The sequence below is a fragment of the Vanellus vanellus genome, assembly GCF_965231255.1.
Source record: "Vanellus vanellus genome assembly, chromosome: 4".
Taxonomy (NCBI): domain Eukaryota; kingdom Metazoa; phylum Chordata; class Aves; order Charadriiformes; family Charadriidae; genus Vanellus; species Vanellus vanellus.
The window spans coordinates 51689480-51833658 of record NC_138909.1 but is presented as its reverse complement, the minus strand read 5'-3'; the positions used below and the strand labels follow the sequence as shown (position 1 = coordinate 51833658).

Here is a 144179-nt window from a genome sequence, read left to right as displayed (position 1 = left end):
GGGGGAGAGAGGGTCAGGCTCGGAGCGGAAGGTGCGCCGCAGCCCGGGCAGCGGTGTGTGGGCGCGGGGGAGGTGCGGCGGCCCGGGCGGGCCCTGCCGTGAGGCCGGCGCTGGAGTAGGCGGGCAGCGCAAAGCGCTGGAGAGGACGCAATGCCGCAATATTTCCAAAAGGCGTAATTTTCGGTTAGCGTTTTTCCCTGGATTTTCAAATAGCGTTGTACCTAAAGCATGTTAGGTGGTGTGCTTTTGTTTCGTTTGTTTTTCTTTCAGGTCTTTAAACTGAATCGTTGTTGAGGGTGCTTAAGGAAAAGGTTTTTATCTTTTCACCGCCTTTACAAAAACTGAATGTGTTGAAAGTGTCCTTTTGCCTAGATCTGTGATTCATAGTAAGCTATTTCTGGTGTGCGTTAGTAACTTGGAGCCCTCTGGGAGCAGGGAACTCCCGAAGCCAGTCAGGGTGGAGGAGGAAGGGAAAGAAACCATAGGTTGTTAATCCAGGATTAAAATAACAAAAACCTTCCTTCCCTTTCACTTGTTGACTTAAAAAGTGCAGAGACCTCACACATACAGAACAGTGTGTTTACTGTTTGCTGACGCATACAAGAGCAACAGTATATTTACTGTGTGGAGTCTGCTGATCCGCAGGTGCAGTCCTTACCCAGAAGCCAGGTCTGATGTTAGCAGATGCTGTGACAATGTTTTGTTTAATAACCTATCATCTAAAATGTCAAACCTGACAGAACTGAGGAGGAAAATGTCAGTAACTCTTAATCCTTAAGCAATCTCTGGCTGTTATTCCAGCACGTTGCAAGTGCCCCACTCTAGCTCCTTGTCCCATGCTTACTTGTGGGGACTCCACAGCAGTGTCCAGTAAAGAACTTCTGTGTAAAAGCGTTTCCACATAAATCTTTGACCTCCTTCTCCTTGGACATGCTGTTTTCCTGTGTTAGAGTGATGTTTCTGTATTTGCCTCTTCTGCAAGTTTAGTGCTAGGTAGAATTCTATATAAATGTCAAATACGGTGTTGCTGACAGAGGATCAATGAATGTTGGCATGTCAGCAGTTCCATAAACACTGGTGACAGTCTTCAGTTGTTTGGGTTTTTTTTTTTTTCCTTTTTGTTTGCAAATAGAGAAAGGATATACTTTTGATTATCTAAATATTAAGAGTTTATTTAAAATTCAGATGTCTTAATTGCATTAGTCAAAGATTTTTTCCTCAGCACTTGCATTGCCTAACACCTTTGTTAAATTAGTGTTGCCTGACTAAGTTAATGCAAATCACCTATCTATGACAAACCAGCATTTTGTAACTATAAATGATGATACTCAGGTTGTCCGTATTTGTTTTGTATAGGCAATGCTCAGTGACTATCAGTGACTTGATTTCTGATGAAAATTCTTATTTTCTAGTTCTGTGCAACATCCACACTACTGGCATCAAGAACAGGAATGTAGAAGCTGGAATGATTCAGATTCTCTGGTACTTGATGAATATCAGTGTAGACATTTAGACCAGTGGCTGGAGAGGTATGGAATAAATGTGACGTTTCTTTAAATCCTCACTTTGCTGCACTCTTTTCTTTAGGAATACAACAAAACCTTGGCTGTGATTAATTTTTTTTTTTTTTGATAATACAGTAGCACAGAGTTAGCAAATGATACCTGCATTATGCAAGAACAGACCATTCAGTTTGGCTAATTGAAATAGATGCCATGATAATAGCAAGTATTCCATATGGAAGAGAGAAATGGTATGTACTGATGCAGTAGTTTAAGCCCTTTATTGATGGAATTTTCAATATTAGTATAAAACTCCCATTGAAGCAATATGCTGTTACTTTTTATGCTTTCCCTACACATCTTTATGTGTAAGTGTGGGCAAACCATGTTTATGTCTTCACTTGGCAGTGCACTCAGTATATTCAGCTGTACTACAGTTTTTTGTAAATATATCTTCTTTGTTTGCTTGGTAGTACGGTACCACGTACAATTTGAGACAAGATCAAATTAACAGGTAAGTAGTTCCGGGACTGTTTTGCTTTGCTTTTGGATATTGTCGACTAAAGACCTCAGGTGGAGGAAGTGGTTGAGATTGGTGTCTTCAGGTCTGACAGGAATTATGAAAAGTGGTGAGTGATTGGATATCTGCAGAAAACTGAGTAGGAAGTTAGAAGAGGTGGAATATTTTACTGAGGGCACATGAAAATTTTAATATAATGTGTACGTTTCTGAGTATTACATTATATGAAGACAATTGTAATTTCTGATGGCATGTTTAATGCCATCAGAATATATGCACTTCAGTTAATAAATACTTAAATTTTATTTATATAAATTTTTATTTATAAATATTTCATTTAATATTTAATGCTATCAGAATATAATGTACTTCAGTTAATAAATTAATCTTTTGAAGAGCTTAGGAATGATCTTGTATTCAGTAGTCTTTTCTGTGTTTTTGATGATATCATAAAAATAATAACAGTATGTTATGATTGTGAGTCAAACTGGGTGTGCTAGGAGCATTTTGTGTTTCTCTTTTGCTAAGTAGATATGTTTTTCTTAGTGTGAAATCTTTATGTCATGTTAAAATTACATTGGCAGCATGATTGTAGTTTCATCTGTGGATGTGAAACCATTTAGGGAAAGTGAGACCCTAAGCTAAATCTGCTTCTCTATTATTTAAGCTAAATGTTGCAGCATTAACATTGAAAGAAGTGAACAGACTGAAAGGAGAAATTTTCAGAGCTTCAGAATATTACAGAATTCTACAGTTTCCATTTATTATGGTTTTTTTTAAGTTAATGAGGAACCTGGTCAATGTTTCTTCACTTAGAGAACATCAGTGATCAAACTGTTACTTAAGTAAGAGCTTCCTGGCTCCCTTTTTGGCTTTACACATCAGAGTTTACATTCTTGAAGTAATATGTTGGGATATGATCGTATCTGACAAAATGTTAGTTGTGCTGATGTGATGGGCATTTTTCTGTTTCTTAAGCATCTCCTCTGTCCTTTACGAAGTCCTTAGTTGATGACAGAAAGCAGTGAATAGACTGATGATTTTGACCTCAAGTAATTTATTGTGCTCTTTGATGGAATGGCAGTATTGAGAATGTCCTCAAGTAGTAGAGAGAAGCATTTGCATTGGCTGAGCTGGGAGTATTTTAAGAGGTGGTCAGGTCTGTGTTCTGACGTGAATTTGACTTCATAACCATTTTATTTCCCTGCAAAGTAAAACTGATAATCCTACATTGCTGTTGAAGGTGACTTGAGCTGAAATATTTTAATTTGTTTGACTTTGAACTGAAATAGAGTAGGGGCACAGCCATGGTGTTACAGTTGTGGAGCTGTTTTTGTCCACTATTGAAGTTTCTCTTCATTAAATATGTTATGAGCATCAAATGCTCATATTGAGTTCTCATTATTTTCCAGCTCTGCAACACCAGAATATTCTAGGCCTCCTTCTAGTTGCCCTGACTGGGAAGGTAGAATTGAAGAAGGCAAAACAATGAGGACATCAAATAAAAAAATAACAAGGTAGGTATTGAATAATTCTTCACTATAGTTGTGTTGGTTTTAACAATAGCCATCTGATGGTGTTCAATTACTCTACATGCATTAATGAAGATTTGAAACGCAACCAGGCTGTTCTATATAAAACCTGGAGGAAGCCTTTAGGCGAGAGTAGCACTGAGAAGTCTTATCTCAAAAGCTGCTTGTATGATCATTTGATATTTTCTTCTTTTTCAGCTTACATTGTGTATTCATTACAACTTTCCGTAAGAGAAAATACTGGTTAGTGAAAGGAAAATTGAAAACCGTTTTTGGTTGGTGCTTGACCAATCTGATAGCCTTCTATGATGTTATTACTGGTTGGCTGGATGAGGGGACAGCCGTAGATGTCCTCTACCTTGACTTCAGCAAGGCTTTTGACACCGTCTCCCATAACATCCTTATTAGGAAGCTGAGGAAGTATGGGCTACATGAGGTGACAGTGAGGTGGATTGAAAGCTGGCTGTGTGACAGAACTTAGCGGGTTGTGATCAGCGGCACAGAGTCTAGTTGGAGGCCTGTAACCAGTGGTGTCCCCCAGGTCCAATCTTGTTCAATATATTCATTAATGACCTGGATGAGGAGACAGAGTGTATCCTCAGCAAGTTCGCTGATGATACCAAACTGGAAGGGGTGGCTGACACCCCAGAAGGCTGCGCTGCCATCCAGTGTGACTTGGACAGAGAACCTAATGAGGTTCAACAAGAGCACGTGCAGGGTCCAGCACCTGGGGAGGAAGAATGCTAGGCACCAGTATAGGTTAGGGGTGGACCTGCTGGGAAGTAGTTCTGAGGAGAAGGATCTGGGGATCCTAGCAGATAGTAAATTATCCATGACCCGGCAATGTGCCCTTGTCGCCAAAAAGGCCAATGGAAGCCTGGGCTGCGTAGGGAAGAGTGTGGCCAGTAGGTCGAGGGAGGTCATTCTCCCCCTCTACTCTGCACTGGTGAGGCCACAACTGGAATACTGTGTCCAGTTCTGGGCTCCCCAGTTCAAGAGAGACAGGGAACTGCTGGAGAGAGTCCAGCGTAGGGCAACTAAGATGATTAAGGGATTGGAGCATCTCCCTTATGAGGAAAGGCTGAGAGAGCTGGGACTCTTTAGCCTGGAGAAGAGAAGGCTGAGGGGAGACCTTATTATTGCGTACAAGTATCTAAAGGGCAGGTTGAAGGAGGATGGAGCCAGGCTCTTTTCAGTGGTTCCAGTGACAGGACAAGGGGCACAAGTTAGAACATAGGAAGTTCCGTTCAAATACATGGAAAAACTTCTTTATGGTGAGTGACAGAGCACTGGAACAGGCTGCCCAGGGAGGTTGTGGAGTCCCCTTTTCTGGAGAATTTCAAGACCCTCCTGGATGCAGTCCTGAGTAATGTGCTCTGGGCAGCCCTGCTTTAGCAGGGGAGTTGGACTAGATGATCTCTAGAATTCCCTTCCAACTCTGAAGATTCCATGAAAACCAACCATTGAGGCTTATAGAAACAAATGGTTATTGGATCATTCAAGCTAGCCTCCTTTATATTATCCATTTTTGTTTTATGGAGTTTAAGCTTTTTCATATTTATATTAGGAGATTATTACACATGTGCAATAATCATGTATCATTTGATTTGCTTGTTGTATGACTAACTATAAGCTTCTAGTAAGGCAGCTCCAGCACCCTCGGGTGTATGGTTGCTTGTTATAAACTTGAGCGATTGCATTAACTTGCAAAACCTACTCTTTTTGTTTTAGTGATTCATTTGATTAGCACAACTTTTACTTCTGTAAGCTAGTGAAGTGAGTTGTGCCGTCTATCAGAGTAAGAATACATGCAGTTCTACAGTATGTGTTTATATAACTTGTAAAGCTATTAAGGTTCTTTTCAACTTAATTCTTATTTTTATTTTTAAGTTCTGTTTCAAGTGCTTCTGTTAATCCAGCTGAAAGGGAAACAGATGAAGTGGTTCTGAGGAGAAGGCAAAAACAGATCAATTTTGGAAAGAATACCCTTGCATATGACAGATACATTAAAGAAGTTCCAAAGTAAGTTGCACTGTGTTGCACATTTCCAAATAAACTCTTATTTGTTCCTGATGTGCCTGTAGATTAGCACTCACCTTTAGTTCTCTTAACTGTATGTACAGTAAGTGAAGAAAACCTAAATCGATTGATTACTATCAAAGAGAAGCCAGGTGTTTTCTGCATGTGAAAAAATTTAATTAGGGAAAATTTAAAGCTAAATGTTCCCTTTGTGTATTGCTTTTGCTAGTAGCAAATATACTTTAAACAAATGCTGTATTAATCAGCTCTCTGTGACACTTCTGGTGACTGTGCTGCTAGGCCAGTGTGAAGTTAATTGATACCAGGAAATGACAGCTTTGAGGACTGACTAAAGCCTTACATTTAAGGTAAGATGATTAAGGGATTGGAGCATCTCCCTTATGAGGAAAGGCTGAGAGAGCTGGGACTCTTTAGTCTGGAGAAGAGAAGGCTGAGGGGGAGACCTTATTATTGCGTACAAGTATCTAAAGGGCAGGTTGAAGGAGGATGGAGCCAGACTCTTTTCAGTGGTTCCAGTGACAGGACAAGGGGCACAAGTTAGAACATAGGGAAACCAGTCTTCAGTGATTCATCCATAGAGAGGAATCTTGAGATTCTTGAGGGAGTCTTGAATTGCTTTGTGAATTGTAATTTTGCTTGTCACTTTGTCTTGAGTGGTAGGACTGCAGCCAGTCTTACGGTGATGCCTAGGACATGCATATCTGTGTTGTGATCGATTAAATCATAGGTGGAAAATAGGAAAGGGTGCGAACAATGTTCAGAAAAAAACATGGGATAAATTTAAAAAAAAAAAGTGTTCTGGTTGGCATTTTAATGGGGTAGTTTATAATACTGTTACTCAGCAGGGGTCTGTTTATCTTACAAAAAATGTTATGGCTAAGTACATTGATCTGTGAAGCTGGTAGGGGGAACCACTTGATACCAAGGTACTTTGTGGGATTTAAAACATTATTGTAATACACTTCCACCTCCACCACCTCCCCAGGCTTAAAGTCGACTCCAGTATGGTAGGATTATAAACTGCCTTATTTTGTACTGAAGATAACAGTTTGAGTGAGCTCTCCAGTAATCTCTGGTGGGCAGGATCTGAATGTGGGATACCATCTGAGAAATAGCACTTCCAGCCATTGGGTGGTCCCAGACAGCATTGTTATAGTGTCTGCCCAGTGTAGATTCAGTGGAAAGGCATATAATTTACATTTTACCCAGAGAGTGGGGGTACTTTGTTTTCTGTACTCCCAAAAAAACAAATGCTGTTTAGAATTATGGCAATCCCCATTGTAGTAATGTACGGACAATGGTGGAATAAAAATTCACTGAAGATACTTACAGGTTGACGCCTGCCAGCAGCCAAGTACCCACACAGCTACTTGCTCCCTCCCTCTCCCTGGTGGGATGGGGAAAGAATAGGAAGAGAAAAAGCAAGCAAACTGATGGATTGAGTTAAGGGCAGTTTAGTAGGTGAAGGAAAGAAAGGGGGGGAAAAAAGCAAGTGATGCAAATGCACTCACTCACTACCTCCCACAAGCAGACTGGTGCCCTGACAGTCTCTGAGCAGTGGACACGTTTGAAGACTGTGCCCCTTCTTCCTCTGCCCTGTTTTTTATTGCTGAGCATGACATTATATGGTATGGAATATCTGTTTGGGTAATTCGAGTCAGCTAACCCAGCGGTTTCCCCTCACAGCTTCTTTTTCACCCTCAACTTAGTGGCCTTGAAGCTGTGCAAGCACTGTTCAGCAACAGCCGAAGATAGTGTTTTATCAGCACTGTTTTAGCCATAAAACAAGCACTACAGGGACTGCTGTGAAGGAAGTTAGCTCTGTCCCAGCCAGACTCAGTACAATACTAAATACAAAGAAACTGCACCTGGCTCAGAAGAACTGAGATAGAAGTAGCTGGAGGCTAGGATACTATTGAAGGGATATGAGTTATGCTTCTTCTGTTTCATATTTGTCCGTGGGCGGTACGGATCTGCTTTTGATAGCTGTCAGAGTGCTGGACTGGTTGAACGTCTGCTCTGACTTAGCATGTTATTGTTAGTTGTTGCTTGCCTGGTCTGGTTTTGACAACGTTTTAGAATATACACATTTCAGTTACATGTTTAAAAATATGAAAATGTTATTTATTAGGCTACTGATGCCTGTGTGATCTGGTGGACTGAAGATTTTTTTTTTTTTTAAGAATGAAAATCAAGTTCTGAAATAATAGATGTTACTGTGGATTTACAGGAATCAGCGAATACCAGGAGTTCATCCTAGAACTCCCAACAAATTCAAGAAGTACAGCCGTAGATCCTGGGACCAGCAGATAAGGCTGTGGAAGATAGCACTGCATGCCTGGGATCCTCCTGCTGAAGAAACCTGGGATCTACAGCCAGTGTGTGTATGGGTGAATTCAGTCAGTACGTCTTTTGCTTCACAGGAGGACTCTGTTTCCTTTGGAGCATTCCAAAGTGGGAGCAAGAGATGAAATCAGGGTCAGAAATGGGTGTCTCCTGGAATGCCTTGTTTTCCTTTTGTATTGTTAGTTTTCAAGATATTCCCGTTACTTAGTTAAAATTCATTTCCAGTAAGGTGCTTTGGGGAGGAAGGCTTATGGTTTGTCTACAGTGTTTACACCTGAGAGCACAAGGTAAAATTTTATCTCTAGAGAGGGATAGGCATAAGCAGAAATTCAGTGATTACTGTTCCTTGACCTTGATAACCTTTCCATCTTTCCTTTTTCTGGTGTCAGTGGAACTACCTTTCTCCGGCAATAACGATATGTTAGAGGATTTGAGAAGTGTAAGAAGATTAGAGAGATTTCTGTGCTCTCTGCAAGAGAGTGGCAACTGTGTCCAGGATGGATTTTTTTTTTTTATATCTTTCCAGAACTTTGAATTTCTGTAGCAAGGCTAGCTCTGCTAACTGACACCACCTAATAATTCACAAGGTCTGGACTAGTAAATTGAGACAAAAACAGTGGAAATCTGTTAGCTCTGTAACTGCATTGGGTAAATGGTTTTAGCCATGTTGTAATTAACCTACAGTACAAGTTGCAGTTGTTTGTGTCATTTGGATGTCATGTGAGATGAACTGTTAATTATTACTGCATCTTAACTGTCTTCTGCTTGGAGTGGTAAGCTAGGTGGGTAGTATTTTAAATCCTTTTTTTTTTTTTCTTTTCTGTTTTTAGTAGTACAGAACCCTCAAGCAGTTCCCAAGAATGGTTCTGCAAAGATCAGGACGATTCTGTCTCCTTTGTATTTGATGAAAAGCAGAAGAGAAATGAGTGTGAAGATGAATGCAGACAGACTGACTACACACCAGAGAGGTACGAGAGAAAACTTTTGTGGTTAACTTACTGAAATAATTCAGTACACGTTGATGCTGTCAGGTTTTTTAGGAAATGTTTAATGAGGGAGTGCAGTTAATGCTCAGACTTGGAGTTTGGCACTTTAGCTGTTGAATGTAATCACTGGTACAGAGCATTGAATGTGTAAAAATTACCAGCATTACAGATTTGCAGATAAAGGCAGTGTTTTTTCAGCTTTTCTGCTTATACAGTGGAATACTGAGTTTTCTTTAACCACTGTTGGTAAGTGCTGAAAATAACATACCTTTTTCAGAAGCCTCCTTAATTAACAGTATTATGCCTGTCTACAGAACAGCAGGGAGACTAACAGGGAAGCACCTCCTGCATTTCCCTGTTTACTGATATATCTTGATCTGGGAGCATGCATGTGGAGCTGAAAATGGTTCTGCTTCCACATTTCTTGTGTGGTTGTGACTGGATTCACTTTTCAAAATACAATGGAGTTGTTACCAAAACTTGAGCCGTTTTCTCTGTTTCCTTCTGTTGTGACTGAAGAATCATGCTGCAAAAAGTCTTCCTGTGTATCATGTGCCATTATTTTGCAGAACTCTGATAAGCATTTAAATACAGATAAAAAATGTTGTGTGTGTAAAATCTGTGTCTTATTTTTGTAGTCCCTGTTCTCCCGATTCTTCTCCAGTATGGAAACGCAGGAAAAGAAACAATTCTGACTCCTCTGTGGTTTCAAAGAGCAAACCCCATTATGTGCATATGTACCAAACACTGGAAAGGTATGAATTGATTCTTCATATGGAGACTCATTGATACTATGAACTGACTTTCGGAATATGACTGGTATTTATACCTCCATTTGTTAACAGCCTTAATTTTATCTATGTGTGTGCAATTTAAAGAGGAAAGGAAATCATGCCAGAATAATTGTGTTGTATGATAGCAAATATTTACAGTGGTTCGTTGCAAAGGTGGAGAAACTTCAGTGTCAGAAGACACAATATAAGTTTTTTCTTTGGTGTAGAATTATGCAATGCTAATGTGTTGTTCTTGGTTTCTCATGGAACCTGGTTTCTGCGTCAGAGTCTGTAATTCTGAAATTGTTAGGCATCTGCCATGGTTATTTCCCTTACCTCTTACATGCACAGCATTCTGCTTTTTGGCGTGCAGAGTGTGTGCAAATTGAATGTTGTGGTAAAGGAATGGAGCCCAGTGTGCACTCATAAGTCTGTCAGTGAATACTGAAACTCGCTGACTGTTTAATTATTGCCATGTTACATTCGCTACAGGTATTACAGAGAATATGTATTCATGAAGGGATGTGAAAGAAGCTTTGTGTATTTTGATTAAGCTTTTCTCTGCCTTATGAAGGATGGTATGGAACAAAATGCATGTTGGAACAAAATGCTTGTTGTAACAACAAGGAATTGGTCACCCAGCCTGGGACTGGGACAGAGTGAGGTTAATGTTAAAAAATGGATTACAGAACGCTAACACCTCCTTTATTCTAAGTTGTTCAGGAATTAAACTACTCCACTAGCAATTGGTTTTAATCATACTTCTTTTTTTTCCCCCTTTCCTAGCTGCTGCATAAGAAGTCTTCCTATAAATGGGAAATAATAGGCTATGTAGAGGAGGGCATGGTTTAACTCTATACCAAGTTTTGTCAACCACAAACAAATTGGAACAGTGATTTCAGTTTTGGGGGGTTTAGTAGACTTTTCACACTAATCTTAGTAAAAATGTTTATACAGGTGTGGTTTTTTCTCTCTACTTGGCCCCCTTATCTTCAGAAGAATTAAGAGGAACTGCGATACCAAGGTCCCTGGTTTCAAAACTTTTCACTTTCTTTCTAGTCTTACCGAATCAGGACATCAAGAGGCTTTTTCAAAGTGCTCAGAGTGGGAAGCCTTTGGTGAAAATGACGAAGTAATGACATTACAACATGGTATAGAAATAACAAGGTAAATACCATAATAATTATGATATTCTTTCTGTTTATTGCTTGCACTGTGAAGGTGTCCTTGGCTTTTTTTATCTTCTTTTTCCTTCGCTGTTTAATACTACTTTTTGTAGTACTACTTACACTTCCTCCAACATGTGGTATGTTTGGTTGTTTTTCTTTGAGTTAACTTGGCTTTTTCCAGTCTGACTCTCCATCTATTGCTTTCTGCTGCTTCTGCTATTAAGTGATGCTGGAAGATGCTGGGCCCTTTACACCCTCTTTGTCTTATGGAAAGCAATGGCATTTACAGAATTGGTCCCCATGGTTGTTACGAGTCTCTCACTTCCTCAGCCTAGGAGCTGAAAGCTCCGTCTCCCGTCTTCTGAGATACTAAGTTGTTTTGTAGCTGACAACAATTATAGTTATTTGGTTTTATGCAGTGACCCAATTCCAGCCAGTTGTTCTTCAGGATGGAACAATCAGAAACAGAAAAAACCCAGCTTCTTTCTGCCTGACAGCAAAACTTGGAGAGATACAGACTGCAGACTGGAGAGGTATAAAATGCAGCTCATCAGTTAGGGGCTTTTTTGCATATTAAGTTAGAAGCATAGTTGCCTTATTGCTGTATTTCAATCCAAGCTTTCATTATAAATATGGATTTCTTTACTATTCCTCTTAGGGTTGGGTTGGCCAATATTTATGGTGTGTGGCAAAATTCTGTCCTTATGTTCTCAAGTTATAGTCTGTATTAGAGTAAATAGCAGGTTGTAGCTGTATTTAAGTATTAAAAAAGTTACCATAATAAAGCTACTTAGCCTTTGTTTTGTTTTGTTTTTTATTTGTAGGCTTAAACTTTGTAGCAGCGTATTGGAAGGACATCAGTCAGAATACCCTGAAAGGGAATGGGGAAGTGCAAGCGCTGAAGATAGAATAATGAGGAAGAAAATATAAATACCAAGGTGAGTTCATGCTGACTACTTATTTTACCTATTCTGTTTCAGTAGCCCATATGCAGTATTGTTCTATAGAATCGAGCTGTTTGAGCAGATCAGTTTCTCTTTTTGTTCCTTTATTGTATTAGTATTTTATCCCATCTTTGTGTATTTAATATAGCACCTTAATTAAAAGTTCTGATACTTCAGACTTAGTAAATTGAACTGTTTACATGTTCAGCCAGAAAACAACGTATTTTATCTTATCACCCAAATGAAAGTGCCAATTTTTTAAAATTCTTTCAGTAGCAGGTTTTCAGCCTCTTAATATCTTTGTGATGAAGCCACAACTTTGCATTTGCAGCAATAGATTTCAGTGAAAATTTTCTTTTGGACTGTAGATGTGGTTCATTAATGGGACGGGTAGTGTCTAGAGTCAGCTTTCTTTTTAGTCAGTAGTCTTTTCTGTAATTTGATTCTCTTTGAGCTACACTTAATGCAGGCTCTGAAATATTATGGACTAGGATATAAATGTCTGTTAACGGTGATCTTGGGATATTTTGTGTAATACTCATTAAGAATATGGTATTAAGACTATGGCACACAATTAGTTTTACACTACTTAAGTTTTGAATTCTAGCAATATGAAGACAAGGCAAACAGCTTTTAAAAATGTGGTAATGGCATTTTTTCTAGTGACTTTATTGATTTTTAATTTAAATTCTTTGAGTATGAATAAGACTTAATATGGATTCACTATTCTAAAGTCCTAATTCAATATTTGAAAATATCTAGTCTCTCTTTGTATATAGAAGTATTGAAGAAGGAAGACTTTCTCCTGTGGCAGAAAATGATTTGAAGAATAGGGATATAGTCTGAGATCAGCAGATCAAGTCTCGGAAAACTGGTGCAGTCGCATAAAATCTGCACTGAAAGGAAGAGATTTACAGTCAGCATATGTGCAATCAACATAAGGTGAAACGTGCAGGTAAAAGAAGCATGCCTCTGTATATCACAGTTAAGAGAGCCTTTCTGGTCTTCTACATAGTTGATATTTAGCTGCTTTACAGTTGTCTTTGTTGTAAATAAGGCTCTAATAAGGAGTGTATATACTCAGTGGGTTCATAATCACTCATTCTAATTGAAGAACTACCTTTGTGACACGAAAAATATAAAGTGCGTTAAATAGCTTCTCTGTGAAGCAACATGGTGGTTTCCTGGGCTGAAAAGGTCAATATTTGAGAGAGACACTGCCTCGAACCACGTTTTTTAAGTGTGATGAACTCTAACACTCAAATGGCAGGAACTTCATCCGTGGAAGGTGAATGGTGCCTGAAAACCAGATAGTGGGTTACATGGTAGAATTCCACACCTCCTGCTTTTTTGCTAAAAGAAAATTTGTCTTAAACAGGAAAAATAAATGTCACCATTTTGAAGCCCAGTTAAATGTCCATACGTATCTGAATGTATCTGGTTGCTTTTTAAAGGAAAAAAAATTTAGTCAGTAGGACGCTTAAGATATGGCAGGAATGTGTTAATTAGAATTGAGAGGAAAATGTATTGTATGATTTAATAATGACATTTAGGTGAAAAACGATGCAAGGGGTTGGGAAAGATAGGCTCAACTGCTCCATTTTCTCTTTGACAAATACTTTAGGAATATAGGGTATGTAGTACTCTGTTTTTCCAGTAACTTACGTTCTCAAAGTGTTCATACTGTCTGTAACTCTTTGGTATGGACAATATCGCTTTGTCTTTTCTACTGTGCTTTAAGCTCACCATATGCAGTGTTCTGTTCCGTTTACTTCTACTGTAACACTACAGCTTAAAAGAGTAAATGTTTTGCTGTTAAAGACTAGACATATTTATAAAATGCCCTTATCTACTTTTCTGTTTAGGTTTCTCCAGATCTTTAAGGATAGATTGTTTTCTGCAAGCTCTGCCTCAAGTATAAAACCAGATTTCATTAAACCTGTGCTGCAGTGATGATGGATGTTCCTTAAAGCTTTTGTGAGAATGTTTCTGCTTTACCTACTTTGACAGATGACGTGCATCGTATTGTAAAGGCTACTTCAGTTGATGGATCCTGCTGTCGCCATTTGGAGATCAAGATACTTAGAGTGCGCTAATGTTTTGCTGGTGAATTGGTCCAATGTCGAGTCAAACTGAAGAATGCCACCCCTTAAATCAAGGAGTTAAACCTTGTTTCCTCTACTGGACCGACCAGAATTGTACATCCAGTCTGAAGAACTGCTTCAAAAGAATGTAGATATCTTCAACCTTTCTCCAGTTATTAAAGACAAACTGTTCTTAGCTTTTGGATTGGGTGATTGTCCATTTGGCATATTTACCATTTTCTGAGATAAGGTATATTAAGCTAGCATTTTCCTAAGCCTAGTGAGAGAAGAGAAAGGAAAGGTAGATGGTTTATCAAAATCAGATCACTCTCTTTAAGGGGATGAGTGACTGTTTGAACAGCAACACAGCCTAAATACTTGGATTTTGTTTTTATGAGTGTTGCAGCCTGACCCAAAGAGCCAATCTACTGTTAAGAGTAAAAGAAGATGAGTTCAGTGCCTGCTGTTCCTACAGGAATTGGAGGTGAGAAGCAGTATTTACGGGTTTGGAGCTGCTCTTGGGCATGGGATGTCCAGGCTAAGGGTTGTGACAGTGTTGAGAGGCTCTCCTTTGTTTACTCTTCTAGCACTGTGATCAGAAGGTCAAAGTGAGGGCTGTGGCTACAGGGGAGTACAGACCAGATTGACGTGCCAGTTACAAGAATTTTTTACAGTCCTTGCAGCATTTTATGTAGCGTGTACTGGGATACAAATGTCTGTTAGAGCTAGGAACTGTCTCTTTGCAGGAGTTTGGTTTCACTTTTCGCAAGGCCACTGCAGAACTGTGGCAGTGTTGGGGATGACACACAGCAGCCTTGCTGTGGGGCTGGCAGTTTATCCAGTGGCCAAAAGCCCATTGTGCTACTGATGTGGAAGTAAGCTGCTTCTCCAGAAACTATTCCCAGTCCCTTCCAAAACATTATTTCCAGGCGTGCTCCGGTAGTAGTTTCCCAGCACAAGGGTGACTCAGTCACACACCAGAGAGCATGGAGCGTGTGTATACAAGGAATGCATCTGTACAGCACTTTTTAAAGAAGTAATATTTAGAACCTTGTTGACCCAGTGTGCATGCTTTCATGTGATTTATGATGATTGTAAATTGTTACATTTTTGGCATTTTGTCTTTATGCAGAAGTAGTAAAGTCTTTAACTTTAAAAACCCGTTAGTCTGCTTTACCGTTACATTTTCAGAGTTTCATTATAAAAGGAATATCTGGGTTTGGTAGTCCTTTTTTTTTTTTGTTTTAGCGTGTTTTGTTTATTGGGAGGGGGGCTTTAGCTCTTGCTAAAAGGGGGAAGGAGGAGTCTTCAATCAGACTCTTGAAGGGAGTTTACAACTTGGGTTGTGTCCAACCCTTCAGTTTATATTTTGACATCTTGTCATGAACTTCTATTTAGTGCATTGTAACCTAGTGGAAGGGAGCAGCTGAAGCCTCAGCACCTATTCTGCCAGGAGAAAGGTGTCCTCCTGGAGAGAGAGGATAGAGCTGTTAGGTGAGAGTAAGAGGCTGTCACAAAATACTTAAATTTGGATGTCAGAGCTCTTAAGCTTTTGCCTGTGATGCACAGGGCCTGCAGCAGATTTATGGACACAAATCCATAGGATTTGTAACTCAGCAGTCCTTAAAAGATCTTGTATTATTGGTTGAAGATACTTAGACTTGAAAGAGAATAACCAATCTGCCTGCAGCAGTTAAATTTTGGGTAGATTTATTCCCTAATCCAGGTTCTGTATGCTTGGACAAGCTATGTTAGCACAAGGAAAAGAATGATACTGAGCAGATGAGGTTTGAGGTCTGCTAAAGTCATTTCATGCAGTGCTGCCACTGGATGTAGAACTATTGTAATGTCTCCTAATTAGTAACAGTACCCTCATCAGTCTAAACAGAGCAGTTAAAACTGGAATGCAGTCCATCCATTCACTTGTTTATCCAAGGCTATTTGACATAAGAGTTTACAACTGAGGTAAGCAAAGCTGAAGTCTGCCACTCCACCCCCAATTTGTATTTGATAGCCTTCCATTAATTTTACCTATTCCAATTAAATCCAGTTTGCATAAATCTGTCCTCAGTTCGTAATTAAGCCAAAATAAACCCTGAACTTCACCAGCCAGGTTTAATTTTCTTCCAAGAAGTGACATGAATCCTCTGTTGGCATGCTTTCACTGGGAGAATCTCCTCACAGATGATACATTATCTGTGCTTATAGAAACAGTCCTTCGTTAGCAGTTGTGAAATACCATTGGTTACGTGTACTTTGTTTTGGTTTTAAAACTGCTCCTTAGAGGTCGCAGTAATGAGGATATCTCCTCCCTTAAAATTCCCACTGTGGTGTGAAAGTGCTTCTTCTGAAGGATTTTCTTTGCTGACAAGGACAGAAAAATGCAAGGCAGCTGTAATCCCTAAGCTGTGTTACAGCAGATAGTTCTGCTTGATAAACTGAATTTAACTTGTATGTAGCGTTATGCTAAAAGTACTGCATGGCTTCCAGGCTGGAGCTGTCCTCCATCTGGCTAGCTTGGATGTGTTCAGGTAAATATGCCATTCAAGTCATCTTATCTCAGAGCAAGGCTGGAGGAAATTGAGTTTGTTTGTACATGTTTTGAACCTATGCTGTATTTCCAGCGTGTCCTTGATTTGGGAACGCAGTTCTGTTTCCCAGAGCAGTGTGTGGGAAAGGAGAGGTGCTAGCACAGCAGACTTTCCGCAGGAACACAGATGTTTATGCTGATGCCACACAGAAGATGTGTGAGTTTGTATAATTACAGTAAGCCAAGGCAAAGGAACTCCCAAGCTAACTCCTTTACACTGCACTATTTTCCGATCTTAGTGTTTCACTGAGCATAGAGCCAGCCCAACTGTTACTGCCCAAAGGCAGGCGTTTTGGAGACATCCTACAACAGATTTCTGAGGAGGAAAGTATGGGACCTGTGTACAACCCTTGAAAAAACAATGAATTGATGGAAAGTGAACAGTTCTCCCTTACCTCTTCTCACAATACTACTGATTTCAGCTAGCAGCACTAGGTATGTAGACATTCCACCCAAAAAGCATTATTAAACAGCTAAAATGCCATTTCTAAATACACACTTAGCAGGAGTCTTTGGGATATATACATACAATGAGAATGCAGATGTAATTTGTAGAAGTCATAGATTTTAATTCAGTGCATTCACAAATGGGAAAAGAAATGTAAAACCATTGAAAAGTTGAGCAAAATAATGCAAAAAAAAAATCAATAGAAAGTAAGCTAGCTGCTGCAATTTGAAACTGTTTAATTTCTAAAAGCCATTGCAAATTACTGTCTGAAGACTCTTGGTCTGGCCTGGTGCAGTTCCCAAGGCAGGCTGGCAGGGAGCAGTCATCTTTCCACTTCTGAAGCTGTTAGGTTTGCTGGGAAGGTAGTGTGAGTGTCTCTGTGTATTTATCCATCCGTTGTCTGGCACAGCTTTGCAAAAAAAAAAAAAAAAAAAATCAGAAATTCAGCTAAGGGGTTGAATAGCACTTGTGCCTCTTTGGAAAAAAATAGCATGAATTTCTCCCACTTAACAAGACAATGTACAATGAGCATTGTGAATTCACTGTGAAGAGGATCTTCAACACATCTGAGTAATCTGAGCAGGTGCTTCTTCTTGGCCTTTGAGACCATGTATACACTGGTACTGCAGTGATCTCTGGCAGAAGAAAAATCAGCAGTTGTTACTGTGCTGATGTGGAACCCTTGTCTGACCTCTACCTTCTTAACTCTGGGCACATGAGCAAGGGTAAAAGCAGCTGTAGATACTGTGCAGTATGGTTTTGCACTGCCTTGAAGAAAGGCCCCTTTTATATCTGTGAACTGCAAAAGGGGTAAGAAGGGCTGCCTGATTATTTACCAGACTTCAACCAGGTTGTTCCTGTAGGCCATTCTGTTCAATTCTCTAAAAAAACATAATCAGGAAATGGGAAAAAAACAAATGTGTTCCTGGAACTACTCAAGATTTGAGTCTGGAAACCTGGAATGAATGGGAGCATGTGGTGAAGAAGCGGCAGAAAGACTAAGATAGGTATTGCATAGTGCAGGTGCTGTTCTTCTGATGACTGTCTTAATTACTTTAAATAACATGGATCTAGAGCAACATGCTTGTTTCAGCTGCAATTATGCTGTTTGGACAATTCCTTCTTCCTAGCGCATGGAGGTGTGTACTGGCCCCCACTGTGCCTGCTGACCATGTCCTTTCTACTCAACATGGGGACAACAAGAGTTCCAATTCTATGTAAATGATGACCTGAAACACAAGACACAGTAGCGGGCATCTTTCACTTTCATTTCTGTAAATAATTACATGATAAAGTTGTCGTTTGTGAGACCATGCTTCATTTCTACAGTAGAGATGCAAATTTTCTCGCTCAACATATGCTTCAAACTTGCTACACATGAAGTATCTTCATAAAAAAAATCAAAACAAAACACCACCTGTCAATATGTGCTCAGAAAGTCTCTTCAAAAACACTGCTGGGCTTTGGTAGTTGTTTTTGTGTTAAGCTGCTCAAAATAAAATAAAAAAAAAAAACCAAACCCACAACTTTTGTTTGCTACTTCTGCCATCCATCAAACACATTTCATTGCTGATCTTGCAAGCATTACTCAAATACAGTAATGCATATTAGTTTCACTTCACCCAGGTTAATTGGAAGACATGTCGATGCTTTTTAGTTGGTCAAATACCTACTCCAGGGCTGCTGTGCACCTGATCAGCCAACAGCTGACTTTTCCCTTACTGCTCTTTAAGTGTCTGGTCTTCAAATGAGCCGAGGAGCAGGGATTCTTGAGAACAGCAGTGTCTGTTGCAACCTTACTAAACAAATATGCAAGTTAAAGGAAAAAAAACTTAATCTAATTGCAGCTTTTCAAATAGTCTCATATCCCTAAATATCATCAGAAGTAATTTGGACTAAGGCCACATCTGCAGTAGACAGCTTTACTGGTGAAACCTGCAGAATTTTTGGGTTTTGTTTTGTTGTTTGTTTGGTTTTTTTTTTTTTTTAACACTGATTCCATGTGTTTACCTTGTATGAGCTAGATCGGGTATGAATGTGTAACTGCATTTCTGTCAAGTAACCAGAGCCAAGGTTTGCCGGCTTTCTGCTACCTGGGAGAGAAAGAGGAGGTTGATCCAGTAAAATTTAGACTGGCAGGCAAACCTTGTATGATCCAGAAGAAAGTGTGCTAAAACTAGGTTTAAAATCCTATTTTATGTAGCCTGATACCATGACTGTAATTCTGCTCTGGCTTTTTGAACTTCTGCTATCATAGCTGTTGTACAGTGGTAATTTTTTTTTTTTTTTTTTTTTAAAAAGAGGCAAGGCAGATACGGATAGTGAAAAGAAGTCAATTGTGTGCCACAGGCTGTAACCACGTGCCAGCACTGGAGAGGCCAGCTGGGCCAGCGCAGTAGGTGATTCACTTCATGACACGCAGGTGAGACATGGTTAGAAGAAACTGAATTATTAGAATTAATGCAAAATTATGCCAGCTTCTACGGCAAGCCAGAGCTACTGTGGCCGTGGGTGACAACAGCTCTTACAAAGTCTGTAATTCTTGAGAACTTAGCTTTTGACAGCAGAAAAATTATGACCGCAAAGTACAGGATGAGTGAATATTAACTAAGTGTGCTGGGAAGAAATGGATTTAATTAAATCGGCTGGGGCTCGTTAGAGAAAAAAAAGGATGGATATCCCAACTGTGGGCTTTCTTCTCTCGTGTGTTGCTCCTGTGAACTGAAGCAGGAGGAGGCACTTTTTTTGTAATTTTTAAGATTTCGGTTGAGGCATCGTGATAGGAGTTGTTGTAGTACACTGAAAACAGACCATTTCCTGTAGAGCTGAATCAGAATCTGCAGACTGCAGCTGAACAAGCAGAAATACAATACATAATTAAACACTCTCGGGGGTAACTGCATACCTTTAGAAACTGAATTCTAAGACAAAAAGAAATTCTCCTTTGAGAGCAGCGTTATTTCATGAGCTTTATATCTTACTAATACCAGTAACTTTTAAATTAATAATACCGTATCTTTTTGCTGATTGCTTTAACCTTGATCTGACAACAGTTGATGTGTTTGCTAGTCTGAGAAGCAAGAAAAACGCCTCTTGAAAAAAAGGAAGAAAACTCTAACCTGGTCCTAAAACGGGAGAAATAGCCCATTCTCATTGCCACTGTACCACATTTTGAATACCAAACCTGCTGAAATCTGAAGGTTGCATTACATTCAAAAAATAATCTAATGCCTTTTTAAACATGAATGCTAGCTTGTTGGAGATAAAAATCACTTTACCTAGAGGTGACTTTACCACCTGTGCCGTTGCCACTGTGGTACCTATGGCCCGTGTCCAAGGGGAAGCACCACGGAGGCCAGGAGAAGCCAACGCTGCCCACTTTGTACACCTCTCCCTGTGAAGCGTCATAGGATCGTTATGGCTGGAAAAGACCTTTAAGATCATCAAGTCCAAGTGTTATCTAACTCTACCGGGCCGCTTCTAAACCATGTCCCGGAGTACCCTATCTAGACAGCTTTTAAATACATCCAAGGATGGTGATTCAACCACTCCCCTGGGCAGCCTGGCCCACTGTTTGGTAGCCCTTTCAGCACAGAATTCTTTCCTAATGTCTAACCTAAACCTCCCCTGGCGCAGTGTGATGCCATTTCCTCTTTTCCTATGGGTTGTAACTTGTGAGAAGCAACCAACGCCCACCTCTCTACAACCCCACCAGCCCTCGGCCCATGAGGGCTGCAAAGGTATTTTTATTTAAAGCTGTGCTCGTGTTCTGCTGCAGGGCACCCTCCAGCCTGTTTGTAAATGGCTGTTGAAAAGGGCGGGAGGCACCAGACCTCCCGCCATCCATTTGCAGTCAAAACCACCTGAAAACACCGCTTACTGAAGCACAGCAGCCTCACGGCATCTCCAAACTTCTTCAATAGCGACACGGAACGTTATTTAGTGCCACATCATTTCATAAAACACAAGTTTAATGCCATAACGGTCTGCTGTAGGGTTTGCGCTGCCCCTTGAAATACTCTGCGCTCTCCACGGGCTGCAGAGCCGCGCCGATGGCTGTGTCCCTTCGCCTTCGCGTCTCGGCAGCCTGTAACTATCCTTTTGTTTCGGCTAATTTTTTGTTGTTTAACGCGGGCCGCAGGTTTCAGCCGTGTTGCGGGGCTGGGCCCCGGCCCCGCCCCGCAGCCAGCGCGCGCCAAAACCGCGCGCCGCCGCGCTCGAGTCTCCCGCCAACACGCCCAGGGGCGGAGTGGGGCGGGGCCGGCGGGAGCGGGATAAACCATTACATGGGCCGGAAGGGGGGGGGGGAAGTAAGCGTCCTGGGGGCCGCGGGCGCTGCGGCGAGAAGCGTGTTTGTTTCGCGCCCGCCGCCGGGTTCTGCTCAGCGGTGCGGGCGGGGAGAGGACATGGGTTGGCGGCTGCGCTTTCCCCCTTCTCCCTCTCCTTCCCCTCTCACCCCCCCGCGTACCTGTCCCCATGGAGGGGCCGGCGCAGGCGCCCCGCAGGCAGGCGGGGGGTGGTGTCAGTCAGCGCCGGCGGGAGATGCGAAGGGGCTGAGCGGGAAGTCAGGAGGTTCTCCCTCGCGCTCCGCTCCCCGCGCCGCCCCAGCTCTCCCTCCAGCCCCCCCGAGGGCACCCCGCGCCATGGCCTTCCGCCAGAGGAGCCCGCACGGCGGCACGGAGAGCAGGTAAGGCTGCCCCGGGCTGAGGTGAGTGAGGGGGTAGCGGCGACTCATCCCTCCCCTTCCCTCCGGTCGCGGAGCGGCGGGCAGCGGCCAGCCGCCCTCGCTCCCCGTCCCTCAGGCGGGCCCCGCACCTGCGCGTGGCCTCCCCCGCCCCAACGGCCGCCGCCCCGGGGTCCGCCATGTTCCCCTGCGGGGCAGCCGCTCGCCCCTCGCTGAGGTGCGGGTCCCCGCGGCGAGAGCGAAGCTGGGGGCTCGGGCCGCCTGGAGGGAAGCGGGGCTGAAGCTCCCGGGGGAGGTGGGGGGGAAAGGGGTGTAAGTGCCCGGGGCCTCCGCTGTCCGCGGGGAGGGGCGGGTTGCGGGGCCGTTGGTCGCGGGGTGTCCTTCCCTCTGAGGGGCTCTCAAGGCCCACGGCTACTGGTGTCGCCCAGCTTGGTTTGCCGAAGTAAAATTCGTCACTAAACGGTGATGTGTGCAGCGGGATGGTGTTTCGGAGAGGTTAACAAAAATAAAATCACCTAACGTGTCTTGGCCCGTCTGCTGCCAGCCCACAGCCTCCGCCTCGCTGGTCCCAGGGAAGGAAACGCGGTGCAGACGGAAAGCGGAGAAAGCAGAATGAATCCGATTCATCCGTTTTTGATGAAAACAAGTACAGGCCTTCTGACAGCAGGCTGGACAGGTAGGCAGCGCTTGCAGCAGAGACAACTCGCTGCTCTTTTGTTCGTCAGGAGCTGTTGGGTTGGCTGTGGTACTCGTTTTTTCAAGCCCTGCCCAATTATAAATCATTTGCCAGCCATAAATAGCTGGCCTTAAAGGAGGGAAAAGAATTTAGTGCAGTGTTCTTATCTTGGAGTTACTTTTAGGAATAACCATTTTTCAGTCTTATTTCTTTAATTATATTCGTCATTATTTTCTGTCTTATTTCATGCTTACTGCCATTTATCATGAAGCAATAACTGCGAAGCCAGATGCTTATTTGTGGATGTAGACTGTATATACTGTTGTGGTAAAATTAAATGAGATGACAAAATAAAAATTCAAGTCTGAAGTCATCTGCCTTCATATTTATGAAGGCAATACAGACCACCTTGAAAAGTTCTATATAAATATGTCAGCACATGTGTGGTGGGGCCTGCTTCTGAGATCACTCACTCTGTTCATACTTCTCCCTGACTTCCTTACCATTTTCCAGCGCAGGTAAATTTCATGGTTGTAAAAGTACTGGTTTTTGTATCCTTGGTTACATCTGAGCTAATAATTAATCAGTGGCTCAAATTAAAATATTCAGAGTAAATGAAATTAATTTCAGAAAGCATGTCTGAATAGGAGTACAAAGATGAAACTTTACAGGTTGCTTCACCAGTTTCAACCTAAATAAGCAATGCTTTTGTGTGTCTTCCAGTATTGAACTGAACAGGCATTCTTTCTGGTTTAGTTTGGACTAGGCTCTGATTGAAGTTGTTTTCTTCGTGCACTAAAACTACTCTTTGTTTATACCAATTCATCACTGTCAAAATAAAACTTTTAAATAGGGAGATGGAGGCTGGATCATGCAACAGATTCAATCGGGGGAGGAAGGGAAGGCAGTTATAGCTTTGCTTTTCTGCACCTGTGGCAGAGTTTAAGCACCATTTGCGGTCATAGCACAGCACCAGAGCTTCTCGCCAACTGTGAAATGGCATGTGGGGATGAGTGTCTGAAGGAAGATGGCTAAGCTTAGTATGTCTGGCACCAGTACTGTCACAGAGCAAATTAATCAAGACAAAAAGCTATAGACTGTCCCATGTTGTCCCTAATTCTGTGTATACACAGCACAGGTACAGAATTGAGCAAGTACAAAAAGATGTGATACAGTGTTGAGGAAAAAGTTCAGATGGTGGGACTAACCAGGTAATTCTGGGATTGAGCTGTTCTCTATCATGGGAAAGGAATAACTGAACGTGGCCTGTGTTTTCAGCAAAGTTAAAAATCAATATAAGCAAATACTAACAATCCTTGGAGGCTGAACAGATACTTGCAGAGGGACCTGTACTGTTTGCTGTGGATTTTTAATTTTTCTGAGTTGGTAACTGGATTTCATCTAAAAAGAGCTTTTAGTTTTAATTTGACAAAAACTTTGAAGTAGCGCTAACCAATTTCTGAGCTGGGAGTTGGAACTGGTTTTAGCGCAGATGGATCTAATTCTGTGACTTCAAGGGACTTTTGTGCAGAATCCTGGTAAGTCTCCAGAGTGTTTCCAGATCTACTGAAAAAGCTCTGGTCTGTAGGATACAGTTTTGAGTTTGTACTTTAGGAAAATCAGTCATCAGGAGGACCAAAACTGGAAAACTTATTCAATAATCTGAATGTAGGCAACTGTTGTTGGCTGGGAAGCGATATTAGCTTATTCCCCTGCAACAGTCTGGATCTGTTAAATACCAGTTTGCAAAGTCATAGCAAATCTCAGTTTACTAGCTAAAATTGACTGCTTCTTTTATGCCTTTGCCTTCTCTACTAGGTATATTTTCATGTGGAGAAACTCTTGGTGCTATCGTGTAATTTTAATTAACTAGCTGTACAATTTAATTCTGTGTTCTAACTTTTGTTGCTTATACAGCTGATGAGTCTGCAATCATGAAAGAATAAATATTTAACTCATTTAGTGGAGTGAAAATAAGTTAGTAAATGAGTAAAGTTGGTATGTCACATACCATTTTCAGAAGGACACTAGCTTAAAGTTATTGAAAGTCTAGGCTAGGTTATGTGTTGCAGTGGTATGTTTCTATAGATATCTACATAAACTTTTCAAGGAAAAAAAAAAAAAAACAAACCACAAAACAAACAAATCTCAAACCACACAACCTCAAGGTGGAACTCTCAACTGATGCTTAATTTTATAGTGATGACATTTTTATTAGAACAATACAAGATTTTCACAGCCATTGTGGGTACTATAAATGAATACATAAAATAGCTATCAAGCTGTGAATGGGGGAGATGCTGGGAGTGGGGTTGGAAATACAATACAACACAACAAAATTTTAATGTAGAGGCTTTTTATTTTTTTGTCTTCCTAGTTTTACAACACCAGAAGGCCCTGGACCCGTTTCCCGGTGTTCAGATTGGGGAACTGCAGTGGAAGAAGATGAAATGAGGACCAACGTTAACAAAGAAATTGCAAGGTACCCATGGGTGTTTAAGATGAAGTGGGGAAAGGAGACAAAATGGTAGTTGTCTTGTAGGATCTGTATTGACTTTTATTTTTAACTTCACCCTTGTAGTAAAATCTGACCAACCTTAGCTTCTTGTCTGCTGCTTTTAGGTTAGCTTAAGTCATACAAGAATGACACAGCATACTCTCTGGAGAGTTGATGTGTATCACTAAATATCTTCCTTTTGGAAGAATCCTTTCCTGGATCTCTTAGATTGAATTACCTTGACTGATCTTTCACTAATTACTGGTTTTGCATTGCTATATAAAGATTTTTAGGGAAAAGACTTAGGAAAAGAAAGTCCTCAGATTTTTTTTTTTTTTTTTTTTTTTTTTTGGAGAAAACTGAAACATCCTTTCCATAGTGGAAAGGTGTTTACAGTGTTTGGGTTGACTTCTCAAGACTGCTTCTTAGCTGAGAAGTAAAATCAACTGTGAGCTGCAACAGTGCAGCCTTACATGTTTTCTTTGTGTACATATATTCTTAATACTGATTTGAACTCTTACAGATACAGAAGAAAACTCCTAATCAATGAATTTGCAAGAGAAAGGAAGTCATCCTCTGGAAGGTTGGTTAAATTTCCAGCTTAGCTGAGAAAAGTCCTAACAATAGGTCTGAATTTTCATATGTACCATGTTGTGTCTGGAAATGCTCAGTTTGAAATAGTTCATCGTAAGTCTGCTCCAACATCATAGTTCAGTAACATCCAAGCATTCATTTGAAAAAGTTTTAACAAGTTTCTTTATAACCTTCTACGCATGAGGTTGAGTATTGCTTGTTTTCTAGTGTCCCAAATCTACAATGTGTTGTTTTTTTTCAGTTCTGATTCAAAGGAGTCCACTGTGACAGTAGAACTTGAGACAGATGAAGTGGTTTTGATGAGAAGACAAAAACAGATAAACTATGGAAAAAACACAATTGCATACGATAGATACATTAAAGAAGTTCCTAGGTAAGCTGCTTTTGTTTCTGGAAAACTAAATGTTCAGTTGTAAGTCAGACCTGTCCTTTATAAGCATATTAACATACTAAACGTGGTACCTGATGTGTTCAAATAGAAGGCATCTCCAAATTAGTCCTTCTAAGACTTTTTTTTAACAGATAAGTGATACAACAATCAAATGAGAGGTGGATTATTTTTTTTTTTTTTACTAGTTGGTACATGAGGAATATCCCTTCAAACCTTCTCATGCTGCAAAAATGGAAGTGAAAGTTCTTTTGGTTACGGTTGTCAACTAGAAGAAACGAAACTCCTTTTTGCAGTCAATTTTCTCATTAGTAAACAACAAGACAAAATGGACTATAGTTGCTCTTAAGTTTGGAATATGTTTTATTCAGAAATTTCATGCTGAAGTTTTTGGACCTAAGATTGATAATCCATTTTTTCATTTGATTTGAAGACAGAAAAACTAAAATGTTCATATGGAGATGGCAGCTTTTCATTTGAGTGCTGGAATTGTGCAGTAGTCTTTTCTCATAAATAGTATAATCACTGGGGCTCATAACAACCCAGCAAATACTGTGTAGCAGGTAGTCAGTCTTAACATAAATCGGTCTTAACAAAGGTATATGATAAGTCTGTGTGAAAAGCATTAATTAATTTTTCATATCTAATACCTCAATAGATGCCATCGTATACCGGGAGTTCATCCCAGAACTCCAAATAAATTTAAGAAGTACAGCCGTAGGTCATGGGACCAGCAAATTAAACTATGGAAAGTTGCATTGCATTCCTGGGATCCACCTACTGAAGAAGGATGTGATCTGCAAGAAATGTATGTATACAAAGATACCTTTATAGAAATTAATATATCAAATTTCTTGTTAAAAAAAGAAAAACCAAACACCCAAAACAACATAGCCCTTTTTGAGACAAGTCGGTGATTGCTGTATGTTTTCATTAGCTACTTGTCCACACTTAGTGCTACTCAGTTCCTTCTTGGTCAAAATATGTAATAGCTTTCTGGACCTCGTTGGTATGATTAGACTTGCCCACTGTCCTTGCAAGGGCATACACAGATATCCCTCACTTCTTTAATGGATGCCCACTGGGTGAAATCGGAGCTCGTTCTGCAGTGCTTGATAAAAGAAAGTCACCTCATCGAGGCAAGGTAATTTTTTCAGAGCAGTCTGCAGATTAATCTGTGGTATAAGCAGTGCTGGAGAGTTCTCACTAATTGACAGATCTCATAAATATTGAGCTTGGACCAATACAATGTGGAAGAACCTGCCTCGTAGCCTTCTCACTTGCTACTTTGGGAACAGTGGTAAATATTGTTGTTTCTTGAGCAGGGAGGAGGAAAGAAGTACTTGTAAAATCATCTCAAGGTGCCATTAAATTAAAAGTGTGGCCACAAGCATTCACGGTCCAAGCTACTGTGGTATTCTGCTCTAGAAGATGTAGAATAATATAACTAGTTACTTTCCTCCATAGAAACCAATAAAACTAATCAGGGAACATCCAAACTAAAGCTGTGGGACTACAGAATGAAGGTACACAGATGTAATGAATTCCTCAGGGAAACCACTGTTTTTCCCTAGCAGTGATGCTGATTTTAAAACCAATATGAAGCAATGGGATCTAAAAGTAAAGGCTCGCTTTTAGCTTTGTTTTACCTGTAATTGTGAGGGGAGTTGGTATTTCAGCCTGAAGCCTACCATACACATTGGTGTTGAAATACTAGTCTATCTTCAAATGCTGTGGTCTAGTTCAATATATAGTGGATATTAAATCTTATGATGCAAAACAAATTGACAAAAACCTTGTCTGGAAAAAAAAAATACCCTTGCTCTTCCATAACACTTGTCCTCGCTTGTATTGAGGCATTGTTTGAATGTTGGGTATTTGTCTTTGACAAGTTGCAATATTCAATCTCAAGACTTTTAGTCCTTGGCTGTTCTGGCAATATTCAGTTGACCTGCTGTTCTGTCTGGTCTCTGCAGTTTGCCACCACTGTCCCTATAATCTCTAGGTCTCTTTGCTCTTGTTTGGCCATCACTTTCAGAACCGCACCTACAAAGTACAATTTACTACTAAAACCCCTGATTTTGTTTTTAGCTGTATACTTGTTTAATTAATTTACAGTAGTCCTGTTGACCTTGGTGAGATGGAGACAGAATCTGTTGGAAGCAATTCTACTGAATCTCAAACAAGCTGTCAAGATAATGATGTAAGCATTTCTCTCACTTGCATAAATATTTGTTAGTAATTGGTCCATTACTTGGAATTAGATCCAAAGCAGACTGAATACATGAGAAATTCTATAATCCTCTGTGTTTAGGGACTGTTTATAAAGTTGAGCAATCTTTAAATTCAGACATTTTTCCAGCTATAGCCAGTATCTGTTTGTACTCTGAGTTCAGAGAATTAGAACTTAAGTGACCATCTCAAATGACAGATACCTCATTTTTCATAGCCTGCAAAAGAAAGTTTATCTGTTCAAAGCATGTCAGTTATGAACTGCGGTGTACAGTGGAAATACTACTTCAGATTGCAATATCTAATGTTAAAATGGGATGTAATTTTCTTGGCTCACCCAGGCTTTTTGAAGTAGGCTCTTTTTTATATCCAGAAAGCATTTAGTACAGCTGAGCAGTAACCTTCAGTACAGATCTAGTAATGTTTTTCTTATTGGATTTCTTTCTCTGATGAATATTGAATCTATATAATGTTTTAATGTATGCATATATAGATCCTTAAAACATTTGCAAGAAACCTTAGAATGTGGTTGAATGGGCAGAAGTCTTCATTTAAATCTCTTCAATCTTAAGAGTAGCCTTGGGGTTTTGTATGGCCTTTAAAGTGTTTGTAAGCCTCTCTTATAGGGTGGTCTAAATGAATTATAGAAGTGAAATGAATTATTGCATAACTAAACCTGTATTTAACTGCTAATTATTAACTGACTTTGAATTCCAGGATACCTGCTCTGGCACTCCCACCAAAGTTAGACATGTTGACTATCAAGCAGAAGGTGAATTTGACTTGGAAGTGTGTTTGAGTGAACCACTTAAAGATTTTGATACTGTGAGTTAAATAGTCTTGTGCAAACTGTTTTAGAGGAAGTTTCTTTTAAATTTGAGAGGTTAGCTTGATTCATAAACTGTTAATAGTAAGAAAGCTTAAGCAAAGTTGAAGGCTGTTCTCTAAGTTGTGGTTGGTCTCCGTATTCTCTGGACCAAACGTGTGTAAAAAATACAATTCAGTTGTGTGACTTCTTTTTAACTTTTAATTTATGTATATCAGATTTTTTTATAAAACCTTTCAATAGAAAAAAATAGCCAAAGGCAATGCTATCCTTAAGTAATTATAAATTGTTCAGCAAGATCTTACTGATTCCGGCCTCCCTCACATAATTTGTTATCCACCTGCAGATCAAGAGCAAAGTAGGGAGATATTTTTGAACCTCTGTATGTTATCTTGCTTTTCCATCTGGCTTTCCTACAAGGACCTGACTTGAAGTAATACAGGTGGTAGCTGAACTATACTGCTGATTAGTATTAGTAAACTAATCTACTGCCGTTCTTTACTGTGAAATTAAACTGCCTTAACTTTATTTTAAAAAAGGCAGATTGTTTTTTATTTGCAAAAATATTTCTGAAACAATTGGAAATGAAATACTCTTAAGAAATTGGAGGTCAGTATGGTAAAGCCCAGGCAATAATGCTTTAAGAAGCAGTAGCCTGAATTTGAAATTTGTAAATAGTCACGAGTCATTTGTTAATAAAGCCAAGAAAACAGTGTGTAGGTAAAGTGCTTCATTCTTTTAATTTGCTGATTTTAAATGTTGTAAATGATAACATTGTACAGACTTTCTGCTGAAAGCAGTTAATGTTTCTATTGCTTTTGTATGGGATGTTGCTGGAAAATAAATGGAATTGCATTTGCTTGTGACTCTTCAATTTCATTGCCTACTAGTGATGTTCTGTGGATAACAAAATGCAGGAAAATACTGAAAGCCATGTATCTGAGACTGGTATTAATACTAGCCTAGGATTTGTGTGTGTTACCACCATCCTCCAACTTTGAGGAAGACCTTAAAAACTATTTATTTATGTGCAGGCCACTGGAGTGAATTTAAGACAATTATAATGGGTAAGTCTGTTGTTGACCCTTTGCAGACTCCTTAGAAGCAATTTAGATTGGGAGATGTCCACTGACTGTTTACCAAGTTCTGTTCTCTAGAACAGCTGCTAGAAGAGCTAGGTGGACACTTAAATCTTGTTCATTGTACAGGACCTTTTGTATAGTTGCCTTACCTGGTTTTATCTCTAAAATGGAGTCTCTGGGTGTTGGTGTTACAACTGTGAGGTTCAGTGGAGACACTTAAACTTTTCAACTCTCAAGTAAGTATCCTAGCTGTAAGCGATATTACTAGCTATCTAATTTGCTAGGCACTCTCAAAATCCAGTAGCTTGATCTGATGGGGAAACTTCCAAGAGGAAGCTGTGGCGCGGGGATAAGGATGGAGCTATGTTCCGATAGCCTCCCTAGACTGTCTTTTTTTCCAGAGGAGGCATCAAAGTGATAGTTCTTGCCTACTACCTGGAGTAAGACCTCTCTGTGCTCCCCAGACTATTTTCCTTATTGCATGCTTTCTGGCCACACTGTCCTTGGTTGTTCTTAAGCATTTTTGTTGACAAATACTTAATTGTAGCTTGAACCACAGTTTGCTTTGGAACTTTTTTCCTATGTCCCCTTCAATAAAAGTGGTCTTAAGGTCAGCCAAACTCTTCCATAACTAGAATCATTTCATGCCTTTACTTAAGGGTTCTACTTGATGCCCGAAGGGGGGTTAAACCAGACTTCCCAGGTGGCACAGCAACTGTTCTGAGTGTCAGTTTTTAACTTTGATGATAGGCCTGACAGACAATTGCATATGAAGCTATTTGGGAAGTTGGTTTCACGTCATGGCTACTTACTATTAGGTTTTTTAATGGTTAACGCATCTAACTTGTGTCAGCCACTTTAAAGCTTAGTGCAGTTCTGTCTCTGTGCTGCTTTACCGTTAGTAACTGATGGTACTAAAAGATTTTCATAAGAGTGTTTTTTTGAGAATATGTTACTTCTGTTTTAGAGGGTGGTAATGAGTAACATGAAGCCAAGAACAAAACCATTTGTGTCTAAAATAAGCTACAAATAGTTCACACAGCTGAACATCAGTGTAGAATAAAGTATTAATGTTAAATGATGTGGTGTGTTTACCCAAGGTGAAATGATTAAGCCAAGATTTATGTAGAAAACTATATATTGCAGACCTGGAAGTTAGTCTTCTGTTTCAACTTGATGCTGACTTCACAACCTTGAAGTGCAAGTTAGTAGTTAACACTTACCATGCAAACTGTGACGTGTCTATCGGGAGACACCAGGTGCTCGTGCTGCTGATACACTTGCTGTAGCAAATAGTAATACTCAGGCTGTCTGGTTTGGTGGTCTTATACTGGAATGGCTATACAGTGAATTAAGACCAGTGAATTTGCTTCTACTTGTGCTATTCTTAACCTCAGAGTATATCTAAATTTTGCACAAATAAAGTGGCAGAACTTTTCAAGTGTACACCCAGGCTGTTCAGGATATCTTAAATGAATTTAAGTCTTCAGGTACTGACTGATACATGTAATCTGATCTCCAGAGTAACATGGGCCATAAAACACCACCTTAACTAATCCTGGAGTAAATAAGTAACTTTAATACTTGGTGGAGAACCCAAATGAGGTAGTATTGGAGTCCCTATGCTAGAAAAGAAACAATTAGATGAGATTTTTAAGGGGCAGCAGGGGGTGGTGATGTGTTAATCTGTACCCAAGTATCAGAACAGGCAGTAGAATTTTTTTTTTTTTTAAAGTTTTTCTACACCACTGTAGCTAAGCTAAACAGGTTGGATCAGTGGACTAGTCAGAAGATTGTTTAGAGGCTTCCAAAGGGTAAGGTTGCTTAAACCTGGTTTCTGAGTAAGAATAGTGAACCCAATAATTATCCACTGAGATAGTTAGAGGAGATGCATATATTTCAGAGCTTATTGTACAAAAATTTATTACTAGTCTGAAAAATGTCCGTGTCTCTGAAAATCAATTTTTATTAAGCTTTATCCATAACTTCACAGAAAATATTAATTCCAGAAAGCATCTAGGTGTGGTATCTGAGATTGTTACTATGGTCCTTAGTGAGGAGATAATACATGAACAAATTCTATTGTAATAAAAAAAGCCAACCTTCCCCCCCCCCCCCCCCCCCCCCCCCCAAAATAGAAAACAGCCAACTTATCTTTTTGAGTAATTGGAGTTCTCTGTGAGAATCCTTACAATTTTGTGACTTGTGTTCTTTGGAATCTGTACTGGAGGAGGAAATGTAGGAGTCTGACTAAAAGATTCAGGTACAGGGAAATGTGGCAAAAAACATCATGAAGAACAATAATGCCTATGCAGAGTAGAAAGATACTAGGCCAACGCCTGAGACCATTACAGTGGAACATACAATAAATACTTCTACTTTGGCAAATATCTTGAGATGCTTTTAAATATCTGCACAGTCACTTCTCAGTGGTTAGTCCATAAACATATATATTTGAGACAAAGCCAACTAACCTGCTACTACTCAGCCAAGGTTTTCTGCATAGGCCTTGGGGTATGATCATCTTGCTCTGAGTTGCGTGCAACCTGCCCTCTGAGCATTGCTCTTGCATACACAACTGTCTGCCCCGGTGAGACAAGCGTTGCTTTTCACTCTGCTGCGCTCCATCAGTTCCATCCATGTTCCACCCTTTTACCTTTCAGAGCTATGCTGTGTCGTTTCTGCTTCAGAGCGTGAGGTCCTATGTTGCTGTTCCTTTTTTCTGTGCTAATTTATCCCTTGTTTTCTTTTCCTCTAATGTGCTTCGGCTAACTTACAGATTACTTAATTCTGCTGGCTTCATTAAAAGCAAACCTTAGGTGCTGTTTAGCATGCCTGCTCACCCAGGAACTAGGTATGTGTTGGTAAAACATTTCAGACTGGAAATGTAGCTGGTCCGTGCTCAGTAGCTGTTTGTGAAACAGGCTTAGATCTTTAATTTACCCCGAAACAGCTGCATATCCATGGTAGCGTCTTTATTCCTACAAATTATTTTCTTTTGCTTCAGTTACTTAGAGAACTTAGTTTTACGGACTGCATTTAAAGAGAGTGCTCACGTTGTCTGAGTTTGGATGTTTTTTCAAAGCTGCTGAACACTGAATTGGAAAATAACTTTTTTTTTTTTTTTTTTTTTACAATAGAATAAAGCCCTCCAGTGGTTAAATGTGGGATAACCTCATTCATTCATGTTAATGTCTGGTAATCTTATGGAAAAATAACATCCATATGTTCAGTTGTGTATAGCTGCCTACAGTGGAGTTTGCTTCAGATGGAGAATTGGCAAGTACTGCTGTCAAACTGTAGACTTATTAGGTTAAATTCCTTTAAAAATAAAAACGAACAGGTTGTTACGTAGGCAGCAGAACCTGTCAATCCTGCTTTTTATAGATTTGTGCCTTCTGTTTTATGTTTCTCTTACTCCCTTCACACCAAGTCTTGTCCTCTTTCAGCATCCTTCATACCATGCCTGGCTAATTGACAGTAGTCTTAGCTATGGCTAATTTAAAGCTCCATCTGTTTTGACTGGATAGTTGGTATATGTGCGCTGATAGGATGGCAAGCAGAACAGTTAAGAGCTAAGCTGTCCCAACTCTTTCTTCACTTGGGCATTAATTAGGTCTTCCTTCATTACTTAGCGGTTGTCACTTAAAGTTTAAAGGATCATAAGTACTTTTTTGCTAAATACCTGGAAATCTAGTTCGAAAATTAGAGGGGGCAGGACAGATCTTTTTCAAAAGACTTGACAGTATAGCGATTTAAGCCTCTTTAAGGAAGCCAAGCTAAAACTATCTTTGTTCTATGAATCCATTTTTAAGTCAAAAGTACCATTCAAAGAGCATTTTGTTTAAGCGTGTGTTTAGTAAAGTTATTTTCAGGATTATCTGCTTTGTTGTGTTGCTAATGCAGATAAAACCCCTGGTATTGAGGCAAGGCATACGTTGGACGACTATGTATGCTTGCGTCTGCTGGGGCTTCACGCGCTTCTTTATCAAAACTGGACTGGGAAAGGAGCCCTTTTGAAAGAATTTTGAACTTACTGGAAGTTCTTATTCTTCCCCTTCCGTGTTTTCTTCTTGTATATGGTTTCTCAAAACGTGATTAAGAGTAACTTTTTTAGTGCTTCCTGACAAATAGGGATAGTTTGGGCAAAATATTATATATAAATAGTTAAGAGATTGAAGTTACTTTGGGAAGTGTCAAAAATCCATTTTATTTTCAAAGAAAACAGTGTAGTTAGGACATAGTGTGTATATATTTAAAGTCGTTAGGAGAGAAAGCAGTATTGCTGAGCAGAATTTATTCTATACATGTAGCATTTAATTTTGTGGCATCTGGGTAGTACCTAAATACAAAACATGCACGGAATCACAATCTAGCGTCTGTCACTTCTGGCCCCCACTGTATTCTTGGAATACTGGTGCTATTTATTCTTTGAGCTCGCCATTTACCTCCCTTGGATTATGTTTAAGCACAAGAGCAAACCGATTTATCCAAAAAGTGCCGGTTCATACACTTGAGAAATAACTTAGTTTTAAAGTTGGAACAACTTTGGGGTTAAACGGGTTCAGCCATCTATGCTGGGAGCTTTCTATCTAGTCACATTTCTATTGAGAAAGTTCCTGGGAGGTACTGGAATGGCTCTAGTTATTAGCAAAAACAATGCTCCCTTTTGTGTTTCTTTAGAAAGGGGCTATTCCATTTCTTCTGAAAAACGCTTCGTTTTCAGAAATATGAGTGCAATATAGAGATGAAGATTTGCGCCTGGTCTTTCAATCAGCTTTCATGTGCTAGAATCAAAGTCACTTTGCAGTACTGCAGAGGGCAGTAAAAGTGCATGTTTAATTACATGCACACAAAAGAGATCTCAGAGTTGCTTTACATTTGTTGTAAATGCCAGGAATCTCATTATACTTACTGATTCTGACCTTAGGAGCAACCCATAGTTCCAATAAAACCCCTTCAAGTCTGTCATCTTTCACTGTTCTTTCCATTTCCAGTTTCACTTGATCTTAAGCCCATTATTACAGGAATGGAAGATAATAGTAACTTAACAGCAGACAGAGGAAAAATGGACTTCAGAGGGGAAAAAAGTCCTCCTGACAGATAGTAGTAGCCTGCTTGCATTTAAAAGCCTTCGTGCTATGCAGTGGAATTATTGGAAAATGCCTATTTAAATTGCTGATGAAGACACCTTTTTTTTTTTTTTTTTTAACTTTTGCAAAGAATAGCAAAACCAAATTTTTTTCCTAAGGGTTAGAGACGTCCCAGGGAAAATTAATTTCAGGATTTTATCCACAGTTCAGAATATTCCTGAGCATTGAATCCGTGTTCTTTGACATTTTTTAGAATGTGTTTGTCTTTTATGCCTACTAAATTGTCAGTGCTCTAAAAGCATTGCCATCCGAATTAAAATTCTACATGGTAGTTGGAGTGTTGGATGTGAAATTAAAGCAGGGGAATTAGCAGCAACTGAAAAGAATGTGTTGGTAAGGTTATCATATATGGTGCCCAGAGGAAAGCAAGAAAAAGTGATCAAAAGAGAGTCAGTCCGATCTAGAGACTGCTCGTAGCCCGAGTAGCTGAACGATGTATGCAAGGACATGGCAAAGCTAGAATTAATGGATATATAAGGAATAAAATGACATTCTGGTGGTCCCCAGCACTTATCTGGCATGAAAAGAAGAAATTTTAAGCAAGCCAGGCTTATCTGGAAGCAGACTCATGCCTCAATATGCTGCTAGAATTTCTGGAACAATGTACTCCAAAGATAAGACGAGTAAGAAAATACACAGTACTGACTAAGAAAGAATGGTCTGAAGATGCTTAAAAGTATTTGATATTAAGACTAGCAAACTGTTGATTTACCAAAATAATCAATTACATTTTTTCTGACATTTGACCATAAAACTCCTTCCCCTCCTTCTTATTGGACAAACTAAATTGACAGGAACAATCTTTATGCTAGACCAAGTATGGCATGAAGTGTAAAGCACAGAGGTGAGCCTTTACCTGACTCTTAATCTATTTTTGATGGCATTCTGACCGTTCTTTAGAATATGTATAAAGCAGCAGTCTGACTTGGTTAGTTTTTCCTCCCAATAGTAAATATAGCTACATTAATTATTGGGATGCAAATACTTTTTATATATGTAATATTTTAAAAATCTACTGAAACGTTGACACAAGTGCTTCCAGTATTGGTGGATGCCATTGTTTCTCTGAACAATAATCATGCCACAGATTAAGCGAGACCTAATGCAGTTTTATTATTGGGAACTCAGTAAAGGTTGGCTGGCTGGAATTACAGGGGTTTTGGTTGAAGTAGTTGTATTCAAGCAGGTGGTGAGCTCTTCAGAAAGTTTCTAGAACTGGGCAGGGACAAGCTTCTCAGGATGTGAAAAATTTCTATACACCAAACTTTTGTTTTTAATGAAAAAAGTGAAGATGTCGCTCTGGGGAACTCGTACTCAGATCCTTGCTATGCCTGCTGTGGAGACGGCAGTTAAACCAAGGACTGGCATCCCTGCAGGCTCTTAACTGCGCTTCAGTGAGGGAGCGGGCGATCCTTGTGGTCAGAAAATATACTCAAAGAAGCTCCCTGTAAAAGGTGTTTGTGAAGTCTATGTTTTTACATCAGTAAATAAATTTTGGATGATGCTAAGATGTTCCCTCCAAAAACTCCCAAACAAATCTAACATGAATTTTTAAGCTATAATTCTTAGAGGTGAAGTGGATTTGGGTTTCACTAGAACCACAAGTAGAATTTAGGCCCTTTGCTGAAATTCAGCATTTTTTTTTTTTTTACATTAGTGCAGCATTTTAGAAAGTTATCAAAACACAATGTATGTGTCTAAGAACACAGAGATCTGAAAATGTGACTTCTTTCATTGAAGAATGCAGTTTTTCTTGCTTTCATAGCCTCTCTTGGTTTGGTTTTGATGCATTCACAAGGAAAAACAAACAAACTTTGTAAAGATGTGTTTTACAAATTAAAATGGGTATTGATGGGGGAAAAACCTCATTCTTGCGGGTCGAATAAGTATGTCTGACTATGAAGAGCAAAGTAGATCCCCTGTGTGAACTTTGTTGTCAATCAGCTAATACTATTTTAAAGCAGAGTTTGCTTGCTTTCAGAGTCTTATTGCCACGAGTTCTACTTTTCACAAGGATGCAGATGAAAAAGGGATGATGCCTTTAAGAGCTCGATAGGTTAAGTCGGGAAATTCATATCTCACACACCAGGCAAAAATATGCTAGCAACTGCTGGGAAAATGACAACTGCAGTGTCTGATCGCTTGTCAAATCAATGAGGCTTTTCTCTCCTTTTGGTGAGAATTTATTTGCAGGGGTTGGTGAGCTGAGAAAATAAGATTCCTGACCTAATGGTCACCCCCATTGGTATCTCATTGTGGAAAATACTCTCTGCTGCAGTCCATTCAAGTGATTGGCAATGACAGCTTGGATGGATATTGTCAGTTGACAGGGCTTTGCTCTCTCTCCGTTTTAAAAATGATGCGAAAGATCCCTTCCCCAGTGTGCAGCGCCACAAGTTGAGTTTATGAATGAATGGATGAATGCATGCTTCTCTCCTGTCATCTGAAACAACACCACAAAAAAAATATTCCAATCCTATCCCTGAAATGATATGCTAAGTAAATTCACACACATGCATTTAACACTCAAATGGCGCCCGAAGGCAAGCTGAGCAAGTCCTTCCAAACACTGCAGCTGTATTTTTTTGGTAGTCATTAGGAATTTCATGGAAAATGTAAAACTGCCCACTTGATATGGAAAATCTCCATGAAAAATGTGAAATTCCAGTGTTTCCAGCAAGGTTTTGCTGACAGCTCATGCATGGAGAATAGCCTGAAAGACATGCATGCAATTAAGGGATCCATATAGCCGAGCGGGAGAGAACAACGCAGGCGGTGGGGGATGTGGCCTTTGCTGGGGCCAGCTGGTGTCTGCTCCTGGACTCTCTGAGGGCAGCAGACCATTGAGAGAAGTGGGGCGAAAGGGGAAAAAAGAAAACACAGAAGCTTCAGAGAAAATGAACCAAGTCTATCGGAGAAAATCCCGGAGCTCCTAGGTAACACTTGCACTCCCCACGCCTCCCCCTTCCTCGATGCTATTAGGCACGAGTTTAGAGTGTGACAGAAGTTTCTTGTTTTCGTGAACCTGAGAGTAACGATGCAAATACAAATGTGCCGAGCTACTGGGGAGCTTAGCCGGGGAGCCAGGTGCCAGGCTCAGAAGATGAGAATGAGTGGTTTGGGAGGCAGGGCGTTTAAATTTTACTCTGCAGTCACGTCAGGAGTGTCACACCACTGCTTGTTAGAGGCGGTTGAGGAGATACTTCTGCGCCGCCTCGGTGTTTCTTTGCTGTATTTCCGAATGGTTTAGCTCCATCAGGAAAGGCTCAACTATCCTATTTCTTCTAGAAGAGTGATTTCTGCACGTCAGCTTGAAACATCTTTGGGGGTAAAATCGAAAAGAGAATGGCCAAACCACCCCCGCCTCTCCCTACCCCCCATTTCCATTGCAATAGCCCACCCCTTGCCTCACCTGTGGTCATTTATCCCAGAAACTGCAGCCAGAAACTGCAGCCCACTGACACCAGCCTGGCCCCGTGGCACTCCTGTATTTGTCACCTGAGCTACCGATTTAACCAACGTTACAGGGAGAGAGGGCTGAGTAGTTTGTGAGCAGGTTCACAGCAGTGCACACCGGAGCAGAGAGGGCTGCCTTGCAGTGTGTTTTCTTCTGAAAACATCCCCTGCAAAGTCACTTACTGCCATTGTTCCCATCTGGCGGGGCAGGTGTTTCTATCCTGTTTGATAGTGGGGAGACACCTCCTCTGCGCAGAAGCGTGGCGTAGACATGTTGAAGTTAGCAGGGATGCGCGCTCTTGGGCGAGTCGTTCAGCGTAGCGCCATGTGCAGAACCGCGTGGATCTGCAGCGGTCCAGCGGCATTACCCGGCTATGCTGCCGCAATTCTTGGAGCTGCTGCATCACCCTCGGCTGGGACATCTGCTCCATGCTCCCTCCGCTGCAGAGACCAGGATTAAGCGGTGCCCCCGTCCGGTGCAACGTAAAGGAATGTACAGGCACGTAAAGGGATGAAGCAGGTAGCAGGCTGCCCAATTCCCAGGCGTAACGCCCCGACTCATCTTTCTCATTTAGGGGCTGTTGTGCAGTTTTCTCACAGAGCAGATAGGGCTCGTTTGTACATTTTTTGTTCTTTTTTTGTTCATACTTCTTGTATGCAGAGTTTGGGAGAAAAGGTGGGAAACAGGCAGGGTCACAGGGAAGGGGGAAAATGAAGCATGGGTTGGTGTGGTGTATGAACGTAGAACAGAGGTCCACTCTGCAGACAGGAGAGATGGCTTGAGGAGGGGCTGGCCGCAGAAACACGATTTCTATGCTGCTTCTGAAGCATACTTAATAAAGGACAGTAAAACCGTGCAGCCTCTGAAATATCATAGCAAAACAGTCTCAGATAGTTGCCCTCTCACAGCTGCACCATCAAAGGAATTACATTTAAATGTTTTGTTTGGACTCTTCCCCCTTCCCCCTCCCTTCCCAAATCCCTGAGCACTCACTCCCACGCACGCGGAATATATAAACCATGCAGCAAGAGCATAAGGGTCCTGTCGCGTGAGCTTTGCCATTGCAAAGAAAGAAGGTAAGAAGCTTTCACTGTCCTCCAAGTCACTTTCGTTGCAATCTGAACAAAACTGTTTACTCACTGACTTAACCAACTTTTTCCGGAAAGTCTCGGGCATCCTGTGAAGCAGCCGTGCTTTGTTTGTAGGGGTCTTTGCTTTACCAGGCTGCCTGCAGCACAGGGAAAATGGGAGCAAAGGGGACCCCTTGTTAGACCCCACTGGCTAAGACTGCAGTCCAGCATATATCCTTATTCTGTTTTTTTGCGGAGCCATTTATTTCCACCTCTTCTGTTTTTTAGCTCCGTTGCAGTTTGTGTTCTCTTAAAGAGGGTATCTTCTGCGGCCTGAGAACGACAATCGGCGATGTGAGAACGCAGAGTGCAGAAGGGGAGAGCACTCTGCAACATTAGGACAGAAATTATGAGACCTACCAGGTATTTCTAGGAAAAGAGAATTATGCGCAATACGTGACAGCTATTTAAGGAGATGATGCTGTTGCTGGAGAGGTCCTTGGGGTAAAAAGTAAATCCAGACTTCTCCTTCGCACAGCTGTATCCCAATTAACACGCTTCCCCTGTATTGCTGCTGGCTTGCATGTGGTATTATGTGGCACGTCTGCTAGGTTAGTATATTGCCTGGCAGGGCATCGCATGCCTTTGTTGATGTCAAATTCCTCACATTTTGAGAGGTGATCATTTTTTGATCACCATGGATATGTAGGACTGTGGTTAACTGTAGACTTAGCTCAAACTGTAGGTATTGTCACGGATTTGAATGCATTCACGTATAAAACCCGTGGAGTAAGGTGGTGGCTTATATGTGAGTCAGCTGGGCCATTATCGGGGTTGGGCTGTGGGTCAGTGCATCTCATCAGCTGAATGTTTTATATTGATAAACAGCTCAGTGCTATTTTGTATTTTTTTCTCATTTTGCTTGCAGAAGACAAACCAGCTTCAAAAGGCAAAATTCACTGTGCCTAAAGAAAACAACATCTCCGTAGTTCTGTAATACTGATATTGCTTAGATACCCGATCACCCCTCTTCCGTGGGGAAAAGGCAGAATTGTACCGACCGGGGCCAAATAATGAAAACAGGCATGCTTCCCCTCATCATTTACACGTACATGACTGGAATAGCTCCACACAAGGCCAGTCTGGAGTAAAGGTTCTTTCACTCTGTAGACAAAAATAATTGTTCTCAGAATAAGTCACTTATATTCTGGGACAGAGCCTAGATTCTTCTATAAAAAAGGCTTTTTTGCTGTTGCTGCAATAGCAACAGCCGCAAATAGATCTATCCAGAACCAGTTGCACCAGCCAAGCCTTCTTGCCTTGATTAGTGGGCAGAATGTGGGTGAAATGATAAGGAGCGCATGGCAAATTGAAAATAAAAGTGATGCATTGTTCTGTAATTCAGAGGCTTCACTTTCTGCATGTGTGCCCTTCGTGCTGTTGTCTTTTCAGGGGAAAAAATATTCTCATTCTCTTAAAATGCTGGTGGTCACTCAACCATGGTGAATGTACTTGAATCTTAAGATTTATGATCACAATCCTGTTATCTGCAATGTCAGGATGATTATCCCAGCAGTCCTGCGGGATCAACCTAAAAATTGTTGGACAAGAAAATTATTTGTCAGGAATTACAGCAAGAAGATGATTTGTTCTGAATTTGAAACAGACATAGTTATTTGCAGCTGCTCTGGCTGTTCCCCCCGTCTTTCCCATGCTGTCCAAACAAGATGAGATACAGGTTCTTGTTTCTTCTGTCAGCATGTGTAGGCTGACGGGAAGAAACTGTTTATATTCTCACTTATTTTCTTTATTTTACAGCTGTGAGTATGCAATAACTGCACCATATGGTAAATACAATCGAAAAATATTTTATCTTCTGTGTCCAAAGGTTTAATCTCTTGTATTGGGGTGGGTGTATTTAATGGAGCAGACATAAAATACCGAGAGGTCTCTTGTGTGTAGAAATCTGAAGAAAAGTGTCTCTTCACCATCAAAAGCTTACCACTGTCTGAGTTCTAATCTCTTTAACCAAACAAAAGACAAGCCCAGTGACAACTGTGCTACCCATTTCAGTATAATGTTTTAAAGCCTCTGTCAACTTTCTGCAACACTTTCTGGGCAAATAGAAACTGTCCTTCAGACCAATGGAGTATGAAAAATCATGAAGTTTCCCTGGCAGTAGGAGGATCTCTTTGATACTTCTTAAAATAATTTCATTAAGATTCCTTCTCTAAGCACCCTCTCCCCTCAACTATGTCTAGACCTCATACTATAAAATTATTTCAGCACCTCTACAAAGTGACCAGATAGCTCGTTCAATGGACTCTGGGGGCTGAAAGATACTCATATAGCAATGCTTTATAGATAATTTGTCTGATATAAGATCTGCAGTAAATGGAAACCTCCCACTGACTTCAAATGGCTCCCACATTAGGTGTTTGGGAAGGCCACAAACACTGCCAGGGATGGAGAAGTAGTTGTATTGTATCCGGTTTTCTGTCTCCCTCTGATTTCTTACTCTAGGCTACAGCAGTGTGTTAATTGTGGTGGGGCTCTTTTCTTGTGCACTTGCTGAATATGGTTTCTAAACGTAGGGCCTTCACCAGGCACCCAGCTGGCCCGTCTGGGTGGTCAGATTTGAATTCTCGCATCTACAGTTGTATCTGGACTGTCTTTAGCACCTTCCATGAACAGCTAGGGGCAAGATTAGGGTGTCTGTGAGGCATCTCACTGCAATTGTCAAAAGACTTCTGGAAAGCTCTGTGAGATCTTTGGGAACTTGCTCTTCCATCCTTTGCAGCTGTATTGTCAAAGAAATGTAGCAGAGTAGACTCATTTTCTGTTCATGTTGCACAATCACTTAGGACTGTGTTGTGCTGAAGGTCGCAGCCTTTTGAAAACTGTCCACATAAGCCACAACCCAACACAGTTTAAAATCAGTTCGTTGTTCTTGCATTCTTACACTCTACTGATCCTTCTAATCTGGCTATAATTCATAACCACATCTGTTTTGTGGAGTGGGGTGGAAGAGGTGAGTCAAATTCAACAGCTGAAACAAGGTCTAGGAAATGCCCAACATCATTTAAGATTGGAAGAGACCTCAAGACAATGCCCTTGCCCAAGGGAGGATCAGCTTCACCCATAACATTGCCAGAACTCTTCCTAACCCCAGATGCATCACTGAGGTTCTGAAACCTCTCCAGGGAATAATTTCCAGTGTTTCAGTATCTTTACTATGAAGAAAACTCATCCTAAAGATGCTCTTCTTTCTTGTGGTACTTTAATCCAATTACTTCTCCTTCAATCCACCATGGGCATGGAACATTGGAAAACGCTGTAAGTTCCTTACTGTGTGGGAGTTGTACTGAGACCACAAACTCATCTAACAGATGATTTTGCACATTAAGTCTACAAGCTATTTATTAATAACTTATTTCTGGTGCTTTGCCCCTTGGAATGACTGTGCAGTAAATATTATACAAGGAAATGTTTTTCTTCTATTCTTGCCAGAGCCATGGTTTAGGTTCTTGCAAGTGCACCAGTTCAAAAGTATTAAGGTTGGCGATGCTGCTATGATTTAATGTCCATTTGTGATGCACCAGCCCCTCCCTGGTGCATCTCATCACTTTTGTGGGACAGTTTCCCCCATCCTCACCAAATGAGAAAGTGTTAAATGGTACTCAAACCAGCCTTGTGCCTGAAGGAAGTACATGTGGCCTCCTTTCTCCAGCTTGTGTGACAAATTTTCAAGCCTGGAAGATTTGATACTGTTTTGTAGGAAGACTGGTGCTGCTTTGTTAATGGCAAGTGATTTGGGGGCTGTCGTGCTAAGATCCTGGCCCTTGTAAGGGGAAAATACTCCAAAGACCGACAGAGATGAAGTTATGTATGAGCAGTTTAACAACTCGCTGCTGCTGAAAGGGAGGACCTTGTTTTCTTCTACTCTTCCCTCTTTCATCTCCAGCCAACCACATGGTCCTGCTACTTATTTTGTACCATCTCTTGTAGTTGTCAGGCTCCTTTGTAAACCAAATAATTGGTAGATCAGTCAGTTGATTTAGTTCAGTGAAGGCCACAAAAAGAGCCACAGCCAGTACAAAAATCGAGAAGGACCAGGAGGCTCAGAGAGTACGCTGGAGATGCACTGAAGATCTTCAGGTCGGGCGGAGCTGTGCCCGAAGGCAGTTCTGTTACGGCAAAAGCAAATTTAACAGCTTGTCATGGTGAGGGAAAATTTTGCTCTTCTTCCTTCTGCTCCCAGCTGTGCCTTCCCTTCCTCTCCCTCGGGCCAGCTCTGGCACACGTTGAATTGAGTTGTTAAGCAGGCAGAAAACCACACGGGGAGTAAAAAAAGAGTTTGCATCTCGAAAGGATCAGAATCAACACAGCAAAGGGTCAGTGTGAGGGAGGGGCGGGGAGAAAGTGGGAGGTTGTACCCTCAGTCTGGGCGAGTTGAAGGTGCTGTAGTACGGACAAACTGCAAAGGTCAGTCCCGAGGGTTAGTGGATGAGTGAAATTGAGGGTAACCGTCATCACTTTCCTCTGACCAAAGACGTAAGGAGCCAGTTAAGAACATGACAATAGCACGTGGTCAGTATCCCGTCTCTGTTGCGTGCTACAAAAGAAGGTAAGGACAGAAGTGTATTTTGAGATTCCTCTGGTGCGCTCTCCTGGCTCCCAGCTATCCGTGGCTTAAAGGCTTCCTGAGTTAGAGATTGTGCTTTTGTGTTTCAAGGCCCTTGGCATATTTTCCTCCTGCAAATTTATTTAATCGTGTCTTTGAATCCATGAAAACTTTGGCATAATAATTTGAGGTACTTGGATGAAAAGAACCATAGTAATTTAAAAACAGATCTAGCAGAAAACACCAGGATTTCTCCAGTATGCTGAAAATTTTGTGTAAACACCAGTTTCAAGTTTTTTTCCTGAAATATGTATCTGTATATCAAAACCAAGAAAGGTAAACCCATTCAAATATTGGCAAAATCTGTATATCTTTTGCAAAACCATTCCTTCTTTTATCTCTTCTTCCCCTTAAATAATGAGAATGTTGTTATAGTTACACCGCCCCCACCTATGCGTGCTAAGGGGTTTTGCCTGTATCAACAGTGACTGTTTCTCTTCCTGCCCTGAATACTCACAATGATGGAAATTTAGGAGTCATGGCTGCTGCTAGAGGTCTATGCACCATGGTGTGGTGCTGCTCAGAGCATGTCTCACTGGCGTAGCTTTGAAGTGCCAGAACCAGCCAGCAGCCACCGACACCCAGACTCCCCAGTGCCTACCAACGCAAGGGAAAGCCAACTGATATTATCAGCAAACATTTTAGCAACTTCCCTAGCCTCGATGGGGCCCCCGGAGCCAAGACACCTCAGTGTGGCCCGCTCAGCCTGTAGGTAGCTGCTGAGGAGCTTTCACTATAGTCTTCCATTTTCCCACTTGCACGTTGTTGATGGAAAATCTTCTGTGTTACTCCATGGAATTGCACTGCAGTGACTGGCACCGTTTTGCAGACACTTGGCTCTCTTAATTTTCTTTTTGCCTTCTCTCTTCAGGAAGAGTAAACACCTGGGTAATGGCCAAGTGAATTTACTACCCATGTGATAGCCCCGGTCTTTGGAACATGGGGGAAGCTGGCTTCAGATACGCCATTTCTACCTTATTTTCCTGGAATAAACCAGAATAATTTAGGTCGGCACGGACTTAAGAAAACCATCAGGTCAAAATTCCTCCCCACTCAAAAGACGGATAGCTTCAACATTAGATCAGGTTGCTCAGGGACTCGTCTGGTTCGGTTTAGAGTATCTCCACAGGTGGAGATACCACCATCTCTCTGGCTCTGTGTTTAACCACTCTCATCGTGAAGTATTTTTTTCTTACTGTCCATTGGAATTTCATTGATGCAGCTTGGATCTATTGCCTCTCATCCTCTCACTAGGCACCTATGAGAGCAGTGTGGCTTCATGTTCTCTATAATCCTCATTAGAAATTCACAACAGGTGATTTAGTCCTTTCCAACCACTGAAAAGAGAGCAGAGCTGTATAGCAGAAATGCTCCAGTCCCATCCCTCCCCTCTTTCCTTTTTGGGATTGTTTTCACTGAATAGTGACTTCGCTTGGGACTTTGGGGTGGTGTTCCTTGCACTTCTTTCCTTTTTTTGGCTCCCGTTGACATCACATTTTTCAGGTGATCTATACTCTTCTCGGCTTCTTATTTAGCCCCTGTTACCATGGTATGGAAACACTGTTATGACTTTATTACTCCCTGCGGGGACACTGGCCATGAAGTCAAGACCTGAAACAGAGCCCCTGGGTTGGGTAAGAGGTATGAGACCTCCACAACGCACTCCATTGCAAAAGAGAGGCTTATGGCAGCCGGGTGTATGTTGAAGGCTCCCGGCCATTTTTTTGGTGGTTCCAGATCTCCGTCGAACAGCTGAGCTTGTGGCCAGGATCGAGGGCATGGACAGATCTGGTGAACTTTGCTGGGGTGGCATGAGAAGCTTCTGCTCCCTGCTCATCTGCTTGTTGTGCAGATCACGCCACTTCCATCAAAGACTGTGTGCCAACTTTCCAACCAACCTCCTGCACAACCTCCTGCCTCAGTTCCCACCTTGTCCTTAACAGTTGAAGACTCTGGGCTGTGACCAGAGCAGCTCAGGATGCGTTTCCCAGCTGTGCTGCCTACCAGGAGTGGCTGGAGCGGGCAGCAGGGAGAAGCAGCACTTTTCAGATCTGCTGGAACTCGTCTGCTGAAGCGGGTTTATCCCAATGCCTCAACGAATCCTCTCTAAAGCCTTCAGATGGAGACAGATAGCTCCTCTTCTGCAAGAAAGGAGAGCAAAGTCTTGCACCGGAGACAGCGGGTTGGAGCGGAAGGCATTTGTTTCAAGTCATGACTTGGTCCCTGCAGGTGAATGAACAGCAGAGCTGTGCTGAGTGAGAACTCCCTGCTGTGATTTGCATTGCTCTTTTCCATATGTTCGGTAAAACCAGAGCAAACCTGTCCATGGGCGCTCCTTACTTTGGTTTAGTTTCTCACCAGATTAAAGCAAACTGATAGGAGTCTGGTTTTAATACGACGCAGGAGCGTCCATCCCTCCGCTTGCTCCGGGGTTTGTATTAGTTTAATGAATTGGTTAAATTAACATCTAGTTGAATGGGTGCAACTCTTTCATGTAGATGAGGCCCGAGGCTACTAGATAAACAACAGATGAGGTGAGAGGACCTTTAAATTCTTCACAGCCCAACAGAAACCTATATGAATGAATTGCGATCTATTTTTGTCTTTATTCTGCTACCTTTTAAAAGAAACCATAAAATGGCTGGAATAACTTGTAGCAGAAAGACAGGGCCAGGGAGTGGGTGGAGAAAAACGCCAGGAGGTTACGGGCGCAACTTTTGGAGCTCGTACCTGGGAGTGGCTCATCCCAAAGCCGGGGGAGCTGCCAGCAAAGCTACACATGTGCAGCACATGGACGGGTGAAAAGAGGAAATACAGGGGAAGGCTGCAGGGCTAAATCCCAATCCCATTTAAAGGCGGTGGCAAAGCTCCACTGCCTAAGGTTGGCCCTTGGCCCTGAATTCATTTGTTCCGAGGGTTTGCTTGTGCAATTGTTAATCTGTGCTGATGAGCAATAATTGCTACAGGAAGGGAAAAGCGAAGAGGAGGCAGTGGCGGCAGCAGCAGAGCCGTGGAATCTGTCCTGACCCTGCCCGGACTTGGCATTTCACTGCATGGTTTCCACTCTGTGCGTTGCTGGAGGGGACCATCCTCCTTGTGCCAATGCCACATCAAAGTGCAGTGCGTGGTGCAAGATTTCAGCATCCCAGGGCAGCAGACAGGAACAGCCTGAGCTGCCAGTGAAATGAACTGGGATATGCGACTGCAGCTGGACAACAGTTCACATTCCTTTTGAAGATGTTTGGGGAAACATAAAATCTAATCAGTCATTCGGAGTGATTCAGGAAACTCGTACTGTACGGAGAAAATGCACGTGACAGTCATACATGGGTTTTACATACTGGTGCTTCCCCAAGGTGGTGGTTAACATCAGCCCTAATTGCAGGTGGGGAAGCTGAAGCCCAGAAGAGAAAGGACTCGCCCGATGTCACACAGGAGGTCAGAGGCATGGCAGGGACCGCTGCCCTTGGTGCACTTCGGCCTTTTACTTTATCTGCAAGACAAAAATGACCTTCTGCTTTAGGTAGTAAATATTTAGCTAATACAGATGCTTCTTTTTAATACCACAATATAACTGAAGAAGAATTTTAACTTGCACCACAGACGAAGGTTTTTTTCTCTGCCAGGTGTCAACAACGTGGTTCCAGTGTGACTGGAGCACTGGCTTTTTTTTCCTTGCTGTTCATGTTGCAACGGGGCATTTATAATGACCGTTCCTAATACATCTGTTTTCATGAATCCAATCATCTGGGAAACATTTAAGATAACATTTCTTTTAAAGATAGTTGAAGAATCTGAAGATGAAGCATCAGGTGCCCACAGCCCTGTTAAATAATATCAAGATATATGGGGTTTTTTTAGAGTTCTCTTGAGGTCTAGCCAGTACTGCAAATGAAACTCTTCCTAAGAAAAGGAAATCAAGCAAGGCTTGAACACTCTGGGGAGGTTAATACTGTCTCATTTTGCTGCTCTCAGTGGCTTGTATCCTTAATTTGAAGGAGATATAAATCTCATGTTTGTAAATGAACAAACATCAGTGGTTGGGTTACCCTGATCCTCCTTGGTTTCTCGCCTGTTGATCTGAAGCACCTAATGCTTGCAGCTATTAGGGGACAACCCACGAGACAAATTCAGCGTGGCTCTTCAGTCTGCAAGTCAACATCCATGCCAAGGCATGGGGATGTCTGAGGCAGCTGAACCGACTATCTGGTGGGTCAACAGACAAGAGATGCTATCTCACACGCTTAGCTTCTCCAGCCTTATGAGCCCCTCTCCATTCAGGCAAGACTCATATTAATTATTCCTATCAACAAATAATGCATCATTCAGTATTAAGACAGGGCTTGAAAGACAGATGCCTTGCTCTTCAGTGGGTATTTTCCCAATTTATTGGCAAATAGCAATTTTTTTGTCAGCGGAGTCAAAATATTCAAAGCCTCCCAATTTCTCCATTTTTTGACATAAGACTATCCTTCCTTTCTGGTTACATCTCCTGAGCTCTTAGTCAGGTAGCCTCGGAGGTAGCACAGGACAACAGCAGCTGTTTTCCACTTTCAAACCTCCATCCCATATGTGGAAGAGCTGGCGAGCTCCCATCTTTTATGAATGCCTAGGACTGCATAACTTCTGATCTTGGATATCTGGTGCGTTTTCTTCTGCATATCTTCCCTTCCTCCCTCCAACCAGCCAGACTTAACATCTGGAGTCGGGTTGGGAGGGTTACCAAAGTGCAAAGGCTTAAGATTGCTCTAAACCAGGCAAGTAAGCAGGCTGTCCCTTACTGGTGCTTCCCCTTTTGTCTGAAAAATATCCCATCTAGTGTTTGCTGCAAATAGGAGGTAGTTACTTTTGGTCTCTAATGTGATTCCTCATTTAGCTTTTATTTCCAAACTGGAATGAAAATAACAGCATTGCTTTAACTTGACCAATAATCTTAGAAAGCAGCAAAAAGACTGTTCAAAGTGTGTTTTCAGACTTCTGGTTCTTCAGAGTAAACACCCAGAACAAGTTTTTTTCTCATGTTCTCTCTCCCTCTCATTTCAAGCACTGAAAACATAATTATTATATAACTAATAAAATAAAGAATATAATTAAACACTAACTCCTTATTAAACTTATAACCTTCTGGTTTTCTCAGATCTGCCCACTAAAGCAAATGTACCTTCATAGTATGTATCACACAAATTGGCAATTAATACTAAACAGCTACACAGAAGTGTACCAGTTTAAAAATGTTTTTACCTATGAATTACTCAAAATCTTTACAGTCTGTTATTTACTTTTTTGCTTCTTGCAGGCTTATACACAGAATAAACACCTGCCAGAGCAAGAGATTAACAGGAACATTGGGTGAGGGTTTGACACTTCACCTATGAGTCTCCGGGTTTAAGTCCAGCCCAGATGATTGAAGTCCTAATGGCCACTTTAAAATATCAAATACTCTCCCCTCTCATTATCCACAGCAGGGATCACACGTCACCTCACAGAGCCGGGATCTGTCATTTTTGCCTGCTTCTGATAAAGCTTAGTGATTTCAGTCCGGTTTGTGAGGTGGCAAAAGTGCCAGTTGGAGCCTTAGGGCTGGCTGCCTCGGGAAAGGGCACGAGAAGATGGAAACCCAGTCAGATTCCTACTGCCGTAACATCGTAGGACTGCGTGGGATATCTGCTCTGCTCTGATGTTCTGACGTTGGTTAACTGTCCTACAACACTTCAGACTCCCGGGCTTGGTGCTTCGTAGCTTCCATCAGTGGGGATGCTGCAGTTGGTTTATTTGGCAGTATTATTAAGGATTTAGAGGAGTGGAGAAAAGATCTGTTTCTGGAAAAACAAAAGGGTGGGGCAGCAGGGATATCTGTGTGGGTAGAAAAATAAGACTGAATGGGCTTCCAACAGCCATGAATAGTGGGGCAAAGAGGAAGGTGACACTCATGTGGAAAACTGCCGGCTGGAGAAACAGCGTGGTGCTGGGTGCAGCTGCTGGGTGTCCTTGCGGAGGCTGCCAGCCTTTTAAAAAATGGGCAAATGGTGGCAGTTCCCCTTTTACTAAATGCTTCATCTTCTCTGGAACAAGAATTGTGATTTATAAACATCCAGGAAAAGACCAAGGAGCCCACTCTGTCACTGCTGTCCAGCCTAATGGCTCCAGCAGAGGACAGCCATGCCATCGCATCTGAGCAGCATGCAGTGCCTTCCAAATGTCCCTTCCCTCTGTCACTATCAAACCTGCTACAGCAAAACTCCCACTCCACATCCTCACTGCTCCCCTCACATCCTGGTTCCTGCAGGTCAGCTGTCAGCTTCTGAGGGCAACGTCCCTTTTTTTTCCCCCCTGCATGAATCTAGCAATATTAAGGATGGAGTCAGAGGTGGCTGCAGAGAAATGCTAATTAATGAATGCTTCCATGCAATACTGAAACACTCTTTCCTCATTGTTTCACTGCCTTTCCCTTCCACCTCCTCCTGCTTTTGTGCAGTAGGAACTGTTTTTCAGTGAGGGCACTGACGAAAAATAAGCACTTTTCTCAGACAATTTGTCTTAAAACTTGTCCCAGCACGACTTGGGTTCTTCTTGCTCTAGAGTAGATAACCTAGTAAGGCTGACTCGCTCAGTTATTGAGGTATTCCTTTTATCATATAGAACAGACCAATCCTACAGCAAGTTCAACAATTCTGCAGCAATGTCAACAATTCCTAGTTACAGGCAAAAATAAAAACCAAACAGAGGAAAGCAAAGCAAAGAGAAACCAACCCTAGAGCTCAGGATGCCAAGGTGTGCTTAGCTTCCGTTTGTTCTCCAGTGTGTTGTGTCCTTCTTTGTGCACCTCTTTCAAACCTCATCAAAGGGTTATCCGCCTCTCTCTGCAGTCAAATATTTCAGTGGACAGTGTTGCTTTCAGTCAGATGGTAGCTCATTTTCAAGGTCCACTGCAATAGTCGGAAAATGCAAAGCAAAACGTGAGGACCTGTGGTATGTTGCTTTGCATTGAAGTCGGGGTTTTTTTGCAACTTTTATTCCTTTGCATACTTTATCTTTCCTTACTTAATTACGCTGAGGGGCAAAATCCATGCAATGCCCAACTACGTGCAAAGGAAGCTGCTGGGACTAGGGACAGATAAAGATGATGATTCATCTCTAGATGGATCCATCTCGGGATGGATGAACATCCTCCCTCACATAGTAAGTATGAGATGCATTAGTGTACTAATGGCTGTCACTTAGTACCACTGTTATAAAATAATTTTTCTTTACTTTTCCATTTGTCCCAGACTATTTTTCTGGCATCAGTTATTCCCTGTGGTCTTCTAACCTCCCTGTCCTCACTGCCTAAACAAACAGAAGAGATCAAGTCTTCCATGGTGTTTCTCAGCGTTTCAGAGTCAGGGTTAAACTCATAACAGAGTCTTTGCCCCCTGGTACGTCCAAAGAGGTGGAAATGTTCCTTTCCTTGGTGACATGTACATTGCTAAATAAAACAGGTGCAGGTGTTGTTTTCTGGCCCAAAGAAAAGTGGCACTGTGTGGCTACATAAACACTATAATGTGCTGTTGGTCTTTCCTGGGCCCACGTGGTGACCTTGTAGGCCTAAGACATTATACTTTGAGGTTCAAAGCGTCCAAAGCAACACAACGGCCGTGCTGCATCCCATCAAGATGGTGTCTTCACAGGATGAACATGAGTGTGTGTATGTCTGGTGAGCCCCGGCATGAGCATGAGGGGCCAGACATCCTTGATTATGCAAAGCCTGCTGAGATAATGCTGGAGGACCATGGAGGGAGACAGAGCTGGCTCTGGACTGTCCATACTGCCTTTTAGGAATGGCTGCTGTCCCCCAAAGCCATGCCAGGCATCCCCTTGGAAGGTACTTATGGGCACAGGACACAGCTATATGAAGAAAGGTACTGACAATTTAGCAGGGTGCACAATTAATAGTGAAGAGCCTGAGTCTGATTTAGCTCTGGAATTAAACAGACATGATATATCTTCAGTATATATATGTTTACATCAGACAGGCAGACTTTGTATCCCTCCACATGTTCACGTGGGCTGATGCACTGGTTAGTTTCCATGTTGTGGCTCTGGGTTGTTTTTATTCACATGCAGTATTTTTGTTAATGGCACAGAATGACCCAGAGCACATAGAAAAACTGCTCGTCTCAGGTATTATGACATTTCAGCTTGTGTTGAAAGAAAAGTTTGATGGGGGGGATTTTTTCAGGGTTGCTACATATCCCCAGCTGCTCTAAAAATCGCTGGAATTGTGGAGAATAGCAGTTCTGAGGACTGGGTCTGAAGAAATTATTGTTAAGCATTCTGCTGCACAAGGGAAGAAAAAGGGAGGGGATGGGAAAAGTGAGATAAGGTTTGTCATTTAAACCTAAACACAGAATAGCCTCACCTTATATCTTTAAATCTGCATCAATTATAATGCCTTGTTCACTTGCAAATTTCACTTTAAGATAAAGAATCATGCCTGGTTTGTTTGCCATTCCTACAGCCAAAGACAAGCTTCGCTTACTCGTCTTTTATTTTCAATGACTAAGACTGAAAGAGCTAAATTACATTTCCTCCCCCCTATGGAAACCTGATGAACCAGTGTGAACCTGCACCTGAGAACCCCCAGGAACGCCGAGGATTTGGCCACACAGATCGGACAGTTGGATGCTTAATTGCGTTCCGGGCACAAAGCCTGCTTGAATGTGCGTCTTTTATTAAGTGCGTGGGAGGCCAGCACAAAAATTAGACCCCATTAAGGTGCCAGAAGGAGGAGAGCGATGCAAAGGCTTTGCAGTGCCTCTCTCCACTGCGCTGGAGAGTGTCAAGCTGCCCATGCCAGAAATGCACGCTCAGTGTCAGCCTGGAACTCTTAAGCAACGCAAAGATCTGCTGGGGGTGTTAGTAGAGACCCGAATGAATAGGTATTTAAAGAGCTGATGAATAAGGTCAGCGCACCGGGAGCAAAAGCAGAACCAGAGCTAAGGGAAAGAGAAGCTGAGAGGGCGTGAGGGGATGAGCAGAGCTTGGGCAGAGCAGCAGGAAGAGCCGAGGGGTGCTGGGAGCACGTAAGCCCTGCAAGGGAGATACTCTGATAAAAGGGTTCAGATAGAGATGGGGGGCGAAAACAGGATTTCAGTCAAGACAGGGAAGCGGTGTAATGGGATAAGTCCGGGAAGTGAGAATTTTGTGAGATAAAAGGGTCATGATTTTTCAGTTTGTTAAAAGATTAAATTAGAGGTGTGGCATTCACTGCAGATCTGTGATTGAACTTTCCCAGGCTTTGCAAAGTAGATGATCAGGAGCCTTTTTCTGGATGGGGCCCTCTCTACTATTCTATGCATCTTTGCATGAATTGCTATGGATGATGAAATCACCCTTGTAGAGGGAGTAAGATCTGGGCCTGCCTTGGAAGTAAAGTAGCCACTTATGTTTCCCCCCCTCCTATCATCTTGGTCACCTCGTGAAGATGCATTGTAGTGTTGGCACACAAATGCTCGCAGCTTGCATCAGTCATGAAAAAGCTCAGTGTGTTATAAACAGGAAATTTTAATATTTTGAGTGTCAAGACCTTTTCAGTCATCTCCTCGTTATATTTTGTAGTTGCAACCCAACGGAAGCACAATAAGCTGGTAGAGTTAGCGTCCAATATATCTTATGGTGTTCACTTAGGATTTGTAACTCGGGTCTGTCCTTGGACTCTAAATCAGAACATGAGTGAAATGCATTGAATGATCCCATTAATATAAATAGCACTAAAGTTAAAAGCGAGGCTCTGTGAAAGGACTTTTGATACACTGGCTACTGTCGCCCTCGAGTCAGCAGGTGGCATTATAGAACAATCAGAAATCACCAAACCTTCGCCGCCTCCCGCTCGCAGCCCTAGACCTGAGCCTACAGGGGAATGAGCATGAAACCCGCCTGTTCAAAACACATGAAAACGCACAATGAGCTGTTGCCAATTAGGGCCGGGGCTATTGTCTGCTAAAGGTCAAGTGTTGGCCTTGCTGAAATCTTTCAACACCGGCTCCAGCGAGATTGGAATTTAATATATTTCATCGAGCTGGAAAGTTGCTTGGCCCTACGCAGGGCAGAGCCAGCCTTTCCTCTCCCCTTCCCCCGTATTCCCCAGGCCAGCAATACGTGCTGGGAAACCTCGGGGAGGGAGGAACCTGGCTTTTTAATCTGCTACCACCTCCCTCCCTGTAGGTATTGTGGAAGAATTGAGTTGTTGGCAGGGCTGTAGACAAGGAGGTGGTTTGGCAACACGGGCAAGGGGAGGGTGTTTGGGACTGCGTTTGTTTTACCGTCTCCCAAGAGATTTTCTTTATAATTCTGGTGGTACATGTTTTTACAGCTTACTACTTTTAGTATCTGTCACTTGAAAAGAATAGATGGTCTAGATACAGAGGAAAAAACCATGTGCAAGCAGCAACACGTAACCAACAAAAAGAAAACTTTCCCATGAAATACCCTAGTGGTACAGATGTTGCAGGGTGCTTAATGAATTGCAGGTCAGAGAAAGACTCAAGACTTTCTGGCTAGCTTCTGGATCCAGAGGCTGCAGATGAGAGCCTTTGAGCTTCCTCGGGTCTGATGCCAGACGATCCATCAGTCTAATGACCGTGCCAAGACACTGTACCTTCCAGCAGCTGCAGCTGGCAAGGATGTCTTCCCAGACTCCGAACCAGAAATTAGAAGTCCGTGTTTGTCTATAGCTCCCATGCTGTAATCACTGCTGCGCAGCAGAGTACTGCCCGGTGGGGCGCTGGGTGATGCCAGGGGTTTGACTTGCACAAAGGCAGAGATGAATCCCCTCCCTCAGTTCCCAGTGTACGACGACCTTCTGATGTTGCTCCTTTTGCCCCTCCATTTGGAGGCCAGGGTTTATTAAATCGGTTGGTGACTTTGCTTCCCAGGCCACAGTGATTAGTGACTGCAGCATCCCTAAGGGCTCTGGGCTTCAGTGTCCCCTTGGGAGTGCAAGTTCAACTATTAAACCCTTGCACAAGGGCTGACCTTTGTTTTCAGCAGTGGCAGAATTAGGATGAGCTCATGGTGGTCCTGGAGAGGACGTCAACTTCCCTCTAATTGCTGGTGACAAGAGCCACAGGCTGGCATTGGGCATTGCCCACATACTTGTGTAGTCACCAATGCACAATCTGACCTTGTAAGGATGCTTTCCCATGGCCACTGGCATGGAGCTGGGCCACAGCCCAAGTTTCTGGTTAAACCCATGGTCTTAACATGCTAATCCCCAAGTCTGAACTACCTGTACTCTGCGCGTGTGTGTGTGTGTGTGTGTGTGTGTGTGTGGTCTTGAAAACTTACCAGTCTACTTGCAAAAAAAAAAAAAAAAATTATAATATTTGCCCATTTGTTGCCATGGTGATGAAGGAGTGTGGGACAAAAGAAAGATATCCCGGTTGCCCCGGGCCTGTGAACAAGCAGAATCAAGAGAGAGTTGGTGAGAATGTGCTGTTAATTGCAACCAGAAACGCAGTAGTCTGCCACCATCACTGCAAAGTGTTCTTCAAACCCCCTTTCATGTCCTGCCATTGCAAAATGACATCCTCTAAAGGATGACAAAGAACACCAACAGCTAGACTGCCATTGAACCAGGCTAGACTTGGCCCATAAATTAAGCAAACTGAAAATCTAGCCTTGCTCCATCAAGGTATTCATTTCCCTAACTTTATCGATAACCTGGCATGAGCAGATCTTGAACGAAATGTTATCTTGGCGCTGCCAGGACTTGCAGGGATGCTGGAGGGGGAAGGCAGTGCTGTTGCCTCCCAGAGATAACAGGTGGAATGCAACAGTCGCCGCTTTTGTCTGCGGTAACTTTTAGTTAAAGCTTTCGAATGCTGCCGGACCCGTTGTCGTCCTAGCCTGTAGACCTCCTTGTCAGCCTGGACAAATGCATGCAAAAGAAATCCAAGGCATTTCACAACTTCCAGGTTCTGACAGCATTGAAAAAAATGCATAAAACCCCTATAAAAACCCTTCCTCCATGCATTTGTGGTGATAAGGAGGCACTCTGCTGCTTCCTGGATACAGAGTGTGGGCTCAGAAATTAATTGTAATTGTTGGTTCTCATTCTGTATATGCACCACATTTGGCATGAAAAGCGTCTGCGTCTTCTGTAAATCCCTCTTCAATTATTTGGAAGTGACGGGTTTAATTTAAACCATGGCTGCTCCTAGCTAGCTTAAAAATAAAATAACATAAAAATAGAACCACCCAAATCAGTTATAGTATCTTGGCCCTGTTTATGTTACATACACATTTTTTAATTTGCTGCTATACAGATGGAAATGTGAAGCCCACTGTTAGAGCTACCTAGTCTGTAGGGTTTCAAGAGGCTGTTTGATCCATGTATACATGGCTCTTCTGAAAAATTATTTTCCCTGTCTTTTCTATTTGGAAGAACCCAGAAGATGGTGCAACCTTCAGATCAAGTTTATGATCATGAAAAAGCTAGTACGCTCGGTTCATGGCCGTAAGGATGCCTAAACACAGTATTTTTTGAGGCGGCATTATATAGCCCTTGCGAGGTTAAATGGATTTTTCAAGAAGTGAAAGGGCAGTGGGACGAAAATGCGCCCAAATTAAACACGATCTTATTGATGTAGTTTTAAATACAAAGCTGGTCAATACAAAGATCACACGATCTGGCTTATAGTCATCAGAGATGGAAAAATACTTATCAGATAAAGCTCTGCAAGGGCAGAATATAGTCCCCTCTCATCTTTCATTGCTCTTTCTTCCATTAATTTGATCTTTGATCTCAGTTCCTATTAGAAATAACTGTAAACAATGACGATGTTCTAGGCCATTAACCAGATGTACAATATAGTAAGAACCCTGCCACTAACGGACCATCTGAAAAAAAGACACATACAAGAGTAATGCTTAACAATAATAATAATATTTTTCAGGAAAGAAGACGGCATTTTCATTTCCTGCAGGATCTGTCTGTCATGTCTGAAGCAAATCAGGCTGCTGGAAACGTGGTACACAACAGCCCTTTCAGAATCATCCGGCCCAAGCATCCAAAGCCAAGCTAACGTTTAGTTTAACAAATACAGGTGTTCAGCTCACTGACATTAATAGTTTGGTACCCGTTCCACCAGCAAGTTCTTGACAGAAAAGATAACTGAATAACAGATATTACAGAAATTGACATTATGACAGGGTGTTGTCATGATATTAATTTAGTCTCCACCTACGCAGAGCTTGAATCCTTAAAGCTTCCAGCCCCATAGAGGTGGCACACTGGGTAGCTCCTGGAGCACGGCCGGTGCTGCGGAAGGACTGAATTCGCAGACAGAGCTGCCCTGAAAATTATTCCCAGAAAAGATCGGGCTGAGCCCAGGCTGATGGTGTTCAGATAAAACTGCAAAGTGCATCTTTTAATTCATAAAGCCTTCCGCTGATCTAACCGACAAATCAACCCACATAGGTAGTATTCTTCACTGAGGAAGGAACATCAGAAAAAAGCTAACAGTTTTACTTTAAGCTTTTATAGCCCAGTGATTTTGTACAGCTTGACAGGCAATATGGAAAGGAAAGATGCGTGGAACAATCAGGTTAGAGACTTAAATTGTATGTATTATGTATCCACTATTTATAGGCTTTTCTGAAAGCATTATTTAGTCCCATTCACAATCCTGAGTATTTAAAAGTTGAATGTAAAGCCTATCACTGGAAAAATTATGCAGAGATGGAGATCTGCTTCAAATGTACCCCTAAGTACTGCTAGAGAGCTTTTATGAATAACAGACTGTAGCACTTCCTATTGTTTTATATTTTGTCCTGTTTTAGAGACTTAAGAGTGATGTCATAACAGGGGGAAACTTGTCATGGACACACAGTAAAACCTGAACACAAGGAGAAGACCTTTGATAACAGATTTGGATGGATAGATGGGTAATTCAATAAGGGGAGAAAATGCTGAATTAAAGACATTTTTAGAGTTGCTTATATGCACGTCTCAGAAATTCTACCTCTGTTCAGAGGCACATGCTGAACTGCAATCAAATTACTACGTCCAGCTCTGCAATTTCAATCATTCATCCCATTTATAGGGGTCTTTTTGTCTTGAATTAGGCAAAATGTGAGCCCAACAGGAAATTAAGCAACCAAGCAAAATCAGGAAATTCACTCAAGTGGCTTAGCCAGTGGAATGCCACTGCTATCTTCAAACTAAAACTCCAAAGAGAAGAGGTTGAACTGCAGTCAGATTTCTTTTCAAAGTGGCTAATGTGCTTTTAATTTGTACAAGGTTGGTAACCAGGAAAAAAAAACAGGCAGAGCCTTACATTGCTGTTGTGAAGTTTGCTTTTAATTTTTTTCACATAAGGCCTTAGCATACAGATGTACATATATATAATGTTTAAAAATGCACCACTTGTAAAAAAATCAGAAAAGCTATCTTGATGACAAAATTAGAGCTGCTTGTTATAAATGAAGTACCCACTGGCTTTAGAACATTAAAAATGAACTGAAACAGGAAACATACACTCAAAGATTGCACTTCCTCAAAAAGCATATTTGATGATAGCTCTCGGGGCAGGGGGCAGGGAAATTCTTTTAGCTGTTTACAGTGGCCTCTCTGCATTTGGGATCTGCAGACCTGTATGCGGAATATTTTAACTGATTTTTTGGGGGAGGCAAGCTACAATTTTTGGTTCACAGAAAACACCCCCTGTACCCTGCAACGTTCAAAGCAATTTCTTGCTTACAGATTACCATTATTTGTCTACCCAAAGTACCTAGGAACCATGGTGATGGTCCAGGTCCCTGTCACGCTGAGCACCGCACCAACACAGAGTACGTATACAAGCCCTTGCCTGAAGAATTGCCAAAGGAAGGAGGAGGCAAGAGGAGAGAAGCAGGCAGCCACCAGAGTTGAGGGAAAAGAGTCTGTGCGTGGTGATGAGCCTGCTTAGCAGCATCTTCAGCACACCCCTGGTAGGCTTTGTCAAGCTTCTGCAGATCTCGGAGCAAAGTCAGCTTGCGAGGGGATATGAGAAGAGATAACGATATAACCTGGCAGATACTAAGAGTGAGTTTCTCCAAAACCTGAAGACTGGCCCAGGAGAAAGCCAAGATGTATCCATTGGTGGTTTTTAGAAGAAGACAGAGGTTCTGTGGCTGATCTTTATTATGGATTCTGGTGGCCCTCATTGTGTTAGATACACTGCAGTTTGAAACCACATGCATTTTTTAAATTGTGATTGTAAATACGCATCGCTGCGTACTTTGCAATACACTGCGCTTGCCATTGATTTAAACTAAACTATGAGAAGCTTCATCAGCTTTGAGAAGAAACCATGGAGCCTCTGTGGGTGCTAGGTTTGGGGCTGGAGCATCTCACTGGTTCTTCCTGAACCCAGTACCTGTATCAGTCTTCCTGCTCAGTTCCTTCTTTCTGGGAGCAAGGCTTTGTGCACAGCCTTTGACATACTTGTAACGATCCCTGTTCAGTATTAAAATAATGGCTATAATCAAATCACCTGTCTTTAGCCAATAGTACCAGAGATGAGGGAGAAATTATTGCTCCCCCACTTTCCTTTTCCCAACAGATAGCCACCAGTGCGTGTCATCTGTGCTTGTCCATGCATAGCTGTATACGATGTAATACATTTAAAACCAGTTGGACAACTTCAACTTAGTTTGGTAAAGGTTTAGAGGCCTTTTGGAGGTTGCACACAATTTATGCAAGTAACCAACTGAATAGAAGACACCCTACAAGTGTGTCTGAAGACAAAGCCGCTTAATCAGCTCCTGCAGCCTTAGACAACAGGGAACAGAGAAAAAAAGAAAACAAACTTGTGAGGCTTTCACCTACCCCGACTACAGAAAAATTAATTCAGGACTTGCATCTTAGTCAGTCAGCCTTGAAACACATCCAAAAGACACCAGATTTCATTAAAACAGATTTTTTAAATTTATTAGCTCCAAGATTATCTCTGCCCTTCTTCAGAGACGTCCTAGATGTCTCATAGCTCAAAACACAGAACAGTTTAAGTGGGTGCTGTGACATGGTGAGGCAACCTCTCTTCCTACAGGACTGATGGATGTCTCTTGCTCCCTCCCACAGGGTTGGTTGGGGGTCAGGAAGACATTTCCTTCCCAGTCAGGGGAGCAGGGACATGAAGGTTCATTTGACTTTTTTTATCCCCTTCCTCTACAGCCAACGGTCTGGTTCACCTCCTGAATCATTCGGACCATCGTAAAAGCCTCAGGCCACGGTGATCAGTCTTGTTTTCTGCTTGTGAAACACAGGTTAGTCTCCTGAGAACTAAAATGCTTTAGCTTAATTGAAACCTTTGGGTTTGATATATGAGATCTTTGCTAAATGTAAAGGCCTGAGGTAAGTAGAGGTCACACTAGGTGATCTTATGGTGCAGTTCATAGTGTCTGAGGGGCTCGTGGGGCAGAAGCTTTAGTGAAAGGTGGATAGAGGTGGAATAGGCTACGAAGGGCTTTGAATGGAAAGACAGGGAGAGTGTGGTTAATACAACAAAAATAAAGCCAGTGGAGAGTTAGAAGGAGAAAGCTAGCGTGGCTAAAGGACATGGCTAGATAACCGTTGCAGCAGCAGTTTGAATGGATATGAATGAGATGAGATTGTATTAGTCGAAGAGAAAAGTGAGAGAAAATTAAAAGTTCTATTTGAGTCACAATGGGCTCGATCCGTAAGTTACAGATCTGGGACAGGATTTCTGACAGACAGGCTGCAATTTTAGTTTGAGCAGAGGAGGCAGGTCTGGGAGCATGAGTAGAAACATGGCATTTGAATTGCTTTCTGCGGGGGAAATTATCTAGAAATAGAAGATGTAAAAGAAAACCCTTCAATACATGAATATACCTGATGATTAGTATGCACAAATCTATGTGAAGAAGTCATGTTGAAAATCTTGGGTAGATATCACTCTGCTCGGCTGAAATGCAAATGAAAATTCATCCTTAAATCCCTGTTTTGATTTGATGTTTAAAATAGTTCCTTCTTTATCTAACCACAGTCAATTTAGGAATGAGACCAAGTGAAATACAGATATTACTGGTTTGCAACCACTTTGTTTTCCAGTAAAGTTTCATGTTTGAAAGAACTTTGTTTCCTGGAACCTGGTAAAAAGGCATTAAGGTCTGACACAATGCCACTGCCCACTGTACATCTTCTACCACTTCTCAGATTTTGAGGTAAAATAAAAGAAAATAATATTTATGCAGGGATAAACAATTTTTACACCAAGAAAGTACTTATCCAGTGTGTTTCCATAGGAAAATTAATTTTTTTATTGCTCCCTCAGATTCCTGGATAAGTAATAACAGAAAAGTACAGAACAGTAACTACTATCTCCTTAAAACAAAAAACGAAACCCAAATGAAACAAAACCAACCAAAACCAAACAAACACAAAAACAAACCCCCAACTCATAAAAAATGAGAAGCAGATGAAATGGCTCATACAGAAATTCTGTATTAAGGATGGTGAAACGTAACAGGCATGATATGTTGTGCAGAGCATGCTTTAAGTGCTTATTAAGCAAATTTATTTGTTAGTGATCTGTCTTCCCTATGCCTTGTATTGGAAATCACTAGAGGAATTTGCAAGAGTTCTATAAGCCCTGTCCTGGCAGAAAAAATGGGAACTTGAGAACTCAAGCAGCCCTCCTGGCTGCACCAGGATGCAGGTAACTGATGTGCCTTCGCTGTCCCTGGGGTTTTTCAAGGAGAGACAAGTCGGGAAAAAGTTCTGGGCTGAAAAAAGGCTCACTCAGGAGGCGGATGAGCCATTTTGCAAAGCAGGCAAGTGTAGGGAAGGTCTAGGAAGGAAGTGCTGTATACTGCAAAAAGAACAAGGCACTTGGAAACGTATGTAGGAAGGACTAGAAACTTGAGTAGGCAGAAGATGCTTTGGCTGAACTCTTAGCAATTTAGAGTTCTCATGAGTGGGACTGTTCCTAGGGGACTGCAGTGAAAAGCAGAACAATGCTGTATTGGCTCAGCACTTGGAGCTTGATTTGCCCTTTTTGAAATCCTGTGGCTAATTCATACCCTGAAAAATCAAGTATACCCTGGCCAGATGGCTCAATTTAAGAAGCAGCAGGCAACTGTGTAGCTGGAATAGCAGGTAATGGAGGTGAAAGGCTAGGTGTAGGAAAATTCAGCTGTGTACAGGGGGCATGGGACAGCGTCACCCTCCCATGAAATCCAATAAAACCTGATCTGGTCATGATTAACTCAACATTTTCAAAACCCTTTTAAGAGTTCACAAAGAACATAATGTCTAGCCAACTTGTAGTGGTATATGAGAGACCCCTGACTCTAATATCCCAGGATGTCAGCCCTCTGCTTGTTTCAGATTTTGATGCTGAACACGGCTTTGCTTCTCAATTCCAGCTTATTTATTTAGCATTCTTACTGCTTTACTTTATTTATAACAATCCCTTGAATGTAAGTAAGGAAAAGTACCTTATACAGAAAACTCATCTGTATAAGGTACTCAGAGCAGTCTCAGCAATGTTTACATTAAAACCACCAACTGATACATATAATTAGTGGCATAACTTCCTCTTGTGCCCAGAACCTGTACGCTCAGCTGTGAAACTGCTAAACAGAGAGAATGGAGAAGTGTGAAAAGCATCTTTGATGAAGCTCAGCCATGCTCAAACATCCTCTCAAAACACGCAGGATATCACAGGACGCCTCAATACCTAAGCAGTGTCTCCTGTACCTGCTCTTTGTCGGTCCAGTTTTTCTTCACCTCTTTGCGTGGGGACTCCCTGGGCCTGGAGATGGAATCCACATTGCCCCTTTGCTCCTGAGGGCAAGTGCAAAGTGACCCTGAGGGAAACAGGATCAGTGAAGGATTTTATTGGATCTGGAATCTTTCTGACAGGCCTTCATAAATTTGTCTTTTAAAACAGAGGCCCCTTTCCCATTATATGTATTTTATGGGGAAACAGATGAATGACTAACAGGGATTGCTACAAGAAGAGAAATAGCATAATTTGGGGTAAATTTACCTGACACTTCTTATCAATATCCCAACTCGCTTACTTGTCTTGCTTCTATCACTCACCACAAGAGGACCACAGCATGTAGTAAATACACTAACTTTTGGCTTACTAATGCTGTGCTAAGTACAAAATGATCAGCAAAATACTTTTCAACCAATTTGAAATACTGTTAGAAATGTTCATCCGAACCTTATGAGCAGCCATGCAGATTACAGTGTCTGAACTATTTTTGCACTTCATTTCTTTAACTACACCAAATAGCTGCTGGGCTCCTTATCTACAAACAGTATGAAAATAATAACAAAAAAAGAACTGAGTTGCATAGTCTCCTCTGTTTCCCTTCTTCTTCTTAGGTGGTAATTTGCCTAAATTGGCAACAGCTTAGTAGTAACACATGTAGCGTTAAGGTCTATCTGTTTTTTTTGCGTGAAAGGCAAAGCCAGCATGTCACTCACGCCTATCTACTTTGTTCTGACTTAAGGAGGGGAAAACATTCCCTTTCTTGAATAACTGGATCTAGGAGCTAGGTGTTGGGATGGGATGTAAAAGGAACTGCTACTTCTTTGTGGAAAATAGGTGTCAAGATGGACCAAAGTGAACATACCATCCGTATATGTAGTAAAGACTTCTGTACGCTTACTCCAGTAGTTTAGGTGCATAAAATAATCCCCAGGAGAGTACTTTAGAGCAATCACACCATGCTTCAGTTCCTCTAGGTGAAAACTTTCTCCTGAGGTTCTTTCTGATTGCACCTATTTCAGCCTGTGCTTTATTGTAAAGACAGCTTTGTGTCTCTCTTTAGGGCTCTTTTTTTGGTCTTTTTTTAATTTAGAAACCTGTCTACATTCATGTCTCACTGTTTTGTTGGAAACAGATGGCCCTTCCTGGAGACATACAGTTGAGTGAGCAGACACCAACCACTTTAACATGTGGTAGCATGTTTGCAATTAGATATTTAAAGTGCTAGACAATTACTATCGAACCTTGTCATGAGGGAAATTTAGGTCTGTGTTTACCAAGATCTGAATTATAAACTGGATCCTTGCCAGAGCTTTACTCTTGAGTATAAAATAAAAGAAGTCTACAGTTGAATACCGAATGACATTGATTAAAGCAGCCATGTGCCCTGTTTCAGATATGATCGCTCACTCCTATCTCCCACCCCAGGCCCTTAGTTTTTGTTGACCGTTGTATGTGATTTGCCCATGTGATAAGTTTTGGGATGCAACCAGCTGATCACAGGAGGTACTATCTCCGTAACATCACTAGAGCTCAGTTTTCCACCTGTCTTTGGACTACAGACAGTTGAAGGCATCTCCACCCCAAAAGAAGAGAGTATCAGCTATTGTTGCAATGGAAAAAATGCTGATGGAGCTGGAGAAAAGAATGGATAAAGAAATCAGGGGAGAAATCACAAGGGAGCATTACAGAAGGCAAGAACGAAGATTTGAGTCATCTAATCCATAAGATAATTTAATTACTGTGAAGTTTTTACCCTAGTTAGAAATATCTGGCCTGTGGAAGTTGAGAGCAGAAGCACTGACTGCTGGGGGAGCGTGGCTGTAGCTCCTTTCACATGCCTCTCCCATCGCCATCACCATGGCTGGAAGTAAACAGCTGCCATTGAGAGGCAGTTCAGTTTCAGAAACACAAAGTTCCCTCTGGTTTTACCTTTACTTGCAGCAGAAATAGCACAGAAAGCTGAAGGAAAGTATTGTGCCTGAACTGAGAAGTTAAAGTTTCAAAACTATGAAAACAGTTGAACTTGTAGGTGACAGAAAACCAGTTTTACATCAAAATCTCATGCCTGAGCTGCTAAACTGCAGTGGAACGCTTAGATATAATGGTTGTGAAAAATCAAATTATATTATGACTTCATTTTTTTAAAAACTAAATTGTTAATTCTAAGTTTGCATAAGGATTTAGCAATGAAATGCTTCAGGGATAACTTGTTTTCAATGGGGAATTCTGTGTACAAAACTGATTACAGGATGGAGGCAAGTCCCTGCCAAAGATATGGGTAGGATCATGAAAGCAGATGAAGCACAATTTCCCATGCACTAGAATTCACAATAAGGCCAGGAGCAAAATGAGCACAACCAGAAAGTATTTCAAGAGCCAGGACTGAACTATGGGAGAAAGCTGTGTACTTTTCTGTGTACCTTTAATCGCTTGCAAGATCTTTCTAAAGAGAGGTGGGTGTTGATCTTACAGAGAACTAGTATGCTAATTTAAATATTCATTGTATAATTTGGGAAAGGTACCTTAGAAAACTATTTGAAAAGATTTCAGCCTAAGGTTTATCAAAATAAAATAAACATGCAAACTTTTTCAAGGAACTGGGTACTGCAGGGTGTAAAAGCTGAGAGGACAGTAATGAAGAACAAGCAGTAAAACCTAGTAATGCTGTTTGAAGTAAAATTGGGTTTTATCAGTCTCTTAAGGTTAAAATTTGAAAGCCTGGAAAATAAGCAAGCTGCAGTAAGGATGTCCCAGGAACACAGTTTTGATTTGGACTCTGCGTTCCAACGTTAACTCAGGTATCTATTGCAGCATTTTCTTATAATTCAGAAGAAAAATCTTACAGGATAATAAGGTAAAGTCAGCTGAAAAACTTCTGGGTCAAAGGAACAGTGAGGGAGTGAAATACAACTCCATGTGCAAACACTGAAGAACAGGTTGCAGAAGGTCGAAGTAACAGATACTTGTTAAAGGGACGAGAAGAGCTTGCTAACAGTTACCATTAATAAAAAATACCTGTACCTCAGTAATGTTAGGCCTGTAGGCAACAGTAAATCAGGGTTTGGTTTCTCATGATATTAAGGATTATGCACCCACATAAAGCAGTCTCTGCCCTGACAAGCGTACAATTTAATTGTTGTCCAAACACATCCCACTTCCTCACTACAGTTGACTCATAACTGCTTTTGAAAAAATCCCATAGGAACATTTCTTGCAGAGTAAAAAGCAGATCGTTGGTTTGTTGTTTTTTTGTTTTGTTTTGTTTTTTTCCCCAGGCCTCCATTTTGAGAGCCAACAGAAGATGGCACCAGTTCAGGTCCACGCGGGACCGCTGTGGGAGACGACGCAGAGGTATTTCCAGCAGGTTGGTTTGGAAGCTGCCAGCTGAGGGAAGCAGGGAGCAGGCAAGCAGAGGGCAGTGTAACCACACCGTTACACGGCGCAGAGCAGCACTTCTGCTGGAGGAAGCTGGGGAGAACCAGCTGGAGGGAAGGTAACTTCAGCAGCAGGAGCTGGTTAGGGTAAGCCGTGGCTATGGCCTCTGGGGGAAGCCCCGGGTGCCATTCCTGCTCCCTCTGGGACTGCCACGGGCCCGGGTGCCCACACCTCAGCCGCTCCAGGGAGAGGCCCTGCCAACACTGCCAGGCTGGCTGCAACCAGCCGGGCCAGGCCAGACCAGGCCTTGGCGGAGATCGCCCGCAGACTGACAAGGCCCAAACCCAGCAGGGCAGCCTTGAGGGGTGTGCTGGGGCCCCGCTGCGGGCGACGGGCAACCCCAACCCCACCGCCCTGAGGAGAGTCACCCCCTCTTCCCGCCCTCCTGAGGTGCAGAGCCCCCGGCCCCGGCCCCAGCCCCAGCCTCGCCAGTGCGCATGCGCAGCCCGGCCACCCGGGTGCCGCACGCGCACCCGCGTCCTTCTTGCGGCTCCATCCGGGGACGCGATGACGTCATCGCCCGTCCCGGCGAGAAGCGCAACTTGCCCGCCCCCAAGCGGCCCCCTCCGCACCCTCCCTGGGTAGCCAATGAGAGACGGGCGCCCCGCCGCCGCAATGCCTCCTGGGGGCTGTAGTCCGGCGCCGCTTCCCCGCCCCACCCGGCAGCACAGCTGTGCCTCCCTGCCGGGAACCGGCCCGCCCCCCGCCCCTTCTGGGCCGGGCCAACGCTTCCCGCCGTCCTATGGTAGAGCGGGTCAGAGTTCGGCGGGCGGGCGTTCCGGCCAATGGGAGCAGGCGGGTGCCGGGAGGGGGCGGAGCCGGCTGTGTTTTGTTCAATTGCCGTTGAGGAGCCCGGTCCATAGGCGCAGGGAGGCGGCCCGGGCGGGCGCAGGTACCGGTGCCTAGCGCTGCGGTGGGGCGGGAGGCCGCGAGGGCAGCGCCCGCCAGCGGAGGGGCGAGCGTGGCTGGCGGGGGACAGCCGTTGAGGCGGTCGAAGGCAGTGCTAGGCGGCGGGGGTGGGGGCGGCGGCCGGGCCCGCACCCCTTGGCAGAGCCCGGGCGGCTGTAGGGACCGGACAGCGCTCGGCGGGCGGGGGAGAGAGCGCCGCCGCGGGGCGGGGGGGGGTGCTGTGGAGCGGGGATGTCACCCCGGAGCTGCCCTTCCCCGCGGCAGCAGTTTCCTGCTGCAGGCTGCTCATCTCTTTAGTTATATCGATAGAGAGATAAGTAGGTATAGCTATTATATTTATTATTAATATTAGGATAGGTATTCGGACTGGGGGGGCCGCGCTCCTTCACCCCCGCCAGAGGTAGGGATTAGCTCCCCTTCGCCCTGCCGTTAGCTGGAGACTTCGTGTGGAAGCGCAACGGCGGCTGCCCGCAGCCCTGTCAGGCGAGGAGAAATTTCCAATCCCCCCCCCCCCCCCGAAAAACAACTTATTGACACTAATAATTGCTGCTCGGGATGGGAATTGGTTTGTCTGCGCGGCGGTGCTGTGTCTCCCAGCTCCGGGCGAGGGCCCCGGGCCTGGCGGCGGGGGGCCGGGGAGGAGGAGGAGGGGTAGGGGGAAGGTCCTGGGCCGGGCCGGGCCGGGCCCGGCGGTGCCGCCTTTGTGCCGCCGCCGCTCCGCCGGGCACATGTCTGCGGGCACATCCATCCCCCGGGGCTTTGAGGCGATTCTCCCCTCTCTGTTGCTCAAGGGTAGGGTTACGTCAGAGGAGGTGCGTGGTTTTTTCCACGATTGCTGCCTCTCACCGTGGTGCCTGGGTGAGCACGGTGATCCCCCCCCAGCAATAAGAAAGTTGATTTCTCATTTATGGCTGATAAGTGTAACAACCAGTTGGGATAGAAAGTCCGAAATTGACCAGCGAATAGGCTCTTTGTGTTATTCCGGCTTTTCTAAGGGCAGTAACGCGGCTTTGTTCTGATTATTTGGCTTATTAAATGTCTGCTTGCCTGCGCGAAGGCTACGCAGGAATATATTCTTGAAATTTGGGATGCTATTTAAGGAGGTCGCCGTGGGTTGTGTGAGACGGAGAGGATGGCTGTTGCAGATGATCGTCTGGTTTAGTGTCAGTTATCTGAACTCTTCCGGTACAGACCTGAAAGTTAAGGTGTTTTCTCTTTAGGTAAACGATCTGTCCATCACAACCGCTCAGCAAACAGCCGTTACAGAAACGGTGCTTTGTAGTAGCACTGTAACTTTCAGGTTGAGCGTGGCGTGGTGAGTCAGACCAGATAAGACACTGCCTTTAAACGTGCATGCCGAGCTCTAGGCCTCGGGATGAGTTGAGCCAGCTGGTCAAATCTATTTTCTGGTTCACTGTGCTTACATTAAAATTAGCTCCTGAGAACAGTTATTACAAGCTTTACTGTTGCATTGCCTCCCATTCATGTGCCTGACTGCTAGAAAATATTTTCATCAAAGCCATTTTTGGCAAGAACCAGTAAGTTTGTGTATCTTGTGGCAAGCTGAATTGTTTCTGGATGTGTTCTAATTGTGAATAGTCTGTTTGCTTCGAGTCGGGCTTATGAAATCTGGAGTACAATGTTTGCTGAATAGCAGAAACTTTGCTAATGAAGCATGTGACTTGATCTGGTTTTACGGGAGATGCAGTGTACACGATAGAACCCAAAGAGCTTGTGTCTTTGATTGTTGTACTTCTGAAAATGCCTGGAAGAATTGTACTCGGAGGCAGGACATCAGTATGTGTAGGGAGCTAAAACATATATTCCAAGTAGTTCTAGGTAAGCTGGTAGAACTCCTAATTAGAAAATAAGCTTACTACTAATTTATTTTGAATTTCTGGGAAATAATGTTCACATTAATGTGACTTATTTTTAATCATCTGTATATTTTTTTTTTTGTCAGTAACAAGATTCTACTCTTCATCATATGGATGTGCATACTGCCTATTAGACATAAACTTAAAATATTGATCTGCAAGACCATCACCCTAATTATACCCTTTCAGAATGGTCCATGCTGTGGTAATCTGGCTGTCCTCTAGCAGCCTTTACCTGCCAGTGTGTAACCCATAGTTATTGTCTTTTTAACTTGAGGATTAAAGTTGATTAAGTAATTGTGAAGGCATGTTTTGAATTTGGTATAGTTAAAATTCTCTACGTCCTCTTTAAAAGCTGTTTTTCTGCAGGGAATGATGAGGCTGAAAGAAGAAATATTATTTGTATTTGCAACCATTGTGTTGAGCTCTGGAAGTTTAGTATATGGCGTAAAACTATACTTATGAAAATACGGTGAGCAGATAAACTGAAAGCTTAATGTTACTGAAATGACTGCAGTTAATTGTGTGGATTGCTTTATTTTTAAAATGGCATGAAGGATTTATTCTTTCCTATAGGAATTCCTTGAGAATCTGGTAGCCATTACTGTAGCTCCCTTTTTTTAGCTCCTTCTCCTTTTCCCTTGCCTGTTCTTTCTCCCCCTTCCTCTGTTGCCTCCCCCCAATCTACATTCCTTTGTGTTAGCAGTGATGATGGCAGTTCTAGTCACCTCCTGTGGTTTGATAGATTATTCCCTTTAGAAACATAGTGTACTTAAAACTTTCCAAACAGGATTCGTTCCTTGCTCCTACACTTTTTTTTTTTTTTGATGCTGGTCTTGAGTTTTGTTCTAAGAATTTGTCCTTTCTGGTTGTGCTTTGAGTTTTCTTAAATAGTACTAAGAAGTCTTGTTAAACCTTTAGTGGAAAATATCAGTATTTATATTGTGACTTTCATTTCTTTTAGTGTATTTTGAAGGTCATAATATAAACAGAAATATTTCCTTTTGGCAACAGTGAATTTCTTTCTCCGCTGCAAGCCCATAAGTTTTGTGCATCTTTTAGCTTGCTTTATACTGTTAAATTTTTATTTCTATAAAATAAACTGTTGGACTATTTTTAGATTACTATGTTCTTGAGATCTGATATTCATGTAAGAATGATCTTGCAGGTAAATGTTCATAGGACCTTGTCTTTAGTCTTACACATCTACATATAAACTTAAATTTTGAAATATATATTATGGTAGAACATGTAAGACATTCCTGTCCATTGTGGAAGGAGCTGTAACTTTTATTCTAAATATTGTAGGTAACGTAAGCTTGCTGGGGGAGTGAAACTACACACTGAAACCTGTGAAGGGCTTTATGAACACTCCGAAAGGAAGGGTTAATGAGCAGAAAGTAGCCCTGTTCATTAATTCTAGGGAAGAAATTCATGGCTAGAGAAACAGCTACTTGAACTAGGTGTAGTAGTGGCTGATACTTTCTTGGTAGGCAAGTTGTTTTAATCTGTTGACTGTGTATACCTGAGAGGTAACCATTTATGTTGAAAACATGTTTTTTGGTATGTCATGAAGTTTGTGTGCTTAACAAGATATTAGCCGACAGTGAAGTATTGCAATCCAGTGATGAAAGAGTCTGTATAGAAAAAAATCTGCGCTTTGTTAGTGTCTCTCAACTGTAAACACTCTGCTAGGGGGATTGAGACAGTCATATTTTCAGCAAATGGTTTTCTTTAAGGGCTTTCTTTTCCCCTCAAAAGGAGGCCTGTAAAAAAAAAAAAAAAAAAAAAAAAAAAGGCAGCGCATTTTTAACTCCTTTCTAGGCTGTTTTACAAACTTTTCTGTGACCCAACAGGATGTTTCAGTGCTGTTGAGTATAGAAAAACCTGAAGTCAAGGTAACTGTCAGCTCTGTAATATTGCCATTTCTACATTTTGTGCTGTTTTGGCTTCTCTGTTTGGTCAGTTTGGGAAATAATGTCATCAACAAGCTGGCAAGAAACGCCTCAGCTAACTTCTAATGTTGTTTAGTGGGCACAAATAACTTCTGAAGGCCATGTTTCTGCTAGTTTTTAGGTTGAGGTGAGGAAGTAGGCAGGGTTGTTACTAAATACATTATCTGGGTTATGGTGCTCAGTTTACCGACAGCACTTTTTTTTTTTTTAAAGCAAGCAGTTGAATATAATATCATGCTTTAGAAAACACAAAATGTTTAAATTAGGAAACTTACTGAATTATAGAAGCAAAACTAATATAATTGGCTTTCCACTGTTTGAACTTGATTATATTTTAGTGAAATGCAGGCCATCACACTTTGCTTGTTGGTTGTTAACAGTAAGATCAAGGGTTCTGATTACCTAATGTTAGCATCATTGCTCTGAATTTGGTATGGCAACATTGGTTTAAGTTCCTGTGAAAATTAAACTCCAGTAAACGTACAGGGAAGAATACTGTTGTATCAAATTGCAGGCCTAGAGCTTTGGACATGCAGTGCCAGTGATGGCAGTCGCTCTTCAATGTGTGTAAGTCTGTCTGTACAGATAGAGCTAAGAGTGTGAAATCAAACAATATTTTGCCTAGAGCTGTCATTAGAAGCGTCATTTGCAAAACCGACTCAGTGTACCAAGACCTACGAGTCATTGTGGGAAAGGCATTTGAGATGGAAGAAAGCTGTTTCTGCATTTGATGAGCTTTAGAATTGGAACCCAGCTGGTACAGGAAATAGTTGAAGAAATAACTGCAGCAGCACTGTCTCTACCTTTCTTTTTGTGCTTTAGACTGAGATCTGTGGTGCTGGAAGACAGGATCTGAATTCCTTTTTTCTGAAGAATACTTGTTTCTCCTTAACAACCCCCTCATCCAACCAGCCTGGGCAGCTGGCTTGTTGTTTGTTAATGCACTTAAGTTTTCTGGGTTTATGAAAGGTGACATTTATAACTTGATTTCTACACTGAAGTTAAGGTGGGTTAACTTTAAAAATGGAGAAAAACCTTTACTGTCCTAATAAGACCTTGTACAACAAGGCTGTGGCTTCTCTTCTACTGTCGCCTCCCCTTGAGCCATGAATGGGAATAATAGGAACTTCTGTTGGTGTTATATTAACTTTAGGTCGCTAATTTGCATCTCAAATAACATTGTGAACACCATTAATGCCTTTGAGGGATTTAGGGGGTTTTTTAATTTGTAGGGTAAATGTGTTTTTTAACCTAATTGGGCAGTTCAAATTATTATTGCAGCCTGTTTAATTTTTGCTCTGTGCAGTTTGTGTTGGTATCAGTGGTGCTAAATCATTCCTTCAGTGCTGTGCACATGCTTTAGGCTTCACCTTCTGAATTATGGCTTTAGATTTTGTCATAGTAAAGTATTCCTCAGTTTCATACAGTTACTAATGGATACTGTGTGATGTTTGTGTTCTTTATTCTACCCTCCAAAGTTTGTTTACGGGGAAAAATCTTTTTATAAAGGTACTGCTTCCTTTAGCTCCCCCTGCTTTCCCAGTGAAAAATGCACTTTTTTTTTCTTCCTTCAAGGCTTCTGTTGATTTGACCTCTTTTGGTTTTACAGGGATGAAAACTTATCATATTTAAGGAAGCATGCAAGTGACAAAAGCTGTCTATCATTTTGATCTCTCAAACTCTGCTGTTTTATCAACCTCCACAGTCCAAAAGCAGTATGCAGAATATGAAAAAGGTTAAAGTTTGGAGCCTCAGTGTGACATAGATTATGAATCAACAGAAAGTTGTGGAAACATGCTCGAGGCTGGATGGGTCTGGATCCACTGGGTTCTGTCTCTTGCAACTCAGCATTTCTTAGTCAACATGTAGATGGCCACTGAGGTTGCAAGTGGCTTTTGTATTGTGGTATGAACCAGCTTTGTTTTTGTAACGTAGGAGACTTCTGTTCTATGGACTGTTTGAGGATGTGCGTTTTTGTTTTTTTTTTTAAGTGAGGGTCTCTGTTTAGATACCTAGGATCTACTGATATAGTCTATATAGTTGTATAGTTTTTTGATGAACTGACAGTTAGAATTACAATCCTAGTTTAGCAAAAAAGCAACCTTTTTTTCTCAATTATCTCAGTGTAATAGTAGTGGCAAATAATTATTCATTATGTCCTATTTGGAATGGAGTGTAGTGGGTGTAAGCGTGCCTCAAAACTACTGCTGTGCTCCAGAGTGTTATTTGATGTAGTATTTAGTAAGTGAGGAGGAGAGAGGAGTAATGAAAACAGCATTCAATAGCTACTTACTTGAATGGGCTAAAATATGGTATATATTTCTTCTGGTGGGGAAGAAGTGGGCACCTAGGACCTCATCTTTTCGGTTTTTTTTTGAGTGATAATATGGAACAACAAAGTTGAAACTTGATGAATTTGAGAAGTGTGAGTAACTTGGATGCTGAACTGAAGTGCTGTTGCCTGCTGTAAGGGGCGACTGAAGGTTAAGATACAATAGCAGAGTTGCTAGTATAGAAAGAAATACTGCTGGCACTGGAACGTGTGTGAAGCTTAGCCTGTCACTTCTCAGTACGGATGGCAGGCCATTTGAGCTTGGCTACATGTCTGCTTGCTTACCTCATCATCTTCCATTAGTACTCCATCCTGACCAAACCTGTCTGGTTCAATATTTGGATAAGAAATTGCTGAACTCCTGTAGGGTAAGATGGACTGTTGCTGCTCTCTTATTTTCATGTTTCACGAATCAGAAGGATGGCATTTAAACAAAGCAGACAAGTACCCGGATAAATACTTGTACTACTTAAACTATTTCAGAGCATAAAAAAGGATAGCATTTTGTCTTTGTATGCTTCTTAGGTGTCCTATTTGTGCTTGAGCTCTTCAAAAGTTAATTCTTCCCCAGTTTAGTGACTTTAGATTTTGCAGTTTAAATGTGAACATATAACTTATGTCAGGCACAGACTTCCCTTGACTGGCTATAACTAATCCTGTCTGCTTCAGCTCCCCATCTGTAAAATCCTGCATATCTTAGTTTTTGGTTTGGAGTGTTTGGCTTGTGTACAGCATTTTCCATCCTCAGGAAGTCCTAACCAAGCCTAAGGCTATCCCTGTAGTGAAAGGTACGTGCATATGTTTGAGTGATGGTGCTTTGTGACACCGCATCAATGAAAACTATTACATCCCTGTTCTAAGCTAAGTGTGTATGTATTTCTGAAGTAGTTGGCTTCTGGTGTCTGTTGGTCAGAGGAGAAAGATACAACAGGATACTGCACTATTGCTGAAACTTGCATGCTGCCGTGGGAGGTGACTGGAGTTGATTTTTATTTCTGGGTGAAAAAACTGAGGCAGGTATGACTCTTCTTTTGTTGCGTAGTAAAATAACCTGAGTATGCAAACCCTGAAGTTTTAACTTGAAAACTCAGAAAAGTAACTTCTAGCTCATTGAAACTGAGCATACACTGTAGGAGGATAAGCGAAGACATTAGTGGCTTGAAGCTGAGGTAGTAATTTAAAACAACAATAACAAAAAAAACCCAACTGGGCTGAAAAACATGTAGGCTGGTTGTAAGAGTCCCCTGCCCCACACTGGTATTGCACGTCTAATGTGATACATAAAAGAAGGCTGAGCAGCTCTTTCTCCTCAGTCCAGTATTTTGCTGTCCTCAGCATTAAAACCGGTTCTGAATATGGAACTAGACATCTTCCTTACTGCAGGTCAAGCTTAAGGCCTAATTCCCTGGGCATAAGGGACAGCTATTCTTTCCCCTGTAGTAAGTAATCTTTTAAAAATATTTGAACTGTTTTTTGTCGTGTTCCTGTTTCCTTGTGTCTTGCCCTCCACCCTGCAGCCTTGTGATACTTTTGGCCTAAATAAAAATCGTGTGTTCAGTTTTTCCTGAGAGGTCATGTTTTTTCAGCTCTAATCATTCTTCTTCTCTCAAGTTAGTTCGCATTGGTCTTCGAATGTGGTGCTTAAAGCCCAACTTTGTACTTCAGCTGAGGCTTTCCTGTGCTGAGCGGAGTAAAAAGGCTGTTTCATGTGCCCTGGAGCGGATTCCTGTTTATGCATCCCCATACATTTGACTTTTTTACAACAGCTTAACACTTGTTTCAAGGTCAGCATGTTGATCCAACCTAGCCCACAGCTTGCTTCTGAAGAACTCGCCTTCCTGTTTGCTCAGTTAATCCTGCCTGAGCGTACCTTTCAGAACTGAATTGTATCCTATTTCTTGCAGAACAGTTTTCCAATTTGTCAGAGTTATGTGGAATTTTAATGCTGTCTTGCAGTTCTTCGTACCTTTCTCCTACTTGTAACAAGCCTATTCTGCCAGCGACAGATGATGGAAAAGAAATAAATTGGTGAACTGAGCTGGGTTCCTGTTTGGTGTGTTCTGCCATGCTCCACTGACAACTGCTCTCTGGGTATGGTTATCCGCTAACTATTGCATTCACTATACAGCCTTTGCTTACCTTCCAACAGCAGAAGTCTCTAAACTAGGTATATGACCTCAACAGGTTCTCTCCTGTCCCTAAGCCCTGTTACTCTGATGTTAAAGGGAACCTGGTGGGTGCTGCTCACCTCCTTGTTGCCTTTTGGTATTCACAAAAAGTTCCACCCTCCCCTGGGATTCTACTGGAATGTGGGGAACTGGAGATCAGTCACATGAATTTAGACCTTTCTTCTGAAGGCAGGCCTAGCTTCAGAAACCGATGTCCAAAACTTTTTTTTTTTTAAATTGCCTGTTCCAATCTGTACTCAAATATAACACAACAGCCTAAATCTGGTACCTCGCAAATAATTCCAGGTGTTGTAGAATGACTCTGAAGTCATCTGTACTTAGGGTTGTTTTAAGGTCTCAATTCTTGAGATGGAATTTCTCTTGCTTAATAAGCTAGGCATTGAGGAATAAGGCCCACTACTTGTGGATAGCTTTTCTTTAGGGTACTCTTGGATTTGTGTTTGGAAGTATTTGTTGATATCTGTGTGGGTGTAACTTTCTCTTTGAAGTCTTAGTTCTCATGATACCTCCCCTGCTGAACTTGATTCACATAATGAATCTTCCGCTTTATAGAAAGGGGTTTCTCTGCCTCCTGTCTGTGTTGGGATTGTTCGGCGTAGTTCTGTAAATACTCTCCACTGTTGCTTCTCCAGCATCTCTCCTTGTAAACTTCCAAGCTACTTTGCATTTCCACCTTCCAGTAATTTCCTTAGTCTTGCTCTAATCATTGCCCTGTTTACAGTCCCTGTATGTGTGGCAGTCTATTCTCATCATCCAGATACATTGGAGTGTGGTTAAAGTTTTGATGCAGTTGCCTGCAAGCTGGAATAATTTGTACTCTAACCATTCTTTAGAGTGACATCTATCCTTTGAAATTGTGGTGCAATCTTAAATTGAGCAGAGATTTAGAAAGTCTGATAATCCTTCTCTAAGGATTTTGAATGTTTGTTAGCTGAGGTTACTTCAGTGATCACTCTTAACCCACAATATGTTGCCAGAAAATCAAGGCAGCGTCTCCTGGTGTTGAGAAGTTAAAGGCAATGTGGATGGTGAAATGTGTATTGAGTGTACCTCAGAATGCTAATATGTTTGTATTTTGATACACAAGATGAAGTATAGTTGCTGATTTTTAATGTTCTGAGAAGGTAAAAGGGCTTTTCAACTTAGATTTGCATAACGCCAGAAAATGACTATATTTCTTCTTCAAACTGTTAAGATATAAGTAGCTTCATGCTATTACCCCAAAACTTCAATTTTAGCTGTGGAATAATGGGACTGAGAAATGTCATCCATATTATCCTTGAAGAAGTGGTAGCTGGCATGGATTAGGGGTGCGGGTAAAGTGGGGAATAGTGCTGTACTGCTTGTGTGCAGCATTTGCGCAGCAAGGCATATCCCAGTTCCTGCCCTCAGGTTAGGTATTCAGGGCGGGATTTATTTACTTGCTTAGCTTCTAACGCCTTCAGCTGAATTAAGTGTTCCAAGCTTCTTAATAGTCAACTGAAATAGGGATTTGGTTGTTAGGATGCTTTTTTCAGGCTTGTTTAGTTAGATGCATCCTGCTGTTAGTGCTGCTGCTAGGCAAGCTTGGCTGTGGAAACTGCAGCTGAGGGTGGTACCGAGGGAACTGTGTTCAGAAAGGCTCTTTCAAGGTGGGTTAATACTTGGTTGTGAGAAGTTTTTCTGTATTAAGTGTGGTGCTCAAATTTTTGGAAAATAATCAGTTGCAAAATACTGTGTATCCTTGCGACTAAACTTTATAGTCCCGTTAAATATACAGTCTTAAACTTTGGCACTGGTTCAAGGGGACCTTCCTTTCCCCTCACCCTCTTCTCAGTTGAGCACAAGATCTGAGAGGATCAAATAAAAGCAAACCTATTTCTAAATTCTGAACTAGTTATTGAACTAACTGTTAAACTGAAATGAAGTAAATGCCTCTTGCACCTGCGGAAAAGGCTGCAGCTGTCAAAAGCTTGTTCATCACTTCAGTACTTCTTGGGTCCAGGTGCTCAGCCAGTGACTACCCCTAACACAGTGGTTTGATGTTTCAGATCTTTGGCAGAAAAGATGTTACTGGTTTATGCAGACTATAGTATGCTTAACCTTTGCCTGAGTGAAGATGCCAGAAACCCAGATGTAATTTCAGAGGCTTATTTTAGAGTGTGTTTGGATAAAGCACACTTTTTGTTAGTATTGAAAGATCATTTGAAAGATTGAGAGTTTTTGGGTAAAGAGCTGAAAGGACACACTTGCATCTCTTTGATTTTATCTGTTAAATCTTTACTGTTTTGTCCTTCAACCTGGTTACCAGAAGCTGATCTTGTCAAAGGCAGTCATCTGTAAGCATAATTGCCCAAGTGGAGAACACAGATTTTCCTTCTAAACACTCATGGTCCTGTCCTCTCTTGCACTGTTGTCTGCAGATGTTATATGCTTGACTTACCCTCCTATACCTCTCCTATGAGGAAAGGCTGAGAGAGCTGAGGTTGTTCAGCCTGGAGAAGAGAAGGCTCTGGGGAGATCTTATTGCAGCCTTCCAGTATCTAAAGGGGGGCCTACAGGAGAGCTGGGGAAGGACTTTTTACTAGGGCATGTAGTGATAGGACAAGGGGGAATGGCTTTAAACTGGAAGAGGGCAGGTTTAGATTAAATATTAGGATGAAATTTTTCACTTTGAGGGTGGTGAGGCACTGGAACATGTTGCCCAGAGAGGTTGTTGAGGCTCCATCTCTGGAGGTGTTGAAGGCCAGGCTGGATGTGGCCTTGGGCAACCTGGTCTAGTGGGAGGTGTCCCTGCCTGTAGCAGGGGGGTTGGAACTCGATGATCTTCAAGGTCCTTTCTAACCTAAACCATTCTATGATTTTCATCCTGATAGGCAATGCAAGCTTCTGGACTTTAACCATTCTATGATTCTGTGACTCGCTAGTCAAGCGACCTACTTGCCACCATTTAAAGCTGCTAAATTTATGTCCTGATCAGTGAAGATTAGAAGTAAAGGCTCTTCCCCTTCCTCAACTTTCACATTTTACCTGGCATTTGTTGGCTCAAATAAAATTGAATTATTCTGCCTTATACTAATACAGGAACATGGTTTTGCATTAAGGCTTCATAGCCTGTACTGTGTGAGTAAACTTCATGATTTGGAGTCCTAGTGACTTCTGTGAATCCACTTCGGCAAATGAATCCCTCCATAGAACTTGCTTGTAGAATTAATGACTCAATCATTGAACATCTGATAGTGTTGAGGTAGTACACAGTGAGAATACTGAGCTCTTCCATCAAGCAGGTGGTCGTCTTTCAGTATCTAAAGAAAAAAAAAAAATCACATTGATGTAGGTAAAATCGTTCACTTTTTTTTCTGACTTAACATAGTCATCTTCTCTTACATGGTGTAGCTCTGTTTGTCTCATGAGATTTCTTCTAGTTCATGTAATTGTTACAAATGCTTTTTCTGAATACCTACTGCAATTGTGTACCTTTTGGTTGGTGTCTTGACCTCTAGCACAGCATTTCCTGAATCCAGCTGTTCAGTCTGCTGTTGAAGGCTGAATGCATAGACAAAGAAAGTAGTTACCTTACTTTTGAAATGGTCTAGTGAACTGGGACAACTTAAGCTGCGTAGCTCAACTGAACTAATTTTTATTGAAGTAACTTAAGTCTGGTGAGAGGGATGTCCCTGGTGACACTTGAACTAATATCTGAATCGAATGCTGAAAGCACACACAATATTGACATATGTACTGCTTTTTGTATTTCATTCCATTATTTTAATGGACTTTAATTTGTGCTCTGCTCATACTTGGAGCATTTGTAGATTGTTCCTGAGGGTTCACAGGTAGTAGAGCAGTATATATGTATTGCAGATCTTTTTAGAGACTTTACTGTTTGAAAACTCATGGGATGTGCAACACAGAAGTTGAGGACCAACAAGGAATTAAATTGATATGAAATGTAGTTTAGCAAAGTAAGGAGCAACAACAACAAATTCTTCAAGCTAGCATTCAGTTTTGGTATTTATAGTGTAATATCTGTGACCCTTTTATGTTAAAGACAATTCTTGCCACTTGAAAGCTGTGTGGTGTTTAGGCTTTTTCCTGAATTCTAATGGATCATGTACCTAGATGGGTGTTACACAACTTGAGGTCTTTCAGTGTGCCGCCTCTTGAGGTGGTGTCTCCTGCCAGATGAATTCAAGTCTCTTGAGTAACAAGTTACAGATGGTCAGCCATGATTGAGAACAAGTCTGGGCCACGAGAGGGAACTTGGTTGTCTGTTATACACCATATCTCGTATCTGTCCAATGCATTTCATGCTCTTTCAAGATAGATAATATAGCAGAAAGCTTTAACTACTGTATGCAAGCCTGCATAGAACTCTACTCTTGCATAGCACTTCCTGTAATTTGCTTTCTGTTTTAGACTTGTGTTTTATATGAAAATATGTAAACTCTATTTGTCATAAACTGCTAAAATAAGGATATGCACATACATGTGCTCATTCAGTACAGTTATACAATGAACTTCTGGAGAGTTATAATTTTGAGACGAAGACTGAAGCTTTTTTTACCCCACTAAATTGGGCATAGTATTTTGTCATGAGTGGGAAATATTACTCGTAGTATGAAGAATTAGGACCGTAAGGCTCAGGGAGAAGTGTATTTCATGTTACTGTTAGCACTGAGATGTATGGATATTTACAGAACACTGCTAAGCATTTGAGTTCTAAATTTAGCAGTATGTGCAGTTCACCAGCTGTACTATTTACTGAAAAATATTTGGACTACCATAGGTTCCTTGTTTTTAATTTCCATAGTTGTATGCAAGCTAATGTTAGGGAAACTTCCCAGTGTGCAGATTATATAGCTCATTAAATCCCTGAAATGCCACAAAGTAGCATCTTAACACAAGTGTGTTTCACCTGGCCTGAGGCCTCCAGCAAGAACGTTTCACACTCAGGATCATAAAAACAAATGTGCCAGTTGGGCTTTTTATTTGAAACAAGCCAACCAGATGTCTGAGAGTCTTCAGAATGAACCTGAAGGCAAATAGGAGGAAGTTTATTAGCTGTGTGTGTTTTGGGAGCAGGATGTATGGAAGAGATTTGTATAATCCCTCAGCTCCAAGCCCGTAGGGTTTGGTAAAAGAACAGTGCTTCAGTACTGATATTATTTCAGTGTATCACAGGGCAGCAGGATGTGCGTGGAGTAATCATCGTTGTCGCTTGCCATACAAGTTAAGGGTCAGTGCTACATGTTTTTCAGGTCCGAGTATTTTTAAAAGATGTATATGTGCCTGTTTGACTCTTCTCCTTTTAAGGGCAAACACTAAGAGAAAGTAGGTAATACTACTGCTTATCTTTATTTTTTCCCCTGTCTTTTCTTCCCTGATGGAGTGAAGCAAAACTTAGTAGTAGGGCCAGTTAATCTTCACCTGTGTTGGTTGGTTGTTTGTTTTTTCACAAACCTTAGAGTAAAATAAAGTCTTGTGTAATCTGAATCACTTGCTTTAGTGGGAGTGTGATAGCTTTAGGCTGTTGGTATGTATATTTCTTCAAACACTAATATTTTCTGTATAAACTATTATTTATGAGTCTGAATTTTGTATCTACTGGAGGCTTTGTATACTAAATAAATACTTCCATTGGTTTTAAATAGAATATTTATAAAAACAGTATGTGGAGGTGGAAGTAACTTGTGTAGGACCTCAGCCCCAAGCTTTCAGTAATATCATAGACTGAAAGTTACTGTAATACTCAAGTGGTGACTGCCCACTAGGTTTTGTTCTGAACTACCGAACCAAGCAGTAATTCTTCGTTTGAGCTAGTGTATTCCTGAAATAATGACTGTTAGCCCATTTAGTTCATAATTATGGCAAAAGCAAAGGGCTTGATGTTCATGTAGAAAAGCCTTGGTAGACCAGGCTTCCTGTTCCTCAGCGGTGTGCAATGTAGTCTTGTGCTTTCTGCAGTAATGCTTAGAAGAGGGAGGAAAAAGAGTCCAAATCACATGTTGCAAGGAGATGACTGACCATGGGCCAATGCCGATGGCTAATTCAAATGGAACTCCAAACAATAGATGTAAATATCTTTCAGCAAAATTAATGAAATCCTTGCCTGTCATTTGAATAGTGGTAGATTATTTTAGGAAAGAGAATGTAAGTAACAAAAGCGTCTTGGAAAAGCATCTTTATAGAGGAGGCACAGCTCATCTGTTGTCCTGTCTGACAAAGATAATTTAAAAGATGCAGAATGACTTGTCTCTGTGAATGTTATGTTTTCCTCAAGTCTGGAAGACAGGTTTAAACATGAGAGACTGAGACTTCTTACTGATACGAGTTGGCAATAATAAATGCTTTAACCTATGGATGAGTTGAGTTCTTAGCCTTAGTTTTCTGTGGTGGCATGTTCCCTGCTTTAATTAGGTACGACCTGGAAAAAGTCTCTTCAGCTTCCTTCTTCGCCTCTTTTGCTGCTTTGAGAAATATACTTTATAAACTGTGACAAAGGCTTAACATCCCTTATCTCCACACTTCATTCACCTTTCTGGAAGGGGATTTTCCTCTTGGTTTAAAAACAAACCCAAACCACCTGACAGTAACTTGAGAAATGTGGGCTAGTCTATTTATGAACAGCAGTTCATTGTGTAACAGGGTAAAATCTTCCGTTTCTAATTCAAATTTTATTAAACAATTTTAGGTCTTTATTTTGTATGTATTTCTCAGCCAAGCTGGATGAATTCTGCATCTGAAGAATGAGAAATCTGTATACCAAAGTATTACCTTAAATCTCTTTCCAGCACATCATCTGGCTGTGAATTTTGCAAACTGGAAACCACCATCTTAAGCCAGGATCTTTGGTTTACTTCTGGTGCTTCTGCTTTGTAGGTTTTCTCCATCTCATGTGGGAGGCTTTGAACAAGGTCTGTTTTTTCAATCAGAAAACTCTGAGTACTACTTGTTCCCTTTGAGTTCAAGGGATTTGCCAAAACATGTTGCATTTTAAGCAAAAAGGAGTTCAAAGGTGTGTGAAGGTTGAGGCTTCGCTCGCTTCTCATAGGAGCTCTTGCATGTCAAGTGTGGGAGGTGGAGTAGAAATGAGTGTGTAGGGTGCAGCCTTATTTTAGTAATGGTTTGTATTTTGTCACAGCTGTCTCAGTGACCAGTTAATGTTAGAATGATGATGCTTGAGGGTCAAAACAGTGAAGTACTGGGCTCCACGTGATTCTCTGCATTTGAGGGAAGGGGACCTAATATTTTTTCTCATCTATCTCTGAAGGCAGTAACAACCCAAATCCTAGTTTTTCAACCTTAGAATGATGAAGTATAGTCCTGTCTTGCACATTAAGTGAGGTACATTCTTCAGCAGACAGTTTTGAGCTCTTGGTATTGCTTGTGCTTCTGGAGCCTCTGGAATATCTGAGAAACTTGACTCCAGTGGCCATCAGTTAATATAAAGGATGCTTTCTAGGGTGTTTTTCTTGTTCCTTTTTGCAGTTTTCTGTTGACGTTGTGGCAACCTTAATCCGGGCTTGAACACCTCGTAATATTGAGGCTTCCTTCTAATAAAAAATGGCTTATGAAAGCACAGCATGGAGAAAGCTAAGAGATTTTGTAGCTCAGGAAATCTCTCTTTAGTCTGTAAAAGAAACTCTGAATTGCAAATATTGGAACTATCTTCTTTGGCTTTGTTGAGAGTTCTAGCATGTGTAGAGAGTGTTGTTGAGCCTTACCTTATTTTGTCCCAGCTGAACTCCTCAGGGAGAGGAACTACTATTTAAACAGGATTTGCTAGATGGCTGTGAAACAATTCCTATAGAATACGAACTAGTGTTGTAAACTGTACTCTTTGTCTGTTTTAGCCAGAAACTGTTGTTCTAATGCACTTTTTGTGAAGAACCTCAGAAAATAAAGGGCTGCTAGTTAATTGTATATTAAGAGAGGAACCCTAAAGTATAACATGCTGGAGGTGTTCCCCTCCAGTACCTACCCCCAAAACACGGGTGGATAATTCTATAGCTGCAGGAAACTTTCTAATTAAAACTCTGATTTATTTTTAGACTTGATGTGGAATTTTGGAAGGTTGCAGAATAAACACTCTGCAGATTTGTGCTGAAAAGGATAGAGTCCAAATCTCTCTAAATGCCTGCTATCAAGAACCTTTCTGGGCTAAAAGTTATTAATAATAGACTTAGGTTACAAGGAATGCTTAGCCTCCCTGTGAACTTCTTAGCATTGTGCTAAATAATGTGTAGTTTTAGGAGTAGAAGGTTCTCTTTTCATTTGGAAACTGGAATTTTGCATTGCAAGAAACTAGACGTAGATTTTTTTTCAGATGGCATGAAATATTAGTTTAGCAGATTCTAAAAAAACTGGTCGTCCAACTTAATCTTGCTTGAAGCGTAACTAGGATAGGATGGACAATGCTCTGTTAAAACTTGATCAGTTTTGTGTGATGTTTAAATCTTGAACTACCGCTTGGATGCTGCAGAAAGTGCCAGGAGGCAGAAAATCAACATCTTTCATGTAGAGTTTAGTAGCAAAATCATCTAGATCTGGAGTTAGCACTGCTGGGGTGATTAGCTACTTTGGCTTGCTGAAGCAGAGATAATATTTTAAAGGACCTACTTATCCGAATTGGAATTTTGACTCTAGCTAATCCTTTTCTTCTGCTGGGAGCTGGCTAAGTATGTCTTTATGGGATTGCTGGTAATAAGGGTTCCATGTCGCTCTCTGAGCAAAGAGTAGGAAATAATGTGAAGGAACTGAAAAGAGGGGCGAAGCTTCTGTGTTCTCACTGGGTAATTTTAGTCCCATAAGCAGAAAAAACAGAATGACTATCATCGAGAAACACCTACATTTGTGTTATGGGGAAATCATCTAAAATCTTGTGATCTTTTCTTCTTTATCCAAGATGGAACTTCCAGAGACAGAGGAGAAATTGTTAAACTGTTTCAAACAAATGTAAATTTTCCCAGTGAGATGAGCTGTTGCTGGAACATTTTGTCCTGCAGGATGCAGAGGAGGAGGAGTGGGTTGGAAATGAGTCTGGCTGCCTTACTTTCTTAGAGCCAAAAAGAGATTTTTGAATTGGCTTTATGTTCTTCATCAGGACTCTTCATCTCCTTGAAAGTAGGTTGTCAAATTGGATGAGCCTCTGACATCCTTTAATTGACTGGGGGGTTGGGTAATCCATATTTTTAGTAGTCTTCCCAAAAAAGACCCCAGTGACGTCACTGAGAAGATAGGGAAAAAAAAAAAAAAAAGAAACCTACTGCTCGTGTCACAAATTCTCTATCTCCACCCTTAATTTTGGCAGAGATTTTTACATGTCACTACTGCTTGTGGCTAAATTTTTAAGGAAAGAAAACCTCCCCTCTTTAGTAGTAGTATAGAGATAGAATAATAAATCTTTACTTTTCTCAGGCTTCATAATGTGTCATAGAACAGAACTTTAAACCTGAGATAATGGTGATACTGATTCCATCACAGCTCATTCTCCAACTGTGAGGAATGTTAGCTTTGGCTTGTGTTTGGGGTTTGATTTTTTTTTTTTTTTTATACTCTGTTTATTTTATTCCTCTTCATTAGTCTACCTTTCAGCAATAAAAATAGCTTCTCTTCCCCTCACCTCTATCCCAAGCTTAAGGAGATCCTAGTAAGATTAAGTCTTTCCCAGGACAGAGGCTGACTAACGTCTTTTTGTTGTGCATATTTATCTTGGATTGCTCAGCTTTCTCACTCTTCTGTCTAATCAGGGTCCGTAAAGGACAGTGTGCTAAGGGAAAGATGGCCATGATCTTGTAGGGCTTCATCCAACTTGGAGCTCCAAGGCTTGGAGGATGTTAATGTTTAAACTTGCATGCCTGGCTCAGCTGCTACCTGTAGAGGCCTGGTGACAGCAGGGGTGTGTATCTTTGGGGTACGCTTATAGGTTGTGTAGAGAGCAGGGCATGTTCTTGCAATGGTAGGCAGAACTTGATTGTGCCAAGATGGAGGCTGTGGGGCAGCTGAAGAAACGCAAATTCAGCAGGACCCATGTTACCATAACAAATGGTTCCTACTACTGAAAAACCAATTAGTTTGAAGTGCAGAGCAGTTTGAGAGGGATTCAGCTTGAGAAGCATAAAGGGCATGATAAGGAGAGACTGAAAAACGAAGTTAGCTGTCTCTAACCAGCTCTTGACAGAGAGCATGGTGGAAAAAGTGCATAAAATAAGTAGCTTGCTATCTGTGTGGGTACACTAAATACATAAATACATACCACAGCAGAGGATCTTGAAACAAACAAACAAAAAAAAATCCCCAAAATATGAAAATACCATGAGGAGTTTTCTGTAGTGTAAGCAACTTCCTTCTAGGAGGTATTGAGGGTCCAAAGTTTGTAAGGCTTGAAAATAGATATTGATGAAGTTTTAAAGTGGCAACAGCATAGTGAAGTTAGTGACTAAATTTCTTGTCTTCTAACAGCCAATATTAATTGGAAAAGATGAGGGAAGCAATTCCTTGTAGAGCATAAGTAACTCAACTAGAGTGAACCAGGACTTTGGTCACTTTGAGTTAAGGTGCTGAGGCTGCAGGGGTGATTTCAGATCACTTGGAGATGGTTAGTTTGACTACTCGAAGGAGTATGAATTGGAAGATAAGAGCAAAACATGTTCAAGCCATGCTTTGGAAGGGGACATCTAATTCCTAAATGAGAGGAGAATCTGCCTGGCTCAGTGTGGGAAATCCTAATGTCAACTGGCTCTCTTGTGTGGCTTTTTTCTTTTTCTTTTCCTTTTTTTTTTTTTTTTTTTTTTTTTTTTGTCTGATGCTGTAGTTGAACAGGTACCTTGATAAGCAGTGTCAGTATCCCATAGTGTGCCCACACAAGCATTTGCATCCAATTCCAGACTGGGGAACTGATCCAGTTGGAAACCAAACTTTCCCAGAAACAACAGGAAGTGTTTTGTTTTTATCCAACTATAAAAGTTGCTTGATTTAATTCTCTCTGTAGTAGCAAAACCACTTGTGCTGGCATACTGCTGTGGGCAACAAATAGCCAGAGAAGATGTGTTGACAGTTGTGATGGCAGCTGAGGTATACCAAACGGTAACCTGGAATGGCTTTCATTGGTAGGAGTGTGATGATGGTAACATTTTTTCCACTTAAACATTCATTATGTCATCATTAGGAAGGACTGCCTAGTATGAACAAATTTGTAGTGTAAAACAGTTGGTACTGATGTCCACAGCGTATGCCTAGCATGGTGGCTTGTTTTGGACCATCATTAGCCTAGTGCAGTGTGCTGAACACCTAAAGGTAGGTATAGTGCACCTTCTGGCTTTGTTTCAGAGTGGGTTACTTCTGGGTGAGACTGGTCCATAATGTGAGATAAAGCACTTTAAAGGAGGATGAGGAGGGAATTCACTTCCAAAGCATGCTTCTTATCTGAACTGAAACTCCTATTCTTAGGGTTTGTGCTGTGCTTGGTATTGAGAAATGGAATTTCCTGATGGAAGGGAGCAGTAGAAACTGGGAGCTGATAGATGAAGGCTTGTCTGGCTAACACCACTCTTTCACCCCGTCCTGTCTTTCACCCTGTCCTATGTAGCCTTTAAATACATACTTCAAAAAAATCTTTCTCAATGGAGCATGTCTCACTTAAAAAAGTATTGTTGGTAAGTGTGAGTTGCTAAAATGAGAAACTATATATTTTTTTTTAATTTGGGGTTGGAACTAGATGATCTTTAAGGTCCCTTCCAGTCTAAAACATTCTATTATAACTTCTGTTTGACTTGTGTTTCAGAACTGATTGGGTTGCAAGCTGTCGAAAGGGCCTGAACGGTTGCAGCTCTCAAGTATTACTTTCAGTATCTGGTAGGATTTAAGAATGTGGATAACTGTACAATTCAGCTTAATTCTGACAGTGACATGCTTCTGTGATTTCGTTTGCCTCCCCTTTATCCTTCCGTGCAACTGAATGTATTGGTTCATTAAATAAAGACTAATATCCTTCTGTCTATTATCTCCTTATTCTAGATTGTATTATGCTGACTTAAAATTTCAGCGAAACATTTGGAGATTAGAAGAACTAAGTGAAATATAACTGTTATAGTTAACTGATTAAGGATCAAACCCTTGTTCCTCCCCTGTCTTTGGTAGTTTTATTGGATTTGCTTTTTTCCTTGAGGAAGAAACCACACAAATGCCTATATAGCCTTTCCAAACAGAAAAGTAATTAAACACCTGCTGAACTTCTCAGCTGGTTCTTAGTAGTAGCCTCTTAGTTGTGGAAATCTTAATCCTTAAAATGAATCTGAAAGTCTTTGTGCCAGTTACTAAGGTCCTCAGCTTCAGTATGTTTTCAGTCTGTATATGAACAATTTCTGACCCCAGTCAGCCTTTCTTTTGACTCCTACTCTGAATTTCTAGATCTAGTTTAAACTTTACCAGGTTTAAAAGGGACATTGCAATGTCTGATCACGTTATTCCGAATACTGCTCTGTTCACACTTGCCCTTAAACCTTCATAACGTTTTATGAACCACGCTTTGCTTTGGCAGAGGCTTACATTGAAAAGGGTATATGCAACTTTTGCCAGTGAGAATATGGACTTGGGTGCTTTTGATATTTGACTTGGTGTAATTTCAGAACAAGATGTGGTAAATATTTCAAGTTGTTGGGTGCTTTCCTGAAAGATAGGACACATTCAGTAAAAACGGACCAGTGGAATCTCCAGATATCTGGGTGGCATTACTTGTGGTTGAGGAGCACTTGTAAGCATCCTACCTTATAGCAAATAAACGTGCATATGACAATAAGACCAAAAGAGGGGCAGAAATTATGATTGTGGGATAGCTCTCAGGCCTAAGCAGATGTAGCAGATGTTAACTGCTGATGTAGCAGATTTCTATGAAGGTGAAATAGTGTATGGTTAGCATATGAAAATCATATTTAAGGATGTACTCAAAGGCAGCAGGTTTAAAAGATAATCTAACATTATCATTAATGCTATTAATATCTTAGTTTTAAATGGGTTTAACTTGGGTCATGGACTCAAGTGGCTTTTTTCTTTCTACTACTGGTTATTTAAAGAGCTGATAAGTGGCAGTGTGGAAAAGAGGCAATATTTTGTGGAAGCATTGATTTAAAATAATAATTTTCTGCTATTCTCTTTTACTGTAGACTTTAAAACCTAGTGAATGGAAGTAAACTTCTGGTCCTAGCAGCATCAGTGTTCCTTCCCCAAGGCTCATGTTGCTTTGTTTAAATTTGGAAATACCTGTGTGTGGATGTCTTCCCTTTTTTATTCTATAAACAGTCACTGGATACTCTTGACCAACTTAAATCATGAGCAGGAATGGTTAATGCATGTCACTAATGGATCATAAGCATGAGTTGAGGAAAGGTGTTTTTGTTAACACAGTAAGGCAAAGTTATAGGGAGTTTGTTGAAGGTAATGTGAAGTAATTACAATTAATACTAATGTAGACTTGGTTTTGAAAACTGGAAGTGAATTTAAGAACTGTGGTGAGCTTTAAAGACTTGATGATAGAAGAAGGAAAATGAAGAAGCTGAAGTCCTGTGGTTTTGTTCTGGTTCTTCTTGGGAACTGGAAGAATGAGGTGGAGTTGAGAAAAGTGTGGAGGTCCATTTGCTATGGTAAAAATAACCAGCTAATGAAGACTTCTGGAAGACAGTGAGGAATGATATTGCAGCAGTTAAGGATTACTGATGCTGAGGGAAGAAGAGAGAAGGGGGAAGAAATTGTGTAGAGGATGTTTAGGATAGAAAGAGGCAGCCAGTGAACCTGTTGCTTTTGATTTACATGACTGCTCACAGAATAAGGATATATAAGCTTTTGTCAGCAATGCTTTTACGTGTATGGTAATCTGTCCTGCTTACAAGTTTAAGATCTGGTGCTTGCTGACAGGTAGCAATTACATAACCTTTAAAAAAGGAAAAACACAGGGAATATATTAAAAATAGCTGGGGGTTTGGAAAGTGGATATAGCATTTGAGCTACCCACTGCTCCATTCTTCTTTTAAGAAGGATTTAGGAATGAAACTATATGGTAGGATGTCTTAAAATGGCAAATAGTGTTCGACATACAGGACACTACAGTAAGTATCTGCATGTTTCATATGCTGTTCTAGTATGCCTGGCTAAGACTTCAGTAGTAGTTTAAATGAGGGAAAACTTAGGTCTTTCTGCCTTAGATAAAAATCCTAGGTAGAATCAGTTTAGTAGTAGAAAATGGCCAAATAATATCCTGGTCTTTACTATGTATGAGTCTTATCTCCCTTCCTTCTGAAGTTGTAATCAACAAAAATCTCAATAGGAGTATTCTCTCATGATTAGGGACTTTTAATCTGAAAAGGCAGGTAGTAGCGCTGGTCACAGAGCAGTATACTTGCATAAATGAAAGGTCCAAACATGAGTCCTGTTACTACAACACTAATTATGATGTATGCAATTGTTCTGACTTCTTCCTTTTTCTGCCCCAATTTTACAGAAAATTAGACATGGTACACTGACAGCATTTGGAAATAAACTTTGGCAATAAGATGGAAGCATAAATCTCAAGACTTTAAACTAAAACAGAAATGGCTCATGAGTGTTGAAACAAGAGACCGAAGAGCCTCCGACACTTCTGTGTGAGCAGTGGAAAAGGAACAACTACCATGGTAACACTAATAACAGAAAAGCTGCAGAACCAGAGCTTGGATGATCTGACGTGTAAAACATACAATATTAATCTGGTAAGTATCTACCAAAATAACATGTAAATGTGAAATGCAAAGTATATTAAAAGTAACTTAAAGCTACGTAACAAATTCAAGAATGTAGATCAGCCAGAACTCAGCCATTTAAGTTAAAACTGGTTTGCAAGGTGGATGAGAGTTAAGGGGGGGGGAAAGTGAAACTTCAGTGATGGTGCTTCTTGAAGTGATGCTTTCCTCTTTTAATGATCTTTTTAACACTACAGCTTCCCTTTAAATAACTAGCGAAAAGCCTGTTCTCTTCACATAAAGTGTTCTAGTGACTGAAAAGAACTATCACACTTCTTAGGATTCCTTTTTGCCCTAACAAAAACCAGAAGTACTGTTATGTGTTGAAGTTTTCTTCACTTCATAGAGCCACGTGCCCGATACCTGACAACAGTATTTAGTTACAAAAATCAATGACCACCATGTAGGTAACTATCAGCTCTGGGCAGAAGGAGAACAGGTCATCAGGTAAACATAGTTGAAAGTCAGGTTACTGACTACCAGACTGTTGCTGACACTAGTAGCTCCTTGCTCTATCAGTGTGACAGACGCCTGGTGCTCTGAAAAGCTTTGGAATATTTACTGGGTTATTTTCCACTGGTTTAATCTGTGAGTCTGTGGTGCAGTTCAAGCATGCTATTCAGACACTTCTGAATCTCACTTATGAATTGAACTATTACCTCTACACCAGAGTGAATAATGCAAAGTAGTCTCCAGCCAATTTTGGGTGCCCAACTGAGAAGCCCAAGACCATATTCTTCATGTAATGCATTAGCCTTGTTTCACTGACCTTAATTGCAATGGCGCCCTTCTGTAGATGAAACTTTAGGATACTGACGGGACATCCAGAAAAACTAGTTTGACTAAATGTCAAAGTATTGTTCAACTCTAGTTCTGTTATTTTTTTAAATAGTAAATAACGCAAGCATTGAACCTGAAGTATGTTCAGTTACTTTAACACTAAGATTCTGCCTCTGTTGTAACTTGTACTTAAGTAGCTGAACTGCTTCCTTATTTACTCCAAAAGCCCAAACCGGGTGAAGCGTATCCTGAATGCGGCAGACTTTGTGCGCAAGCACCTGCAATTCTTATATGTGAAGTGCATGACCCTTTGTCCAATACTCTGTCCAGTAAGGATGTCTAATAGTAGACATTAATCGGGTGGTTTTATTTTTAAAACTAACAATTCCATTCAGAGTTCTGATAACTTACTTGGTTTTACTATCTTCACCTTAAATATGTGCTGTTCTTGAAAGGCATATATATAAGGTCTTGGAATGCTGTTAACTCTTAAAATAGAAGTGCTTACTCAGCTTGTGTTTCTTTCAGCTAGCTTGGTAAAGCACTTGGGATATACAGTTTGTAGGGGAATCTACTGTATTCTTGAACTATCAAACTCATCACTTGTAACTAAACTCTGGGCCTAGATGTGAGCCAATGATAACCTGTGACCTGTAGCGGTGCTTGCATTTAAACTTGTAACGGCAGCTTGTAATTTCTAGTTTTTGAGGCACTAAAGTTTGCATACATTTGGAAATTGAGCTACCTTTTTACTGGTAGTCCCTCTAGGTTTTGGACCGGAGACTTGTAAGAGCAGAGAAGGATTTATTCCTGCTTTTACATTGTGTGGAGTCTATACAGGCATGTGTTGGCATGCTGTAATGTATTAAAGTTGGTTGTTTTTTATTCCTGTCCTTATCTGTACTTACAAGAAAACATGAAAAAGAATGAGTGGAGTAGAAAATGGCAGATGATGTCTCATCAGTGGCTTTGTCCTCACCCTTCTGTTCCTCTCATCCGTTAATCTTTCAAGTAATTGGTTTTGTAAATGTTTTAATTCTTGCAAAAAATAAAAGGTTCTGAGGACAGGGACAGGTTCTGTTTGTACACAATGGCAGCTTGAAAAGATGTGGAAATCATGAAGTGAGGTATGGAAATGCAGAAGCAAGTGTGGATAAAAGTGTGCAATTAGGTTATTCCCTACTCAAAAGGATTAATGGGAGCAAAAGATGGCTTCTTGACTAAAACGTGATACCTAAGATGATGAAAAGTATACTTTTTCCCCAAGTGAGGATAACGGCTTAATTTTAATAAAGGAAGATGACTGCTAGTGAGGGTCTTGAATCAGCTCTAAAACACTTAGACTTTCTGGCAAGAATTTCAGGTTAATGCTGTAGTTTCTTCTAATAGCAACAGCAATTTAGACCATTTCTGAAATGGTCTTGCCTGCACCTTTCATTACTTGTACTGGCACGACGTTCTGTGGGACCATGTGATAAATAATCTTGTGAGCTGATCAAGGATTAAGACTAACCTGTCTTGCCCGGGTTAATGTTAACCCTTATCAGTTTCAGGATCCCTTTCACAGTGCATGTGCACAAGTGCTTGTCTTGGCACAAGTAGATAAAATAGCTGGGGAAAAGCTGTTTTGTAATACAGCTCATAAATAAGGGTTATAAGAGAAAGAAAGAGTAGCTCTTTCAAAGCTATTTACTTTCCAGCTAGCCAAGCTGAGCATTAAGGCAACATGTATAGGACGTAGTACGCTTTTTTGTTTGTGTAAGCTGTATAATGACCAAGTACCTTTCTTTATCTGCTGCCTGAGTATGTTGTAAAATAAGGGCTGTAGCTTCTCTTACTGCTCCATTAAACGACACACTGATTGTCTAAGCTAACGACACGCTGATTTTCTCAGCTAATGTAGTTCTTTTGGCTAGTGCTGCACCTGCCTTCAGGAAAAAAAAAAAAAACCACAAATGATTTGATTTCCTGCTGTAGAAGCAGAAAGGTTGTCCCAAGCTTTTATCTCAAGTGGGCACTGTAGCTCACAAGGTAGAATGGTATCCCTGGTTGGTTGACTTTACCTCACAACAGTGAGATGTTCTGTGAGCATATTTTGGCTTTCATGAGTTGTCAGCATCATTAAATCAAATAATTGGTCTCTATTTCCTTCAACATAGATCTCTTGAATCTTAAGAGTCTTGAGGGTTTTTCTGTATGTTGTGGCTAAGCTTGTACTTTTTTGGTGTTTATGTAGAAGCTACTATTGGCTTGGGAAGTAACAGTGCAAGAGATGCAAGACTTCAAGGTGTGGTATTAAGAAGGGAATGTGAGCATCTCCGAACAAGCATTTATGGAAGGAAGCTCTACTATAAGCCCCTTCTGTGCTTGCGGGTTTTCATTATTTTTAATTTTTATGAAGCATGCTAGTGTTAAAAGACTTAAAATTAGGGTGACTTTCTTGGATGGAAAGCCACTAGCCAAAAGACTTCAGGGCCAAGATGTGACTTGACTTAATCGCTCTTTTCAAATTCTGAGAAAAGGTCAAATGCTTCTCTGCTACTTCCTACCTAGTCATATTTGGAGGGTATTTGGTAGAGAGATGGAGGTCTGGCATGGCCTATTCAAACAATGGAAGCCATGTCTGTATGGTGGTGGTTAAATTAGTACTTGAATAGTAAACTCTAGCTTTCCCATGGCTTGGGAAGAATGCTGATAAATTGGAAGAGTTTCAAATATATTTGGAAACTGGAGAAAATACCTTGAAATGACAGAAATTAATTTTAAAATTATAAAGATCAAGAAGTCATTCTGAAAATAATGAGGATAGCACAGGCTGTGAAGTTTTTAATGTAGTAGTTTGGAATGCATGTGGAGAAATAGCCAGACCTATTTTTGTTACAGCTGGTTTCTGCTAGCAAAGAACACTTTCTAAATTAGTGATGTAAATTATAATTCATTGTGCGTCTCAATTTTGTGCCCTTTCATTTGCTTAGTTTGAGACTAGGTGTCTTTTAAAGTGACTATTTTAATAAAAGAACAGCTGCTAAGGCTCAGTAGACCAAGTACAGCACAGCACTGTCCTAAATGTCATACCATGCAATGCTACCCCTTTGAGCATAGTATCTCCAAAGGCACAAAAGAGGTTCTACTTTTTAACAAGTATTTCAAAATAGACTTACATTCTTACATAAAGCAAACAATTCCAACCTGGAGTGAAACTTATGGTTTTGTTGTTTTGTGTTTCTCTTAACTATCTTAAAACACAGGGTTGTTTTTTCTGGAAAGTTTTCAAGAGGCATCAGATCTTGGTATTTTTTAACATCCGTTCAAAAAGCAGTAGTTGGAAGATGGATAGACATGCATGACATCTTGAGTCTCCTCTTTAGCAAAATCACCTGGTTGAGTAACTTGGCCTTATTCTAAGGAAGATTTCCTTCACACAGAGGGTAGGGTACTTTCCTGTCAAGGTTCTTAGCAGTTGCAATCTCTTCTTGAGTATAGTCACAAAAAAAGCGCTTTTCATTCAGGAAGCTTCAAGTAGATCATAGTACAAATGGAATGAATGGGGGAGGGTAGAGCGTAGCCAACCCAGGAGAGCTGATAAACTGGTTCAGTGCTCTTTTACAGTAATATCTAGTGGGACTTCTGCCATGTGCTGTATAGCTAAAGATCCTCCCTCCTATAAACAATTTACAGCCTCAGAGAGTCTACTCAAGTTTGGACTTTCAGACATCATTAAAATACTTGGAAAGACCATCTGGTAGTGTATCTTTAGTTTCAGTTATAGAATGCCAAGTATATATATCATAAGGGAGACTTTTTACTTATTTTCCCCTTATTCGCCCCTTATTTCAGTACCTTGAACTCTTACGGGAAATGGTGCAGCTTACTGTCCCTTGTCTGCATGTGATGTCAGGTGTGACATTCTTAGTGAGGATTTTTGGTCTCGATCTCCAAAGAAATACCACTTTTTTTTTGTAACTTACCAGGATTCTGAATGAACAATCATTTAAGAAGTTGTAGTTGTAATATAGAATCATAGAATCATAGAATCAGTGAGGTTGGAAGGGACCTTTAAGATCATCAAGTCCAACCATTAACCTACCCTGATAAAAACACCACCACTCCTAAACCATGTCCCTAAGCACCTCATCTACCCTTTTCTTAAACACCTCCAGGGATGGTGAATCCACCGCCTCTCTGGGCAGCTTATTCCAATGTTTAATAACCCTTTCAGTGAAAAAATGCTTCCTAACATCTAATCTAAACCTGCCCTGACATAACTTGAACCCATTTCCTCTTGTCCTATCACTTGTCGCCAGGGAGAAGAGGTCAGCTCCCATCTCTCTAAAACCTCCTTTCAGGTAGTTGTAGAGGGTGATAAGGTCTCCCCTCAGCCTCCTCTTCTCCAGGCTAAACAACCCCAGATCCCTCAGTCGTTCCTCAAGATCCCTCAGTCGTTCCATGTCTACTTTCTCGTAGAACTGAGCACTGACTTAGCTAGAAGCTGATCAGAAATAGCTGTAAGGGACAGGGTTGGTGTCTGTGTTAAAGAACCAAATTGCAGTCATTCTCTGGAGTACAGATAGTCTATGTGTATGCGATCCCAGTTTTTCCATGCCCCCTTTGAAAAATGCTTTCAGCACTTTGCAGCTGTCAAAGATGTAGTGGTTCAGTCTCTACCTGATGGACAAGGCTTTTCAAGGTGGTTAAAATGCAAGTAATTAATTAACTTAGGCAATCACGAGGAGGACCTTGTTAAAGATGCATTTGACTGAAAACTATTTGTAAAAACTAAACATTGGTCTAATAATTGCTGCATGGGATTGTCGTTGGCATCCAAGATCTCAGCCTATGTGAAGAGTCTTTTAAACATCCCTAATTATTATGTTATGATTAAGTCATTCTTACTGCCCATTTTCAAGTGGTTCAAGATATGTTAGCTGCAAGGCTTTTTGACATGGAATTCTGTTCCAAAAATGAATTTTGCTTAGCTGCTATCTGATAGCTGAATAGATTGGTATTGCCTTTCATCTGGGGAAAACTGGAGAGGGAGGGATTTGCTGAAAAACCTTATCTTTAAGTCTCTTTATTTTGTTTGTTTCTCCTTCAGGGACAGCTGAAATGTAACTATTAGTGTTATTTTAATGTGCTCTTGTGTTCTATATGATACCTTAGTAGTTGTTTTATTATAAACTATTGATACTAACTTTTAAGTGTATACTATAGAACTGGCAGCTGCAGTTATGAAAAGCAGACTAGTAAAAGTGGCTGCTGCTCCTGCTGTCAAGTTGCAGACTTCAGATGGCTTGAATGGGGCTAATTAACTGTAAATCCAATGGAGATTCAAACTTGGGGTTCTGCTGTTTACTTAACTTCCTTTTAAAGAAGGCTACCTTATAAACGCATCTACAGATGCAAATGTAGATTAAAAATCAAATGGCTTGTCCCGCATGCAGATGTTGGTTTAAAAAAAAAAAAGACTAAAAATCTAATTGCTGTCCTGTCCTTTCATCAGTTCCATTTTTTCCTCCCTCTAAAACAATAGCACCAAGAGAATATTACCAGAGCTTAGGATTTGTATCTGGTACATGGGGCTCAAGGATATAAAATTGTCACTAGCACTCCATGTGTTGCTATACAGCAAGAAAGAAAAGCTTTGTAGCCCGAGGATGTTTGTTTTAAAAATTGACTTGGTATCTGGAAAGGAAGCGTATGTACAATGCTATCTTCTCTGGCTATACACAAAAAACAATGTTCACATAAAGTGTGTTGCTCTCTTTTTAAAGCAATCTTCCTCTCCATCCTGAGGTGGTGATGGGGGAATAAATAATGACTCCTGGGCTCTGATGGAGCCTTAAGCCATTTATTTATAACTCTTATAGGAGGGTGGATAGCTAGCTCTATTCTTTGTCTGAGAAATCCATGCCCTTTAAGAGTGCCTTTGTAGTGATATTTTCTAGGTAAAATTAGTTAAGAAAATAAAAACCATTCTCTGTACTAAGTTGTCTTACTGTGCAGTTGCTACTGACGAAGTTTAATCATAATCTGAAGCCCTTTAGGCACAAATCTTGTTTTAAGCATGGCTTTTGCATTGTCTCTGAGTAGTGAACACTCACCAATAAATGATTGCAATAACTGCTAGTCTGCAAAAGGTGTTTTGTACTTCAGTAAATAAGAAAACATTCCACTACACTGATTCTAAGTAGTAAACTCTGATTTGGGCAGTAGTCATTCTGGACACCTTTAAGAGTTTGTATATTTAATTTAGATAAAGCTATTCCTGCTATTCTGTCTCTTAGTTTAAGATGAAGTGATCTGCTTTTTACCCTTAAGATTGAAAATGGAAACTCAATTGTCCGACTGTAATTTTCCCTCCACTGAAATGAGAATTGTATCAAAGCTCTTTCATTAAGGATGAATTATCACTCTTAATTTTGCAGTTTATTTACATGGGATACTGTTGCAACTGTTGAAACAGTTTGATACTTCGCAGTATATCAGAAAACATAACAAATAGATGCCAGAGGTTTTATTTAGAATGATCAGCTGTTCAGGAATTTCTTCAAGATACCCAGCAAAACCCCATCTTTTTAAAGACGTTGTTAAATGGGCATATAGGGAAACTGAAAACTGCATGCCGTTTCCTTGGGGTGTATGTTCTTTCACACGGTTAAAACTTTTTTTTCTGATTAATTTCAGTACTCATCTGAGAAGCTGAACAAAAGTGGCAGCTTGTTCCCTTTCGAAATCCACGGTAAGTTCTTCAGAAACCTTAGCTGTGGTTTACTGAGGTAATTGGTATAGCAAGCACCCTTTCTTTTGTAAATAAGGTGAGGGGGATGGAGCATGCTGTTGTAGAGCCTGCTGGTTTAAGCTGGTCTCTGAACAATACTGGGAATAGCTGGTTGTTAGTTTTGTACTTGTGATCTGCTTTGCATAGTAAAAGCCCTTGTAACACTTTTTTTTTTTTTTGGTTCAATATCTGCTGTGGTGTACAGAAGCACAGCAATGCTGTTTTTCATGCTAAACATCTCTTCAGGTTCCTCAGCTAGCAGAAAGCTCTCGCATCTTTACACACCTTCTTCCATGCTTTGCCACACAGAATATCTAGCTTGATGTAAACCATAAGGCGACGTCCAGTGCCTTCATACAAGTGTTATTTGCTTTTCCCCCTTGGCCCTATTAGAATAAGGGTAAGTTGTATCTAGCAGAAAATAAAAATGCCAGTTATTGATATGTAAACAATGTACTGCTTTGTTAAGGGATGGACTCAGAAATTTTGCATGTTCTGTTGTGTCTTTAAGCGTGGAAGATTTTTATTTGCTCAGTGGGATTCCCCGTAAAATGTGAATCTTGGTTTGTGTGAGGTTTCAAAGGGAAATGGTATTTTTATTTTAAATACCGTTACCACGTAAGCAATTGAAACACATGCGCAGCTCTTGGTGTGTTTTTTTTTTTTGTTGTTTTTGTTTGTTTTTTTACAGTGAAGTTTAAACCAACCTCGCAGCCTGGGAGAAAGCTTCCTAAGGTTTTTTTTTAAAATCAGCCCAGTCCAAGCTAGCAAATTGTCCTACAGTAGATGCTAGGAGTTTCAAACATTATCTGGATCCCATTGTGTTGGCTATTTTACTTGCATTGAATTATGGATGGTCCCTGCCTTGAAGAGCTTACATGCTTAAGGCAAAGCACAGTATGTGGTTGTACCCATCTGAAAGAATGGAGGAGGAAGGACAGAGGAATTCTAATAAAACATGTTGTTTGAATAGGCCAGCTGTCTGCACAGTTAAATGATTTTGAGACAATAGGGTGTTCTTTAAATAAGATCCAAATAAACAGGATAATCCATGACATACTTTAGGCATGGAACATGTACAACTATGTGGGATTGCAACTTTTAAAGCTACTCAGCAAATCTCTTATCTGTTGATTACGCTAAAACTTAGTTTAGACAGTCGACTATAAGAATACATAAGTATTTAATGTTTAGGCTATATCTAGGTTCTTAAAATAGGCGTAGGAGAGAAACTTGATATTTTAAATATTTTTTTTTTTTTTTTCTTCAAAGCCTGGATAAGTGAAACTTACTTGGCTAATTGGTTTAAATTAGCAAATTTTCTAACCAAGCATGAAGCACTGTTAACTGGCCAACAGTTTTGCTGCTTTTCAATTTGCAAATGCAAAGTCTGCTGCAGTTCTTCTTACACTTCATTGTATAATGTGGAGGAACAGCTGTAAAATGTGCAGAATGTTCTCAAAGAAATGCTTTACAAAAGAGTGAGAGGCTTTGCTGGCAGACCGCTTTTAACACAGCATTGCCACTTCAGATGAGAAGTTGTGCACTACGGGTTATGTCTGTATTCACAGTAAAACTTGCAGGAGGTTCTTAAGGGATAGTCACTTAATTTTATGCATTGAATTAAGGTAATTTTTTTCCTACACTTTGAATATAAGCAAAAAAGGAAGCAATCTGCAGTCTGATTTAACTTTATACTGTTTCTAATTTAAAGTAAAGCTTTTCACACCACAGAATGTGAACGCCCATCTCTGAGACACTTCTTTAGTAGCGTATTCTTAATAAAAGAGCATAACAGCCAAATGAAGGAGAGCAGTCTATGAAGAGATTATCCTGCTCTTCTAATTGAAAAAAAAAAAAAAAATTCCCTGGTGGGTTCTTGCATTACTTGTTAATCCATTTTGGTTGTACCTTAGGCTGTTCAAAGTTACGGATTTTAATTGTAGTATATGCTATGCACTAGGAAGCAGGTAAGGAAGCTGCCCCTGTTGCTCACTAAGAAACACAGTGCTGTAGTTTTTCAGTGTACAGGAAGAAGCATTAACAAAGTACATATGTACTGTAATGCCGATTGGCTCCTGAAATACTTTGGTCATCTTGGTTTTGGAATTTACTGCCTTTTTAAAAATGAATATGTAACTACAGTGTGAAATTTTGATTAAGAGCTGGGTATTTGTCACTCATCTTTCTAAACTTAAATTTGATTCCTGATTTTTACATTAAACTAGGTTTAAAACAAATTGTCTTTTTCCTTTGCATCTTTAACCTGTATCTCTTTTCTTTTCAGAAGAGAGTCCTTGGAAAGCTTTAAATGGGGGTTGCCCAATCCAGACTGACACAACAAGGAATTCGGCATACTCTTTCCCAGTGTGCCCATTCAGCACCGGCACTGCCAGTAATGGTAGTCTGCAGTGGCAGCAGGAATCTTCCAGTACGTCTATGGTGTCAGGATGGATAAGTGAATTAAACCTTAATGAAAACTCGGGTCAACCCTTGGCCCCACCAACGAAACGCCATTGTAGGTCCCTCTCTGAGCCAGATGAGCTGGCTCGCTGTCGGTCACCATGGAAGCCCGGTAATTCAAAGGTTTGGACTCCTGTGTCAAAGAGACGGTGTAATAGTGGCGGTAGCGCTACCTTGCAACGCTGCAACAGTCATGGAAGTGCAACCTTACAGAGAAGCACAAGTATCAGTCTGCCACAAAACATACTGTCGCTAAATAACGTCTTCACTATCACCAGCTTCAACACATCACCAGTACCCAGACCTTCCTCTGCCAGCAGCGGGTTTGTGGACAGCAGCGAGGGAAGCACAAGCTCGAGTACCCGCTGGAATTCCGGAGGCCCTTGTGACTTTAACCCAAGGCGTCGCCTCTCCCTCTCCCAGGAGCACATCACCGAGACAGGAAATCTCTTGCCTTCAGCCAACAGCACTCCCACCTCCACACCTGAGCTCAGCCGGCGTCAGGGCTTGTTGAGATGCCGCTCCCAGCCTTGTGTTCTGAATGAAAAGAAAAGCCGGCTAAAGCGCAGACGGGAGGAGGACGTACGATGGAACAGACCATCGTTAGACTTTTTTAAAATGACACGGGTGAGATTTTACTTTCCTCAGTGTGTGAAGGGAACTATTGCAGAAAGGCTATTTCTAGATAAACTGAACTAATTTGTAGTTGTTGGAGATTTGCTTATGCCTTTATTAACTTCAGCAGTGCAGCAGGTTTCTTACACTTGCCAGAGCTGTACCCTGCAGCAACTTACTCTTTGCTTCCAGCCCAGTTCCTGAAGCCCAGTCTACTTTATATCAAGTATGAAGAGCTATGAAAAGATGCTTGAAGCAGAGGTCAAAGACAAATGGCTTGCTTTTAAAATGTAAGGAAGCCATGGGGAAGGGGCTAGACAGGGTAGCAAAAAAGTTAGGCTGCTGTCTTCCCTGAGAACAGCGTGCAATGATTTCTAAGTCATCTTGGTGCACATCTGTTGGGTCAATCCTCCCCTTACATTTGAGTAATTCCATAAAGCAAAGTAAGAGCAAGCAAACCCCTATATAAGTGAATTAACTCAAGAAACTGCTAATAAGCAGTCAGAAATAGAAATAGTGTTCTAATACGGCAACTGCAGATTCTTCAGTTCAATGGAAAGGTGTTCTACTCTAGTTATTCAGAATTCTTCTTCCTTCCTCACATGAGAGTAAAGGTGCCGATTTAAAAACAATAAACTTCAGTTCTTGCCTATGCTTTGCACGTAATACAAATGCATGCACACAGCTCACTCTTTCAAAGCTTCTGTGTCCACAGAGGCAACTGCTACAGTTTAAAACTGAAGATGCTCATTTAGTTTCTGTAGATATAAAATTGAGTCTTACATTATGGTCAGAGAACATTTCATGCTTGTGAGAATATAACCCTACTGCCTTCAGTAGATACCAGACTCGGGAGGTTTGAGTAGATCTATTAAGAGTGGTGGGGAGGAGGCAGTTTGCATAAGTAGCAATAAAAATGTAAGGAAAGGACATAGTTCTGCACCAGTGCCCCTGCATTTGATGTAGTGTGCAGAAGAAAAGCTGAATTTGGACATCTTAGCCAGGATCGCATCCTGTCTGTGGTACCTGGGTATTAGTAGGCTTTACATAGAAATGTGTGTGGAAAAATATTAGTTAAGATAATGGAACTGAACTGTCTACTGTAGGATATCCGCTGAGTTAACTAGTTTGTCTACTTAGGTAACCTAAGTCTGTATGACGGCGTCTGTCCTTCTCTTACACCTTTGTAAGGCAACTTACTTATAGCTTAAAGGATTTTCTTCTTTAAAAATATGGCTTTTTAGATCAAGTTGTGGGGTAGATAATCGGGTGGCAAGTCATACAGAGTGACTTGCTTGCTTCCTAACAAGGCTGGTAACCAGTTCTAGATAGGACTAGACACTGTTCTGAGTTTTGGTTAAGATGCAAGTTTGCTAGTTAGCTAATCAGATCTTGCCTGTTTCTTTGTTAATCACTGCTGAGATTAGTTTGCTAATCTACTCCAGAATTATTAGTGGATTTGCCTTTCAACTGCCTGTGTGGTCTAATGCAGGCTTCTTTGTTTAAACAGAATTTAAAATTTGAAACCTGCTCCTTTCTTGGCTAGACTTGCTGCCAGCATTCTTCAAGGTCTAGAGGTGTGATGCAGTACTTTGGACTGGCAGAATTACTTCTGTTGATCAGATGTTTTACCTTCTAAATAATCCGCATTGTGTGTATGGAGTAGACCTGATAATAGCCCATGTGTACAGGTTTTTTAGCAATTTAGACTTGCTGCTGAATTGAAGAATATGTGAGACTAATTCAGCCGGGCTTGATCACTTTTTCCTGTTAGACCTATTTTGAAATGTTGTTTTCTCAATAAGCTAAGTAGCTTATGCAACAAAGTTCATTCTACAGTGTCAAGGCCTGATGGTTTTGTTTTTCAGCTTTCAGTAGAATCTTCCTATAAAGATACTACTGTGTATTTAATCAAAGGCACAAAGTATAGTTTGGAAATACATCAGCTTTCAAATGTGCTAAACTTTAATGAAAACATCCATTTAAAAACTAGGCAAGTACTAAAAACATTTGAAGTAAAAATTGAATTAAGTTTTCAAGAAATGTGGGGATTTTTAGAATGGCAGCTTGCTTACCCATTACATTGTTGGAAGTCTTCTATTTCTTTGTAGCCTACCACTTCCCTGTGCCCCAAAGCCTGGCAGATGGAAATTCTTTGAAACTTATATTGCGGTCCTAAACGTTTCTCTCTAGACTTAAACAAAATTACTGCTGTGCAAAATATTATAAGCTAATACTGCAGAAGACTTGTTTTGAAGTGTCATACAGGAAATGTGGATGTGTCCTATATCTGCGTATAGCTCAGTGAAGATCAGGACTACGATAAGGGGAGGTTCAGTAAGACCTCTCTTTCATGTATTTTGATGGCTCCTTATTGTTTCTAAAAATGCTTTTTCTGTGATTTCAAATTCACTTCTAAGTCAGTTTATGAAAGGCCTGCATTGAAAACAAGTGCTTTTAAGGATTTTTATTCTAAGCTTTATTACAAGTGTTTTGATGTGCTCGGATCTTCCTTAAAAGCTGAATTTATCAAATAGTTGCTCAAAACCTGGTCAGTAATTAGATAATTAGTATTGCTTGTGGAGAACTTTAGTTGATCCATGTTATGATAGATCTGAAGGTGTGCTGGGGAGGGAGAGTTTGTTCTTTTTACATTGCAGTGATAACTGGAGCCACAACTGCAGCCCTTTCTGCCAGTGCTCTGGAGTCCTGAGAAGCTGGCATTGAAACGCATGCCAGAGTTGCTCAAGATTTCTCGGCTAGGAATTCTCTCAAATCAATATTTATTGAAACTAAATGATTTATTTACTTTAACCTGAAGCGAGTGCTGTTGTATGTGAGTAAAGATCTTGAATAGCTGTGGTTGGCTGAAGCTTTAGAAGGAGCAGGGGGTGAAAGGTGGCTTTGGTTTGGGGTGGTTTTTGTGTTGCAGTGTTTTGTTGTTGTTTTTTTTTTTTTTTTCTTCTGCATTAGTGGAACTAGTTTTTGCTGGCTGAGTTCTGGAACGCGTACTTGGTGGTTCCTGCTTCAGTCACTACTAACTTGCTAAATATAAGCACTAGAAAATCAAAAGTCTGATTCTGAAAGCAAAGTTTCCATTGTCATTGCTTTTTAATCTTGGAGGTCATAGGTGAGTAAATTAAGATTATTAATCTGGCCTTGTAGTCTGTCCTTGTTCATGGCTTGCTCCTTCCACTGTTGCCTTTTAATATTCTAATTTATGCCTCTAATTAAAAGAAGGAAAGCGGGCAGCTCTTAACACCATAAAACTATTTCTTTCTATGTAGCTTAATTTTTATTTCCTTCTTCCACACAGCTTCACACTTGACTGTATTCCCCCTCTGTTTTAGAATTTATGCCATCTTGGAAAATAATATGCTATCTCTTTAATTTGCAGTAAAATGAGTAATGCGCGTATGCAGAAATAGATTGAAATGATCAGGCAGACTGCTGTACACCACTGTTAAGCTCTCACATAGTGCTAAATTCTGGAGGGATCTTTTTCTGGACTTGAAGCTGAAAATACAAACTTGTGAAACTTCAGACCTTCTAGAACATGAAGACAGCTGTAAAAACAAGTGGAAAAGACTGTAGGAAATGATAACAAAATATGATAGTGTTTTTCAGCCCCGAAGGACTCAAAATGACTTTTTCTGTTCAGTTATGTATGCAAGAATAGCTGTATGGGTTGTAGAACAGCAGAACACAGTTTCTATACCAACTTAATATCTGTTCATAAACACCCAAATAAGAAGCTGGCTCCAGTGAGGAGTGTTGATCTCCTTTCATTGCAGGAGGCATCTGACCACCCTGGTATTTCAGGATGACTGTGCATGGCAAAGAGCCTCTTTGGACTTGCGGTCTTCTGCAGCTAATAAGCTCTATCACAGAGGCAGCCACAGAGTAAGTAATGGTGGCATTTAGAATGGTAACTGCAGTAGGAGGTTAGAAATGTTTCTTTACTGAAGAGTTCTTCCACCCCAGGAAACTGCTGAGCTTTTTCAAATGTTCGGCTTCATGAATTACGTCAGCTGATCCTGAGGTGTGACAAGTAAATAACAGCCAAGAGGTTGCACATGTTTTTCAGTGTGTATGCAAGTTTTACTGTGACAGTAAGATTTAATTTTGTTTCAGATCAAACAACCCACTGTAGTTTGAAGTCTTCCTGGTGTTTAATGTTCTTGTGCTACTCCTCCCCCAATACTGTGGCATGGAGTTGCCAAAAAAATAAAAATATCTTGGTATCATGCTTAAAAAACAAACAAACAAACAAAACAACAAACAAAAAAACCCAACCCCCCTGAACTTCTCCAGCATGTTCTCTGAAGTGGTCTTTGGTCTGTTTAAATAGTTAATACAAAATAGCTGGCTTTATCCAAGTAAAGAGTAGTTTCAACTATTCAGTGTTACGGCATCTCGTGCATTAACTTCGGACTGTATAAAACAACACAATGAAAAGTTTTAAGGGTCTCTAAACAGTGAAGTAGCTCAGGGAGTGAAGTCATGTTTTCCTAGCACAGGGTGCTTTGGCCTTCTTAGAAAGGCTTTGAAGTCGTCTGGATTTTACACGAGCGGATTTCCTTGGTGCTGAGAGAGATGCGAAGTGCCATACCAGCTCAGGCCAAACTCCGCGTAGCCTGGCACTCTGCCTGCCCCAACAGCCGCTTGGAGGCATGTGGGAACAATGAACCTGCAACCGGATACTTCCTCCAGCACGATGGCCTGGCTTCTGCCAGTGCACGTCTTGAGGGCTTCAAAGTGTGCACCAGTGATTCCAACTCTGGTAACTACTGATAGATCTATTTTCTGTCGATAATCTGGTTTTTAACCTTTTATCTTGGACCTTCACAATATTCCACAACAGTTTAATTTTTGTAAATTCTGTTCATCATCAACTTCTCCAAACACCTGAATGCTTGATTTATTTTTCTTGGAGTTTAAGGTCTTGAATCAGAAAAGCATTGGATAACAGTGATCTTTAAAGTAAATTGAGCTTAAATTGGCTCTTCTTTATGATTATTGACTTCATGCTAAAGCTTACAGTGATGTAGTGGCTTAGTGGCTCTATATAGCACAGAGAGCTTCTCACAGAAGATACCATCTGAGTCATAAAGACTTGTCAACTCTGGCCAAAACAGCAAGACTAGTATCATTTGATATGAGGGTAAGCAGAGGGACTAGTTGATAGTGACTTTCCACAGCAGTTTAAAAATGCGAGCAAAGTGGGAATGATTGGTGGGGGTGGATATGTTTCCCTGAAAGGTGTGATGAGGAGGTAGTATTTTATGAAAGGCAGACTATATCAGGAGTGCTGCAACTAAACTTAGATCAGATAACCGCTACTTTTCCTGCAGAGACTCTTAGTAACTCCTGATCTCTCCTGTGGAATCTCTGCATCTGCTTACTTTAATTTTACTTTGTGTGGGCCAGTTTGCAGAAGCCAGTGTGAATAGATAAAAGGGTAAGTGTCAGATGTGATACTAATTGTTTTATTTAAGTACCTAAACCAAGGTAACAAAACATGTAGTTGCTATTTGAGAACTATAAGGCATTCATTTTGTTTTGTTGCTGTTTGAGGTCACTATAACGGTCAGTATACAGACAGGTAAATGAATGAGCCATACTGTGCCCTCACTAAATTTAAGCAAAATAAGCTCTGAAGCATTCTGCTTGATTCTTTGAACTCTTGCTGTCTAGAAAATTTCCAAGTATGCCCTGTTAGATGTCGTCACAGTAGATTTGTTCACTTTGATTATGCTACAACAAAGTGGATTAATCTTCCCAAGCTGCACAAGCAGTGTCACTGCTATATGTAGAACTCAAGCACGGACATAGAAAAGACAGCATCATGCACAAGTGGTGTAGTGAAGTAGCTGCTCGCTTGCGTTAGGCTTTCTCCCAGGCTGCTGTTCTAGCATGTGCAAGATAGAGATGATATCAAGAATCCCTTACAATGCTAGCAGGGTAACCTGTGAGTCAAGCCTGCATTGGCTAAAGTAGGTTAAGTACTGGCTCATTAAGTTCATTCAGATTGTGTTCTCTGAATAGTAAGGATGTTGCTTTAAATAGTTTGAGATGCGTATGTAAAGCTTGTCTCTTATAGCCTCCTGTCAAAATGGGAACGGACAGGTTATTTGAGGAAGATGTATTTTCTGCTTATGGATAAAGTTAAGTCACCAAAGGCTGTTTCTGCCTAGCACACTACACTTGTGTAGTATGATTTGGAATACAGTTGCAAGTCTTAGTCACTTAAGCTCTTGTGGTACTCTTGCAAGAAAATGTAGTACAGCGGCTCGTGGACAGAATATAGGTTTGACTTATTTTTTTTCTACCTGTGGATGACACTTTGCAATTCAGTGATGCATCGATGTGCACCACTGCTTCTCAAATAAAATAGATGGTAGATGTCCTTGCACTGTATGGGGGTATCTTCTGCTTCAGGGCACCCTTGATGGCCTTGGCTTTTGGAATATCGTTTGTGGAAAATACAATACAGATGAGCTATATGTAGTGAAGGACTGGACTGGGGTTGATTGGGATCAATAAAATGGTCACAAATGTAAATATGCAACACAGCTAATTTACTAATAGTTTCCCTTTGTATAACATTAAGAACCAAAAAGAACAGCTGTGAATGAAGCAATTGAGCCAGGGACAGAATTTTTGGTTCTTGTTTGAAAAATTAATACCTATTCGTAGGGGAGCCTTTAACTTCGCATTTGAAAAACTGATCTACCTTTTTTTTGAAAAACAGTTCTGGGGGCTTTTTTTTTTCCTCCCACAGTAGTGGTTTCTGTAAGTGATCATAAACCAAGAAACCAAAAGATAAGATGATTTGTATGTCAGAAGGCATGAAGTAATTTAAGCTCAGTCATCTTGTTCAGAGGAAAGGAGCTGGGTATCAAAATTGTCCAGCTAAGTAGAACAGTGGTTTAAATCCACTTTGTGCAATTCTAGGTATAAGCTTAATTTATAGCTGAAAAGAAATAGTCAGCAGTGGATCTCAAGGAAAGCATTTCTACTCATTGCTTATACACTGTACCCCTATGTGCAAGAGGCCAAAACCTGCAGCATTTCCGAAGTCTAAGTGTTTTTTCATTAAGGGCAACCTTATGACTTGGAGGACAAATATCTGAATGGAAATGGATTCAATAAGATACTTGTAGGTTTTCTAAGCTCTGGCAGAGTGAAAATAAAGTACTGCTATGCCTGCAGGATTTTCAATAACGAAAGGAAAGTCAACTTCCATCTCTTAGAGGTTGGTCTAGCTACTATATTTATTAATTGCAAATGAGTTTAGAAGCTAGAGAATTGCCAAGATTGGGAAGACCCTCTCTTTGGAGAGGAACAGGGATGTGGAAGGTTGAAACAGTTTCCTCAAGTGCCTGCTCTCCTGTGGCACTTATAAAAGGGAGAGACTTTTTGAGCAAACTTCAGTGATGGCCAGTGATAGTTCCAGCACCGCTGTCATGGGTGAAACTGTACAGATATTCTTGAACTCTTTGCACCTGCCTCTGGATAACAGATGTCTGGTAAACTTCCAAGTACTTTGACTTGGATTGTAGGTTAAATTGACTTCTTCGAAGTTGAGCAATATGCATCTACTGTGTAGTGATTATGCTTCCCATATCTTCAAATTAAATGAAAAATAATGTACAGTAGCTTGAGTTGAAACTTGTGTGGGTGACTATTTACATTTGGCTTACTATCAATCTGTAAAAACCAATTGTGGAAATTATGGGTGAGGAAAGATGTTTTAAATCATACTGTCTAATTCTCTGTTGATGCATGATTACTTCCCACAGTATATATTTTTCTAGTATTCGATCCACTGTAGCCTTTCAAATGCCTCCAGGGATGTGGTTTCCTTAGCAGATAAAGAGCCTTTTGTGGGAAGCAAAGGAAGTTTCGCTTAAGCTATAAAACTTATTCAAACTCACTTAAGACAGTGGCATGTATTTTTGCATGTCTTTCCTACTGTCATGATAACAGATAGTATTGTGTGAAAGTAACACTTTAAGCTTCCTGGTCCTCTGGTTAATGAAAACGTGAACTTTCTTAGTCTTTATTGGAAAGCAACTTCTGCAGGAGCGGGAGGAGGGACTGCAGATCCTTAGTGCAGTGTCTAGAGGCTAGGAGTCTGTGTCCAGTTACTGTTTCTGTTTTGTGAAAATGTTAGGAATGATTGTGCTTTTAAGTGAAATATTTTTTTATGGGAGTTAGAGGAATTGCACATGAACAGTAGTTTTTCCTGTACGAAATAATAGTGAAGGACATATCTTGCAGAGCTTTCTGAGGACTTGAGTAGGACCAGCTGAAGTGTTCAGCTAGATCTGTTTCCAGTCAAACATTTAGATTATTCCTTTCACTAATAGTTATGTTTCTTAATAATTTAAAGCTCTTCAAAGTATGCCAGTAAAATAGGTTAATCAAAATGAATAACTTGTAGAAAGTGATGAACCTTTTCAGTCATCTTAAGTTTTATTTACTCTTTGTGAAGTGTTACACAGATACTGCATCCTATGTTGAAGTTTTTATTTAAAAAAAAAAAAGGCAACTGCTGTTTTCAAAACTTCAAAAAGCAGAAAAAAATATTATTCCTTAAACATTGCATCAGAACAAAAAGCCTGTAGTCCTGTGATCTGCAGTGAAAACATGCTTAACTAGTAAGTGGACTTAAACTCCAAACATATTATAAAAAAAAAAAAAAACAACCAAAAAAACCCCACCAAACAAACAAACAAAAACTAAAACCAAAACAAAACCAACAACCAAACCCAACCCTCAAACCAACACAATTTTATTCTATGCTGTATAAAAAGGGGGGAGGTTATACAGGGAGGTGTCTAGTTCAAATAGTGGTTTCCTTCACAAACAAGATTCCCCAGGGGGAATGAGCAGTAACTTGATACAGAAAAGCCAATGCTGATTGCTGACTTGAGGCAAGCAAGCCATTGCCTCTTCTAGTTCTGTGCTTCCACTTGGGGTGTGATATGTTGGGTCTGTTGAACTAGGAATTTGTTCTTGGCATTCTTCTAAACTTCTTAATCATGTCCATTACTTGTCTCTCACTGTGTCCATTGCTTCAGCAGGAATTTGCTTAAATAGCAATAATATTTTCAGGGAGGTATTAAACTATTTTTATAGAGTACGCATTTGTATCATAAGTAGTTTACTTAAGTTTAAAGACAGCTTTTCAGCCTTGTTAGAAATCTGTGTTTTCTACTGGGCTTTATATTACTATCTGACAATCAGTTATGAGTTTGGATTTTGTCATTTCGGGCATAGTTGTATGGCTCTTTCATCCTTCTAAACCTAATTTGATGAACTGCACATCTGTTGTGTGAAAGTGACATAGGAAGTCTCTAAAATTTTCTATTTTGGGAGTGACTTTGTTAACATCAGTTAAAAGGCTTATCTATAATTACATAGTCCTTATTAACACTGTGGTCTTTGAAAACTGTTGTTCGCTTTCTATAAGCAAGGTTACCTCTGTCCTTTCCCAGATGGTTTTTAATGAGTAGTGCTTGAAAATCTTGAATGAGCTATTGAGCATAATACCCAGATTTTAAAAAAAAAAAACAAACAAACAAAAAAAACCAACCCCAAACCAAACACAAACAAACAAAGCAATGTAACAACACTAAGTTTTACCTTCTTATAATAAATTCAGACACTGTACCAGGTGAAATCAGACTTGCTCTTGTATAAAGAGTAGATTCTTTCACCAAAATGTGTGTAGAAACCTAAAGGCAACCTTCGTGCCAGGACTATCTTTAAAGGCCAGGTTGGGGAGCAAACATTAGGAGCTTTTTACTGTTCCTTGGGGGGTGAAGAGACTTAAGTGTGGTTTTTAGGTCTTTAGTGTGCTGTTGATGAATTCTTGTGGAAATGAGAAGAGTCTACGTTCCTAAAATGAAGTAAGGTATTAGATTATACCATTCTTTCAGGGGGAGGTAAACATTGAATAAACTTTTCCAAAATTTGGCTATAAAGTAGACAGGTCAGGTTATAACTTAATTTAACAATGAATCTCGTAAGGCTTAGGATACCAGATGGTACTATGCTGTGTAGCTACTGAACTGACTTCTCTGAGCTTTTCATATAAAACTTACAGGATTTATCTCGGTGCATATAAGTAACATGTAACTCAGCTCAAAATGGGGGAAAAATGCTGTGGATTTAATTGTTAGGCACTGCCCTGTGGAATTAACTTTCCTTTTGAACAGTCTTATGTGAACCTTTATGCTTGCAATACACGCAGCTGATTGTCTAAACTGTAAGAGTTTCCTGGCAGAACAATGCTAACTTAAGACTGCAATTATTACAAAAGCAAGATGTAGGAGACTGCTTAGTGGCAGACTGGGCTGATGAGTTTGGATCCTCTTTGTTTGATGATACATATTGAGTCCAATAAATTAAACTGGGAGTGATGCCTGGTTTTCGAGGCTTTCAGTATTTCTTTTCCTTTAAAAAAAAAAACCCAACTGATTTTGTATAAAGTAGAAGCATCTCTTTATAGCAATTGATGTTTGCTGGATCAATTTTGTGAACTTTACGGTTCAGATAGTTATACAGTTGAATACAACTGGAAAAAAAGCCATCCTTAACAAATACAAAAAGAGATGTTGAAACTACTTCTTGTCAACTTTCTGCAAATTCTTTTTGAATCTGGGATATAATTGAGATTGAGATCACCCCACCCCATTCAACAAAGTGCTTATTGGGAACGTCAGTTTTTCCAAAAAGTTTCACTTCACACCCCCCCCCAAACTATCCTTGTTCTGAGTTACAAGTCCTCCTTCATCACTCGCTTTAGTTTTATTCTGTTTATTTTGTTACATAGATGAAGATGTGGTAACTGTAAAACACTTCATTCTTTTCACGTCCACTCTTGTGATTTTAAGTTTGGGTTCTCCAAGTACTTGAGTTCTTATGTTGGTATTGTAATGATGTTCTTAAGCCAATGCCAGTGTGCACGGCATTGGTGATAATGCATGATCTTCTCTGAAGCTGTGCTTTCCTGTGATCATCCTGTAGCATATTAGCGTTGTGCAGTCATTTAGTCTGCTTTGAAACTATGGAGGCTTTGGTTATAGAAACCACTTTAGTATTTGTTTTTCCCCTTCCTCACTCCCCTCCCCTTACCACCACTGTGGTTTGAGTTTTGTATGAGGAGGACTCAGAGGAAGAGAAGCTGAATTCCTTTTCCTGGTTTTCCTCTTTCAAATACAATGGTGATTACAATGTCTGTACGAAACAGGCATTATATTTTGGTAATAATGTTTTGTCTCAAAGCAGGTGAGTCATCTTCTGACTGCTGAGCTTCAGAATATGACAGTCCTTAAAAACTTTCCATACGAAGAAGCAATAAGAGATTTGTGGGATGGCTAATGAGTAATAGATAATTAGTGTCCTGTTCCTGCTAAGCTTTAGTATCTGACAGGTATTTTGCCTTTTAGTGGGATGGTTTAGAGAAACATTTTCTACCTGGTTTATAATTTTATCTAATACACAAATCCTTTAAATGTCAATTTCTTATATCATGGTACAAAAGCAATGTGAATTGCTCTCACAGGTTTACCTGTTGGGATTTTTTGTTTACTTAGTTCTTGTGAGTTTATTCTAGGGCAGCAGAGATTAAACTTTAATCTATTAAAAAATAATCTTTGTTTGGGAGACAAGTGATATATTTTGCCTGTATTGGTGTGTGTGTAACGCTAGCTTCATATTTGATTTAGATGAGCAGGAGAAGTATCCTTGATATTTTAAAGATTATTTTAAAATTGAAGTAAAGATATGGTCACCTAATTATTTTTGAGATAACTAACTTTATGTAGCTTTAGCTTACTTTAAAAGTATTACAGATAATTACTTCAAGCTACAAGTTTCCAGTTGGCAATAATGGGCTGCTTTTGAGTAGCCTGGAGTGCTTAATAACCAGAGCTCACGCTTTCTATTAAATGTGAGAGTCTTGCCTGTAGCACTTAATGGCTCTACTCAACATGAGTGGTCTTCTGAGCCCATGCTACTTCAGTGCGTCTGATGTTGTTCATGTATAGCTCTGCGATTGGTATAAAACTGGTAAAATTCCTTGATAGTCTTCTGTTATTGAGTAAGATGTTTTGACACAAAATCTGTTAATTTGGGTAACTAAGGAACGGCCATTTTGAGAAGGAAGGTCTTTGAAAACGGGTATCTGGGTGTAGGAGAGCAGCAAAGCTTTTCCTAAGAGCTCTAGGGCGTATCTGAGGCTTGTGGTGTAGTCTCAGACTTACGGGAGCAAGTGTTGGTATCAGTGACAGATCCTTTAGGCAGGACCAGCAGGTGCTGTCCCAATACCTTCAGCCCCTACCAGGCTTGAATTTGAACTTGCTCTTAATTTTTCTAATCCTGTTTTAATAAACAGGCCTAGTTAACTGAGATTTGCTTTACTGTTGTGTCAGTACAAATACCTGAGGATGAATCTGCAGTTTGCCAAGCTGTTGGAGATAATGCAAGTCTTACATTTGCTGCTTTTACCTCTTCCTGCCATAAACAAGATTAATTACTTAGCTAGCTTAAAAAAAAAAAAAAGGGGGATGGGGTGGGTGAGGAACTGCTGTCTGTCCAGGGCTCCATTTCAGATGCAGTAGAGCTTGAATAACACAGTTCTTGTGTAATTCCCCTCTTCATTATAAGGACAAAAGCTTCTTTACTTATAGCTGTAATTGCTAATTAATGAAGTCCTTAATTTGTTAGAAATAGCTTTTTAGGTTGAGCAATACTAGAGGGGAACATTTTTTCCAATCTTGTATGTTAAATGATCTTGCTCTCAAGAACAGATTTAAGTTTTCAGTACTGAAACATAACTGATAACTGCATTCCAAACCAGAGTTGTACAGGTCATGAAGTTTGTTAAGAAGTGGCCTTGTGGGTTTTTTTCAAACCATGGCAGAGCATTTCCTTGACCTAGTTATTTTTCAAAGGCAAATTACTGTTTTTCTTACCTTGAACATTGTTGCCTGAAGGGGTTAGTCAGATGGTTTGACACGTGGTTTGGAGATCCTCTAGTCTTTGCCTCTCTAACTGTTGAATTTGGATGTTATTCTGCCCAGCTGTGTTTTTTTTTTTAAAAAAAGTATAGGTACTTGAACTTGAAAAGCTCCTTCAGTAACAGGCCTATAAGCATGTAAGGCTTTTTCTTCTAGGATGAATCTTAAATGGTACAAACCTAAAATATGGAACTGTTCTACTGGGAATCAATATTTTTGTGAAGTGGCAGTTAAGCATCCTTGCAAAATGCATGTCTGTGTTTACTGGAAATTGGAAAGCCAGCATGATGTCTCCTGACTAATTCCACATGGTCTAAACTTTTTTCCTCCGAATTGTTGCCAGCTTCTTTCGCCATTACTGGATCTGTGTGTGTGCCTGCCTGTGCTTATGTTTTATAAGGAAGTTATGGACTATTATTTGCTGCTCTAAGTTCTCTTTCCTTTGGAGGGAGGACAAGAGAAGTAAGTGTTGGAAGCAGGAGTAATTCTTACATTGCTGTGTGAGACCAGGGCATGTGCTGAATTAAGTAGTTTATGCAGCTTGCCACTCTTCAGGTTCTGCTTCTTGTATATTACTGTTCTGCAAGTCCCTTTTGGCTTTGCTCTGAGTTATCTTTGCTGCTCTGCCTTGCTTTGCTGCTTTCTGTTTAGGGATTTTTTGAGTTCTTTGGTCTGGTGTCAAAATCCTGTTTAGATTCCCTTGTAGAGAATAGCTGTCCAGAAAACCAGCTGTGCCTCCTGGTGTTAAGCATAGCTAAATCCTGCTCCATTTTCATCATGGCAGTAAGAAATATCCTGTACCTTTGACCAGGAAAACCCAGTGGAATTGAGTTTTCTTTGTCTTCTGTGTGGTGGCATGACCAACACATGGTAGTATCCGCAGTTCCTACTTAAATACGCAGAGCTGATTTTGTGCCACTGTAGAAGCTGCCTTATGCAAGTTATGAAATGTTCCCTGACTAGCTAGGCTAGGGTTCTAGTGACCCTGATGTTTGCCGGGTGGCTCAAGTGTGGCCATAGCATGTTTGAGGGCTAGGAGTGAGAATATCGAGCATCTGTGAAGCCATGTGAACTCCTTCAACATCCCCACCCATGATATTTTTTTATTTTTGTTTCTTTAAACTTGATTTAAATTCCTCCTTCCCGGACACTACTGTTGTATCAAAAGGGTCATCCTTCCAGTATCCAAATTGTCTCAAATGTGATCATCTTTTATTGAAACAGCACTCGTTACGGCTTGTACTTGTATTTTTCAGTAAACTGATTTTCACAATAACTCTGGTTCTGAATCTTTAACATATCAAACTGTAATCCCCTTGGTGTGGTTCTGGCTTTTTCTGTATTAGTGCATATCCAAAAAATATGAAGACCTCTGGGGAGCCATAATAGAAGTCTCATAAGTAGGGTATATGGCACAGTCAGCAACCAGATCATGGTGGCAAAAGGGTAAGAGAATGTCCCAGGGGTTCTGTTCCCAAACAGAATTTGGGGATTTTTTTTTTTTTTTTTTTTTACTTTACCACTGTCAGCAGTTTGACAGGTAATACCTTAAAGTTATGGGTTAAAAAAAGCATACTTTTGTACTTCAGGAGGGGTTGCTGGCTTTTCAGGGGCGGAGGAAGAAATCTGTCCTCTGCAGCCTTTTTAGTTCATACTCTTAAGTCTCTGAATAGCTCTCAATGCCTGTCTCTTCCAATTATTACTTCCCCAAGCAGCACTATTTGTAAAACTGATGTTCTTGAGATGGCCTTTGGTTTCATATGTTTCTTTAAGCATAAACAGTATTTCTTCTTCAAATACGAGTCTACTGATACATGCTGGATCTTCTACCTTGAGAGTTCTTCATGCACCTGTGAAATAACTTCAGTTCAGACTCTTGTTCTTCTGAGTAGTGACAAAAGCACTTGCCAGTCATACAAAGCAAAAAATCAATGAACTGACACATTCACTCCAACTAATAGTGGCATTTTCACAGAATCACAGAATTTTCAGAGTTGGAAGGGACCTCTAGAGATCATCTAGTCCAACTCCCCTGCTAAAGCAGGATTGCCCAGAGCACATTACTCAGCACTGCATCCAGGCGGGTCTTGAAAATCTCCAGAGAAGGGGACTCCACAACCTCCCTGGGCAGCCTGTTCCAATTTTGAGGTGTTTCTCTGTCCCAGTCAGAGCACCACTTGTGGGAGTAGCAGGAACTGTGACCTAAATAGGAAAGAGATTCTAACTAGTGCTACAGTATATTGTCTGCAGAGCATAACAAGTGACAGGTTTGGGACGCTTAGAATTTCTCCTTTTTTTTTTTTTTTTCCCCCCTCAAAGAGGACCTTTTTTGCTTTGATATCTTACAGGAAATATTGCAAACAGTACTGCTTGGCTGCTTTAGCTGCTGTGTACTCGGTATTTTTTTTTTCCCTCTGTTGTGGTAAAGTCCTTCCCTTATTATGAAACAGACTTCATATTGTACCTTCCATGGGGGATCATTTGATCTATATCCCTTCAGAATAGTGGTTAAGTCCAGTTTTGTGATAATATAATTTGTAATGCATATTAGTAGTTTTACCTTTAGGTTACAGCAGAAATAACTTCATCCTTGAAGTTCATGCTGGGAAACCTGTAAAACCAAGGATTACAGAGAAGGAAATAAAGAGGAATGGCAGGATGTTGAAATTCATTTTTAGTGAGCAGTCATATTTGTAATAACCTCTAATCTGTAAGAACAAACCTCAATGGAGCTGTTAGCAAACTATGAATGCTGCTGTTAATTCCCTCTGAATTAAAGCTCCTTCCCCTTCTACGCATCAATTCTAGATCAGTCATATTTAAATTCTTTAATGTGATTCATACCTGCTTTGATTTATTTCCCCCCCCCCCCCCCCCCCATCTGAAAAGGCTTTGTGTAGATAAAGCGTAAGATGATACTCCTTTCCCTAACAAGTAAGGTAAGGGATTTGAGTATCACTAATTCATTTAAAAGTGTTGAGATTTTTTTTAAAAAAATATTGTAGTGTCTGAGTTTTTTTACTTCTCCAATTTAAATTTTAGGTATTTGAAGCCTGAAAACCAATAAGCAATATATTCAGGACTTTCCCCAGAGTTGAATATGCATGAATGACTATTAGTGATGCCTTTTCTTCCCTTGTATTTTCTGGTTTTAATATGCATTTTTGTTTCCTTCAGGAAGCTTGTTGATCAACTAAACAATAGTTCTAGTTATTTAATTTATTAGTTTTCTCCTCTTGCTGTACTCAATACAGTTGAAGAGAACCTGGGACATGTTCCTCTTATAAATGTTTCCATTCTCTTTCTTTTTTTTTTTTCTCAAAAAAAAATAATCTTGCCTAGGAGTGCTAGTCTGTCATGAAGGCTATTTAAATGTTGGTTCCTTGTTATTTTACTGTATTTAAGATACAACTCTCAGAATATTTGATTTTGTACTAGACTGCTTTCACCCTTCACTAACCAACTTGTGATCGAAATATGTTTTTGTGATCTATTTAAATATATTCTGAGATTTATAATAAGCTTGTTCTTGTGTAACATTCCCCACCCCACTAGTTTCTCTTCCGCAGGCTTCTTGGTTAGGCTTAAATACTGTAGAAACATCAAAATCTCCAAAAAGTAAGAGCTGTCAGATGTGTAGCCAAGCTTCAGTGTGTTGTTGAAAGAGATTACAGAGGTTTCTAAACTTTAACTTACTGCAGAAGGCAAGTGAACAAAGCAGAAGTTGATGTGTTGTTGTTCTTCAAGGTTAGCATGTGAGCACCAGCTAACATGGGTTTTAACTGAAACTGGATTGTGTTGTTCATTCCCAACATGGTTGGCTTCTATTAGAATACTGGCATGAAGAATAAGGTTGTGAGAGTGATCCCTTAAACTTATGGCTGGTTTTATCACTTGTCCTTACATGAATGTGTTCTCTGGAGCTGGTTCTTTAGCTCTTCCTTTCCAATTGATCCCTCTATAGTACGTATGTTTAGAGAGCGGTTATTGCTGATTGTCCTTTTCCCCATGCTAAGTAAACCAGGCTTTTCTGAAGTAGCCTTTCTGTGAACCTTTCCTACCTCCGACTCCTTTCTTGAAACACTGCAATTTTTTTCTGCTTTGGGTCTGCTTTTGCTTTATTCTGTCTCCTTTTACGGCTGGATTGTGTTGGTGACTGTAGTCACTTGTTTTTCTTGTCCTGCTCTGACCCTTCCAACTGATGAATTCCTCATGATGCAGTTTGATAGTGTGACCTTATGCTTTTCTATAAATGCGCTCATGATATCATTTCAATAAAGTTCTTGAATATTCCAGCCTTCCCTTATGTGGCTGATGCCACTCAACTTTAACTAGTGAGGTGCTTTAGTATAAAAGTACTCTTTTGGGCATTTTTCCCTTTAACTAGCCTTCAGGTGCATTGTCTATGGATGGCCACCTCCATTTTGTGCAGTGGTTTTGTACGTTGATTAGGTCTCACTTCTGCATGAGATTCTTGGTATTGCTGTACTATGTCTGGCAAAACCAATGTGTGATGTTTTAGCTGGTCATTGAGGTAGATAGCAAAAGAGTCGAGAGCAGGTTTGTATGCCATACTTGAGTTAAATATGCCAGCACTCTTAAGTACATAAAACTGGAAGACCTATAGTTCTTGTAAATCTGTCTGATCATTATGACCACTGAATGGATGTTGAAGAGAATATTAAAAAAAACAAACAAACAAAAAAAAAAAAAAAACAAAAAAAACAACAAACCAACAAACAGTTACTCTCCTCTAAACTTTCTTTTCTACATGCTTCTGTAGAGTAAGCAATTCAGGCTTAATGTTTAGTTTACTCAAGTTTGTTGCTATTAGGGTTTTTAATACAGACTATATCTTGACTGTTTATGCCAAGCGCTATGTCATAGTGTGGTTTTGAAGAACTAACCCTTTCCCTTTTGGGATAAGGCGTGACTTCAAGACTAGTTGTGTCATGCTGTTGTTATGGGCCCCCTTGGATTACAGTCTGGTCATTTAGGTGCTTTGCCTCTCTTGCTTATGGAAAAGTGTTTTAACATATTCTACTTACCCTTGTTGACATAATTGAAGCAGATTAAGAGCTACAATGAATTGCTGTGCTGAGCGGGGCGTGTGATCTTTTCAGCTCTAAGGGGCTGAAGATGTGCCAGGGCTGAGGTTTTTCCCTGGAACAGTCGTCTTGTTTAGGTCTGTTTCATTGGACAGCAGAAATGGGCATGTGCAAGAGAACTGAACTAGTACAAGTAATTCAGATACAGTTCAGCGGCTTTTTAAAACATTTTCAAGTCTCCACCCAAGAAACTTCCTGTGAGATCAGTACACACAAAAAGACAAGGTCCTAGATTTTAGCTGGATTAGTGCAGAAAACTCATCTTTTTGCAGAGTTTTTGATGTTCAGAAAGACTTCTTGAATTCGGTGTGGTATATAAACATTAGAGAAAATAACTTGCTTCAAACTTGCATTTGTAAGACTACTTGAGTCTAAATGACTGCTGTGGATTTTTGGTGAAAGATAAAACTAGCTTACAACAAATGTAGCTGCAGACCTGATATAAAATGAGTTTTTGTTGCCAGAGTTACAATGATGAAGACTCGTGTGTATATGTGTGGTGGGGAATTTCCATTTTTAAATAAGAATTATTTAAGCTTGCAAAAAGCAAGGGGGATCTCTTCAGTATTTTGGAAGAATTATCTGGGAGTAGATAGTATCAAGAAGGCCTCTAAAGTTTGGGGGCTTTTTTGGTGTGATGGAAGGGAGAGAGCGTCAGGAAGTATACCCAATGCTAGTGTGCAGTCCATTGGTTAGGTTTTTGAGTGTTTCTGGAATCCATGTAGGGATTACCGAGGAGTCAAGTGGTCAGATGATTGATGTGCTTACTGTGCATTCTGAAGCAAAGAATTAAGTAACTTTTGTTAAATTGAAAAAGTTCTTTATGCCAGAAATCAATATAGTCACTTCCAAGCAAGTCTATAGAAAAGAAAATGAAAAGGAGTAAATGAGACTAAAGCTTGTTCAAATCTTGATAGTTGCTTTCTCTCTAGATGTTGGTCACTGTCCGCCTTTCTGTGCAAGCAGAGACCAAAAAATGAGTTAGTCTAACAAGCCTTTCTTTCTGGAGCCTTTGGTTTTCTTAGTTGTTGAATAATTCTCTAATCTGATTCCTTTTTATGTATGCGTAGCAGGAGTTGGTTTCAAATTTGCTCTTCAGAGATCAAGATAAGGGTATCGGTTTGGGGTAAAAAATACTGCTTGTATTTAGGCGACCAAGGATGAAGTTAGGACTCGTGTTGTTTGGTACCAGGAGGTGTTGCAGCTTTTTTTCTAGGTGACTAGCTGTTGTCATGGTTATAGTTTCTCTGCACTGTTCCCAGTATTGAAGATCACACCATAGATTTTGAGGTTGCTTTGCCACGTGAATGCATCTGCTATGTTTTGTATGTGACTTTCAGGAAAATACTTTGATCAGGCATCACCTGTCTAGTTTAAATATGCAATTAAATAGTTCAAGTAAATATTTGCATTAACTAGCAAATAGGATGGTACCTTGGAGATTAGGTCTGTTTTAATAATGAAGTGATGGAGAACAAAATACAGCTCCTGAAGAGGAGTTCTTAACTCGGAAATGCAGTAGGAGGTAGTCTGAGATGAAATACAATTTTTCGTACAAGTCATCAACAGGATAAGTAGTAGATACGTCTCTCTGTATTAAGCTTAATTTTGCTAGGTCAAAAGATGTATCTTGCTGACAGTGTTTATTATAAACTTGTAATGACTAAACTAGTACTTTGATTTTTAACAGTAAAACTGCAAAAATGTGAAGAGCTTGTCTTAGCCCAAGCTTTTCAGAGTCTCAACTGCAGCACCTTGTGTGAAACATAACCGGGTAACTTTCCATTAGTTTGTTTTTCTGTTTGTTTGTTTGTTTGTTTTTTAAATTGCAATACTGGTATGACCTACTTCATCCACCTAACAGTGACTATTTTGTTAAGTGTAACTAAAACATTTCGGAGCTAATCTTATTGCCAGTTCATTTTTTCTTCTGGGCATTACGAAGAGGGGTCATAAGGGAAGCAAAACTGCAGAAACTGGGGGAGAAGATCAATTTGTTTCACTTTTTGCAGCTTCTTAAACAAACTTGTCTTCCTCTGACCTAGGACAATTGCTTCCAGCTGCATGAAAGCCAACAAACTCATCTGAACTTGTGTTTAATTGAATTGTGCTTAATTAATGCAAGGTATACAGCACAATTTGACAAAGGATATCTTAGACTGTCAAACACCTTTCTTTTGTAGTAGGGAAACAACCTCTGGTTTTAATTTGAAAACAGCACTAATATTCTCTTACATGAATGATTTTGCAGTATCACCAGAGGAAACTTGGTCTTTAAAAATGGTTTTTCCCCTAATCATGCCATCAGTTTGGCAACCCATTATTTTAAGTGGACAAGTTTTAGCGAGGCCCCACATATATACGAATGAGTTGAGGCCTGCCTATGTAGCACAGTTACCAAGTGAGGGAGGGCGTGAGTTTTGAAGGACAATGCCTATTGTAGAATAGCTCAATGTAGACACTGTTATCTTTGTGCCTTTTTCCAGTTTGACTGTCTTGATCAGTTCTTCCTCAGTACGTGCAAAACCTTAATAATATCCATTTCCTCTAAAAATGGAGAAGGAACATGGGGGGAGCAAAAAAGGGCCTTTTGCTCACATCAGTAGAATGTTTGAAAGTGAAGTATCTCTAGCACAAAGATGGGTCTCCTTGTTTTCATGATGCAGGGGGATAAAATGTTGAGTTATATTTTGGAGGCCTTTTGAAAACTTTTAACTTCTTTCAGTATTTGTAATATCTCAGCAGTCCAGGTATCATTACATTGTTTGCCTTGAGACATATTAAAGTGTTGAAATTTTACATGTGGAAGTTTTTGTGTGTACTTGCCTTTTTTTGTAACTGCCTTCATTAGTAAAAAGTATTAGCTTTTATTATATTTCCAGAAGGACATGATGCTTCTTGCACAGGATTCGGTGCAAGTAGGAAAGAGTATACCGTATATGTCAATGTAAGAGGAAGGAGGAATGGTAGATCTCGCACTTTGGTAGATACTCAGGTTTGCATCAGTACTGGGACCTGGCACAGCGTGTCCCCTCTTCTGGATGCTCCAGCGCTTCACTGAAGTCACTGGTGTCTACTGTGGGTCTGAGTCTCTCCTCTTTCTGCCTTGTCTTTACCCAGGAAGGATATATATAGCAGCAGGCTGCAATACCACAGTCATTAAGGCTTGTTTCTAGCTTCTGACCTGCTAAAGAAACTGCCTTGCCTCAGCCTAGCCTGAACAGTAAAACTAGAAGGCGTGTAGCCTCTGCAGACTCATTTCTCATGCTAGAGGTAGACTAATTTGTCACAACTCAAACTCCATATGCGATTGCTTGAGCCACCAAGTACACTTTCATATTTCATGAACACAGAATTTAATAAAGAGCCTTTAAGACTGGCGTTGAACAAGTTTAAGCCCTGCAAAGGTACTGTCCTTCTGGGAAAGGGTTTTGCAGATTCCAGGTATTCTTCAGGCTAGGTTGTTGATATTGTATGAAGCTGCCCTTTTTTCTTTTCTTTGTCTAGTTATATTTTATCTATATCAGCTTTCAGTTCAGTTTTAATCTGATCAGTATGCACTTTGGCTGTATTCTAGACTAATGCATGTTAACGGTAAGAAGCAGAACTGCATGATCTTGCAGTATTCAAACAAAAATACTGTAGCGTAAATTGTTTAGCACGACTAAAATTTTTATGAACTTCTGCTGATACTGGGAAACTCCACTGCAGCTGGTATGTTAGAACTTGTCCTTTTAAAAAGATGCCCATTTTAAAGGTATGTAGATTGAAATAGTAGGTTAAAAATCATTTATGTGAAGTAGTGTTACAATGCACAAGTAGTATGAAAGATCTTAAATAAGATCATATAACGCATATGACAGGTGCCTTGTGGCTTAACTGCCATGTCCTATTTTGTAGTGTTTCAAGGTTACTTGTAACTGCTATAGTGTGTGTGTACAGTGGCAGAAATTGGATGTGCTTGAACTATGGTCAACACAGAGCTTCACTAGAAATTCTTCATTAGCGTGCACTAATAAAATTAATACAGAGGCTGAGACTCCTGATGTGCTTTAAATCTTTAAAATGCAAACATAGTGTGTGGGGTTTTTTCTTCCCTTCTTTCAGCTTTTAGTGAGTTTATTTTCGCATAATAAGCAGGTCTCTTTGAGAGTGTTATTCACTATACTTGTTTCAAGGATACTCAAGATGAATCAAAATAAGGACTTCAAGATTTCAAAGTAATAGTATACTGCTGTAAGTGCTCAATTCATAGTGTTCATTCTATTAAGCATTTAAAAATATTATTTGGACAGGGTAGCCTTTGTAACTTGGGCATGTGTTACTATAGAACCAGAAATCATTTTAAGTTGAGTTTCCAAGTCTTGTTAAAATTGCGTGACCCAGAGACGAAAATATTGATTTTTTTAAATTTTTTTTTCTTTTGATCTTGTAAAGCTCATGTAGATGGCACAGGAAAGTGTGTTTTCAGGGCATGCAAGTGTGCATTTGGCTTGGTAAATGGCTCTTAAGCTTAAGAGCTCCACTCTTAAGTGGAGTTTGTTTAACTTCTAGACTCACCATAAATTTACAACTAAAGAATGTATACATTCTATGTTGAAAAATACTATCTTCTGCTATTCATATTCTAAAATAACTGAATTCCTTCTGCTGTACCCTGTCCTAGGAAAAGGGGACACCTCCTGGAGTGTTCAAATAACCCTGTGAAGAAGTAAGAAATTTCTGTCTTCTCTGTGACTGAGCCCAGGCTACTTTAGGGCAGAAAGCATAGGCCTTAGGTAGTTAAATAGTGATTAATGCTTCTAAGTGGCTTGAGCATATGGCAAAGAACTTAATTGATCCCCATCTTCTGAGGAGCCATTAAATTCTTCATTGAGATCCAAACTCTTTGGTTGCTACCTTATCCCTGGAAAAAAAAATTGTTCCAAATTCAGGTTAGTTTACTAGGTTAGTTACTTTACTGTGGTGTTTGAGCTCTGCAGGAGGTGTCCTCTCTCTGGAAGAGCGGACAGCAGAAAGAATTCAGTTGTTCTAAGATAAATGAACTCCTCAAGCTGACAGGGTACCTGGGTGTCAAGTGTAATGTTTTTGTTGCATCTTGTAGAGATGCAGTCTGATTCAAAAACAATTTTGTTAAACTTTAAGGTACGTTTAGATCTAGTAAGAATGTCATACTCTTGACTGGCGAAGGGGGGGGTAGGAGGAATCCTGATTTAAATACATACTCGCAATACCTGAAGTATACATCCACTTCTTAACAACTGAAGACTTTGAACCCAGCCTTTAGCTTAAGTATAATACAAATGCATTCAAATGACCTCCAAACATTTGTAGTTGATATAAGCCAACATGTTCTTGTGAAAATACAGTAGTTGTAGGAAATTGTGAACTATTGAAAATGGTCAAGGAAGTGTAAGTGTCATGCTGCTGGCAGAAGCATTTTATCAAGGGTGATACCCCTCCAAATTAGGAGTTAACACTGAACAAGCTAATCTGAGTGACCTCGTAGGCTAGTATTGATATGTTTATTCTAACTAGCTTCAGGAGGGAGTTGTTTGTGGCTGTTTAAAGAATGCACACAGATATATATACACTTATTTTTGTATATAAATATAAAAAGGCTTTTCTGAACCTTTCCCTTGTGCTCTGCTTTTGGAGGCCTTGACATGGAAGCACGTTGCTGAATGGTGATCTTCATGAGGACTGAAGTAATATTATTGAAACTGCTGAGTAATGGTATCAAGCTTATTGAGGTTAAACTGCTTCTATTGTATGACCCTTAGTTAAAACTACCTTGATGCTCTTGGAGTATTATTTTTAAAATCAGGAGTTGAAGACAAACTCAGACTTCACTTGCAGAGTATTACTATCGTCATCACCATCCTATCCTTAACTAGGATACATTGAAAATCTTCTAATAGCTTCTGATTTTTTGCCAATATGTGATTTGATACAGCTATAAGCAGATGTAGAACACTTTAACATAGGTGTGTTATGTAAGCATATTGGCTGAAAAAGGGTTTCAGCCTTGGAGTTGTGGATCACAATTGCTTAGACCCATTCCAGGCACTGGGGTGGAGGGGAGAGATCACTGTATGGATTAGGATATAAATGGATTTTGTGCAGACTCTTCTGACTTTCCACAGTTCCCTTCACTGGCATCCAGCCATCTCTCAAATGGGTATGGGCTTGAGAGTTAATCACAAAGTCCTTTCTTTGTGATCACTGATTTTTAAGGACAGATAACCGTCATCTTTCCATTGCCATCTGGTGTGTAAGGGAAGGGTGGATGGGCAGATCCTAGCAAGCCTTCTCCTGGCTCTTTTTGTGATATTCTCCAGTTGCTTTCTGAGACTGTAATTCATGTGTCCCTATAGTCCTGTCTCAATGCAGAATCATACTTAATAAGCTTATGTGCTAGCTAGTAAGGCGTAAACTTTGTAAAAGGAGTAAGGTAGGCTACACCTTCCAGATCTGTGCAAAAGTGCATGGTTATATATCAGACTGATACTGAGCGCAAACAAGTGAGCATCCTTGCCCACATGAACGTTAGATGCTTTGGTACAATGCTTGCAATAAGCTGCGATTTGAAGAATTCCAGATCCTCCAGTTACATTCCTGGTTAATCACTGGTATTAATTTGTTCTCATGCTGTAATGTATTTGCAGGTTATGCAACAGCCTTAGGGAACTGAACTGCAAGTTGCAAGCTTAGTTTTTACTCTTAAACATACTTGGCAATAGCTCTTAAATTTACTGTGACAGTTACTGTATATGTTGGCTTTTGTCCATGTGCTGAAAGTACTGCAGACTTTGATTCTCTCCTTTGAACGTTTTTTTATTGAACTCCTCTCAATTGAGGCAGACTGTCCTTTGAAATGCGTCCTGTCAAAGTCGCAGAGATTTGGAGCTTTTTTCCCCCTTGAGAGGGACAGACCACTCGGCACATCAGTTGGTAGCAGCCACTGAGCTTTGTCTGGCAGATGGGGCGCAGCGGTTGCTGCTGGGGCGTATGGAGATAGTTCTCACCAGGAGCAGACTTCAGCCTCCTGGCTCTGGTCCTGGGAATGGCCTGACTCTGTGTCACACAAGCAAGCAGCCCTCCCGTCTACCTGGCAGTTTGCTGTACTTGCTGTTAGAAGTGCTGTGCCCTGTTTTTTCCACTGAAAAAAGTGGTAGAGTGGGAGGAAGCATCCCAAAGACTGCTAGTTCCTTCACGCTCTAAAATTGTCACATAAAGCCAGTCCCAAACTAATGTTACGTTAATCAGTAATATCGATTGCTTGAAAATTTCACAGTCCTCAGGACTCTTTGGAACCCATTATAACGGCTGTATGTTTGTCTGTTAGGCATTTGTAGAAATTTAATTTTGACCTATGTCTATATGCTGGGATTTATGCCCATTTTTTTGCTGTGTGTCTTCTGCTTCCCAGGAATGTTCAACTTGTGCTGCAAGTCTTAGAAAAGCAACCCTTGCTTGCAACCCTTACTGCTACTGCCCTTTGCAAAGGGTATGAACTCTATGAGCTCGTACTTTAGATGAGTTTTCTTCCTTGCTCCAAAGTAAAATTTCTTAATCTGACAGAATTAACAGTACAGCTTTCAAATATTTGTGCTGCTATTTTGGGTAAAAAGGAAACTTTTGTGAGTCAGGAGGAGAAGATGACTATCTTGCTGCTGTCAAGTGTGTTTCTGAGAACTTAATCAGTGTGCAGGTACCCAAAGCCTTGATTCACTTGGAATTCAAGGAACTGGCAACCGCTTCTCTCTGTCCCTCTTGTCACGCTGTGGAGGCCACCAGTGTCATGTCCTGTACTAAAAGCAGAATATAAATGTAAGCTTGAAGAGGTAATTTGAGGTTTGGGGGGGGCTTTTGACTGGGTGGCAGCTGCAGCTTGAAACACCTCATCTCATAGAGGCAAGGTGCCTGCAGCAGCTGCTTATGCTTCACATCTCCCTCTCTTAACAGCAGCCTGGCCTGGCAGAATGTACTTGTGACAAAATATCTATGGGTTTAATGAGGGTGAAACTTGGCAACTATTGCCCAGAAAAGCACTGCCAGGAGTGTGAACACTTTTCAGATGGCTTAATGCAGTTAATGATCGGTTGTTTCTTCTCAGATAGTAACCTTTGTGTGAAACACATTGCCCCTTGCATTAAAAAAATCTGCTCGGTTCTGTAACTGCAGACAACGTATACAGTTGCATCAGCCCAAGACTGTCCTTAGTCAGCAATTTTGATTTCCAAAACATGATCAGGAGGATTGCTGCACAAGAAATATTCAACATGATCCTTACTTGTGCTTTGGTTTAGGCTCTATGGATTCTTTTAAATGGGCAAAGAGGAGGGAACTGGGTAAAAGTATGCTCTTGCCTAAGCAAGGGAACAAACTAGAAAAACAGATGGTGCTAAAAATAGTTTATTACCGAGGTCTAAATATGGCTCTGATTTTTTTTTTTTTTTTTGCTTATAAATAATGCAGCTATAAATCATGCTAGATATCAATAAGTATTGAATCAACTCCAAACTGCTGAGTGTTACAGAACCTTTTGGCTGCTTTCCAAGCTTGGTGTTATCCTCCATTCATAGGATCAATGTTTAATTCCTTAACGGGGGAAACCTGAAGAATTCATCCTCTTTGAATGGAAACGTAGACGCAGGGAGCTTGAATGAGTAGCCACAGGCTAAGGCATCCCATTGCAATGGAAGGGGAGCCGTGCTTGATGAGTTCCTGCTAGGTCGCAGCCAGGATGAATCTCTCCCTTTCTTTTCCGAAACGCATGAACAATCAAAGGCTCCTTTTTTATCTATTGTTGCCATGGAGGGCGTCCATTTAAAGTTCAAATTCCAGCAGGCTTGGGAAGAAGGAAAGGAGATAGGAGTAGGCTGGGCTGGGAGATGATAGGCAAGCATCAAAAGTGAGCTGAAGACAAGCCAGCACTTTGTCCTGTGACAGGACAGGCTGGGCGTACTTGGTTTTGAATGGATGCCTGGAAGTTTTTTGGAGTAGTGAATGAAACGCTACTGAGGTAGCAGGCGCAGAGAGCATCTGGTGTTTTGCTTTCTTTGCATCAGCAGAGTGGGTCACAATGTGAAATTAGGTCCGAAATGGCATGTAATGAAGTGAGCCCTTGTGCTGGAGGCTCCCTGTGCTCTGACAGCGAGGGAGCGTAAGACTTGATGATAGTGAAGGAAAGGAAATCTCATTAAGGATAGAGGTTTTCCCCACTCTTTTGTAAATGGTGTTCTGTAAGAAACATCTTGCGAGTAGCTGGAACTTCTCAGGGCTGGTCAGTGCTGTGTTGCTTTATCAGACCTGAAACTAGCTTTGTATGTTTATGGTACTTTTCTGTAAGCAATGTGCTAATAAGAGGAGGAGGCACCTTAGTATCTGCTTGCGGATTTGCTTTTCCTTTCTGGCAAGTTCCTGTATGTACAAGTAAGTATTTGTTGTTGAAAGAGCTAATGAGTACCAGACCAGCTGCATTTGACATCATGAGAAAAGGGGCCACCTATTAACTCACAAGCCAGGTTTCAGCCAGCTGTGGATAAATTCTTTTTTAATTATTACTTAGCCTGTCATAAAATTGGATTACACTAAAATTATTGGTGATGTTGTTTGGAATACAATACAATATTGAGTTAAGAGCTATGGTTCAGTGTTATATATAGGGTACTTACAGTTCATGTGCCTAAGCTGCACTAGAGGGTTTAAAGAGAGGTGAGAGCACTTCTCCCAGGTTTTACCCATCTGCGTTTTGGCAGGTGGCAGGGGATTAGTTTTTTTTCCTTGCTCTAAATTGAAAGAGATGGTGGCTAGCAGAAGGGTTGAGTAGTGTTTTATCATTGATATGGAAACTTTTTTCCAGATCTCTTGGCAAAAAATGAAATCCCAATTTAATATTTTAACATTTATTAGAAAATCAGTTATACTTCTTTAACTTAGGGTAATTTTGGGAGAGGGGCTTCCCTTTATACTCACTATTCTTGTAATAACATGGTAATCAAATTAATAGATTAGTGCATCTTTATAGTACCAGATTGGAAGAACTCGCTTCGTGCTGAAACTAGGCTTTGGTCTTCCATACTCTGAATATTACCTGTTGTGAAATTTTCCTTGCTTTTTGACAGTCACTTTCTGACTTGATGCATTGTCTTCTGAAAGAGACCTAAGACAAATTGATTTACTTGAGGTTTTTCTCTACAGGGAGGTTTATTAAAACCACTTTGGAAAGACTTAAGTTTAACTGTCACTTTGTCTTTTGTTAAGTCTTGCATTGCATAGATCAATTCCTGCTGCACATATATGCTGCTACATAGGTGTGATAAAAGCAAAACAGATGTCCCAAGCACGTGAAAAGGAACTGATTTGAATTTATCTACATCAATTAATAGTATCAATTTGTTCTTCCATTAGGATGGCAAATACTGACTTGTTTTCGTGCTCTTTCAAGTATATAGAAACTGAAGAGACTGTTGGGTTTTTTTGTTGCTGTTAGACACAACTTTTAATGGAGTACAGTTATAAAAGCAGATGTTTTCTGCATAAGTGATCTGGGAGGTGATGCTTTGGTGTTGAGGTTAGCCTGCAGATAATCAAATAGCTGATCTGTTCATATACTTGAAAGTACTCTGTTCTTTATGTGCTGACGATGACACATGCTTCTGCAATAAAACTGAAGTATTACCAGAAATTGAATTTTAAATAAATGAGACTTCTGATGAGTTTCCTGATTGCAGTTTCCATTATAGTACTAACCATGTGACTAAAACTTGAAAGGTGTTTATGGTATGCTAGGAAGCTTGCAACTTGTGGTAGTATAAACAAATTTGAGTCTTTAAAACAAGGGGTGTGTAATACTTGAATATATACCTTTTTGAATGTTACAGCTTTTTTCATGCAAACTCTGATTTCATTACCAAATAGAGGAAAACTGACATTGGCCATACAGTGAGAAGTTGAGTTCAGTTTTAATGTTACCACAGTGTTTTAGGATTTTGAATGCCGACTATCTTATGCAGAACTTGCTTACAGTTTGCTTCTCTTCTGACTTGGTCTGCTGTATTTTGAAACATGTATTGCTGTTTTTCCGTGTAGGTGAAGGATAAAGGACCGTATATGTGGTTTTCCTGACTTAACCTTTTTTAGAAAAAAACACATTGAGTATCAACTGCTGAAGTGTTGTCAGCTTTGGTATTTTAACCAATAAACAAATTTGCCTAAATCATATCTAGCAAACATAAGGTTTTTTTAGCACAAGTTGACTCGGTATTAAAAGTAATGTATAGCAAGCTTGCCACTTGATGTCGAGAGCACTTCCTGAGCCACGTAGTTTCAGAAATGTTCAAAATGGTCCAAAATCAGATAGTAAGCTAGAAAAAGGGAGTACATGTATAAGAGATTGAAGGTGAACAGTGCTAATTCTGTTCTTTCTAAACAAACGTGTTGTGTTGAACTTGTCTCTGGAAATAATTAGTGGCAAGAGTCCACCTACAGTTTGAATTAATGCTCCTACAAGAATTTATTGGTAAATTGTGGCTTTTGCATCAAGTTGAGCAAAAGATTTGTAACAGCACTTGTACTTTGTCTGCGTATGCATGTACCCATGTGTGCCTGTGTGCGCTTGTATAACAAGATCTTAAGGCTTTGTTTTGGATAAGTATTCCTGTAGTGGAGAACTGGTCCAAAGAAGGGGGAACTGCTCCCAAGCTGAGGTCGTGTTTCCGTTTCTCTCCCATCCCCCCTCTCTGGCAGAAGTGAACTTTATGGCCCAATTATAGTATCCCTTAAAATGCTAGTTATGATGGAGTGCCAGCATAACCCAATAATATAGGTGAGGCTGACATCTGTCAGTAACTAATGAGGGCAGCCTTAGAATCAGGATTTGGAGTTTACTTCTCTAATTTCTTATAAATTTGACCCATTGTATCAACTTAATATTTGACCTGAGGATACAAAAAAAAAAAACAAAGAACATGCTAGAATTTTAAGAGAAGTTGGTACATGGGAGTCCTCCGCAAAAATCAGTGCATATGTGATTCAGTTGTGAAAGTAATTGTTTACAGCTCACAGCAAAGTCATGAAGGAATAAGACCTTGGCTAAACTGCTCAGGGATAGAAGTTCTTTAAAAAAAGATGACACATAAATGGCAGGAAATGAAGCCAATATGGTCATGTTTTGAAACCACAAGGGTCAAATCCTGTCCTGTGTTACACTGGTGCGTAATCAGTCTGCTTAAACTCTGTTACTTGAGAACAGTTTGGCATGGTAAAGTGAACTTCAAAATGTGACTATTAGGAGTTTTGTGGAATCACAGCTACAGCTTTTTCTCTTATTGTTTGAATGCATCTAGTTAGAAATCTGGTTTGGAGGTAACTTTTTTGTTTATGTTTCAGAGCTGATGGTAGTATGCAAGTCTGTTAATTCATCTGTCGGAGGAATAATGCATTAGAAAGCTTCAGCTACCCAGGGTGGTCTTTGTTTTTGAATTCTGAATCCCCAGATATTGAGAGATGATACTGCAAACAACCATAATCTTGTTAAGCAGGTTTTTTTGTACTGCTCAGGGATATCAACATTTCGATCAACTGTGGAGTGGTTAATATATATCTCTGTGTGAAGGGATTTCTGTGTAGCTCACGTTAATCATGTGAGCGTGCTTTCTTATTTCCCGTCTTAAAATGCAGAAAACTAGATGCATATTTCTAAAATCTGTGTGAATTGGACATTATTTAAACTAAGTGTCTATAAAATAACTTTTTCATATTATTAAGCAAGCTGGTAATACGCACTTTAAGTTGTTTCTTGTTTCCAGAGCCTGTGTTTCTTCTCTAAAAGGAAAGGTAAAAGTTCTTGAATTGGAAAAGATGGAACAACTCTGGCAAAACATGAATCATTTCTGTTGGGAGAGAGCATGTGCTTACATTGTTTCCCTTGTGCCCTTCTACTGCAAAACCAGATGTGTTCATCATCCCTGCATGAACACAAATGGGGCAGCTGTTTGTTCATCACACCATCGCTCGCTAATGCAGTTGGGTGATGTGGATTTGACAGATTGGAGCCTCTCGAGCTTGTGCAGCTCAAGTACAGTAGAAGCCCAATTCCACATTGTCCAGCTCTTCAGTTTATCCATAAGGGGGATAAATCCACTGTCTGTATTAGAGATGTGGTTAGGATCAAGCAGGGAGTAGAAAAATAACTAGATAGTGTGCAAAGACAGTTGTTTCCTTTAAGGCAGAGCAATTGCTTTGCTCCTGCAAGAGACCCCAAGCTGCAGCTCCTGCCTAAGCAAGAATAAGAGCTAGAACTGGTCTTCCCAGCCACCATTCCTGCTATTTCAATGCCTTTTTGAGTCTTTTCGCTATGGTACCGCTTTCCCTTTGAGGAAACCTCTGTTCTAATGCATCGGTGCATTTCAGACGAACGCTGCTGCCATATCTAGTAATTGTCTTGTTTGGTTTAATCTTCTTTCTCCCTGGCCAAAGTCTCATACTGTATTATTCAGCTGAACAAAGCAAATGTCATTGTGTTCCACTCTGTTTGACGCTATATTGATTATCGGCCAGTTCAGAACAGTTAAATCTACTGTGTGAGCCTCTTCTGCTTTAGTTAATGGAATAATTCACAGCATCTGTAGGTATTTATGCTTGCTGGACTGGTACTAAGAATAGCTGAAAATTTTTGCTTAATTACATGCAGGTGAAATAGGTAGGCCTGACGGTTGTTGAATGTAATTCCACATTCTCATAATAAAAGGTTGCATGATTTATACTTACTGAAACAGGAAAGGTAAAAGGTTGCAGTTCACAAATTCACCAAATTGGAAAATGTAAGATGCCAAATTCTTAATTAAAATTCCATCCTATAAACTATTTAAAATGCAGTTTAATGTTAGCCTGGGTTTTATATAAGGGGAAAATTGCCATATATGTTCACCCTCTTCATGTTAGTATTGCTGTTGAATCATGTTCTTGACTGTATTACAGAAAGTACTGCATTAACTCACGTAGCTTCCAATTTGTCTTTTAAAAACAAACAAACAAGTTGAGCCCTGTGATGAATGGCCCTGGGCTTGTAGAAACTGCTAAACCCCAGCACCTGAGTTTCCTGCACTAAACTGCCCCTGTCCACCCAAAATTTAATTTAGAAAGGAATGATTTAAAAAATGGTGGTTGTGTTTTGTCTTTTAGAGAGAAACACCTTTAGACTGACCAGCTATTCTGTAATCTGCTTAAATACCTTATTTTATGTCACTTGATGTTGAACTTAATTGAGCACATGTGCACACTAAGCACATGGTGGGGGTGAGCTAATAGTTCTAAGGGGGGCCTGTGGAATTTTTTTGTTGTTTAGATGATCTTTGCAAACCACTACAAGGAAAAGATGTGGAGAGGATATTTAGTTTGAATGTAAACTTTGATTTCATACATGGAGAGCCCATCATGAATAATTATTGTCTGACTTTGGGGCAAGGGGGAAGGAGGTATTCAAGTTGAACTTCATCTGTTGTAGCTGTAATCCCTACTGTATTTGGGATCTGCCATGCCTGTGTCTTCACTGCTATCACACCAAATTCCAAATAGCAACGTGTGATTTTAATTGGGTCTTACAAAGTTTCCTAGCTAAGCAGAAAGGCTGCTGTACAGGTCTGAAGACTGCAGTGCATGAGTTTGTTCCCAAAATCAATCCAATGTGTGTGGACTGCAGTGGTGCTCGGGCAGACAACTGGATCCCCAATCCTCCCCAGTCTTTTTGCATTTTGTTTTTCTCATTTGTAGACTTTTAACTATTCCAGTGGTTTCTGTCAGTTGTCTCGCCTGATGAACACCCTTGTATTCTTGCATATGTGAGTATAATTAGACAAATTTAGCATTTCACTTAAATATTTTTATTTCGTTAAGCCGTAGTATTTTTTCAACTAATAGCACTAAATAAAAAGCAAAATTAAATCACAAATTCTTACAGCTCAAACAAAACTTAAAGATACCGTGGCACAATTTAAAATATACGCATAAAAATCTAGGCCAATAAATAGATCAACTTTCATGGTAGACTACGCCAGAAGCTGCATGCTTAAATCTAGAACAGTCTGGATAGTGGAAGATGAAAGCCTGTTACTTCATGATGCTGTTTAGCATCTGATGTGAAATGAGTTGATGTCAGTTTACTTCTCTTCCTGGGCACCTACATCTAAAAAATTAAAATAACCTTTGAAGATACAGCAGAGACAAAGTACTGAACAACTTTCATTTCAAGTCACAGCCATATTGCTGCATGTCAGCTTGTATTGATTTTTAACTAGGTCTTTGGCTTTGCAAATAGGATTTACCTTATTTGACTACAAGAACTGCAGCAGTAATTTCATCTCTGATGCAAGGAATGGTTATTATAGTAAAGTGGCCTATTACATGGCAAAATGGTAGAGGTTGTTTGCTCTTTCTCATCCATATCCAGTATTCCATGCTTTTTTTGCTTCCTAGCTATAGGTGATAAAATAAGCATTGCATCTTTTAATATAAAAATACATGCCAAATTTCCAGGAAAGTGAGGGGTGACTACAGAGCTACATAAAGTGAACAGCATGTTTGGTTCCCAAAATGGATTTGATTAGAGATTAGATTTTGCCCTTGAAGGTGTCAGGAATTTTTTAGGCATTTGATTCTGTTTCCGTGAAATACATAAATAGAAATGTTGTTAAGTACTTGGTTTGTAGGTCAATGCAAGAAAAAAAAAAAGGCTTCGCTTTTGGTTTGTTTCAAATGCATAGTTTAAAAATCTGCAATGGTTTTTGACCTGAAGTATTTTTTTAGTCACTTGAATTTAAAAACTTAATGTGTTTCTACAGCTTTGATTTCTCATTTGAGCAGGGAGAAATTCTTTCCCAATTAACTTTGTTTTTTAGCTTTTAGAATGTATTAGCGAGCTTCAAGCATGTAACATCATGAAGAATACTATATTGTTTTCTTCCTGTCAGCACTACTTCATACCCAGGAAGCAGTATTTCTTCTCAACTGCAAGCTTAAAGCTAAGGTTATCTGTGAACACTGAAGTGTTCACAAAATGCTCAGTGCTATTCAAGACAGAAAAGTCAGAGTCAAATGTCAAGAGCTTTACTCCACAGAAAGGTTAATAGTTTGTTACATAAGCACAGCATTTTTCTTACTATTTTTTTACTTTATGCATTGTAAAAATGCAGGGACTAGGACTGTGGTGGGATATTTTTTTTTTTTTAACGTGTACAACCAGCTGAGATTCCTAATGACTTACAGTAAGCACTGTACGTGTCTCCAACTTGAATTGTTGCAGGTAATATTAATACAAGTAATTAGATGCATGAACTGAAAACTCAGTTTCCAGGGAGGGACACTGTTCACATCTACTTGTGGTTGGATGTGATGTCAGTCAGTTGATGGTATGTTCAGAAAGCAGTTTTTCAACATGATTCAATGAGCTGCTTGGGACCAGTCTCTTGTGACAGTTTGTTCTTATAATTTAAAGCCCTTCCTTAAGTCTCCCTCTTCACTTCATTAAATGAAGTCTCTTCAGTGCAATGAATTTGTACCATGGTTGGACTTCATTATTGCGAGTCTAAAGTGTAACCTCTTAGGGGGGGTAGATTAGTGTCTGAGTTGTGAACACATCGTGGTGTATGTGGTGCTTCTGATCTAAAACTTAACCATGGCATGAGTTACCAACAGTAAAGGCATTTGGTTTTGAGCCAGCTTGACTTATCTATAAGAAACATAAGTCCAGGGAGTGAATTAAGGACCTTTGAAGCCCTCAAAGCGAAATGCAGCCCATCTAATTTGCTCCTTCCCCGTCTCCATTGACTGGCTAGGTTCTGGGAAGCAACGGAAAAAGCCGCACGTTGCTCCATGCTCGGGCTTCCTCTTCAGTGTTTTACAGTTGGATTGGTTGCTGCTATTCCGGGTTCTCCTCATCATGAGGATCACTGCATCACCCACATCTTTCATATCCCTGGTAGAGACCTTAGCAGTTGAGAAACCCTATGTGCCGGTGTCTCTTAAAGCAGCATCTCTTGTGTTGTGCAGTTGTAGGCAACAGTCTCAGGATGGGACAGAAAGCAAGCCAGATAGACTAGTCTAATTAGTCTGACGAATTCCTTCTTTTCCTGAGCTGATGGCTTCAGGGAGCAGCTCATCCTGTCACGATGACTAGTGCTGAGAAGCAGTAGGATGGGCTGAGGGCTTCTGGTGGTTTCAGGCTTCCTCTGCTCCTTGCTTTGTGCCAGCTGCTGCAGCTGCACCTCTTCAGAGCAGCTGTATCTTCCACCCCTATTCATAACTGGGGGCGGGGGGGAAATGGGTGGACTCAGTGGATGATGGGGGCACGGGGAAGAAGCATGAGAACTGCTGCTCCCATTATACACTAGGTTTTCGTGCACATAAGTGACTTATTTTTTCCCTTGACTACTGTAGCAAATGCTCTAGTTTTGTTAGTAAAACAAAAACAACCTTTTTATTGCTTTTGATATTTGGAAAGTGATGTATTATGGGTTTCTGAACTAGAGGTTTAGTAAAGAGCACAGACATTAGTTTCCTTTCAAGCTACTCAGGGCCTTTCTTGTTTGCTTTGTATGGCAAGGGTCTAGAGAGATTTCTTTTATTTCCTTCCCCGCCATTGTTTTCAGTACAAAGTGTTTTTTTCTTAATATTCAGACATTTTATCGCCTCACTTCTTTTAAAACTCTGAGTTTCTTTTTTCTTTTTTTTTTTCCATCACACAAAAGAATACTTTTAGCTGATTGAGTTCTGTCCATTGCCAACTGTGGACTCTTTTGTCTTGCTAGTCCAGCATCCTTTATAAAATGAGGACCATTGAGCAAGTACTCGCAGGCTCCCCACTGAGCACAATTGTGCTTGAAAGGTGTGGTACTGTACCAGTGTAACATGTAAAGCTGCAGTTTAGAGGGCTTGAATGCATTGCAATTTCTACCTTTTGCTTTGTGAAAGAAGTGGGATTGTGCTGTGAGATAATAAATCCACCTATTTTTAGTTTGGTGCAGTTGTGACAAGTGGGTGAACAAAGAACCAGTTGAATGCACTTGCTGTTGTGTTGAAACGGGCTAAAAGTTCCCATTCAAGTGGTTTCAGCGCAGTACAGCTAACAGGCAATTTTCCATTTATGTACACAAACCTTCTAGAAAGACAGCTGTGTGGTTGGATTAATTTCTAGCAGTAAATTGAATAAAAGATATTTTGAAGGAGGACTTGGGAATTCCTTTCTAAAACATTGAAAGCAGAACTTTCAAAGCTTTCCTTTATTTGATCCCTTTCCTTCCCAGCACCTACTATAACATTTAAAGAACTGAAAATATTGTCCCCTATATGGAGATACACAACAGGAAATGTGCTTTTTCAAAGCAATGAGATAGAATTAGGATTAAAATATCCTTTGGCACTTACTACTTCAAAAAATATACTGGTTTACTTTTAAGTAAATATGAGAGAAATTCACACCTCTTAGTCATAAAAAGGAGCTCAAATGTTTGTACTTGAATAAGCTGTAAGTGAGCTATATAGAAATGTTATGAAAACAGGAATGTACCAAACTGTTTTCATAGGGGAGTGAAATTTGGAAATAGAAACATTTTGATCATGCAAGGTTATCAATTTTGTTGATGCTAGTCACATGCAAAATTGGATGTGGGTTTTAACTGTGAGTAACGGACTTTGGATTACTCCTGACAGAACTATGGTCAATGGTCGTCTTTTTTTTTTTTTTTTTTTTTTCCCCTGAAAGTTGATCTTTGGATGCAGGTCTTGGAGTTGCATAAATCAGCTTCTAAATGAAGTCTCGTTTGTATCTGTCCAAGCAAACTAGGTTATCCCTTACATATCCTTCTGGCCTGAAACCTACAACTTGGTATGATCTAATGTGTATTATATCAAAGTTTGAGCAAGAGAAGAGCTGTGTGCAAGACAGGCATAACAAACCTCCAATCAATGGTGAAGAGCATCCCACTGAAGTGGCTTCATGTGGTGCAGGCTTGAGGAATACTGCTGCAGTGTCTTACTTATGAAGAGATACCAGCGATGGTGAACCAACATCCCGTACCAATATTGCTGTGCCCTCCTCAGCCTAGTTGTGCTGTGATTGAACTCCAAAACTCAAGTGTGTTGCTTTTTGCTTTTACCCAAGCTTTCCCTCAAATAAACTTTCTATGTAGATTTAATGTAGGGATGTCCAAGGAACTGTATGATCTTGCAGAGTGACCATGGGCTTGTCTGCAAGGTGTTCCACATGTAACGTCTACCCTAAGGGATCAGGCAAATCGATTCATCTCAGTGAGTTTTCCTCACTCTCATCTCCTTCATCCAGTTCTATACAGGCAAGGCTGACTAATTAGTATTTCTCCTGAATTTGTAAAATTTTGTTGAAAAACCTCCCGAAGATATTAGTAAGCTGCTTGTGTGGCTGCTGATGTGCAGTGATGAAGTCGAAAGACTATCCAGTGCTCTGGAAAAGCATCTGGAATATAGAATACTGGGAATGTTGCAATGTCCCTATTTCATTTGAATATATCAATAAAACTAAACTATTTAACCAATGACAAGATGGGGTAAGAAGCTGAAAATGGGTGTGGAAGTTGGTCTTGTTCCCTGTGGATCTACTTGTAATAAAACAATTGCTGTGTGTATGTGAGGCTGAGTCACTTAACTAGTAAGGTATAGAAAGCCACAACTTTGTTCTCCTGGCTCTTACCAGCCCTGAGAGGAGCCCTGACTATTTCACCCTCCTCTCACTGCATGCTTGTATGAGGCAGAATTTAGAAGTTTCTCACTTATTAAAATCTGAGTTCTGCTGTCTGTAGCTCTGGGGTTTTTTTTCTTAAATGTTGCTTTTGGATTCAGTCAAGGATCTCTTACAGTTACATGAGGAGCTTAGGCATCTTATTCCTTCATCTGAGGGACAGGTAGCACACTTACTGAGGTTTTCTTTTTCTTTTTCCTTTGTTCTGAATAAAGGTGAGTGCCCCTCTGTTTTTAATATACTCTTCATTCAAACAGAATTGCTCAGATTCCTGAGTTCTTGTTCAAATGGTACCCAAATGTAAGATACACTAAGCTGACTCTGGAGCAAGACGTTTCCAGTTGAAGCTTGGTTTTCTCCTGTTCCGAGGTTATCCAAATGTGCCAGTTGCCTTTGCAGACTCTCGTTGTCTCTGAGGCGAAGCCTGAGGGCTCATTGTCTGCATGCTTGGGAACTTTAAGAAATTAATTGTTGACTAGGCTGCAGTGCAGTTGTCTGACCTAAATGCTGGTGTTACCAAATGCTGTGCTCTGCATTTGCCAGAAAGCTAATACATCAAACTCTGGGTGCCTGTAATTCCCCATTTAGTTGACTAAAGCTAGTTTTTTTTCAATTTTTTTTCGACATAAAAAAGGGGCCTGGTAGGTTTGTTGGTTTTTTTTATTCTCTAATGGGAATCTACATAGGCAAAACATCTGTGCAAAGCCAGATTACCTAGTAAGTAAAGACCGATCTTCCTTTTTCTTCGTGCTCCTCGTTGGTTCCAGGATTACTTTAAACATATGTGGCACTCAGATTTTGAATACTTACTCTCAATCCATTCAAGAATTTAAGGAATTTATTCTGCTTCTCCTGTACTGTCATGGTTAATACATTAATGTATTTTTTTTTTAATTCCAGACTTTAAAAAATTCCAAAAGTCTTTGCTCCCTGGACTATGAAGATGATGATGATGACACACAAATGAAGACAATTGTTTCATCCCCATGTGACTCAAATGATCTTATGAACATCATCACCCCTGGTTCCAGTCCGATGAAAGAACAGCTGGATGAAGTAAGGCATCATGGGTCATGCCAAGGTAGCTTCAAAACAAGGGATTACAAGAAAGCAGCTGCAGTGTGTGAAAGCGATGAGGACACAAGTGATTGTGAGAGCACCGAAGAAGGCATCTTTCCTCTAGACTGTGGGGACTTGGACCTAGAGCAGATTGAAAACAACTGAGAGTCAAAGTTGTATGCTAGAATCAGAGTTGTTCTAAATTAAAATGATAGAGGATTACCTTTGCCATGCATAATCCATGTCCCTGAATCTCTGTATTGCCTCTCTTGGGCCTGTGTTAGAAGAAATGTTTCAGGTGGGGGAAAAACGTGAACCATTGTTACCTGTTTAGTCTATTGATCAATATGTGGATGACTACAAAAAAGTAGGAGGTTAAATGTTATTTTGAACATTAAGGAATAATTTTGATTAAAAATTTCCTAACAGATATTTTGCATTTTTATGGCTTTTACAGTTCTGGAGAAAAAGCATCTCTATTTTGAAATGAATTTTCAGAAGGGCATTCTATAAAACTAAATCTGTCTACAGTGATTCTGGTGCGGGTATATGTTGCTTTTGTTAAAGAGCTTAATGTGAAAAGTGAATTGCATAACGAAATTGGTAATAAACCTTCAGATAGAACTCTTAAAACACCTGGTTGACAACTGGTCCAAAATACTTAACTGCCATCTTCGACAGTGTCTGGTTAAAAAAACTTCATAACATGTACAAATGTTCTTTTCATACATTCAGGACTTTTTGATCAAAATATGGTAGTTACCTTAAAGGTTAACATTTTCCATGATTTTACTACTTGAATTGTTTTCTAGCCTGAAGCAATGCTAATTTAGGTGGGATAAAACTGCAAGTAGCTGCCCACCTACTTGGTCATTATCTTTTCTGTGGTTCAAAAGAATGTACAACAAGAGCACTTGAACTTTTAGACAGGGACTTTGTAATGATCAATTCCCCAGGAGGTGATCCCTTCAGCAATACTAGAAGGAAAATAGTCCTTGACTTAAATAAAATGACATTTTGCTTTGCACTTGTGTCTGCTTATGATTTTTACTAGTGGAAAATGTGTAGTCTGTGGTAGATTCTGTAATATGGTAGTTATGTGCAGAATTGGGTGGAGGGCAAGGGCAGATTTCTGGTCATCTGAAAAGAAAGTGACCTCAAATTTGTCTGGGGAGCTGCAGAATAACTCATGCTGGATCCCAAGTGTGTCTCAGTGATTACATACACTGTAATAATCTCAGATATAATACTGTATTCGTTGCAGACTATTGCAACACATACTTGTTTTGTTGGTTCAGCCACAATAAGGATTTTCCTGAACAAGAGGGAAACTAATCTCGAAATGGCTCTAAATTGCATAGAAATTGGGAGGCTTAGATGATGACATTTCTGTGCATCATGTTAGTTTGCTGAAATGAGCCGGCTCCTGCTGTAACTTGTGGCATAAAACCAAAATCCAGCAACATTTTAAGTTGGCTAATGGAATGTGATTAAAATAAGAAATAAATATCTTGAGGCGTATGTCAAAGGCTGTGGTAATGTATGACACAGGCTCCATCCAGCCTTGTGATAAGGGTCAGCCTTTGATCATAAAGAGAACTGAACTTTAATTGTAGAACCAGCTTCCATAACTCGGCATCTGTACAAAACTTTAAAAGTTTGGGTAGCCAGTAAGAAGCTCTAAACTTTTTTTTTGCTTGCTTTTATGACTCCTACTGCACGTACGACTACAAGCGGCAATGATCTGTGATACTGATAGTGGTATCCATGCATAGTAAGGTGCGAGAGCACTGCAAAGACTTGTTGGGTTCTTGGTATGTTAGTATATATTGTGTGGGAGACAGTGAAGCTGCTTACTGTCGACAAAAATCATTCTCCTTTTTCTAGATGAGTAAATAAAGGAGTTGCTGTTGGAGCAAAGACTTTAGTTCCTTCAGAAGCTCCTGTTAACCATGTGTGTCCTACCCCACAGATATTTTCTCTGGTGTAGCACGGGGCATACGGATGGTGGCATACATGTGCGCAAAGCTATTTCAAACAATCTTATGCAACTGAGGATCACTATTCTTGCGACTTCTTCAAGAAATAGCTACTTCAAGTAGTACAAAGTGAGGTACAGCCAGTTTCTTCGTGGGTAGATGAGAAAAGTGCTATAGTGCGGTGATCGGTCATCGTGGGTAATGGAACAACACGGCTCCCTCCCGGACTGCAATTACTAGTTGCAGAACTACATTTCTCTTTGTGTATTCTTCTTAATCGAGCAACAGAGGTAAGTAAAATTGAATCAGCTTTAATGCAGAGTTGTAGCAAAGGCCAATAGTACAACTGGGATCACTTAGAAGCTAATTTATCTGTTTGAAAGCACTCTAGTTAAAAGTGTAATGGCATGGAATGAGAAAGCTAATGTGGCAATCCATTTGGCTCTTCCTCCCCCAAGGAAGATGAACTCCTGGAAGAAGTAAAAGAGGATAATACCTCAGAGAGCATGAATAAAAGGAGGTAAGATGTGCTTTGCCAAGAAAAAAACAAGAACTGAAGCCATTAATACGATGGTGATAGAGCAAAGGCAAAAGATAATATTTATTCTAGCTCTGAAATACGGTCTGGCTGTGATCTCAAGGAACTGACTTTTCTGGCCTGAAAGGCAACGTTCTCCACTCACCTTCTGTAGGTGTGCTGTTTTCAGTCAACAGAAAGCCGCGTTCCTACCCACATGCTGAGGGGTAGGGAGGGGTTTCCCAAGTGAAAGGACAGATATATTTGCTTATGGTAACACAGGACCCGGTCTTCTGGTAAGCCAGTGGTTAAAACTCTAAATAGGTCTTTTGTGGCAACAAACAGAAAGGAGTGGTTTTAGATACTGAAGAACAAGTTTCATGGAAGTAAGAAGTAGTAATTATCTAGTTTAGGCTCTTATTAGTGGGTGACAGGAAAATAAGTAGTTGAACAGCTGTGCAGTAACACTGGTAAATGAAGAAGTCTGATGAAAGGAATCTGTGTACTTTGTCTACAGATGCTAATGTAATCCCCCCCTGCGAACCAAGAGTGAAAGGAATTATTGGTTAAAACTTACTTCAGATGGGGCAGGCTTTGGCTTTGCATCCCCCACAAGATCTGAGGTCCCACTCCAAAAGAAATTCACAGATGATGAATTTGGCACCTTTGTTGCGCTCGATGATAGGATAAAATCTGTAGTGGCTGTTAGGCAAATACAGAAGGTGGTTTGCAAAAAGGGAAAGCGTGGTTTCAGAGATTGAATTGTATTTTGGAAGTGGGCTGAGCAAGGCTGTAAGCAGCTCTGCTCTGGGAGTGGTTTCCTTCCGTCTTGCACCCAGCATCAGAACGGAAGACCATATTGCGTGGGGTTGTGGGAGTTGCTCTAGGTCACTTTATCTTTCATTTTTATTAGCAACCTGGATAACAAAGTCGTATGCATGTTAAATTTGCAGTCAACAGGAAGCAGGACAGATGTAAAAGATAAGATAGCACTAGAATTCAAAATAGTCTTGGCAACTTATAGAAGTGGTGGTGACAGGGAGGAGAGATGGTGGGGAAAGACAAGATCCTTTTCAGCAAAGGCACTAAATTTAGATGGGGTTAACCAACTGCACAAATTCAGAGTCACGCCAACTAGTTAGCATTATTTCAGATAAGGGATCTGGCAGTTTGTCCTGCTGGTGGTAGAAAAGCAAGCGTGAGGCTAAGGGTCACAAATGGCGAGATACTTGGTGAGACTCAAGATAATCCTGTGCTTCACAGGAGCACCTCTTAAGTGTGCAACTTAAGACCCTGCACTGAGGACTAGAGTGTGCAGTGGAGAGTGGCATGACTGATGCCTTGAAAATGTGGGAAAATGCACTTTGTGAGGATGCATTGCAAGAACTGAGCTTGAAATCCTATAGTAGACTGAGCTTAAATTGCAGTTAGGATGAATGATAGTTTCTTCCAAGGCCAAATATTAAAAAAAAAAAAAAAAAAAAAAAGGGAATCACTGAACAGATGTGTGGAAGGTGGTAGTATGGTAGTAGTTCTTCCACAAATGGAGATTCGTTAAGAGCAAGCATCTGTCAGGAG

The 144179-nt window shown here is 40.5% G+C and overlaps 3 protein-coding genes across 4 annotated transcripts in view; all 3 read left to right on the top strand.

Moving 5' to 3' along the window:
- Window positions 1-15041, top strand: part of LOC309671101 (histone RNA hairpin-binding protein-like) — a 15513-nt gene extending 472 nt beyond the window's left edge. The window contains exons 2-12 of the mRNA XM_082482271.1: window positions 1413-1529; window positions 3435-3539; window positions 5445-5576; window positions 7825-7974; window positions 8771-8908; window positions 9565-9681; window positions 10759-10866; window positions 11288-11401; window positions 11693-11806; window positions 12575-12767; window positions 13678-15041. Of these exons, the coding sequence (XP_082338397.1) occupies window positions 1413-1529; window positions 3435-3539; window positions 5445-5576; window positions 7825-7974; window positions 8771-8908; window positions 9565-9681; window positions 10759-10866; window positions 11288-11401; window positions 11693-11798 (1087 nt within the window). The 3' untranslated portion in view covers window positions 11799-11806; window positions 12575-12767; window positions 13678-15041. The remainder of the gene's footprint in view (window positions 1-1412; window positions 1530-3434; window positions 3540-5444; window positions 5577-7824; window positions 7975-8770; window positions 8909-9564; window positions 9682-10758; window positions 10867-11287; window positions 11402-11692; window positions 11807-12574; window positions 12768-13677) is intronic.
- Window positions 15042-21416: 6375 nt separating this feature from the next.
- On the top strand, window positions 21417-28839 carry LOC309671333 (histone RNA hairpin-binding protein-like; the record flags this gene model as incomplete). Its single annotated transcript, XM_082482552.1, has 8 exons — window positions 21417-21621; window positions 22163-22294; window positions 24672-24776; window positions 25315-25374; window positions 25627-25758; window positions 26432-26581; window positions 27892-27976; window positions 28723-28839. Exons 1-8 carry the CDS (start codon window positions 21578-21580, stop codon window positions 28837-28839), a joined length of 825 nt encoding a protein of 274 aa, XP_082338678.1. The 5' UTR covers window positions 21417-21577.
- A 38512-nt stretch (window positions 28840-67351) lies between these two features.
- FAM53A (family with sequence similarity 53 member A) lies at window positions 67352-141132 on the top strand. Of its 2 annotated transcripts, none has more exons than XM_082482269.1 (5): window positions 67352-67374; window positions 90218-90464; window positions 97959-98013; window positions 100343-101142; window positions 139947-141132. In XM_082482269.1, exons 2-5 carry the CDS (start codon window positions 90387-90389, stop codon window positions 140268-140270), a joined length of 1257 nt encoding a protein of 418 aa, XP_082338395.1. In that variant the 5' UTR covers window positions 67352-67374; window positions 90218-90386; the 3' UTR covers window positions 140271-141132. The 2 variants fall into 2 exon arrangements, with proteins under 2 accessions (XP_082338395.1, XP_082338394.1); XM_082482268.1 differs by having other exon boundaries at window positions 100340-101142.
- The last annotated feature ends 3047 nt before the right edge of the window (window positions 141133-144179 follow it).

What these genes read in the sequence shown, in the direction of transcription:
- FAM53A (XM_082482268.1), top strand. Translation starts at nt 90,387, where the DNA reads ATGGTAACACTAATAACAGAAAAGCTGCAGAACCAGAGCTTGGATGAT. An exon ending in AAACATACAATATTAATCTG is followed by an intron (nt 90,465 to 97,958) that starts GTAAGTATCTAC and finishes GATTAATTTCAG; the next exon opens with TACTCATCTGAGAAGCTGAA. An exon ending in ACTTTTTTAAAATGACACGG is followed by an intron (nt 101,143 to 139,946) that starts GTGAGATTTTAC and finishes TTTTAATTCCAG; the next exon opens with ACTTTAAAAAATTCCAAAAG.